Genomic DNA, 126,626 nt, shown 5'->3' on the forward strand with positions numbered 1-126,626 from the left:
TTTAAAAATTAGGCCACTTTCTTATACCACATACAAAAATAAATGAAATGGATTAAACAATTAAGTGCGAGACCTGATGCCATAAAATTCCTGAAAGAAAACATAGGCAATAAACTCTTTCATACCACTCTTAGAGATTTTGACGTCTCCTTTTACAAAGGAATCAAAAGAAAAAATAAACACATAGGACTACATCAAATTAAAATCTAAAGTTTTTGCATAGCAAAGAAAATCATCAACAAAACAAAAAGACAACCTACTAATGAGAGAAGATATACACCAGTGATACATCCAATACTGGGTTAATAACCAAAATATACCAGGAATTCATGCAACACCACCAAAAAAACAAACAATCCCATTAAAATTGGACAGATGACCTGAATAGACATTTCTCCAAAGAGGATGTACAGATGGCCAATGACCATATGAAAATCATAAGGGAAGTGCAAATTAAAACCACAATGGCATATCACCAGACACCTGTCAGAATGGCTATCATCAATAAATCAACAAATAACAAGTGTTGGCAAGGATATGGAGAAAAAGGAACCCTTGTATATTTTGGGGGGATTACAAATTGGTGCAGCCACTATGGAAAACATTATAAAAACCCTCAGAAAACTAAAAATAGAACTACCTTATCATCTAGCAATTTTACTTCTGGGTATTTATCCAGAGAAATAAAAAACACTAAATTGGTAAGATGTATGCACCCCCATCTTCACTGAAGCATTTTTACAATAACCAGGATATGGAAGCAACCTGAGTGCCCATCAACAGATGACTGGATAAAGAAGAGGTGGTATGTATATATAACAGAATATTACTTGGTCATAAAAAATAATGAAATCTTTAGGGTACCATGCTAAATGAAATATGTCAGATGCAGAAAGACAAATACCATATAATTTCACTTTTATGTTGAATCTAAAGAACAAATAAAAGAACAAACAAAATAGAAACAGACTCATAGACACAGAACAAACTGGTGGTGAGCAGATGGGAGTGGACTTGGGGGCTGTGAGAAAAGGTGACGATATTAAGGAGTACAAACTGATAGTTACAAAATAGTCATAGGGATACAAAGTACAGCATAGGGAATACAGTCAATAATAGTGTCATAACTAAGTATGGTGCCAGCTGGGTACCAGGTGGGAGATCATGTCACAAGTTATGTAAATGTCTAACCACTATGCTGTACACCTGAAACTAATATAAAATAGTACTAAATGTCAACTGTAAGTGACAAATAAAAAATTTAAAAAATGTAATTTTTCAGAATTCAGTTTAAAAAAGAATATGTGACATATATGTATGAAATTTACTCTGCAACAAAAAAGAATGAAATCTCATCATTTGCAACAGCATGGATGAAGCCATAGTGAATGTGTTATGCTAAGAAAAATAAGTCAGAGGGAGACAAATACCATATAATTTTGCTTAAAATTGGAATCTGAAAAACAAGACAGAACCAGACCCACAGATACAGAGAACAAGTTGATGCTTGCCAAAGGGGATGAGCCCTGACCAGATAGCTCAGTTGGTTAGAGGGCTCTTTGTCCAGCTTCAATTCCTGCCACTCTTTCCTTCACCCTATATCCAAGGCTCCTTTCAACCGTGAGTGCCCTCCCTCAATCACATGTTCCTCTCCCTTCAAGCTCTGGTCCCCTGTCCAGAAGCTATGTATTGATCAAGTCTCCTCTCTCTGCAAAATCTGACAATCCTTTCTCAAAGCTCTCATTACCCCTGCTTGTTTTATAATTGTTTCTTTACTCACCTGTCCCTACTAGACTGTGGGCGTTTTGAGAGTGGGGAAGGCCTCCTTTGATTCATCTTTTTGTCCCCGGTGTCTAGCACAGTCTAAGTTTTCCATAAACGTTTGCTAAGAAAGAAATGGGTGTCGGACAGACTAACATATGGATGAATACTTTTCCCAGCCTTCTCTCAACAGCTGCTAAATATTTCAGTGATCAAAGATAACTGACCATGTCCATATTTTGGTCCTCAAACTCTTGTTTTCAGTTGCTATTTGCAATTCCCAAACAAGAGTTTGATCCAGTCCTCGATTTCCCTCTATCTTGAGAAGGTAGCATCAAGCACCCTGCTCATGGCCCATTTAACTCCTTCATAATTTACATCTATATGTACCAGACTTCTTACCATCTCCCAGATACTGAGAAATAACACCTAAAATCATAAAAAGCTACAGAAGTGTGTCTTAAAAGCCGCTGTGGGTAGAAATGCTTAAGTATTTAAGTCTCAGCATTTGTCTCAGCATTTAGCTGTGTCCAATGTCACTAGTTGATGAATTAAGGAAGTTCCTTTGATTTGGAAGGCCTTGCCCAGTGCCTGAGAGGTCAACGGAAGAAGAAAGCAAAAGGAAAAAGAAAACGAAAGGCCGAAAGACCCCACACACCCCAGTAGTCTCACGGGCCGGGGCACTCTTTAAGAGGGAGTGGGCGGGGTCCTGCCTTTAACCCCGCCCAGGGTTTAAGGGACCTGCGGCCAATGAGAGGGGCGCTCCTGGGCGGAGCGACTTGCGTGCGGCGTGACGCAACCACGCTGGGACCTGCACTCCGGGAGTCTAGCGGTAGGATTTCGCTGTCTGGGTAAGTGTGGGCCTGCAAGCTGCTTTTGCAGTGGGTGGGTTCGAGGGTCCGGTCGTCTTCCCGTAAAAGTGCCCCGGGAGACTCGAATCGCCTGACCTCCGGGTTGTCAACCGGAGAGGAGGGTTCGATCACCCCCAATCTTCCCCAGACCGAATGGGATGTACTCAGTATTAATTAACTGTTCTCGAAAGTAGCCCTAAGTCAAGGTCTCCTTCATTAAGAGGACACCCCTGCTGCTCCGCCTAGGCCTTGCGCCCCGCTGGAGTAGCCAGCGGGCTGGAAAAGAAAAAGGGACGCCAGTAAAGGCCAGGGTTTATTCGCATTATTAAGCGCCTCAGAACAATTCTGTGAGTAGGCCCTGTTGAAGTACCCATTTTGCAGAGGGGCAAACAGGCTTAGAAGGGTTAAATTTACAGCTTTGTGAATTGTGAAAATGGGAGGTAGGTTAATTATGGAAATAGGGAATCGGGTAAGCATCTCTAAATTGGTGATTCCAGAAAGCCAACAAAAGCCATGTCTAAACATGGACAATTCTAGTGACAAAATTCATTTAGCAAGTTATAACCACTAAAATATTAAGCTTTGAAATTTTTTTTTAGGTGACCTAAGCCACCTGAAATGTCAATACCTCGTTCGTCTGTCCATGCCAAATGGATCGTGGGGAAAGTGATTGGGACAGCAATGCAAAAAACTGCTAAAGTGAGAGTAACCAGGCTTGTTCTGGATCCCTATTTACTAAAGGTGGGTGACATCCCTGTTTTCAGTTGGCCTTGATGAATCACCAACACGTTCTGGTTCTGAGCTTAAAAGCGCTTCTCTATCAGTAAAAATGCATTGAGCATCTGCTGCAAACCAGGTATTGGGCTGGTTCTTCGGTCTAACAAAGTGAGTTATTCAGGGTTTTGTACTCACATTCTCAGGTTCATTTCAGTTCAGTCTGGTAAGTGCTGTAGTCCTACGTGCAATATATTGTGGGAGCAGAGAGCAGAACACCTCATTCCTCCTTCCCAGGTTGCTGAAGAGGCATTATCCTCATAAAGAGGCATTTGAGCTGAATCTCAAAAAGGATTTTGTCCAGACCACCAGATTGGGGAAGTCATTCTGGCCATGATGAGCAATGTGTGGAAGTTCTTTTAGCCATGAGAGGGTATGACATTGAACAGCAGGTATTTTTGCAAGGGTGAGCCCAGAGTTTGGCACTAAGTGGGCACTGTTGAATGAGGTCAAGCACAATCTGAACAGGACCGTGAGGGGCCTTTTGAGTTGTATTTTGGATTTCATCCTATAAGCAAAGGAAAGACAGACTCAGAGATGGGATGGGATGAGGGTTGGAGGTGAGGAAATGGGTAGGTTAGGGAGGCTATTGCAAAAGTCTAGGGTAGAGATGATAAGGATGGACCTGAATATCCTTGGAACAATGGAGATGTAATGGGAAAAGTAGATTTCAGAAAGGACAGAGTCTTTGATTTGTTAGATGTGTAAAGAGGGAAGGGGAAGTACCAAGGATGCTTTTACATTCAGGATTGGGCACACAGGTTGGTAGAAATGCCAGTCATCTGGGATCAAAAACATAGGAGTAAGCTGAGCAGTGATGGCATGATCATTGACCTTAAGATCAGACTTTAGTTTCAATACTGACTGTAGTTTACTAGCTGTGCACAATACTTAACCTCCTTGAGCCTGTTGTTGTTTTTTTTAAGATTTTATTTACTTATTTTTTAAAGATTTTATTTGTTTATTTTTAGAGGGGAAGGGAGGGAGATAGAGAGAGAGAGAAACATCAATGTGCGGTTGCTGGGGGTTATGGCCTGCAACCCAGGCATGTACCCTGGCTGGGAATCGAACCTGGGACACTTTGGTTTCCAGTCCGCGCTCAATCCACTGAGCTACGCCAGCCAGGGCTGAGCCTGTTTTTTTTTTTCAAATGTAAGTGGGAATACCTGCTGTGGCGGGGTTGTCTTGAGGAATAGATGATTCTAGTTACCTGGGGCTTGTTTGCAATACTTTGAGCCAGGCATGGACTAAGTGCTTTATGTACACTATAACACTTAATTCTCTTGGTATCTTTAGAGATGCAGTTATTAGAGACTCATTTTATGGTGGGGGGAAAAAAACTGAGCTTGGAATTAAGTGATCTGTCCTAAATCACACAGAGCTAGTGTGATGTAGTATGTTTATGTGCTGGAGAGAAGGTGCCTCTGGAAGGGAGAATTTAAATAGTGTAGAGAAGGATGGTGACTGATAGAACAAGGCTACTTAATGGGGAAAAAATACAATAAAGATTACATTTTAAAAAATAAAAAAAGAACAAGGCTACTGAAGGTAATAATCTGGAGAGCTTGGGGATAGGATCATCTCTGGAAAAATCATTGCTGTTTTCCAGAAAATAACAGGTATTTTCTGTATTAGAAGCTTTCTTAAGTGTGTTATCTATTTTTCCCCCAAGTCCCAGCTTGCTTTCTGTGAATTATTTTTTCATATTCTGTACTACATTGTCAGAAAACAGATAGGAACTGCTGATTTGTTCCTCCTTCTCTCAACAGTATTTTAATAAACGAAAAACCTACTTTGCTCACGATGCTCTTCAGCAGTGCACAGTTGGGGATATTGTGCTTCTCAAAGCTTTACCTGTTCCACGAACGAAACATGTGAAACACGAGCTGGCTGAGATCATTTTCAAAGTTGGACAAGTCATAGATCCAGTTACCGGAAAACCCTGTGCAGGAACTACCTACCTGGAAAGTCCAGTTGGTTTGGAAACCACCCATCTAACCAAAAATCTGGAAGAACTCAGTGTCTCTTCAGAACAGTGAAGGAATATTAGAAAATGGGCCAAAGGGAAAGGTTTATAAGTTTGCTCTCTGGAAAAAGAAATTGTATAAGTTTCATCACAAACTGATCAGTTTCTCTTCTGGTGTTTATGAAATAGCTAAAAGTAAATAAATAAAGGGTTTGTTATAATTTTCTTAAAAGGTTTATGGCCATGTGTCAAATTTCCTGTTCAGTGAACATACTTTCTTGTTATACTAAATGTGCCTAGCAATCTGCTGCATTATTTTTTAAGCTCACTGTTTTAGATGTGTTTTTCTTTTCATTCAAAGGAATCTTGAATTTATTTTTGGAAACTTTATTTTGGGAGCAGAAACCCTTTGATACCATAAACAGATAAGATCACATTAAGTGAATGTTTTCGATGGTGTATATTCAAAATTAATTTGATTTTTTTCTCTAATTTAACCAGTTCCAAACAGAAATAACCAATATGCTTGGGGGTCAGACTCTATCAGATGAAGTTTTAATTAATTAGAATGTTGACACATAGAAAATAAAACTTTAAAATTCTGTGTTACGTTTTTTAATCCTGTATCCTAGGCTACATTAAATAGGATTAAGTTCTTAAAATGTAATACATTGATGAAATAGAACTTCCCACATGCATATTAGAATTGGAGCATTTCAGAGTTTTGTTGCTGTCCATTCATTTTGATTATTTAAATTTTGACCTGAAGGAACATTGAGCAATATATTTCAGTTTTCTAGCTCCTAGAAAGAGATTTGGAGCATTGTTCAACCTCAACTGATACAGGTATTATTATACAAGCACAGGGTTTCAACAGTGACTACAGTCACTGCCCACCCTCTCAGGGCTCATGCACAGGTGCCTTCATGATAAACAAAAGAAGTACATGGGTGGGGAGAAATTAGAGTAATTCCCCAGAGAGAGAAGATGGTGCTCAAACTGAATCCTAAGGGAAGAGTCTCCAGGCTGGTAGATGAGGTGTGTAGAAAGGGCATTCCAGGCAGGGGGAACAGAGTGTAAAGCCCTCAGAGTATGAGAGAAAGGAGCGTAACCAAGGGATTCTGGAAGTTGGTGAGAATTGCTGGAACATTTTGAACAAGGGTAGAAGTCAAGTAGAGAAATAGTAAATGTACTCTCAGTGGAGATGGGTTATTTAACATTTTTTAAAAGAGTGATATAATTAGATTCACATTTCAATAAAAGTAATAGCATCAGTGTAGAGAATAGACAGGAAGGGGAAGATTAGAGGTAGGGGGAGAGTGATCTCTTCAAAAACTGGTCTGAAGACATAAACTGAGTTGGACAGTGAAGATAAAAAGAGATTGTACAGATGATGTTCCAAAGTAGAACTCAGGACTTGGTACCGGGGAGGGTGAGTGAGTAAAAGGGAAGCATTTAAGACTGTCTAGGTCTTTGCAGGTAGGGGTATGTGGTAACAATTATCCTGGAAGAGAAGGACACCTGTCTAGGCCATCTCTAAAAGCTCAAATACTGCCCTGGCTGGTGTGGTTCAGTGGATTGATCTCAGGACTATAAACCAGAGTCTTAGTTCGATTCCCAGTTGGAGCACATGTCTGGGGCCAGGTCCCCTGTGGGGGGGCATTTGGGAGACAACCACACATGAATGTTTCCCTCTCATTCTCCCCCTCTCTAAAGATAAATGAATAAAATCTTTAAATAATTAAAAGCTCAAATACTTTGAAGGTTTACATATACTCTAAGGTATCACTCTTTTAAGATTTTTTAAAATCGTGGTGCAAAAGTTATGCTCTGGGAAGATACCTCAAATTTATAGTGTTGAGTAACCGAAGCCAGACACGTGAAATAAGAGTACCTCCCCCAGTAAAAAGCGTAGAGTTAATGGAACTCCAAAACAAAATAATAGTGGAGAAAAAATGCAGAATGAGTAGCCTAATACTAAACACAAAAGCAAGGTCAGCAAAGAATTGTCTACCACGTTTACATTTCAGGAAAACAGATTTGAAAGTATTTGTCTCCTGACAGAACTGAGAAACTGGGGGAATGTGTGAGAAAGTCACAAGGGCATATTGATATTATTGCCTTGAAGAAGCCCTGCCTCCTGCTATGCAGGACTGGGACTTGTCAGTTCTACCCTGGGGATAGCTCACTTCAGCCTGAGTCTCTTCAACCTGTACAGCTGCACAGAGCATAAGCCAGATGAGATCAGGAACTCAACCATACAGCCTCTAGCTTCCTGACCATGTGTCCCTTGGTCTTCTTCCCTGGCCTTCAAGAGACAGATGCTTCTCCCCAGATGCATTGTCTGGGGCAAATCCTTGTTCTCACTCCTCCAACCACAAGACCTATTTCTGTCCTCTCTGGTGGCTCCTTGCCATATTAAGGTGTTCAAACATTGCCCCAGAAAACTCCTGTGCCACTTAAGCCCCAATCCTTCCTTTGCCTCCAAGATTGCCAGCTTCAGAAAACCCCTCAGTCCATAAACCCAGTTTCTACCCCTACCCTCCTACAGAGCTCTGCCTGGATGTTACTGGGGAGACCCAAATTAGGGGGCTCCCCTCCTCAGTTATTTTCTTGTGAGAGAAATTCAGGCAAGAGACAACACATGTAGTGGAGATGAGATAGTAAGTTTACTTATGAAATACACTTGACCACGGAGCTGCAAGTGGGCACCCAGCTAGTCTGAGTGCCTATTAGGATTTTGGGGATTTCATGCTTATAACCAGCTTCTAAATTCCCCCTCCTCCTCCATTCTCCAGACCTTGGGATTAATTTAGTTTCATAGGCTTTCTTTTCTAAATAGTGGAAATAATACACAGAGAATTTCAAAGGCTGCCCTCTTGCACTATTCATGGTTCTCTTGTGATTTTCAGAACAACTGGAAATCAATCTGGGCTCAGGACTGCTAAATTAATGAGTGAAATGCGTCTCCCTTCCACTCCCAGCGTTGGTTTGCTATCTGTTCTATCTAACATGGATACAGAGACCTCCCAGCTACCTGGTCCTGGGGCATTTTCCCCTTGGCCTCTGCAGATTCCCGTTGGCCTTGAAATGCTCCCTTTAATGGATGGGGCCTCTGCTGCTCCCTGTTTCTCCCGCTTCTCTCTCTCTGGCTCCCTTTCTGCCCATCTTGTCTTGGTGGCAGTTTTCATGGTTACATTTGTGGCTTTTTTTTTTTTTTAATCTTACGGCTGGTGCACTTTCCTCAAACAGTGTCATCCTGACCCACGCCTTTGTTTAAATTGTTTCCTCTGCTAATTGGAAATGACCTCCTGGTTAACTCGTCTTCCACGGTTCTGCACTGTTGTGTCCGCAATCCTGTGTGTGTCTATGCTCTACAGCCACTGCTGGTTAAAGGCTCTCCAGTCCATGCTCCCTTCCCATCTTGTGAACCTCTCCTTTCAACACTTTACACACTTGATCCAATCATTTCACACCCTGTCCCACTGGGTCTGGGATGGCCTGAGAGCAGGAATGGAGCTAGAGCCCTCCCACCGCTGGTGAAATGAACAGGAATAGCGAAGTTTTGAACTTATGAGAACTTGAGTATGTTACCATCCAGAATGCTTTTATTAAAGCTGTATGTATGTGTTTATTTTTGTTTGTTTATTTTTGTTGAAAAGACTATATATACACATGGTACAAAATTTCAAAGGTATTCAGGAGAAGAGAAGCCCGCTTCCCAATTTTGTGCCTCAGGCCTTGAAGTCTCCTAGCAACATTGTTACTCTTTTGTTTCAGGCCTTGCCTGTGTTCTTTTTGCACACCTTGTTCTGGGCACCAGCTCCCTTCGCTAGAAGTTACAGATTCTTTTCTGACTCCTACATCGCGGCTCCCCGGTACTCTGTGCAGGGACGCACTGCGCAGCGGGTCTTCGCGCCAGCTCCCTGCTCCCTGTGGCGGCCCTCCCTGCTCCCCCTGGTGGCCGTGCCCCTCGCTGCAGCGGCCGTGCGCCCCGCCCCGCCCCGCCCGGGCCTAGGCCGCACAGCCGAGGGAGGGGTCGCGGAGGCGGCGCTGTAAGCGCCGGTCCAGACGGTGGGAGCCCAGGCTCCGGAGCAACATGGCGGTGCGAGTGCTGCACACCCGCGGAGCGGCCTCGGCCAGCGGCCTCCTACAGCATGCGGCCCCCTGCAGCCTCCTGCCTGGGCTCCGGTGAGCAGCGCCGCCCTTTTGGGGAGGGGCCGCTACGGGGCGGAGGGCACGGGGTCCCTGGCGTGGATCTCCGCCCCGGCCTGGCCTCGCTCCCACGGGGCAGGGCGGCGGGTCTGTGGGGCGCCGAGGGCCGAGGCCATGGTCAGCGGTGGCCTCGAGGTGGACCCACGCCTCGCCTCGGCGGGGTCCAAGCACCTTCTCCCCAGGCTCAAGGTCACGGCGGGGACTGTGTTCGGCACCAAGGCCACGTACGCCTGCTGTGCCTGCGGGGCCTGCAGGACCTTCACCCTGCGCGACCTGGAGACGTGGCCGAGCGGTGCACGCACGACTGAGGCCGCAGGCCCTGCTGTGGGCCTGCCGGGTTCCCGCCGGGCATCCTGACAAGGCTGCGTGCCCGGGCAGAGCCTCTGTGTCTGAATCTGCAATTATCAGTAGAGGTACAACTTACCTCTCAGGTGGTTGTGAGGGAAGAAATAACGCATCTTCCCGGGTGAGCCCCCATTGAAGGGGAGGGAGTAAGGAGTTCTCACTACTAGGAACAGTCTTTGACTTACATATAAAAGTAAGTAGTGGATCAAAAAGTATTTACAATTATCAGCAATAGGTAGGCGTTGGGTTCATGTTTTAATTTTTCTTCTAACTTCAGATTATGTTCGGTTTTCTGAATCCATCACTTTGACATATTCATGTCCCATTTTTCACATTCAGAAAACAAACCAAACCCCCAAAGCCCTTGCTATTGTAACTTGTATGTAGGTTTGCTTTCTCGTTTTCTTTACATTGGGTAGTTTAAATGTTATCTTTTCGTTTGTTTGTTTTTAATTAAATAATGAGCCTCTAGAAAATACAGTTGGCACCTAAAAATGAAAAAGCAAAGAAACTACCTGTTGTTTGTTAAACTCTTATATGGGCTAGGGAACTTTATAAAGTATGACTTATTTAATTAAATCCTAGAAAAAAAGAATAATTCCTAGTAGCAATCTTAAGTAATAGGATCTGCATTTTAGATATCAGATGGAACCTCAAAAGTTATGAGATGCATAGCTAGAAAAGGCTTTTTCTAGCCTGAGTCCCAGTTTATCAGGCTTCAGGCCCAGCACCCCTCCTAGGACTGATGGTCAACTTGTATTTCCAAATTCGGTGTTTCTATTTCTAAATTGACTAACAAATCAACATCTTTTTATTTTTATTCTGTTATTGAGCATCTCCTGTGTGTCATCTTACTTTTTTCACACAGGTGATATGAGCCCATGAACTTCATGTTCTCTTCTTTCAGCTGAGACTGAAGGTGTTCACTCAACATGTTTACCTACAATGCCCAGGGTCACAAAGCTAGGAAACAAGAACGTGACCTGGGTATGCCCAGTACCCTCACTTCCTGCTGGGACCAAATGCTCTTAACCTTGTAGTCCTTATCGCTATCCAGCTTGTTGACTCTTTGATTGCTCTCTCAGATCCCCTGTACCTTTTGACTATTCCTTCCTGGGCTCTAGTCTGCCTTAACTGCAGGTATTCTTTAGGACTCAGTCTAGACCCAGTTACTTATCTGAGTGTGTCAGATATTGTATGTATATGATGCCTTTGAAGCTCTATGAAACTGAGCATAATAGCCTTAGTCACTATCCTCAGGAAGCCATGGCCAAAGTAAAAACCCATACAGACATACAGATTGAGGTAGGTGCTATGAGAGAGGATCGGGGAACCTACCCCTTGAGATCACGGAAGGCCTCTCCAAGAAGATGACGTTAAGCTGAGACCAGGAGGGTCAGTGCACGTGAAAGTCCTGAGTGGGAAGGAGCCGTACATGCTGGGAAACCCCAGGAAAGTCTAGGAGGCTGGAACACAGGGGTGCAGGGAAGACTGGCTAGAGGACAGGTGACAAGGAGCAGGGACCAAATAATCCCAGGCCTTGCAAATTGTCTTAGAGAGTTTGGATTTTATTCTGGAAACTGTGGAAAACATTTGAAGTATAACTTCTAGCATGACGTGATCTGATCTTCAGTTTTCAAAGGTCGATCTGACTTTAGAAAGGGGACAGAATCAAGGGTGATGACCAACTGGGTGGAAGCTTATGCCATTTATTGAGAGTAATTTGTCATATAGGCATATGAGTGCCCACCATATGCTGGGTGCTATTGGAAACAGTGAATAAGGCACGCAGGATCCTCGCCATCTTGCTAATAGTTTAGAGAAGGAGCAACAGGTGTGGGGTGAGGCGCAGTTTTGGACCTGGCAAAGTTTGAGATGGATGTGAACTACTCAGATGGAAAGGCCAAGGAAGCAGCTGGCCTGCTTAACCCAAATAACTCTACAAAGGAGATGTCAGCTACAGGAAACCTTCGGGAGTTATCAGCATATAGGAATGCTAAATATTGATAGATGTGTGGGTTTCAGTATACTGTTTTGCATTCGACTGGAAGTTTTTATAATAAAACTTTTTTTTAAACCGTTGGAATCAATGAGATTGCTGGAGAGATTGTGGATAGAGAAAGGGCTGAGAAACAGACCGTGGATGTGTCAACATTTATAGGCTGAATGGGAAAAAGAGGCTGGCAAGGGAGACAGAAGGGGCAGCCAGTGAGGTCATTGTTATATGACAGTGACCAGGAGGAGGTATTTAAAGGAGGAATGGGTCACCTGTGCTAGATGCTGCTAAAAGGTTAAAGTGACAGAAGAAAACTATTTGCCAACAGGGGTATTATGGGTGATCTGCAGGAGTGATTTCAAAGGGAAAGGAGGAAGTCTTCCTACAACACTTATTTACCAGCACTTCTTCCTCAGCTCTGCTCAGTGCCAGACCCAGAGTTCCAGCTACTTAGTAAATATTGCACTAGTGCCCAACTAGTGTTTCAGATGCTTAGATATGCAGAATTTAACTCATCTTCCTCCTACAGAGCCTGCCTGCTTCTCCTGGGTTTTCTGTCCCCAATAAAGGAACATCTTCCATTTAGTGGCTCAGGCCAGAAACCAGAAGGTCTTCTCCAAGCCCATCTCCTCCTGCTCCCTCACATTACCTCCAGCGCATCTTCAATCTGCCTTCTCTATTGCCACTCCCCTAGCTCAACTCTCAGAAACATGCTCCCTGCCTTATTGCTCTAATCCATCTGCCATAATGCCACCCAGGCTGCTTTTTACACCTATAATTTTTTTTGAAAACTTGCTAGCATCATACCACGTACAGAGTAGCATTCAGCTGACGGACATGCGTGGTGCACAAGAGCCTAACCACCTTGCCCCCTTGCCCTCCTCCTATCTCAGTTGCCACCCTCCTGTACCCTGTTCTGCCTTACTGAACTCTTTGCTGTTCCAGATACATGCCATACAGTTTCATGAGTCCATGCCCCTGGACATGTTGTTCCTTTTGGAATTATCACCTGTCTTGTTCTCCAAGACAGAGCCAGAATGTCTCCACTTGGAGTCCCTCTTGCTTCTCACTAGCCAAGCTAATGTTTCATTCCCTTGAGCTCCCGGGTGTGTGTGTGTGTGTGTGTGTGTGTGTGTGAGAGTAAGCCTACAGTATCTGTCCGTGATCACTCTGGCTGTTGACAGGTCGGTTTTTCCCATGAAACTGAACAGGCTAGGCATCTGGTTCATCTTTATATCCACAGAGCCTGGCACATGATGCTTGTTCTATTTAAAGTCTAGTGCTCCCATCTAAGTACTAACCAGTCCCAACCTTGCTTAGCTTCTGAGATCAGACGAGACTGGGTGGGTTCAGAGTGCTATAGCTGTAGACTTTTGTAGAATGTGCTGCTCCCTACCCTACCCTCTGTGAAGTGCTGCACAGCATATATATATGATCTTATAAAGACAACTGGTGGTGATGTTTGTCACTATCATTAACCCCAGCTGAGACCGGATCTTACCACTCTGACAGCCTTTGACATCACTGCTTCTACCCCTTTCCATGATTCAGTTTGGACAGCTGGGGGACCCAGGCACATTAGGCAGCTGTGGTCACCTGGCACTCGAAAGATTTTCAGAGCTTCACAGTCAGATAGGGATAATGCTGGGCCAGCCTATTTTTCATTTGTCCAGACAGTTGCTACCCAAGTTCACAAGCAAACAACATTCCAGTTCTTGTGTGTGTCCTGTGATAGTGAGCATTTCTCAGATATACCTTTAGTTTACAAAACATTTATATCTAACTTCATTTTACTCATTCTATAATATATCCCTTTGGTATTATTAAAATCTGGAGCAAATGCTCAGTTGGGGAGATATGTGTTTGGGAGGTATCCCTTAATAGTAAAAATATTTTGAACTTCATAGATCTAGGTTTATACTTTTATTTTGCCACTTTTAGTTCAGGTCATTTAACCTCTCTGAGCCAGTCTTTAAAGTTCCTTGATACATACTTTGCTAGATTGTTCTGAGGACTAAGAACTAAATGAGAGGACATAGACAAACTGCCTAATCCAGTACCTAACAGGAAATATGTACACATTAACTTTTAATCCCCCTAACTTCTAAGGAGAAGGAGGAGATAAATTACTTTGGGATTTTTTCTGTTCCAGATTTAGTCTGCCAATAATTGTTTATTATGCTCTTTTATTTTATAAAGTATTAAATGCTGCCCTGGCCAGTGTGGCTCTGTTGGCTGGAGCATCGTCCCGTGAACTGAAAGTTCATGGGTTCAATTCCTGGTCAGGGCACATGCCCACCTTGTGGGTTGGGTCCCAAGTTGGGCCACATGGAAGAGGCAACTGATCATTTCTCTCCCCCCCACCTCTCTAAAATCAATAAGCATGTCCTCAGGTGAGGATTTTAAAAATATATATTAAATGCCATAGAAATTAAATATCAACATGTGTATGCTTGTATATACATTTCTGGAAGGATAAAGCTGTTAGTAGTAGTTGCTGTGATGAGTATTTTATGTTTCAAATGAAATTTCCTACTGCTAATATTTTTTGAAACTTCTGGGGAATCTCTTAATTGTTCATAATTGTTATTCCTAGGTTCTCACAATGTATGTAACCAAGAAAAATTAAGCACAATTTCTGTTTAGTGAACTTAAAATCTAAATTAAAGAAAAAACAAGAATTGTACAAAGTCCCATTAATCATAAAACTTTATATTTTGTAAATCATTGATTTTGTATACTTGCCATGTTGCTTGATAATATAATGCAAATATCCTAAAATGTGTTTTGTTTAAAACAAGTTGACAAAATGTTCTTATTTTTATTGAAATAAATTTTAACATAATTCATTTGAAGAATTGCCTTCTTCAGAATGAGTTTATTTGTATAATCAACCAGTGAATTGAAAACAGATAAATAAATACTGTATGTTTTGGTTTGGAGTAAAGGGCTAATAGTTTTTATATATTCTTTATTTAACATTTTACAATTTGTTTTTAGAGAGAGGGGAAGGGAGAGAGAAAGAGAGGGAGAGAGACACTGATGTGACAGAGAAACATTGATCAGTTGCCTCTTGCACGTGCCTGACCAGAGACTGAATCCACAGCCCAGGCGGCCCCGACCAGGGATCACACTGGCGAGCTTTTGCTTTGAGGGCTGACACCCAACCAACTGAGCCACACCAGTCAGGGCTATTTTATTTATTTTAAAAGTTTGTTTTATTGAACAAAATAGTTTTACAAACTTAATTTTTTTAACTGTCCCTCTCTCAGAGATACCACCATTAACACGTTCTTAATTCTATCAAATTTTAACATGGTAAAAGCAAAATAGAAGAATGGTAAGATTATGTATTTTTCTCCTTTGCGCTTGTAAGAAAAATTGCATGACTGGTATTGACTTTTTTTGCTTGTTTTCTGTACACTTGCAGCTATGTAATTTTTAAAGGATTTGAAAAGGTACTTTTATATTTCTTGATAATTTATATAAAACATTGTTAATTTTATATTTGTGTTTTATGTTTCTGTATTTGTAACCTTATATCATTGAAAGGTCTTTTTATCTGGTTCTTAGCTGTTTGTGATAATATCTCATGAGTTAGTTTTAAATTAAAAGATATTCTTAAAGCAAAAAAAGGAAAAGGTAGCCATCATCACTATTAGCAGTTCACTTTGTGTGTATATTTATGGTACTATTCTGTGCCTGATTTTTTCACATAATTTCTTTTAGATATATGCATGTAGATCTATCATTCTTTTTAATGATTACTTTCTTTTCTGATTTTAGATATTCCCTAATTCATTTCACCAGTCCCATTAATGGGCATCCAAATTTCCTGTCCCAGGAACAAACTGGAAACAAGGCAGTAATGAACGTTTTTGTGCATTTGACTCTGTGCACTTGTCTAAACATAGCTGCAAGTGCAATTATTTGGGCCATAGTTTTACAGTTTTAATTTCAGTATAGATAGTGTCGCACTGCCCTCTAGTCAAGTTACATAGATTGGTAATTCCACTTGCAAGCTGTGGAAGTACATGCACTTAAAAATAAACTCACAGCCCTGGCCGGGTGGCTCAGTTAGTTAGAGCATTGTACAGTACACAGAAAAGGTGCTAGTTCAATTCCTGGCCAGGACACACACCTAGGTTGTAGGTTTAGTCCCCCGTCGAGATGCATACAGGAGACAACCAGTTGATGTTTTTCTCTCACATTGTTTCTCTCTCTCTCTCTCTTCCTCTCTGTCTCTCTAAATAAATAAATAAAACTCACAGACACAGACAACAAAATGAATGGCTGTGACCAGACGGGAAGTGGGATGAGAGGCAGGGTGAAGAGAGTAAAGGGGGTCAAATATATGGTGACAGAAAGAAACTAGTCTTCATGCAGTGAACACACAATAGAGTATACAAACGTCAAATTATAATCTTGTACACCTGAAAATTATGTAATGGTGTTGACCAATGTTACCCCAATAAGTTTAATTAAAAAGAAAAAGAAAAACTTTATGGTTAAAGTATAGTTTATTTCAATCAAACATCCTCACTTTCTGACAGCATGTATAGTAGAAATTGTTATAAGATGAAAATCAGCAAATTATGTATTAGTGAAGTTTGTATTTTTAGGTTTTGGTGACAGTTAATCTTTTTTTTAAATTTTAATTATTGTTCAAGTAGAGTTTTCTATCTTTTACTCCCATCCCAGCCCACCCACCCAGCCCTCCCCACTTCCCTCCCATTTCCACCTGCCCCTAGTTTTTGTCCATGTGTCCTTTATACTTGTTCCTAGGTGACAGTTAATCTTGATTATAAGGCTAATTGAGGGCTTGGTTGGAGTGTTATCCCATAGCCAGAAGGTTGTGGGTTTGGTTCCCTGTTCAGACACATACCTAGGTTGCAGCTTCAATCTCTGGTCTGGGCACATGTGATCCCTACTCTAGGTGCATACGGGGTGCAAATGATCAATGCTTCTCTTTCACATCAATGTTTCTCTCCCTGTATATTCAAGAAGCAATGAAAAGAGCGTCCTCAAGCCCTGTCTGATGTGGCTCAGTGGACTGAGTGCCAGCCTGTGAACCAAAGGGTCACTGGTTCGATTCCCAGTCAGGGCACATGCCTGGGTTGCAGGCCAGGTCCCCAGCAGGGGATGTGCAAAAGGCAACCACGCATGAACGTTTCTCTCCCTCTCTTTCTCCCTCCCTTCCCCTCTTTCTAAAAATAAATAAATCTTTTTAAAAAATGTCCTCAGGTAAGGATAAAAATTAAAAATTAAATAATTCATTGTCCTGTATATTTTCACATTTTTTTATTCTTGGAAAATATAGGTAACGTAAAATTTGCAGTTTTGATCATTTTTAAACATACAGTTTAGTGGTGGCATTATGCATTCACATTATTGTGCAGCCATCTCCAGAACTCTTTCACCTTCCCAAACTGAAATTCTCTACCCATTCTCCCCTCAGCCCCTGACAACTTTTTTTTTCTCTGTGAATTTGACTACTCTAGGTTTTCATGTTTATTTTTTCTAGATCAAAAATTGTTTTGCAAGAGGGAAAAATACATAGTGGAAATTGCAGATAAGCATGAGAACTGTGTTAGGAGAGTGACAAGTTACTTCTTCATACTTTATTCCTGCTGTTCAGAGTGCGCATAATGGAAAGCAGACCTGTGGTGGTAGCCCGGGTTCTAGTGAAGTGCTTAGAGTAGATGCCCAAGGCACGTTTGCTGAATGGATGATGGATTTATGAAAACAGTGTATTATGTGATACTACCTGAGGACACTAACATTTTTGTACTTCTGATGAAACTCACATTTTTTGTTTGTTACTCCATAGGAGGTTGACATCTTCCAGTAACAGACTTCGAGAAGACAGCTGGTTGAAATCCTTATTTGTCCGGAAAGTTGATCCAAGAAAAGATGCTCACTCTAATCTCCTAGCCAAAAAAGAAACAAGCAGTCTATACAAATTACAGTGTGAGTGATGGATCTGCTGTCTTCCTATTTGACTTTTTTCTCCTTTGTTCATAAGTTCATTGTTGAATTTTCTTTTGTTTCAGTTCACAATGTTAAACCGGAATGCCTAGAATCATACAACAAAATTTGGTGTGTATACCAAACTATCCTTTACTTGGGGAAAAATAATGATTTTAATAACTTGTTGGTTCAGCTAACACTTGATAACAGAATGAAATCTTTGTTTCATTTTCTTAAAGCTAAATGTTCAGAGACCCTTAAGTTGAGCTCTGTATGGGATTACCAGAGGGATTTAGATTTTAGTCACTCATACAGTACATTATCACATAAGCTATCAAACCTTAGAATGTTACCAGTCTCTTAAGGTTAGAAGGACCCTTGGAAAGCTGTATAGTCCATCAGCTCATCCAGTGCTTATGTTCTTCTGCAAACCTTCCTGACTGCTTGTGCTTAAATACATTCATACATCCCATCATCTCTGGACAGCTATGACTGTTAGGAATTAGAACTCATGTCCTTATGACCTCCATTGTTTCCAGTTTTACTTCTAAGTAAAACTGCCACATGAAAGTCCTGTGTGTATTAGAACGTAGCTGCCATTTCTTCCCAAATCTTCCATTTGCCAGAATTCAAGTTCCTTCAGCAGATTCTCATTATTTGAGCTCTATTCTCATGATCTGAGCTCTATATGCTCCTATACAATTTATAAACTTTTAGACTAAAGAGAAAATTACATCAGTTCTTTTTTTAATTTAATTTATTGATTATGCTAATACAGTTGTCCTGATTTTTCCTCCCTTTGCCCCCTTCCACCCAGCACCCCCTCATTCCCTCCCTCAGGCAATGTCCACACCATTGTTCATGTCCATGGTCATGGGTATAAGTTCTTTGGCTACTCCATTTCCTATACTGTACTTACCATCCCATGGCTATTCTGTAACTACCTATTTGTACTTCTTACTCCCCTTACTTCTTCACCCATTCCCCTACATCCCATCCCATTCAGCAACCATCAAAACTCTCTCCCTATCCATGATTCTGTCTCTGTTCTTGTTTGCTTAGGTTGTTTTTTAGATTCAATTGTTGATAGATATGTATTTTTGCCATCGTAGTATTCCTAGTTTTGATCTTCTTTTTCTTAAATAAGTCCCTTTACCATTTCATATAATAATGGTTTGGTGATGAACTCCTTTAGTTTTTGTCTGGGAAGCTCTTTATCTGCCCTTCAATTCTAAATGATAGCTTTGCTGGGTAAAGCAATCTTGGCTATAGGCCCCTACTTTTCATGAGTTGGAGTATTTCTGGCCAGCAAAGTTTCTTTAAAGAAATCAGCTGACAGTCTTATGGGAACTCCCCTGTAGGTAACTAACTGCTTTCCTCTTGTTGCTTTTAAGATTGTCTCTTTATCTTTAACCTTTGGCATTTTAATTATGTGTCTTGGAGTAGGCCTCTTTGCATCCATCTTATTTGGGACTCTATGCTTCCTGGACTTGTATGTCTATTTCCTTTAACAAATTAGGGACGTTTTCTTTCACAATTTTTTCAGATAGATTTCCAATTACTTGCTTTTACTCTTTTTCTGGTACCCCTATGATACAAATGTTAGACCTCTTGAAGTTTTGCTCCAGAGGCTGCTTTTACTGTCCTCATTTTGTTTGGATTCTTTTTTCTTCTTGTTGTTCTGATTGGTTGTTTTTTTTTTTCCTTATGTTCCAAATCATTGATTTGATTCTCAGCTTCATCCACTTTACTGTTGTTTCCCTGTAAACTATTTATTTCAAATAGTATATCATTCATTTCTGACTGGATCTTTTTTATGATGTCAAGGTCCTCACTAAGTTCCTTGAGCATTCTTATAACTAGTATTTTGAACTCTGCATCTGATAGATTGCTTATGTCCATTTCATTTAATGGCATTTTAATTTTTCTGGAGTTTTGATCTGTTCTTTCATTTGGACCATGTTTCTTTGTCTCCTCGTTTTGGCTGCCTCCCTGTGTTTGTTTCTATGTATTAGGTCGAGCTGCTTTGACTCCCTGTCTTGGTAGTATGCCCTAATGTACTAGGTGTACTATAGGGTCCAGTGGCACAGCCTCCCCTATCACCCAAGGTGGGTACTCGAGGTGCACCCTTTGTGTGGACTGAGTATACCCTCGTCTTGTAGTTGAGTCTTGGTTGCTGTTGGCAGATCAGTGGGAGGGATTTACCCATGCTAGTCGGCTGCAAGGACTGGCTGTGACCACTGACCACTAATCTCTGCCCTCCATGAAGGATCAGCTGTGCAGGGGCAGGGTGGTGGTGCTCTGACATGGCCTGTAGCTGTCCAATGGGTGCAGTGGCCCTGGGGTTTCCCAGGTGGTACAGGTCAGGGTCAGTCCCCCCCTATGTTTTGCCCAGGGCCAGCTTGCCTGAGCTATAAATTAGTCTTAAGTGGCTGCCACTTGTGCTGGGCTGGGAGATTCCCAGGGGAAACCAAGCTGTGAAAGTGGGCTGGCTGCTGCTAGTGCTGTCCCTGGGGCTCACTGAGGTCACCCGTTGTTTGTTTGATAGGATTTAGGAAGTAGTGAAACATGAGCAAAGACCGGCCATTCATATGGAAAAGCAGCTTTTGTAGGCCCATACATTGGGTGGGGCAGAGTCTCTGGGGATCTCCAAGGGTGGTCAAACAGTGTTAACCAGGTTGATGGATTCTCAGTTATGGCACCAGCTTGCTAGCTCTTTTGGGTTTAGAAAAGGGACAATGGCCTCTGCTTGCCTTGATGCCATACACTTCAGTTCCTCTATTTATGCCACTGGTGTCTTCCAAACTGCCACCTCAGTGCCAGAGCTCAGATGGAATGATTCTGAGTAGGTTAGTGTGGGTTCTTTAAGAGGAACTGCTTGGGGCTCCGCCAGTTTCTTCCACAGACTCAATCCCCTCTGGTTTTTGCGGCCAGAAGTTGTGGGGACTTACCTTCCTGGCACTGGAACCCTGGGATGGGGGAGCCTACTGTGGGAGTAGGAATCTTCACTCCTGAGATATCCGTCCCGAATTTTATCCACCATGCATGGATATGGGACAAGCCCATTCCGCATCTACACCCCTCCTACCAGTCTGGATGGATGTGGTTTCTGACAACAATTCCATAGTTATCAGACTTCCATTTAACTCAATTTCTAATGGTTCTGAGTGATGGTTGTTCTGTATTTTAGTTGTAATTTTGATGTGGTTGTGCAAAGAGGTGATCTGTGTCTGCCTACACTGCCATCTTGCCCGGAAGTCCTATGTCAGTTCTTAATTAATAGAAATAGTATTTTAATGGTCAATTTTGAGCAATTGTAATTAAAAAACATTTTTTACCTTTAATATCTGCTACTTTCATGAGAAAACAAATGATTCTGTCATCATAATCAGTATAATTTTCAGAAGCAAAAGTCTATTTATTTTTGTACATGGCTTATGAAATAAAACATTAGTATAGAATTTCTTACCATGGCACAGTTTTCTTTATTTAAAAAATTGCCCTAAAATAAAGCAGATGCTAATTTCTAAATCTTTTCTCATAAAACAAAATTATCTCTCTATGCTGATGTTTTCTTGGGTTCTCTCTCCTGTCCTGTTTTTATTACTTCATCTCCTGTCTCAGATACATCTATTCATATTCCTGTTTGGATGTCTTCCTCTTCCTTCAGACTCAGCAGGTAGGATTACCTTGCTTTCAACATCCCTGTGTGTGTCACTCACAGCGGTTTTATTTAACCCTTTCCTTACGTCTTCATGATTAGTCACTAAGGGCTCTCCATTCTTCATCTAACATGTATTTTGGTTCTCTTTGCTCCTCGTCTTCTCCATCTCCCTTTCCCAGCCCGCTGAGCCCCGTTTCCAAGGAGCCTTCTTTCTGACTCTTTCCTGGACTCGCAGCTGTACCTGTATTTCCACCCCAGCCTGCAGTCCCAAAAGTTTATCAAGTTGATCTGCTTGAGTTCTTTTTTCTCCTTCATGATGTTGTTTTTTTTCTTTTCTCTGAAACTTCAGCAACTCCTTGTTCTCAGCAATGTCAATACTCAGCTCCTGCCTGGTTTGTCAGGGCCCCAGTAATGAGGTTCTTCCCAACCCACCCAGTCCTGGGCACAGATATTGCCTGCCTTTGAAGCTCCAGTCAGGCAAAGCCAGGGCTTCCAAGAGCAGGTTTAGGGCTTTCAACAAAGAGGATTGGCTGCAAACCCATATGTGATTTTGTATTGAAAACTTGCGCCCATGTCAGTCCTTGGCCCCTTCCTGGACCCCACCTGGGTCATTAGTACAGGCTTCCTTCTTCCACATCAACTCCAGTTCAGGGCTGTTTACTTCTTGCTCGTGTCATATGGCAAAAAAGGAGGCCTACTTCCTTTTCCCTAACGGTCTTTCCGCACCCCCAGTTTCCACTAATCTCCTCTTAGTTCTGAACGTAAGTCTGTATGAGCCAGTACAAGACCATACCATGTGTATTTTTTGAAGGATGGCATTTGCTTTTATGGGTTTTTAGTTAGACATAAGACCTTGTGACCTCTCCTATGTTAACAGTTAAAACACACCCATTCCAAGTACCCCAGCCTCTAGTGGTGATTGCTGGTTTCATATTGCTCAGCATCAGCAAACAACTTGAACAGGTTCCATTTCTTGATGTCTTTTTGCATCTATTGTTGAATCTGTATTGTACTTTTTCATCATAATTTTTCTATTCAAAAAGTATACCGGCTTTAGATTTTCTCTTGGCATGGCATAGTTATGTCTCTTTCCCTTGCCTTTCCCTGTACACTAGAATCTGTGCTATAGAAAGGTTTCCATATAACCAAGCTCCGATACCTCTGTTCAGTTAATACTGTGCCCTGCCTGTCAGGGCCTTGCCTTTGCCGCTGTACGATCGGTGGTCACCGAATGGGTGGTGTGTCCGATATGTAATTGTGTGCTACCTCTCAAATCCCCTCACTTGAATTCAGTGGAACCTAATTATTGCTTTACGCTGTATCTTTCATTGGATTCTTCTATCACGTTCATGCCCTTTGGAACTGTCAGAGTTGCATTGTGTTCTACCTCTGTCTTCTTCCTCCTTACTTAAGGCCAGCTTTTCTCTGCCCCTGTTACCTCTGCCTGATTGTGCCACTTCCATTGTCTCCTCACCTTGAACATTACTTTCTTCCCTTTCTTATTTTTTCCAGTGTTCTTTCTCTATTCCCATTTCCCTTGTTTTTCCTATCTTTCAAATCAGCAAAACTTAGCTTTTATAAACGTCACCATTCTCAAATAGTTTCTGGAATGGCAAATAGTAGACTCATCATTCCTGGAATCTTGGAACCTTTGGCTCTTCTTTATCATTTTTATCACTATTCTTGAGTTGCTGTCCAATGTTCTAGATACATCTGGAGGTATCAGAAACCTAAGCTTCTGATAAGTGAGATACCAGTAGAACAGAGTTCAGGTAAAAGGTTAATTTTGCATGTGGTTTTATCGTAAATATATTCTGAGGTCAGTTGTCAGAACATGGGGTAGATGGCCTTTTTCCTGTTACTGATCACATGTTGTACACATGGTGAATTTTTGTTGGTTGTTTAATTAGTGTTGCTATTTCTTCTCTTTAAGTCAAGAGGTGTTGCTGAAGATCCACGAAGACAAACATTACCCTTGCACTTTGGTGGGGACTTGGAACACGTGGTATGGCGAGCAGGATCAAGCTGGTAGGAAGCCGAAGTCTTTGGGATACACACTGTTCCTTAAGCCTTTAAATAATATTTAATTTAGTGCTTATTTTTAACAATCAAAGCTTTCCAAGTTTCGATCTGGTTTTATAGTTAAAATCATTTCTCCAGTAATTCATTGCAGACATTTTTTTATTGTTTCATTGTTTAAATCTATTATTGTAACTTTATAGTGTAACTCATAGGCCAACCTGTGGCACATTACAGATTTGTACCATGTTAATAGTATGCATATCTAGAATATTTTCAAGGCAGGAGTATCATGAAACTCTAAATATGTGTTATCTTTTAAAATATATTCCAGTCCACCTCTGGAGGTATGAAGGAGGCTATCCTGCCCTCACGGAGGTCATGAGTAAACTCAGAGAAAATCAGGTAATGATTTTGAAAACTGTTTACTTGTTTACATTAATAATATAGTAGATGCTAGTACAGAATTAAATAACTCTTCTGTCATCAGTATTTTTACCATTGGTAAACTACTTTCTGTAATACAAATTTTATTATTTGGACACTTTGAAGATGTATTCAAACATAAAGTAACCCATGGTAATACTATTAAAATAACAGTTCTTATTGTGAAAGTCAGTTGTACTTAGAAAATGATAAGCTGGTTCTTTGAAACCAGTAAGTCAGCATGGTAGACAGAATCAGCCTGGGTTAGCTAACACACATCTGCTTTGGGAGTGTCCAACCACATATGCTTGACCTTGAGCTGACTTTGCTATCCTGTCCCTCCCTTCACTAATAGTCTCATGTTAGTGGAGAGAATTTTAACAGCTACACGTTATTAGGAAAGAAAACCTTTTGTATAGCTTCCCAGTCCAAACAAAAATGGCTTTTGGATTCTTTGAAGTTTTTTGTGTCTTTGTTTTTGAACTTTTAGTAGTTTATCTGAGCAAAACTGATGACATGACAGGAAGCAAGATCTCAGGTGCTCCTGGATTATTTGACATTTTTGTAGTCTCCATGTCACCTCTGTTATGCTTCTGTCCAACACTATCAGGAGAACCTAGAATGTGAGTGATTACATTTGTTTATGTTGTCATTTAAATAACTAGGATGGCCATGTAGCTTGTCTCCTGAACCTGGACACTTGCTGGTGAAAGAGAATACTGATAGGGACAACTGAGACACTATTTATAACAGTGTTCTGTTATAGGAGGAACATAACTCTTACTAACGTAGGCTTATGTGTAAATATGAGAAGAGTTCATGAGCACCTTTTTTTCACTCAAAGGAATTTTTGGAATTCCGGAAGGCAAGAAGCAACATGCTTCTCTCTAGGAAGAATCAGCTGCTATTAGAATTCAGTTTCTGGAATGAGCCTGTTCCACGGTCAGGACCTAATATATATGAACTCAGATCTTACCAGCTTCGAGTAAGTACTGAAATATGAGTTAACTGTCCCTCATTCTTCTGCAAAGAAGCATGAGTACCCTTAATGCTGACCAGAAACAGTTGAGTGTACATTCTGTGATGTGTTTGGCAGTGTATTTTGATTGGCTGGTTTTCTCGCCTGTCTAGTCCTTCTCTTACTACCTTTTTAAAAAACTCTTCTTAATTTCTCATCCCTTCGCTTCTGCTAGACTCTTTTGTCTTTATAATTTTAAACATAAAAGTTATTATTTGGTATATGTAGCAATTCTATTTTTAAAAGGAAAGACCTCAAATGCAAGATGAGATACAATATATAGCATTTATTGTAATTGAAATAGAACAACTAATAAGCATGTGACTGTTGAATAAATTGGACACCACTATAAGATTAAAAGGAATAAATAATGTTTTATAAGACTTTCTAGATATTTGCCCACTGAGTCACTACTAGCAAGAAAGGCACAGATAGCAACATTGTTCAAAGGAATACATATCAGTCGATCTCGGGGTCTAACAGTCACCATTCTACTGGAAAAAATAAAGTGATATCCTTACTAAGTTTACTTAAGTTGAATTTTTTAAAAAGTCACAATAAAGTCTGAATGGGTGCCAGCAGTTTAATAATTAAGTGCATCTGGAGGATGGGCCTAACTATGGTTGTGATAACCATTAATAACTGGATGACTTAAGATAGGGCAAAAGTAGGTTTACAGTTGTTCATATGGAAAATAATACAATAATTAAAAAATAATAATGCACACATCAATGCTGGGTTTCGTGTACTCATTACTGTAAACCTACTATTACCCCACACTGTATGTTGTCTTATTATATGAAACCATAGAACATTATTTCCACCAAAGGATAGGTATGAACACAGTGAATAATGTTATTTTGTACATTTTTATTTGTTATACCTCACATTATTAAATGTTAATTTTTTAGTTAGTTTTATCATTTGTTATTGTTTACATTTCCATATCTCTTCACAAAAAAAACTAACAAACCAAAATCCAAATCTCTTTTCAGCCAGGAACTATGATTGAATGGGGCAATTACTGGTGAGTATATTACTAGATGGTGAGTTTGTAAGTCTTTTTTGTTTTTAAAGATTTTATTTATTTATTTTTAGAGAGAGGTGGAGGAAGGGAGAAATAGAGGGAGGGAAACACCAATGTGTGTTTGCCTCTCACATGTCCCCCACCGGGGACGTGGCCCGCAACCCAGGCATGTGCCCTGATTGGGAATCAAATCAGTGACCCTTTGGATTTCAGGCCAGCGCTCAATCCACTGAGCCACACCAGCTGGGACTGTAAGTCTTATTAATAGATTATATGAGGCCATCGTGTTAATTTTAGTAACAAATTCCAAGGATAATGCTGTGATTTGATGTGTATTGTTTGACATTTTTATTGTGAAATTTTTCAAATATACACAAACTAAAAAGAATAATACCACAGATCCCCCCTTCCATACCCATTACTTAGCTTCAGTAATTATCGACACATGGCCAATCTTGCTTAGGTCTAACTCCCCCAGCCCAGATTATTGGGAAGTAAATCCCAGACAACATACCATTTTGTCCATAAATATTTTAGTATATCTCTCTATGACATAAGGAGTCCTTTTTACTTTCCCAAACAAAACCCCAGTGTTGCATGAGTTTATTTTATATTCTGTTTGGACATTATCTTTTCTGAAATGTTCCTTTTTGTCACATAAACAAAGCACCAAGATGATAGGATTGCTACTTTTTTCTTCTTTGTTTAACTAGTAGAATACCAATTTTTTCCTCAAACTGATCTATAAATTCAACATAGTCTTGATCAAAATCTCCCAGCAGGCTTTGGAAATGCAAAGGGCCCAAAATAGGTAAAACAACCTTGAAAAAGAAGCACAAAGTTGGAGGACTCACACTTCTCTGTTTCAAAACTGACACAGAGCTACAGCAATCAGGACAATATGGTACTCACATAAGGACCGGTGGACAGATCACTGGAATATAATTGAATGTCCAGAAATAAACACTCACAGATATTAATAATTAGTTTTTGATAAATGTACCAAGGCAGTCCAATGGGGACAAATAGTCTTTTCAACAAAAGATGCTAAGACAACTGGATATCTTAGCAAAATGATGAATTTAGGCTCCTACCTTACTTTATATATAAAAATTAATCAAAAATGAATTGTAGACCTAAATATAAACTTTCTGAGAAAACCATAGGAGAAATTCTTTGTGATCTAGGATTAGGCAATGAGTTCTTAGATAACACCAAAATCACGATCCACAAAAGAAAAAATTGATAAAATACAATTCATCAGGATTTAAAACCTTTGTAGTTAAAAGGGTATCATTTTAAAAATTAAAGGACAAGTCACAAATTGGAGAAAATTTTGCAAATCATATATCTCATAAAGGACTTGTATGCAAAAGATATAAAAATATCCTTCAACTCAATAAGACAACCCCATTTAAAAAATGGGCAAAGAACTTGAATAGGTAATTCTCCAAAGATATACATGTGGCCAAAAAGTATATGAAAAGATGTTCAACGTCACTAATCATAAGAGAAATACAAATCAAAACCACTATGAAATATAGTGTACTCTAGGATGACTATTATTAAAAGAACGAAAAATAATAAGTATTGGCAAAGTTCCAGAGAATTAGAAACCTTGTGCACTGTTCATAGGAATTAAAATGGTGCAGCCATGACAGAAAACAGTACATAAGTTCCTCAGATATTAAAAAGAGAATTATCATATGATCCAGTGATCCCAGTACTGAGTATACAAAAGAATTCAAAGCAGCATCTGAAAAAGACATTTGCACACCCATGTTCAATGCAGTACTACTCACAGTAGCTAAGAGGGGAAGAGAACCCAAATATCCATTGACAGATGAAGGGATAAAGGAAATGCTGTATATACATACAGTTGAGTATTATGAAGCCTGGAAATCCTGCCATGTGCTACAATAGGGATAAATCCTGATGACATTAAGCTAAATGAAATAAGCCCATTACAAAGGACAAACACGGTATGATTCCACTAATACAAAGTATCTAAAGTACTCAAAATCACAGAAAATGAAAATGTGGTGCCAGGGACTGGGAGGAGGGGTGCTGTGTTTAGTGGGTATAAAGTTTTGGTTTTACCAATTGAAAAGGTTTTGGTGATCTGTTGCACAACATTGTGAATAGATTTTGTGCTACTGAACTATACAGTTGAAAACCATTGAGGTAAATTTAATGTATGTGTTTTTTGCCATAATAAAAGTAAATAAGGAAAACCATGAATTTAAAACAATATTTTAAATGGGCAAAGGATTTGAATAACCATTTTACCAAAGGAAATATGTGAATGCCTAATAAGCACATGAAAAGGTGCTAAGCACCATTAGTTGTTATAGAAATGCAAAGTGAAACAGTGAGATACACCTTCACACCCAGTAGGATGTCTGTAACTAAAAAGGCAGATAATACCGGATTGGTAAGGTTGTGGATAAATTGGGAACCTCATAAGTTACTGGTGAGAAAAATAAAATAGTACAACCACTTTGGAAAATAGTCTGGCAGTTCCTCAAAATATTGAACATGGAGTTATCATAGGACCCATGGCACCACTATGCATTTCTAGGTAAATACCTAAGAAATCAAGAATACATCCATACAAACTTACACACAGTGATCATAGATAGCATTTTTCATAATAACCAAAAAATAGAAACAAGCTAAACACTCATCAGCAAAAAAATAAAGAAATATGGTATATGTATATAATTGAATACTATTCAATAAAAAGGAATGAACTACTGGTACATGCCACAAATGTAGATGAACCTCAAAAATATGCAATATGAAAGAGTCCAGTACAAAGGAGAGCAGAGTCTGTGATTCCATTGGTATGAAATGTCCAGAAAAGCAGATCTAGACACACAAAGATTAGTGGTTGCCTAGGGCTGGGGGTGGGAACAGAAAGATTGCAGGTGGGCACAAGGGATCTTTTAGCACAGTTGGATTGTGATGGCTGCATAAGCCTGTAAGTTTACTTTAAAAGCATGGAATTGCCCACTTAGGTGAATTTTATGATATGTAAGAAATGCCTTGGTAAAGATGCTAATGACATACCTCACCAAAGAGAATTTATTCATGAATCCAAGGATGACTCAAAGTGAGGAAATCAATTAATGTAACACACACAGTCGAGGCTGGAATAGGTGCCCAGCACACGTGCTCTGGCCTCTGTGCCCCCGACACATCACTGCCATGCCCGTGTCAGAGCAGTCACACTCCCCAGCAACGCTCCTGTTTCAGGTCTGCGGCTGTCTGCAAAGCCCGGCAGGTCCTGGTCATTAGTAAATGTTGGATGGATGGCAGAAACTAGCGGTCACATAAAAAGTCAGTTGCAGTTGCCAGAAGTGTAAAGCCGTATGCCATAGTGGAAAGATTATAGTACATTCATGCGGTGGAATTTTATCCAGTGGTCAAAGTAAACCTGATTAGTACCTGTTAACAATCCATCTCAGAAGCAACTTGTTGAGGAGAATATGTATTACATGTTGTCTTTTATGTAAATTTTAAAAAGATAACAAAAGAATTACATAAGTAAGATATTTAACAAGAGCTGTATAAAAAGATATAACTATTCATAGATACATTCGTATGAATTAGAGACATAAAACCATGGACAAGAAGACTTGTATTCAAAAAAGATCACTACTTCCCAAGAGTAACTGGTAAGGAGGAAAGACGGGGGTGGGGATGAGGAGGAATAGAAGGGAGCTGCAGTGTTCATGTGTTTTTGAAAAGATCTGAAGCAAATACAAAGTGTGCATGTTTTAAAAATCTAGGTGACTAGAATGGTTGAAATATTTCATAATTTAAAAAACAATTAAAATACATCTTAATTCATGTTCAGAAGGCATTTGATCAGATTTGACACATTGTATTAGAGACACCAATTCCTAATTTTAAAATTAGGAATGGAGAATAGTCTACCTAAATCACGGGTTGGCACAGACTTTTCTGTAAAGGACCAGGTAGTGAATACTACAGGCTTTGTGGACCGTGCTGGGCCGCAGTCACTGAACTCTGCTGTGGTAATGGGAACGCAAACATGGGCGATTAGGAAAGGAATAAGTGTGACTGTGTTCCAGCAAAACTTTTATTTATGGATGCTGAAATTTGAATTTTGTTATTTTCATGTGTCATGAAATAATATTTTAATTTGATTTTTTTCAAGCACTTAAAAATGTGAAAACCATTCCTAGCCCCTGGGCCATAAAAACAAGCTTCGGTGGGTGGGCTTCCTCCCAGTGATTTGCCTGTGATTTGCTGGCCCTGGTTTACATGGTAAAACTGCCCCTCACTCCATTTTAACAGCTACGTTAAACTTAATGGTGAAGCACAAGAAGCATGCCTATTACCATTAAAACAAAATACTACCAGCTTTCACCATTATATTTTATGTTGTTTTTTGTAACCCTGACTATTATAATAGTAAGAGAAAAGACAAGTCAAAGATAAAATAATACAAGGTCTCAATGATTACGAGGGATACAAGAATAGACTATTAGCCATTGGTCAGCTATTGACCCTTGATTCATCTTTACCTTTAAAAGAGGACCTGTGACTTTTACTTACTCTCAACTTACATATGCTCTTGTTTCCATTATGAAATTTCTTGCACTGGACTAGATAACTTTTAAGATCTCTTCCAGCTCCAGAGAATGGTTCTGTGATGTTCCTTTCTAATGAATCTTCCTCTTAGGTCATCAGAGGTTAAAGAATGCAAGTTGGAGTTTCTTTTCATTTGAAAACTAAGAAATATTTTATTGTAAATATGGAGGAGGAAAGACCATTTTCTTCCTATTCTTTTAAGTTGTGGCTGGACAAATAATCAAACTAATGTGAGACAGATGAACAGGAGAAAATGTCCAGATTTATTATGTATGTACATATGGAGGTTCCAGAGGAATGTGAGACCCCAGGACAGATCTGGCAGTGAAGGCTTCTATGCCATCTTGAGCCAAAAAGAAGGGAGTTGTGATTTGGGACTTCAAAAGGCAGGAAGGCAATTCACATGGAGATGGAAAGGCAAACACTTGGTAAATAAATGTTCACTGGACCTTCTTTAACATTGGGATGCAGAGGACTTTGATCTGACAGGCCTTGCTCGGCCCCTCCCTGCCTGTTGCCCTGGCTTCATGTTACACTGGAGTCAGCTGTGATCCTAGCTCCCTCCCTGGGGCAGCGCCTCTGAGTTCTTGTAGGCAGTTAGGGGGAAGGTCAAAGGCTTTTCCTGAGTCTTCCATTTCTTAAAAATAATCAGCTTAAAATAATGTCCCAAAAGGCATATTTTAGAGTGGCAAATTCTGCTTTCCCTCAAATACCACTATTATAGGCATCACTTTTTTAAGGGGCTTAAAGGGGACTTTGTATATAATTTTCAGTTGTCCACAGAGCAGGATTACTCAATAGTTCTGTTTTTTGTATGTTACTGATTAAATCTTGCCCACCACGGAATCCACAAGAAAGTTCTGAGGTTATTCTTCAGTTACGTTAAAAATTATTTATAAAGTCAGTTCAGCGTTCAATTTATATTTTGGCACATAGGTGGCTATTTTAAGATGGTGATCTCTTCAGTACATGCTTCTGATTATTACCAGGCTGAGGCAAGTATGTCTTCTTTGCCTACTGTAACTAAATTGTAAAAATTCAAAATGAAATGAATAATCCTGAATATCACTATTAATGAAAGAGTATTTTTTCCTTCTGAGTTAGAATGCACATTAATGTGATTTGATTAATCTCAATAATTTACCAATCAGATTTGTAATTTTTGTGAAGATACTGATCAACTAATTTTAAATGTAAAAGTTAAAATTTAATATCATTTGTGGGTAGCCCTTGGGGGCAATAGCGAGAGATCCCTCCGTCGCCTGAAAGCTTGGATCGCCCTCATGGAGTTGAGCACATGGCGGATGAGAGCCGAGGATCCCCAAGTGGCCTTGAGGAACGCCCGGCTTCACACCCCTGCCGCAGGCTGCCCCGCGCTGGTCCCACACTCCCCTGGCCCCTTTGAAATGTTCTAATTCAGTTGCTATGATGTTTGCCTCCAAGAAGAGAATGCACTAATCAAGCCAACTCAAATCTTGTCCCTGGAGACTGATGTCTCTCCCCATACACACCCGTAGGTTGGTATGCTTGTTCACGTGCCTCCGGCTCTATAAAATGAGTTAGAACCAGCGCATCTTCCCCTGTCCCATCAGCTCAGGACCATGATGTCACTGAGACTGCAGGTCAAAGCCTAGGCAGTGCTGACACAAATTTTTTTAACTTCTAAAAACTGCTTTTGGGAAAATACATATATTTTAAAAACTTTTTTAGGATTTCAGATGCATCACTAAATATAAAAATAAAGTACCTGGGACAAACGTGGGAAAGTGTTTGAAGAGCTGGTACCTTTTGCAAGAGGAAATCTTAAGGGAAGTTTAAGACGTGCCAACTTTTAACCAATTTAATCACAATTTCATCTTACACACACAGACACAACATACATACACCCTTTCCTTCACACATAGTATGTTGTGAATGCCATTTCGTACTCATTTTCCTAATGGTCTGCACCAGTAAGAAGAAAAACTGAGAGTTATCTTCGGTTTTGATTGTGATGGTGTATAGCCAAGAAGCTCCACTTTCATGGCCCCGTATGCTTTCCAAGAGGTGGCAGATCACCTTTACAGTTCAGAGAGCTCACACATTTCTCAGATGTCACTATCTCCAGCTGCTTTGAAGGTGTGGTTCCTTCATCTCTTATTAAACCCCATTCTGGAGAGGCGGTCCCTGTCTTCCTCTGACATCTTAGATGTTTTCGTATCCAGGTTTCCCTCAGTTTCTCAGTGAAATCTTGAACAAGCAATCTTCTGTTTACTGGTCCTGTCCTCTGCCAACTTTCTTGACTCGTGGAGAATCAGCAGTGCGACCACATATCCTCACACTTTTCTTTTCATGGTCATTTAACTGCTCACAAAAATGGCTAGTGTAGCTATAGAAAGATACATTTTACATAATTAAAAACTTGATTGTATCTGATAAAAAACAATTAGTGCTCATTCTGAAAAGCTTGCTCAGAGTATGGAGGAAATAAACTGATTCTTTTTAACATACTAATTCAGTCTCTGAACACCATTTTCTTTTTTACAGGGCTCGTGCAATTCGCTTCAGACAGGACGGCAATGAAGCTGTGGGAGGATTCTTCTCTCAGATTGGGCAGTTGTATATGGTGCATCATCTTTGGGGTATGTATTTTTCCTTCATTTTTGTATTACTTGGATTTCACAGTTCATTACTAAATAAATTGAAATAGGCAGTAAAGTGTATCTCAAGTCAGTAAGCTTAAACACTGTAGCAAATTCAGACATCACAAGTGGAAGGGAAATACGGGGCTGTCTAGAACAAGAGGTCAAGAGCAACAGTGTCCATAGACTTTTGGTAAACTGATAGTCCAAAGGGAATAATAGTGAAAGGAGTGAGAGAGGTGAAGTCAGCAAACATGGCAGAGGCAGATGATAAAGCCCCGAGTGCCTTGCTCGGAGTAGCCCCACCACCCTTTCTAGACACGCTCCATTGCTGCCTCAGAGACAGCCCTGCATTGTACTCTGACAGACATCTCCCTGTATGTGAACTCACCGCCTGCCATGGGTCTTGTTCCATCGTCCCAAAGGCCTTTTCCTCCAGCTTTTCCATCTTTGGTGTCTTTCGGGCCTGACTCATGTTCCCTCCCCCGCCCCCCATGTGAATGTCCTGCTCCTGAGCCACAGCAGTCACAGCTGTGACTTTGTATCCACCTCCCTGCTAGAATGGGAACTGGGTCTCAGTAACAGCTTGTATAAATACTGCCAGATGTTCTGGGCACATTTGTAAATGGTTATTAAAGTTTAAATAAGGAAAAGCAGCCCTGGCTGGTGTGGGTCAGTTGGAGCATCATCGCATGAATGGAAAGGTCACAGGTTCAGTTTTTGGTCAGGACGCAAACAGGAGGGAACCGATCGATGTTTTTCTCTCACATAAATGTTTTTCTCTGTCTCTTCCTCTCTTCCTCTCTCTCTAAAGTCAATAAGCATGTCCTTGGGTGAAAATAAAACAAAGAAAAAAGCATCACTTATTTCCAGACCATATCAATGAAGTGAGGTGTTAGCTTCACCTGTTTAGTCCCACCAAGTGCCACACCCTGTCTGCCTGCTGTGTTAGCATGTCAGGCTTACAAAGATAGGGTGAATACGGTGACCTGTGTAATGAAGGTAAAGCAAACACGGGTGACACGCCACAAGGCAGTGTGTGATCAGGGTACTCCTAACTCTTAAAGGGATATGAAGTTACCATATGTGGCAAAAGTTAATAAAAGGTGGGATATTATCTGGACTTCAGGATCTAGATGAGACGGACAAGTAAAGAGGGGAAGGAAAGGCTAGGACAGTGATGGGGACATGGGAAATTACAAAAAGTGCTCAGAAAACCGCAAATAGTTCAGACTGGCTAAATGGTAGAATATCTGTCAGGGACCTAAGTCTGAATGGGTAAGTTAAGGCAAGAAAAGTAGTTTTTACATTGTGCTCCTAGAAACTGCACCCACCCCCTCTCCCCCTTTCCTGGGCCCGAACCTTCAAGGTCTGGAGAGGACACCCTCACCCTCGCCCCTACCAATCACTGCTTCGATCAGGCAGTCACCTCAGCTTGGTGTTTAAGAGGTTGAAAACCCCTAACCAAATGACAGATGCTGCAGATACTCTCAGCTGCACAGAACGGCAGGGGCAGCGTTGTCCTGGCTGAGAGTTTACCTAAGCATCAGAGTTTTCAACTGTAGTAGGTTTCAGAACAGATCTTTAATAAAGGTGCTCTATGTCTCTGCCTTCTACGAATATGCTAAATCTAGTTTAACCTTTATGGACTTGAGTTAGGGGTGAAGTGGTTTTTATTTTTTAAATAGCATACAGTCTGTCCAGAGGCTATAAACCGAAAAGTCAGGCCTCTACCCTTCCCTCCCCTTCCTCTGAGCTGGAGAGGCCTCTGAGGGTGGCTCCTGCTCACCCTCCCACACGCAGTCCGTACCTGTGTGAGCACAGGGACTTGAAGGGTCAGGATCAGCTTGTGCTTTGGCTCCCGGGAGGAGGTCAAGCCACGCACACTCTCTGTTCACATCAGTGCCTACAGCATGTCTGGATAGGGACTCCCAGCTGAAGGAGTCTGGAATTACAAACCAGCAGGCACTGGGGCGTGAGTGGCACAGCTCTGACAGGCTGTGGCAAAACAGGGCAGAGCCCTTCACTCTGCCCGTGGGAAGACTCGAGGCTTCACAGGGCGACAGCAAGATGAGAAGTCCCCCAAGATCCTGCTCCACGCAGAGGTGCAGAAGCCAGGAACAGCATGGTATTTTAGCCTCTGAGGGTGGCCAGGTTGCAGCACCTGTGTCTGTTACTAGGCAGTGCCCTTCTGCGCCTTCCTTCATGGTCCCAGTCAGTGTCCCAAGTGTTCACTCCCCACTTCCTATTTTACACAGAAAAGTATTGAAATAGGCAGAGGCAAATTCTCAATTGCCAGTTTCTAAAACATACCCTCACTTTTCCACATTTTTTAAGATGAAAAAAAAACAGTATTTATCAAACACATCTAGTTTGTTGGTTATTTTATGCATCATTTCCTTTAACCCTTAGAACCACCCACCACAAATGAGATACTTGTAATTCATAGGTGGTCCCATAAAGAATCAAGCAGAACCCACAGCTATTCTGTAGCTCAGCCAGGCTCAGACCTCGCTGTGTCTGCTTCAGAGCACTCGGTGCCACACCCCCCTTCCCCTCCTCAAGGCCCGGCTTCGTCCGGCTGCTCCACCACCTCCCTGTCTGTGGCCTCCTCCCCTCAGTGTGTGAACATACTCAGCTGCCAGCCATCTTTCTCCTCAAACCCAAATGTCTGTCAGCAGATGAACAGAAAAGTGTGGTACGTACATGTAATAGAACATTAATTGACCATAAAAAAAGAACAAAATTCCAGTAGATGCTACATCATAGATGAACCTTGAAAACATACTAAGTGCGATGAGCCAGGCACACAAGGACAAACATCATGTGACTGCACCCGTGTGAGGCCCCTGGAACAGGCAAGGTCATGGAGATGGAGTGCAGACTAGAGGTCAGAGCGGTGGGAGGGGGAGTTATGGTTCGGCTTACGTTTGGAATTGATTAGAGGTGTGTGGTAATGATGGTGGCACAATGTGAGTATACTTAATGCCACTAAACTATGCATTTAAATGGTTAAAATAGTAAATTTTATGTATATTATACAATAGAAAAATTTTTAATTAAGAAAGCAAAAAGGGCCTCCCCAACCCTGCTTCCCTACGAGGGTCAGCCTGACCTCAGTGAGAATGCTGCTGCTTCTCACGTGAGTGTTATCCATGTTTTCCTCCAGGTGGTAAGATGTCAGAGGTTTCTTTTTCCTTTTATTTATCAGCATCTTCAAAACTTTAAATTTATACTTGATTACTAGTAAAAGGAAATTCTGTCTTTACAGTTAAACTGGTAGACCTACAGAGAGTAGATCTTTCTCGTAGGGAGAAGGAGGCCCCGAGGGGAAAATGGGTAGTCCCAAAACAAACTAGAACTCAAGCAGGCAGCCCTGAGTGGTCGTCCAGTCTGACTGATACCCACACACTGTCGAGATGCCCAGGAGAAGTAGCTGGAAGGTTGGGATTCAGAAACCAAGGCACCCAGATGAGATATCTGTGGATTCTACCACATGACTCCAAGGACATGGATGCCTTTGACCGTGCTCTCCCCTCCACCTCGAGCGCCTTTCTCTTCCATTCCTGTATATTGATGCTTCCTCTTCAGTCTTCAAGGTCCACCTGGTCCAATCGCACCTTCCAGGCAGCTTTCCCAGTCTCCTCTCTTCATATGCTTGGCTCTCAGGGACACCACAGTGCTCGGTGGGGATTGACCTTCCTTTTGTCTTTGTTTTCCACTGCATTGAACACAGTCTCACCCAGATCTTTGTAGTGTTTTATAAGTATTGAGCAGAATCAAATCTAATATTGCTTATCTATAGTCTGACAGTTTCTGGTTATGAGTTTGACATGTTATTGAAATTTGCTAGGTCTCTAATGTATGTGTTGGACCCACTGGAGTATAAAACTTAAGGGCAGATTATTTTTAAAAGTGCATTGTTTTGCTTCTCCTACAAGGCCTAACATAATGTTGCTCAGAATAACCAGCTCACAGTTATCCCAGCTTTCTACTAAATTCCCAAAGTAGTCTCTGAGAAAGATGAGCAGTTGAATCCATATTTAATAGGCGTACTAGTAGAATGTAGGGCATTATGTTCAGTTTAAGTCAGGGATGTCCAACCTTTTGGCATCTTGGGCCACACATTAAATGCACAAACACTAACGAAAACTGATGAGCAAAATAAGGTCCATGCATAATTTTCATGATATCCGCCACCGCAGATAAGCAGAAAAAGTCCTCACATAATAACCCTAATTATGCAGCAGTCCTTTCAAAAATCTTTTAGAATCGTCAAGCAGGTTCCAAGTTTGTGATCACTAATATAGAAAATGTACATATCTAAGTAATAAAATATCATTGATTTAAAAAAAATTTATTGTAAAAGCAAAAGAAAATTGGGCAATATAATACTAGTGGGATGTTTGACATAGTTGAGAAACTAGTGCATCAATATCTGGTTTGGTAGAAGTAGTTGCAGTCCTCAGTGAGTTCCTAAGGTGTCATCAGATATTTTGGTTCTGATTTTACTCTAACATGTTCATTCTTGAAAATAGTTGCTCGCAAATGTAGGGGCTGCCACATGATGGTGACATGAATAAGGCATGATTATGAAGCAAGGGGTATTTGTCTCTGGGAAGACAGGACCTATGAAGTCCAGTAAAGAGATATGGCCAAATTTTTCTTTAAGTCAGATTGCAGCTCTGTGCATTCCGTTTGAAAATTGGCAGGTAGCATATTTATGTCAACTGAAAATGGAGCCACAGATGTAGTAAAATATTGATTATTTTCCCAGAAATCTTGAAATCTGTTTTCAAATTCTTGTACCAAATAAAAAAGCAAGGCTGCATATTTTTTGCTGTTCACAGGACTGTGCTTAGCAGCCAGCATGCTGAAATGCATAAAATTGTTTGCCTTAATTTGAGCTTGTCATAATTTCAGTTTCATTTAGAGTGCTGTTATGGTTTGAAACATGGCCTTGTTCAACTCATTTAAATGAGAGGTTAAATCCATTATAAATGCTAAATCTGTAAGCCAGTTTTCATCATGAAGTACCAGTACAAATTTGTTTCTTGATACTGTAAGCAACTTCACGACATGTCACAAATCATAAAATCTTTTAAATGTTTGGCCTCCACTTAGCCATCTTACTTCTGAAAAGTAAATGTTGTCTCCGTAGTCACCATCAATGCTTTTAAGGAATTCCTGGAATTGGCGATGATTTAATCCCTTGGCCTCTATGAAATTCACAGTCTTCATGATGATTTGCATGATGTTATCCATTTTTAAAGCTTTCATACATACATTTTCTTTTTTTTTAAGATTTTATTTATTTATTTTTAGAGACGGAAGGGGGAGAGAGAGAGAGAGAGAGAGAGATGTCAATGTGCAGTTGCTGGGGGTCATGGCCTGCAACCTATGCATGTGCCCTGACTGGGAATCGAACCTGCAATGCCTGGTTCGCAGCCCACACTCAATCCACTGAACTACACCAGCCAGGGCATTTTCTTGATGTTCTATGCAAAGATACTTCACCAAATGGGAGTTTTGGGCGGCAATTGCATCATCTTCTATTAATCTTACAAGTCCCTCTCTTTTACCTACATTGCCCGGGGACCATCAGTCACTATACCAGATATGTGGACAAGGGACAAAGAAAATCTCTTTATTTTTTACTGCTTCGTATAAATCTCTTGATTTAGTTGTGTCTTTCAATGGCACTAAAGAAGCCACTTCTTCAGTGACATTATATTCATCATCTAAACCTCTAACAAAAATGACAAGTTGAGCTGTATCTGTAGCATCAGTGCTATCACCCATCACCAAAGCACAAAATTTAAAATTAGCAGCTTTGCTCTCCAAACTTCTTTCAATAGATTTTCCGGTTTCTTCAATTTGCCTGACTATAGTCTGGTGAGACAAACCAAATTTAGAAATATCCCCCTTTTTTTCAGAGCAAATTATATCTGCCACATTTTCTATGCATTGCTTGATAAACTTACCATCAGTAAATGGTTTTGATTTTTTTGCTATTAAATGTGCTACCACATGACTAGCTTTTACAGTGTTGCAACTTTTTGAAAAAAAATTTTGTTGAGATTTAACTTTTTGAAAACATTTTGTTGAGAAGACAGACTTTTTTTTCAGTTCTGGTGTTTTGTCCTTATGACACAGTCCTTCCTATGCATTGAATATGGCAGCATGCTTTTGTATACAATGCCTTTTCAAATTATAGTCTTTGAAAACTTGCACAAATTCTCCACAAATTAAGCAGAGTGCTTTACTATTTGTCTCGACAAAAAAAGTAGTCATCTGTCCACTTTTCACTGAACAATCTTCCTTCATCAGTAATTTTTCTTTAGGGGGGTTCTTTCTTCTTTTGCAACACTGTAAAAGCCACGCTGGGATTTAAAAAATAATAATAGATAAGGGTCTTTATTTACTTTTATTATGAAAATTAATTGACAGGAAAATAGAAAGCAAAGTTTGGGCACCTCCACAGGCCTCTAGGCTGCTGATGCAGGGCGAGGTGGAAGGCCAATTCTAAAGTGTGGCAGGCAGTGTGTGAGGCGCCACTGAGGTGTAGAAGTACCTTTAATAATCAAATAAGAAAGCTTACCTGACTTCTAAATAACATTAAACACCTAACGTTGCAATGGCAGGTTGAAATATTATTGGTAATTGCTGTCTCGCTAAGTCACCACGAGCACATGTAACATCTAATGGTGTCAATTCTACTCTGTGCGCTTGGAAGATAACATGCTTAGAAGCTGTGCATCACTGTAAAACTTAAGCCATGCATGTGTACAAATAGCAAGAGCATATGTATGTTTATTTCACCTGACATTGCAACACATAATCACAAAAAATCTCATTTCTTTTAAAATATATTTTATTGATTATGCTATTACAGTTGTCCCATTTTCCCCCCTTCATTCCCCTCCACCCTGCACACCCTCTCCCACCCACATTCCCCCCTTTAGTTCATGTCCATGTGTCATACTTACAAGTTCTTTAGCTTCTACATTTCCCGTACTATTCTTGCCTTCCCCCTATTTTCTACCTACCATCTATGCTACTTATTCTTTATACCTTTTCCCCTTCTCCTCCCACTCCCCTGTTGCTAACCCTCCATGTGATCTCTATTTCTGTAGTTCTGTTCCTATTCTAGTTGTTTGCTTAGTTTGTTTTTGTTTTTGTTTTTGTTTTAGGTGTGGTTGTTAATAATTGTGAGTCTGCTGTCATTTTACTGTACATGTATGTTATCTTCTTTTTCTTAGATAAGCCCCCTTAACATTTCATATAATAAGGGCTTGGTGATGCTGAACTCCTTTGACTTATCTGAGAAGCACTTTATCTTAAGTAAATTTACCATTTTGTATTGGGCTACATGAGCTGTAGGTTGGACATCCTTGGTTCAAGTCTTATTTCTTCTGTGTGGTTATTTTTAGCTTACAAAGATCTTCAGACAAGGGAAGACATACGGAATGCAGCATGGCATAAACATGGTTGGGAAGAATTGGTGTATTATACAGGTAATATTTTAACAGGCATAGATGTTTTATTTTTCTCACCTTACTGTTTTGTGATCTTTCATCTTGAAGCTAATGTGTATTTTTTAAAAATAGTATGTTGCTCTTGATGGTGAATGATAAGGTTGGGGGGAAAAGAGAGAGAGTATAGATTCTCCTTTAATAATTATATGACTCTTTCCAATAAAGAATACTCATTCTTTTATGTATATTGTCTGGTACAGTGTTCAAACCCTTCCATGTGTGATTTCACATCATTACTTTTTTTCGACATTTCTACATTCTCTGAAAATTTATAACAAATCTTTTCTAAGCTGTCCCTTTCACATCAAAATTGTTCATTCACAAAAAAACAGTATAAAACAGCAATTAAGTAATAATTTTGAAAATTAATTTGATATTTAGACTTTCTACACGTGTATGTTTGCATATACATGTACACCTGTACATGCATGTGTGCGCATGCACATATATACTATGAAATCATGGATGCTTGATTATTATAAGAAAACCAATAGGCCTGATAGAACCCAGCGACACTGGTGCAGGTAATAAGTGCCAGCATGTTGCATGTCCACTATATTTAAGCACATGTACTACCAAGAATATCAAAGACTGATTTGTTCTAGAAAATAAGTATTTTAGTTCAAAAAGTCAAATAACTGTATGTGACTTCGCTGCTTATTCTTACACTTGCATCAGCTTTCGGAGGCATGTTTTACTCTGCAGTGAGTTTTACGGGTGCCATGTGGGAATAAAGTCAAATGCAATCTTACTTGGTTTTATATAAATCTATTTTACTTCAAAGAACCTTTTGAGAAAGCACTATCCTTCTCATAATATGGACTTGCCTAATTTCCTGCAAATGAAACACATCTCCAGACAGAATCTGTTATAATTTTAAAGTAGTGTCTTACAGGGTGCTAGCTGATCTGTCATCATCTTGTATATTCCTGACACTGAGGTCAGTCCTGTACTTTCCAACATTCTGTGATTTCAAGCAGCACAACTTCCAACTATGCTCAGCAACCTATTTATTAATGTGGATTGACCGTCATCTGTTTAGAAAAGAACACACACAGTAATCTTGCTCCTGTTTTCAGTTCCACTTATTCAGGAAATGGAATCCAGAATCATGATCCCCCTGAAGACCTCACCCCTCCAGTAAAGCGACCGACTTTAGATGTGCCTATGGGAATCTCTGTGACAAGTATTTGTCATGAATTAATTTTAATTGTATATCAAGTGAAAAACGCTGAAATGTAAACTGCTGTATATAGCTTATGAGACCTCTTTTCTTTAAAATTTACATAATTATAAGAAAGGAAACTATTACAGTTTGATTGTAACAGCGCTCTGCAGTCCTCTTTGAAACATCCCTGTGCGTGTTGAATATCCTCACAGTACTGAACCCCCCTTCCCAGCCTCCAGGAAAAGGGAGCCCAAACTAAAATTCAAATCATCTCTAAATAAGAATCTAATCATGGGAAAAAAAAGTCATTTCTTTTAAAAAAGCAAATCTGTCTTGTAACTACAGATTTTTAGACAAATTTCTTGTATCAGGAAGAAATACAAATTTTGTCATGTTTCTCTGGCAGTGTTTTTGAGTCTCAGACTAGGAACAAATTATGAGTGAACCTCATACCTAAGTACATTTTAATGCACTCTCATTTTTAATCATTCGGCATTGTAAACATGTCGTTGCTAAGCTGGTCGTGGCTGCCAAGATGATTTAATCAGTGATTCAGCCCTCACTTGGGGTGTTGCGGTGTCTCCGTATGAGAGGGGGAAGAATGGCTTGAACCTGTGTATCATATGTGATTTTAAAATGAACACCTTGAATAGCACTAATTTTTATTTGTAGTATTTTTCTATAACAAAACAAGCACTAGAAAAAGAGGTTTTATTTTGTAAACAATCATTCATGATCTCAGGCATTCTCTATTAATATTCTGATAAGCTCACAGCAGATACTTCCATGATCATGCATGAGGGGTGTGTGTGTTGACATTTAAATTGGCATAAAGCTGTATACTTGTCTAGCTCTGTTTGATTTTGTTTTTTAATATAGTGTGCCAATTTTGTGAATGTAATCATGTAGAAGTCCTCTTGAAATGAAAAACTATCTCACTCTCAAATTAAATAATTTATGTGTAACAAAGTGTGAATAAATCTCATGTCAAATTTCAAACTTTTACATGTGAATGGTTTTCTCCAAGAACATATAAAAGCCAATAAAATTCTCTGAATTTTCACATATTACATGTTTGTGATCTTTTTTATGAACTTGTGCTGAGAATGACCCTCTCACTCTTGAGAAAGAGCTTGTCCCAGTTCAGTGGGCTTATATGAGTCTATAGAGTAAAATACTGAATAAGCTTGTCAGCAGCTCCCTTTGGCCGCTGGGCGGGGTGTCCTGGGGAACAAGCATTTGTGTCCCAGAGCCAGCAGCATGGTGTTTGCGGGCTTGGGGCTGCCCGCAGAAGAACAGGCTTTTTCAGGTCCAGACTCTGCTCCTTGACAAAGTGTTTAGCCTCTCTGAGTTCCTTAATCTGTAAAATGAGGAGGTTGAACACCAGATTTAAGATTCCTTTGGCTCAGAATTTCTGTAACTGGCTCTTGGTGCCATGGGAGGCAGTAGGAGAGGAGGAACCAGGAAGGGAGAGTGAGAAACTGCCAGGGAGACAGGAAGAGACTGAAGAAGGTAGGATGTTATAAAAGCCAAGTTTAGAAAGTCCGTCAAGGATGAGGTCACCCGTGTCAAATGCTTCTGCAAGGTTGGGTTGGATGAAGTCTGAAAACTGGTCATTAATTTAGCAACATGCCGACTTTTGACAAAAACATTCTATTAAGCTAATTTATAAAATTATCACTTTATTTTAGCACTTCCTGCCCACTTGGGGGAATCTTTTTATTAAACCCCTGTAGTAAAATAAATTGTATTATTTGCCCCACTATTTTCATTGGCAATATTTAAAATTTCCAATCTCATTTTCCATTCATTGGGTATAAGTCTGATGAATATTACTTATATAAATCAACACATTTTTAATTATCATTCATGTGATATCAGCCCTACTACTTTTTTTTTAAGGTTTCATTTATTTTCAGAGAGAGAAGGGAAGCAGAGAGGGAGAGAAACACTGATTGGTTGCTTCTCACACGCCCCCAACTGGGGAACTGGCCTGCAACCCAGGCAGGCGCCCTGGCTGGGAATCGAACAGTCAATCTTTTGGTTCGCACACTGGAACTCAATCCACTAAGCCACACCCCCCCCCCCCCCAGGGCATACCTACTACTTTTAAAAAGCCCTTGGAGAACTACACTTTGCTCCGAACTAGCACTCGACAGAACCTGCTTCTTTTCTCCTATTCTTACAAGTGCCCGAGAGAGACTGTTTTTCAGTTCTACATACTTTTTTCCTAAATGTATATTTTAGGTTTCTGGCTGGGACACAGATGTTCAATGATATGTTTGATGAGTCAATAGAAAGAATGAAGGAGGATGTGAAAGGAGAGAGGGAAGAAAGGGATAGAAAGCATGCAGACTGTCAGTTCTAGTCGGAAAACAGCCCTGACCAGCTTGCAGGTTTGATTCCTGGTCAGGGCACACAGCTAGGCTGCGAGTTTGATCCTCAGCTGGGGTGTGTGTGGGAGGCAACCAATCAATGTTTCTCACTGTTTCTCTCTCAATGTTTCTCTTAAATATTCATTTATTCCTTGGATAAGGATTAAACAAGTAAAATTTAAACACTAAAACAATTTTTGTAATCAAAAGGAAGACAATAAACATAAAATTACATTCTGAATTGGAAATGGGTCAGCAAATTACTGAACCATCCTCTAACTAGTACTAAAAGTTACTTTTTCCAGTGTTCAGTGACCATTAAAAAAAAATTTCAACTTTTTGCAATAAAGGCCTGCCATCCTAGGAAGGAAAATGTTATCTTACTAATATATATTACACCAGTGATCAGAATGTTAATAAGTACTAGCTTACGGCAAAACCTCCTGGCTCTAGTAAATTGTTAACTCTCTAGTAACGCAGATAAAGAAGGCTGTGGCCTGTGGCCCAGCTCTGAATGTGACTCCACAGCACTCATTAACTTTTGTGGGCTTGGTCCCCATCTGTTAAAAAGGACAGTGGTATCTATTCTGCTGACCTCGGGGTTGTGGGGATCATGAGGAAACAGAAAACACCTTGGAAAATGTGAAAATCAGCAGTGTGACTTGTGGTCAGTTCGTACCCTGGGTTTTCTGAACCTGATCACAAAGATCCTGAGGGTCACAGAGGCAGAAGTCATCATGCCTGTGCCATCACTGAGGCCGACCACTTGAATCCCTGGCCACAGCCCTGCCCCAGACCTAGAATCCTGCACCCTGCACTGGAGGTGGCAGCCGGGTGGGACCCCCTGTGCATCAGGGAGAAACATTTGTCTCCAATTAGGAGAGCAACAGAAGAATCATAGCAGCAGTCAAACCTGAAAAGATGGGGGTGGGAGTAGGGGATGAAGGCCATGGGGTTGCCTTGTTGTTTGAGCACATGAAAGTTTCGAGGGACTTGTTGCAACTGAATTTCCATTCTCTGCACCCCCTACTCTTACCCTTTTTTGTTTACGTAAGTAGTGCTGATAGCAGCAGGAAAGATGGCCTCAAGGATAGGAAGCCATGTAACACCACCACCTCTTTCTTAGTCCCTTTCCGGGGTAGAACCACATCCATGACTCCCAGGAGAGCCACCCTGTAGCTTTCCCAGGAGTCCAGAATTGGAAAAGCATGAAAGAGGTGAGTGCAGCTGTTGGCCCACTTCAAACTGACCCCTCCAACACAACAAAGAAGGAATTGTGAGTGCTTTTGTGCAGCTTGCTGAGAGCTGGGGAGACTGTGGGCCAGAGGAGGGAGTGTGTAGTTGGCATAAAGGGTTTATTTTGGTATCACAACTTCTCAGTAGATCAAACTCCTTGGAGCCAAGTTCCACGTACACTTCCCGTTCAGGCCGCTGCCCTGTGGATGGCAGGCTCTGACAGGCCAACAGCTTCTCAGGCCCCCGGCTCCAGGGGAAGGCTTGCTTCAGCTCATGCACAGCGGGTGGTGGCAAAGGCCCAGGCTGCTCGCAGCACCCTTCGAAGACCTGGCCTGCCTGGTCCTGCCTAGAGCACAGCACTGCCTGAAGTGCAAATGCACAAAACTGCATCTAGGAGAGCTGCCAGGAAGCATTCACAGTCAGGGAACAACTGCCTCCTTGTTGGTGATCTCATTTAAATGTTGCCAAACCTATTTCATGTCTCTCCCACAGAAATTCTGGTTGTTTTTTTAAAAGATTTTATTTTTAGAGAGAGGGGAAGGGAGGGAGAAAGACAGGGAGAGAGACATCAATGTGTGGTTGCCTCTCACGTGGCACCCCCTTCTAGGGACCTGGCCCACAACCCAGGCATGTGCCCTGACTGGGAATTGAACCAGTGACCCTTTGGTTTGTAGGCTGGTGCTCAGTCCACTGAGCCATACCAGCCAGGGCAGAAATTCTGGTTTCGAGGGAAATTTTATTCATCTGATTTGATTATTTGGCCAAGTTAGATTAGGTTAAATTATGAATTTTTCAAATAATTTCCAATATTAAACAGTTTGGCCTTTTCTACTTAATTATCCAGTGGTATCCACTACATGACTCTACCTAAACCTGTGTCTTTATCCTCCTCGATTTTTCCATGAGGGAGGGTATATAATCTCATACTTTTAAAGCCAATGTTCTGAAATCTCCCTTTCTTGGCACCACTCAGAATGAACCATGAACCTGGCATCCAAGTCTTTCCAGGTCACCTGTAAGAAAGAAATGGTTCATATGTGCTCTTAGGAGTTATTTCTTCACTCATTGGGGGAAAGGGCTACTTTCCTTTGGGATGAATAAAACTTGTTTTTAGTTCTTTTATTTCTTGTCATTATCAAATACCCACTTTTATTTAAGACTCCATTGTTCTTTTTTTAAAGCTTTTGTAACAATTCCACATATGACAAATTCCAACCTTCGGGGGCTGGTGGGGGCTGAGTGGTGGGGGCGGCTGGGGGGCTGAGCTCAGAGGGCTCTCCACTTTGTTCCTTGGTCCTTTGCCTCCAGGTTGTTTCCACTCAAACACCTACAGTACTTGAAATACTGGATATTGAAATACACGACAGGCAGAAATAAAAATTCCCCTAATTCTTTCTAATATATGGATAAACTTTTATTTGTATACCAAAGGGAAAACTAATATTCACTGCCTAATCATATTTTCAATAGGGAAGGTGTTTATGGTAATTTACTCTCCGCCTTTAAAAAAGCTTCAAATAAAATAAAGATAGGAATAATGAATTCAGATTATAAAACTCTCCAGGTAATTGATGGTCATAATACTGGAACTATAGTTCTGTTTTGTTTTGTTTTTTAAAGCAACTTTCTAAAAGCCCTAATTATAGTTTATTTGGAAGTACAGATAATCGGTACCAAATTTATCCATTAAGTTGTAATAGGCAATTTTAAGCAAACAGTACAAAACTGCATAACTTTTAAAAATACGAAGTTGTGAACTATATAAAAATTGATTATTCTTCCAGTTCTCCCAAAAGCTCTACAAAATCAGTGATGTACCATTCTGCGTTGTCCTTTACTTGTTGTCTGATCACATTTCCTCCAAATCCAATGAAAGCATCCTAAGAAGGAAGAAAGGGGTGGGGGATAGTTTTATTTAAAAAAGAAAAAGATGCAGTAGCAGCCTAGGGCAAGAAGTGTTGTTTGGAAGAATAAACCAAGCAAAGAGGTGAGGCCAACTCCAGTCCTGTGCCTCCAGAGCAACCTGTGAGCCTCCCACCTGCGGAATGAGCGGAATGAACAAACCCACAGCATACCCATTCCCTGGACACTGCTGGCCTCTAGAGAATAGAAGCTCTCTTACCACCAAGACAATTGCTTAGAGAGGTAAAATCACAGCAGGTGGTAAATGTCTGACTTCAGCAATCACTGCCCAGTCCAGGAAATTTCAAAGAGGGAAGATCAAAGAGAAGCCTGTGGTGCAGGGGAACTCACCCAGTGCCTCAGAGCAGGACCAGAGCAGGCCTCTCCCCACTGTGCCCTGCGGGAACCTGAGATGCTGGCTCCTCTCTCCCTCCTCCCCCCTCCCTCCCTCCTCTGCCCTTCCTGGCAGGTGTGTTAATCTTGGCCTGAGGGAGATGACAGCCCCAGAATCTGCTGGAAGCACTCTACTTTCATCATTTAAAATTGTTTAAAGTTACAGTGTTTCTTTAATTCCTATTAAGTCATACCTTCTTTTATTCAATGGTCTTTTTCTTTTCTTTCTTTCTTTCTTTTTTTTCTTTTTTGCTTATAGACCACAGAAATTTATTTCTCACAGATTGGGAGCCTGGAAGCCTGAGATCAGGGCGCCACCATGGTCAGGTGAGGGCCCTTTTCCAACTCTTTTAAAATGGTCTTTTTCTCCATTTCTGGCAGGATATAGACACAATATACACTAAATGGTAAGTACAAAATTCTCTTACTTTCCCTTTCTCTTCGTTTTAATTTTCATGCCACAGTGGGGTGGGGGGGGGGGGAGTCACTATTGTAGATTTGTACCTTCCAGTTAAACTTAGCCTCCTAACTGAGCATCCTGCCCCTGTGGCAGCCTTTTCCACTTGCCAGCACCAGCTCAGCCAGGCCAGCACAGGGACTCATTCCTCCTTTCTCCAAAAGCTTTGTAGGGCTTCCCAGGACCTAAAGGTAGCACCCCAAGTACCTGGTAAAACGTAAGGTCTTCATTGGTTCGGTGATGAGAAACCCACTCCTGCTGGTCCTTAGCCACTGACCAGCCCAGAACTATGCCTCATACATCCCACTCTGCTTTGCAGCCTCCTGTCCCTCCAGAAACTTCCTCCCCTGAGCCCTGCCAGGGTGCCTGCGCACCTTCCTTTAGATCACAGATTCCTCTGACCACCCCCCAAGGGCTACACACCTCATGCATGCCACTTTCTCTTGGTTCAGTCAGGCTATTTATAATTTTGGAATATAATTATAAATTACATTCTGGAATGTATAATTTGTCCTATCTCAACACGGATTGGGAGCTTCCAGAGAGAACTCTGCATTTATGTCTGTGTACACCTCATTCAACTAGCCCAGTGCTCATTACTTCGTCTGCCCCAGTGTCGGTTGTCAATTATCTAAGAATGCATTACCTTTAACTGATTCGAGTAATGTTAACAGGTTCCAAAAAGATGTTTAATCACTTTTGATGAATCATTTACAAAGGCAATTACGATTTTTAGATCTCAGGAAATTAGGTAGTAAAAAAGTTCACCACTATATTTTTTAGTTCAGTTTTCCTTTATAGAAGGAGATGAGATGAGAAAGGCAAAGGCCTATGTGAAATGGACACTTTTGATACTTAGTACACTTGCTACATAGCACCTGTCTCCTGCCAGTCTCAGAAAACAGCATTCACTGAGAAGAACAGAATCATTCGCATAGACTCATTATCGAGCCTCCACGAGCCTCAGTTCTCCAACCAGTGAAAAGGCGATGACGCTTCTCCTGACAGGGTTGTTATGAGGGTTAAATGAGACTATGTGTAAGGAGACAGTCTATCAAATATGCAGTGACATAAAAACTTTGGTTATGGTTGCAGGAGCTGTATTATTTGTGGTGTTATTTGAGGAAATGAAGCCAAACCTTGATGAGCACACTCTGGGGCTTAGAGGCGCAGACAAGAGGTTGCTGAAAGATGAAAAGATTTTCAGTTCCTTATTTGCAACCTTTCTTGGGTTTGCAAAAAATAAATTGACATATTAAAATTAAATTTGCTTTACTTATTGTTTTTATCTTACCATGATATGTAGGTTCTTTTGTTTAACTCTCATAAATCTTACTGAATTCTACATCAGCTGTCTAAAACAGAAGTACAACCAGGAAAAGATATGCATGCTTAATACATACGGCAGGGGGACAGGCTTCCATGTCTGTGGCTCCATCTCCAATCATGATTATTTTCTTAAAATGAAACTTTTCCTTTAAAAGTTTAATAACTTTGCCTTTCCCACCAGATTCAGCTGTTGGCTGCATCTCATCAAAACCTGCATATTCACCTTAAAAGAGCAGTTAAAACAGGGTTAAAGATAGAAAGAATTATATCAGTAGAGTCAGCTTTTTGCATAGACAGTAGCCTCACTTAATGTCACCGAGAAAGCTAAGAGTGGTCCTCAGAAAAGGGACACAGCCTGGACTCCCACACCTGTTCCTCAGCGTAAACCAGCTTCGCTTTTAAACCGCAAATGCTCCTTTACACCATAAACACCTTGGGGTAAATTCTTTTTATCCTCTAAGCTTCCAGTGTAGTAGTTCTCAAACCTTGTGACGGTAGCAAAACACCATGAAATGGTAATATAGTAAATTTAAAATAAGTTAATATATAACTTCATGTCAGAGGAGATCCCAACTTACATTCAGTCAGTTATTTCCACTCATACAGTAACTACTACACTCATTCTCCACTTCTTTTCTTAATGACCTCTAGCTATTGACCATTCAAAAGCATTCTATTAGCACATTTTAGATTGTTAAATTAATATTTTTTCTTTACTTTTATTGCCAACACCATTCAGATGTCCCCGTTGTATTATTTGGCTTTATTGATGTCAGCCACCATTGACCTTAGATGTGGAGACATCTAAAACCACAGCTGGGGCTCTGTGATGGCCCTTAAAGGGGCCGGAGGCACCTCCAGAAGCAGCTGCAGCCCTGTGACTTGCTAACAAACTGAGTCTCCTTCCTGAGTCTAAATACAAGAGAGCTCTCATAACACTGAACTATAATGCATGACAAAATAAATCATGTGAGTTACACAGAAATGAACATTGTACTCAGTACAGGTATTTACATACTGATGATGACCCAACACTATTTTGCTGAGCAAAGGATACCAAGGAGCAAAAGATATCAGTCAAGAGAAGTCTTTATCTTAGTATTTAACCCTGATGCCTCCTTGCTGATATTGCATTCCAACAGACATTGCCTAGAATAGTGAAAACTAAAACTGATAAGAAAGGGAAAATGTTACTATCAAAGTCTTACCATTAAAGTAGAATTTCAGCCTATTGGCAAATACATTGGTTGATGGGATATTAAGTTTTGAAGCGACATGTTCTACAATGCTCCGAAAGCCACCAGATATTAGGAAAACCTGAACATTTCTCTCTTGTAGGTGACTTACTAGTTCCCTGTAGAAAAGAAATATAAAATACCAAACACTGTGTAATACAAAAGAAAAAACATAAAAAAGAAATCAAAACATAAATATATTTTTCCTCTTGAATGCATTTGCCCAAGATATGTTGGATAAAGTATATATTGCCTGGTGCATTAATGTTTTATATATGCTTTTCTAAATGCACTTATTAATTAAAGGATGGGGCTCGGCTGTTTTAGGAAACCATTCCACAGCTGTAATCTGTCCTTTGACCTAGAAACACAAGATAAAGAGGAGGCTGTGCTCCGCCTGGGGCGAGAGGGAAGGCAGACATGGGCAGGGTCACTTATGTAAGTGCCGAAAGAACCACACAGAAGGGAGCTCTAAAGTAATGGTGATGCCCTGGCTGGTGTGGCTCAGTGGATTGAGTGCCAGCCTGTAAACCAAAGGGCTGCCAGTTTGATTCCTGGTCAGGGCACATGCCTGGGTTGTGGGCCAGGTCCCCAGTGCAGGGTGTGCAAGAGACAACCACACATTGATGTTTCTCTCCCTCTGTTGCTCCCTCCCTTCCTCTCTCTCTAAAAAGAAATAAATAAAATCTTATAAATAAATAAATAAAGTAATGGTGAGATGCCCTCAGGAGCACGTGCCCCAAAATGCAGGTGCTAATAGGGAGACAATATACCCAGACTAGGGCTCCTCTTACCTTATGCCAGGTGTCAGGTGTGGAGGGTGCTCTGCGATGAGCCTCTGTACCTGTTCCCTGGAGGGCTGGATCAGCGCTAGGCGCTCTGTGAGGGCAGCCTTGAAAGGCACTGCCCCACCCATGGCTCGCTTTGTCCTAGGAGGAACACCCAACAATCAGGCCCGCCAAGTCAGCTGTTCTCAAAGTTTATATGCCAGCTCCTCACAACACCCACCCACGAGGAAGGGGCTGCCTGGAGCCCCCCTGTATAACAGACAAGCTATGATGCTATGAGAACAAACCACTGAAGGTTTGCTTGAAAATCACATAAATATTTTAAAGCCATGTCCTGTATCAAACGCAGCTGAACATGAAATGGTCCAGGACCTGGCAACTACAGAGAGCACAAGGAGGGCGGGAGGGGTCATCCAAGTATCCAGTGACAGACTCTGAACCTAAACTAGCTTTCCAGCAAACCACCGCGGCCACACTTCCAACCATGCCACAAAGCATCGGACACTTGGAGGACCCACCCAAGTCATCCTGTTTGGTAGGTGATGGTCACCGTTCCCCTGACCAGACTAAGAGAGTGTCTTACCCACATTCATGTAAATGGATGACTAGGTGATGCGCATCACCAGATTCATCCGTCAGTGGTGGAAGAAAAGCCTAGAGCCCATGTTTCATAACAAGGGACTATAATCAGGGAATTGTGGCTCTGATCCTGCCTGTCATCCAAAGTTAATCTCTTTTACAATTCTTTGTCATTTCCCACAGTGAATAAACACTGTTCCTACATTTCTGACACAGCGTCCTCAACTCCACAGATCTTGGCCAGCTCATCGATGCCTTCTTCTCTGATGACTGTGCTGTCGACGTCAAAGCAGACTGCATCTGCTGAGCAGAAGACTTTCCTCAACTCTGAGTGGGAGACCATCCTTAGGAGAATATTCCTCCTACAACAAAAAGTGATAAATATACTTAAAGACATAAAATACAGGTATAAATAGTCCAATTTTGCCTACTAATGCCAAAGTGCTTGATTTGTATCAAACTCAATATAGCCCAAAAAAGCATGCCACTCATTATTTTAACACAAATTAAGTACCTTCTAAAGGTCAGCCTCGGGTTACAAAGATGAGCAGACCCAAAGGTCTGTTCCCAGCTACTCAGCCTAGGGAAGGCAGCAGCACATTTGACATTCAACCAGTATACAACTGTTTCTGACCTAGTAATAAATGCAATAAGGCAAGTACTAAAATAGAAATGTACATAAGGTACAATGGACTCACAAAGAAAATGTTTAATCTGGTCTATGAAACAGGGCTTCCATGAGGCATGAGCATATGAGCTGAATCTTAAATGGCAAGTAGCCCTCTAAGTGGCTTCTTAAAAGGCAAGGTATCAATTTGGTGTGTGCTGGGAGCAGGAAGGAGGGAGATGGAGGCAAGGAGAGAGGGCAGGGACGACAGAGCGGGGAAAAGCCTGGCCAAAGGCATGGAGGAAGAATAATGGATAACATGCTGGAAGCTGCCAACTGGTGCAGTCCAGCTGCCAGGCAATGCACAAGGAATTCAGACCAAGAGAGGCCTTGGGCCTGGCTAAGCAGTTGGATTTTTACTTCTAGGTAATGGGAAACCTTGAAAGGCTGTAAGTATGCATCAGAAGAGAGTCACCAGTGTAGAGGTGGTAACTGAAAGCATGGACTGATGAAAGTCACCACAGGGGAGAAGAGGGAGAAAAGGAGAAGGCAGGGACAGAGCCCACAGGGATGAAACATCGGAGTCAGGAGCCCGGGAAATAAAATGAAAAGGAAAGGTCACACGAAGAAACTCTGAGAGACCACGGTGCTGCAGAAGCTATGGGGGACAGTTTCAAAATGAATTCTGAGGTTTTTTAATTTAAAAAATTTTTTAAGATTTTATTTATTTTTAGAGAGAGGGGAAGGGAGGGAGAAAGACAGAGAGAGAAACATAAGTGTGTGGTTGCCTCTCACGTACCCCCTACTGGGGACCTGGCCCACAACCTAGGCATGCGCGCTGACTGGGAACTGAACTAGTGACCCTTCGGTTCACGCGCCAGTGCTCAATCCACTGAGCCACACCAACCAGGGCAGGTTTTTTATTTAAGAAAATCAATGGGCTAGAATCATCAGGGTGAACAGTATCCCAGAGATTGTCTAGATCTAGACCAGTTTCCCATCAGAGACACTAATATGTTGTGAACAGGCCACATGAAAGATGGAAATAATCTATATTTAGAATAGGGCAAAAACAGACTCACAGAAGCTGGCCAAATCACTTTGTAACTGATTTCTAACCAACGCATCTGGCAGAATGATCCAGTTCAAAGTTGAGATGAGGAACTTTTAAGCCAGGGCAGGGGTTGGCAAACTACAGCAGTAGGCCAAATCCAGGCCACCATCTGTTTTTGTTTGGCTTATGAAGGATGATTTTTACATTTTAAATAATTGAAAAAATAAATAGAAGAATAATATGTTGTGATGTGTCACCTAAAGGTAAAAGGCCAGAGTAAAGGCAACAAGCATTTGAGACCCAAAAGCACAGGTATTTGGGAAGCAGTGATTCAAAAGGAAACCCAGTGTTCTGATTAGAAGCCAAGAAGCACTTGTGAGAAAGGGAAGGGGAACAACTGCATCAATGGAAGGAAGGAATTTCTATAGGTGCAGATAGACTAATAAATGGCTCTAATTCTAAAGAATGTTTTTTCATTTTCAGGCCAGCCAGTCCCTGGAGTCACAGTATCTACTTTCTTGCTCTCTTTGCAAACAATTGTTTTGGGTACAATGCTGCTTTAGGTCCAGTCCAAAGGTTATTTGGCCCAGTTTTAACATTACAAAGCCTCGAGACACGCTGGGCAAGGCAGTCCCTCTGGAATGACAGCTCCAACCCTATTTTAAAGTGGCTCCAATTGGCCCTGACCCCCGTGGCTCAGTTGATTGGGTGCCATCCCACAAGGCAGAAGGTCACCAGTTAAACTGCTGGTCCGGGCACATGCCTGGGTTGTGGGTTCCGCGTCCCTGATTGGGCCGATCAGTGTTTCCCCCTCACATTGATGTTTCTCTCCCTCTCTCCCTCCCCTCCCATCTTTCTAAATAAATAAAATCTTTTAAAGAAATAAATTAATTAAAATAAAATGACTCCAAGTATATTTTTTCACAGACACGTGAAGCTACAGAAAATTCAAAATTTAGTGTCCATAAACAAAGTTTTATTGGAATATAGACATGTTCACTCATTTCCTTGACCACAGCTGCTCACAACAGATGAGCTGAGCAGCTGCAACAGACACAGTGAGGCCTGTGAAGCCCAAGCCCGAAGTGTTTGTAGCGTTGAGTTGAGTGAATGAGTCAAGGTCAATGCCATCTTCATTCTATCTCCCCAGAACTGCCACAGTACCTTATCTAGACCTGTTTCTAATATATGGAACTCACAATATTCGGACTTATCTTAAACTTATTTACGTACATGTCACCTCCACCCCTGGTTTACGAGCTCTTTATACTAAAATCCAAAATTTTCCAAAACACCAATTTCAGCCTTTTTTAATAGACTCTCAATTATTTTCGGAGGGACAAATGGATTACATTGCCATAACTAACCAATTTTTTAAACTTTTTATTGTGGAAAATTTCAAATGCATACAAAAATATGCTTCCACAATCATAAAAAATCTGGCTTCATCAACAACACTACTAAAAAGGGTTCTGCACCCAGTTTCAACATAGGAGAGGGTTTCCCACACATCCAAGCAATTCTCGAACACCATCAGGGTGTCCTACAGTCCGACCCAATTCTGACAATACCTACCCAGGGAGAGCATCAGATTTCACACGCTTAGGGTTCAGTCCCACAAGACTGACCACATACACACTTCAGATGCCCATCGCAAGTCCAGCCATAGATTGGAGGTTCCCTCACCTCTCCTCCTCAAGTTAGATTGATTTGCTAGAGTAGCTTGCAGAACTCAGAGAAACATTTTACTGTATTACGCCATGTATAAAGCACACTATTTGCCCAAATTTTTGAGGGGAAAAAATAAGGATGCACATTATACATGGGTATAATGATTACACACCATGAGAGCAAGAATCTTATGTATAATGCACATAAAACCTGGGTGTGCGTTATGCACGGCAAAATACGGTACTTAGTAGATCTTTGGTTGATTATAAAAGAATCACTCGGGAACAGCCAGGTGGAAGAGATGCCCTCCCTCTCCAGCCCCATTATTCTCCCAGCAACTCCCAGTGTTCACCAATCCGCAAGCTCCAGATCCTCTCCCTTCCTAGGAATGGGGTGGGTGTGGGTGTGGGAATGAAAGTTTCAACACTCTAATCACATAGTTTGCTCTCTTGGCAAATAAACCCTGTCCTAAGGTATAGTCCCAAAGTCACTGCATTAACATAACAAAAGGCACCTTTATCACCTGTCACAAGGAATTCTGACAAAGACCAAACATTTGTTTCTTACTACAAATGTAAATCACAATATCACACCCTCACACAACCACCTTCCCTCATTATCTCAAAGTAAATCATATCTCATACAAAAATATTTCAGTCTATATTTCTAAAAGGTAAAGACTTTTTTTTTAACATGGGCATTTGCATTATAATACTACTATACCTGCCTGTGTTCAGGTTTGGCTGCTGAAGATTTTAGAATCAAATCAGCTTAAGACATCACAAAAGACGTTGTGATGCTCTTGCTAATCCATTCCCCACCATTAAAATATAAGTTAATTAAAAGTCTTTGTTATTCAGTTCATTTATGCCCTTCGTGATTTGAAGTTTATCCATTTCACCAATCTATTCCCCATTGCTCTTCACCTTCCCCACAATACACACAACCCATGTTCAAGAATTCAAAAGGCTTCCTGTTCCTTAAATATGTCATGGTTTATTAGTCCTCTACGCCTTTGCAAATGCTGTTCCCTCTGCCTGAAATCACCCAATCCCTCAAGTCTAATGGGCAAATTCCTACTTATTCTTCAAAGTGCAGATTAAATGACCTTCCCTATACTGTACTATTCCCTTTCTCCCCCTTTCCTGCCCAAAATTAATTAATTAATCACTCCCATTTCTCTCTTACTTCTTTCAGCATAGGGACCTTGACTGAATAATCTATTTTTGTTTCTAGTAGCCAGGTGTTATGTAAATGTTTTGTGAATTAGACAGACTCGAATCTAAGCAGTTATTGAGAACTCGACACAGAACTGAATATTACTCTCAATAAAACAATTCCAATGTAGTGTGCTATCATAGCCTATAATTAAAGTCCTTATGTCCTGGCTGGTGTGGCTCAGTGGATTGAGCACCAGCCTGAAAACCTAAAGGTTGCTGGTTCGGTTCCCATTCAGGGCACATGCCTGGGTTGCAGTCCAGGTCCCCAGTATAGGGGGCATGTGAGAGGCAACCACACATTGATGTTTCTCTCCCTCTCTTTCTCCCTCCCTTCCCCTCTCTCTCAAAATAAAGAAATAAAATCCTTAAAGAGCAATACTGACTACACAGAATCAATATCATCGTCTGCTGAAGTTGGAAGAAACCTTAGAGCCATCATCTGGGCCAGGTCCCATGTCTTTCTGCAGGAATAATATTAATATGTCCATTTCAGAGATTAACTAATAGAGGTATAAGGAAGTTAAATGCTTTATGTGAAGTCACACAGCTCCTAAGTGATGGCTAAAAAACTAAACCCTGGACCTCAAATGCACAGAGACAACATGAAAGACATAGGTAAATTAAGCAGAGCTAAATAAGACTAAACATCAATAAGGACCTTAGGTGAACCCAGGAAATATCAAAATTTTCATCAAGAATTCAGACCAAAGTTCTGCTAGCTGTACAACACAGTGGGTGATGATTCACTCACAGTGAAAGAAGGAGGTCTCCACAGTCTTTAGGAGACCAGCAAACAGACAGGATTCATAAGCTGTCAAATTCTCCCCAAGCCAGGAAATCCAAGGGGCTCCACATTCCCCCCTCTCCACAGCCCATAGATTGCCCTTCTGGCTCTGGTCTGCTTTCAGCCCACACTGTCAAGTGCTCTGCCTCCTTATTCACTTCTGGGTCCCTCTTCTTTCATTATCTCCACCAGGAGCAACTCATAATTCATACCTATTGAAAATTCTCATAGCTTTGCAGGGGGGGATCTGCTGAGTTAAATTCAGTTACTTCAAAGAAAATTGTCAATATTAGAATTTCACACCAAGAAAAATCATTTCTGGAGAATGAACTCTGAATCCCTCGTAGATGGTCCTTCAGGGGAGAGAGGACAGGAATAGGGGTGAAAGAAGTCCTGGTGGGTGGGTCTGAGCTCAGCCGTGGCAGCTTCCAGGCCCAGTCCTGACCACTGGACCACTGCCTTCTGTGGTTCAGAGTAGGACCCCAGCCCCACTTCTAGGCCCCAGGTGGTCATCCAGAGAAAGCAGAGGGCCAACTGATAAACAATCCCCCACTGACAACTCCTTCTCTCCCCCAGCTCAAAAAGTACAAAAGCAAGTTTCTCTTCAGGGCCAGCCTTAGGAGGCCCAGTTTCAAAGAAGGGGAAAAAACTCCTCACCCAAGAAATCTCTCTTCCAACTTCTCCATCTATGCATTTTACAAGCAGCATTTGGAAAACTTGCACCAACTTCCCCTCTTGTTAGGAGGGACCTCTCACCTTCACCCATATGAGAGAACAAACACAAGGTGGTACAGAGATTGTGGAGGTCAAGCACAGCTGAGAGAACAAAGCTTTCTCGGCTTAGATGGACTCCACCTGGGCAGCCTTGGCAGTAGATGCTGCTCTGTTTCAGGCCCTCTAGGCAGCTGAAACAATGAGCAAATGCAGTCTGAGAGCTTCTGGATCAGAATCCAAATTACTCCCTGTAACTAGGATTAGGGTTCCAACTTATACTATATTTTAGGATAAAAGAAAAAAGAACAACTATTCTTTGGGGAACCTGAGATTTTATGCATACCACATCAGTTAGAGCAGACAACATTTAAAATTTAGGTAAAGAGTAGATTGCTAACTGATAGACAAACATAAAACAAACACAAAATAAGACAAATCCAACTCATGTGTCTCCAGTGCTGGATTCCCAGGAGACACTCTTCTCTTCCTGCTTCGTTCCTCAATAGAAATGCAGCACAAAGTTCTGATGACAAATTCCTTTGAGAGAGATCTCATGAATTCTGCAACAGCAAGAAGAGCCTAGAAACTAAGTACCAGGAAGTGAACCTCCAGGTCCAGACCCGTGATTAGAAAGACGGAGACTGGCTTCACTCTCCCTCCTCCTAGGACGGGCACAAAGAGTCCAATGCAGCGTTTCCCGAGGCTGCTTCCTTTGGGACGCATTTGACTTCTGCCTCCTTCTACCACTAAAGAGGAGTTAAACATTCTGTTCTGTAGCTTTGACTCTGCAAAAGCTTCAGGTCTGACAGGAAATTGCCTACACCTGATTAGCAGGGTACAAAGGAGAGGAGAAGGGAAAGAGGGTTCACCGGGAGAACAAAACGCAGACACAGAGAAGCAAGTGGACAGGGGTACTCGCAGGCTGCCAAACAGCCCCTGCTGTCTTCCAAATGAGGAGACAAAGTCTACAGCATTCCAAAAACAGTCAGATAAGAGTCCTGCTGCCAGAAAACAAGGGAACAGAGGCAACCACTTGAATTACAGTCCTCATAATTAAAACTGTCAATAGACATGGATAAAAGTGCAAAATCTATGAAGAAAAACAAAGGGTAACAAGAAATGGTTAACAACACCAGGGAAAGGTGAGGGTTGAGAAGGGAGACAGAATGGACATAAATAATTCACAAGGTTCAAATGTAGAACTCAAAAAGGGTCCAGTGTACCCCTCCCCTCACCCAAGTCACATGGGGTAGTACTCTTTCTTCTGAAGGGGAAGAGCCCAGTAGCTGGGGGGTCAAGTCTAGCATCTCTTCTCCCATTCCACTAAGCGTGACTGGCCTCTCTGGGTGTTCCGAATCCTACTCCCCTACTGCAGGGGAGAGCTGCAGCCTAGGGAAGCCTCCCAGAGAGCTGCTAAGCCTAAGAGAAGACCCCCTGCCTGGAATGGCTGGGCAACCAAAGTCATATTTCAAATTTGCTTTTTTAGTATAGTTTACTCATTCTTTGATACCATTTACATCTAAAAGACAACAGTTCAGGGGTGTCAAACTCATTTTCACCGGGGGCCACATCAGCCTCATGGTTGCCTTCAAAGGGCCGAATGTAATTTAGGACTGTATACATGTAACTACTCCTTAACAGTTAGTTGAGAGCTCAGCGCTGTGCTGGGTAGAAACAAGGTGCCAGGCCAGATAAAACAAGGTGGAGGGCCAGATTCGGCCTGTGGGCCTTGTGTTTGCCACCTGTGCCATAGTTAACTACAAAGGCCTGCCATATTTGCCTTCTAATTTGGAATTCATACATTGCTACTTGACTTTTGTTTTAATTGGGCATGTGTTAAATCATTTGAAAATTTTAAAAATCCCTATTTTGTTTCACAAACATGAAAATAACAGGACTATAATCATTACTATATTGAAATCCTACCTGGTAGCTGTAATAAAATATAGAAATCTTGGAATTCATAGATTTCCAATGTCAAAAATTAACTTGAAATAAAACAAGGCAAAGTAAAATAAAAGCTACAACAGAAGTTGTATACAAAGCTACAAAGAAGTTTTTATAAAACTTCTAAAACGTAGGAGAAAAATTTTGTGAATGTGGTAGGCAGCCTCCACAATGGCTTCTGGAATTCGGGCCCTTCTGTAACCCCCTGCCCTCGATTATGAGCTGGATTTAGTGGCTCTTTTCCAGTGACTAGAATGAGGTGGCAGTGACAGGATATTGCTTGCTAGATCAGACTGTGACATAAATGAGTGCACATATAACTGATATCTGAAGTTCTATGGATTGTCCCAATGTCAGTTACTTGAAATACTGGCCTCAGGGGAAGGGACATCAGGGAAAGAGGAGTGTGTGAGACTTCCCTGTATATTTCTTTGCAAACTCCTGTGAATCCATAACCACTTCAAATTATTTTGAAAGAAAAGTAGTTTGTTTGTTTGTTTGTTTTCTAAGTGAGCTAATCTCAAAAACAAAGCAAAACATAGTGGCTTCTATTTGGCCTCTGCCCCTCCTCCCACTTTGCTCTGAGGGAAGGCGGATGCCTTGTAGGCAGCTGCCCTAAGGACAGGCACCTGTGGCAGAACTGAGGGGCCTCCAGCAAACAGCGAGTGAGGAACCGAGGCCTCAGTCCAACAACCCTCAAGGAACTGAATCCTGCCAATGACATGTGAGTGGGCTAGGAAGCAATCCTCCCCTAATAAAGCTTTCAAATAAGTTGATCTTGACTAACTACACCCTCTTAACAGACCCTAAGCCAGAACCACCCAGCTAAGCTGCTCCCAGATGTCTCACACACAGAAACTGTGAGAAAACAAATGTCTGTTGATAGCTTCTGACCAAGGTGGCGGAGTAGGTAAATGCTGTGCTCACCTTCTCCTGCAACATCAAAATTACAACTAAATTATAAAGAAGTCATCACTGAGAACCACTTGAAGGCTAGCTGAACAGAATTTCTAGAATTAAGGCTATAAAGAAGAAGCCTCATTCATACTGGTAGGAAAAGCAGAGACAGGAAATGAGCGGCTCTCACACCCATGGTTAAGAATCAGGAGGGATATTAACGCTGTGAGGAGGAAGCAGAGGTCCCAATGACCACACAGGCTCCCCAGCTCAGGGCTCTGTCCCCATAACAGCTGGCTGTGAAAACCAGCAGGAATTGTGGCTGAGGAATACAAAGGGTTGCTGGAGACCTAGGCATTGCAGATCTTAAAGGGACCACACACAAACCCACTCACAAATTCACTCACTCTGGGCTCCAAATGCTGGGCCAGCAGCTCAAAAAGCACCAGGGACATAAAGGAAGGAGCTGAATTAACGAACTTCAGAAACAATGGTCAGGGCAGCTCTCTCCTGTGATAGAAGTGCTGGCAGATGCAATTGTTTTTTGATTGATTGATTGATTTTTAGAGATAGAAAGGAAAAAAACATCAATCTGTTGTTTTGTTTATTTATGCATTCATTGGTTGACTCCTGTATGTGCCCTGCCTGACCAGGGATCGAACCCACAACCTTGACATATCAGGGCAATGTTCTAACCAACTGAGTTACCCAACCAGGACAGGTGCCATTGTTATTTGGTGAACCCTCTGCCAACCCAGCCCTGGAACAAAGACTTCACAGATGAATTTTACCAAAAATTCAAAGAAGAGTTGATATCTATCCCTCTCAAACTAGTCCAAAATATTGAAGAGGATGGAACACTCTCAAAATCATTTTACAAGGCCAACATTACCACCTACCAATACCAGAAAAAGACACTACCAAAAAAATTAGCATACCAGATTAACATAGAAACAAAAATCTTCAACAAAAATATCAGCAAATTAAATCCAGCAATACATTAAAAAAATCATACACCATGATCAAGTGGAATTTATTCCCAAATGCAAAGTTAGTTAAATATCTGCAAATCAATTAACATGATAAACCATATAAACAAAATGAATAATGAAATATCATATGATCATATCAATAGATGCAAAATAACACTTAAAAACCCGAACATTTGCCCTGGCTGGCATAGGTCAGCGGATTGAGTGCGGGCCTGTGAACCGAAGGGCTGCCAGTTCAATTCCCAGTTGGGGCGCATGCCTGGGTTTCAGACCAGGTCCCCAGTAGGGTGCACGTGAGAGGCAGCCACATATTGGTGTTTCTCTCCCTCTCTTTCTTCTTCCTTTCCCCCTCCCTAAAAATAAATAAATAAAATCTTTTTAAAAATCCAACATCCATTTATGATAAAAAAATCTCAGCAAAGTGGAAATAGAAGGAACACAATAAAAGCCACATGACAAACCTACAGCTAACATCATACTGGTGAAAAGCTAAAAGCTTTTTCTTTAAGATCAGGTACAGGGCAAGGATTCCACTTTCACCACTTTTACTCAACATAGTATTGTAAGTCCTAGCCACAGCAATAAGACAAGTAAAAGAAAAAAAAGCATCCATATTGGGAAGAAAGAAGCAAAATTGTCATTATTTGTAGATGACATGGTATTGTATGTAAAGAACCCTAAAGATTCTGTTAGAGGGTGCAGCCAAGAGGGGAGCCTCAAATAGGGATCTGTAATAAGATCCAGAAGAACCTGGAGATAATTGGCTCCACGCCACAGGGCCACACCTGCCCAGAATCTGGCAGCTGTAGCCAATTGTGAGAGGAGCCGGAAATGGGGCTTCAGAGGAAGGTTGGCGCTGGGATTTAAACCGAGACGCGGCAGCCATTTGAGGGGGGGTAGAACTGTGCGCAGCCCTGCAAGAGAACACCACACAGCTTGAGCAGAGTGAAGACTCTCGCGGCCCTGAGGGAGAGAACCATGCGGCTCTGGCAGAGTGGGGACTCCCGCGGTCCGGGGAGACAGGACCACGTGCCTTTGCCAGAGCAGGGACCCCCACAGCTTTAGGAGATACGGTACTCTGGACTGGGCAAAGGGGGGAAGGAAGGAAGGACTGTGTCTGTTTGTGGGTGCTTTAAGGGACTTTAGGATTTTTGGTGAAGACATTAGGTCCCTACTTTAAGTTTGTATAGCATTAAATAAACGTTTCCTTTCCTTTTCACAAATCTCTGGCATTGAGAGACGTCTTTCCTCTGGCGGCAGACATAACGGACCTGGGGGCTTCTTTATATCGTCCCAGGCCCCCCTTGTTTGTTCTGTAACAATTCCACCAACTATTAAAACTGATAAATGCAGTTTAGTAAAGTAGCAGGATACAAAATTAATATTCAAAAATTGGTTGCATTTCTATACACTAAAAACAAACAGAAAAAAACTTAGCCCTGAACAGTGAGGCTCAGTTGGTTGGGCATCATACTGCTAAGCAAAAGGTCCCAGGTTCAATTCCTAGTCAGGGCACATGCTTGGGTCACATGATCAGTCCCTGGTTGGGACATGTGTGAGAGGCAACCAATCAATGTTTCTCTCGCACATCCATGTTTCTCCCCCTCTCTTTCTCCCTTCTTTCCCCTCTCTGTAATGATAAATAAATGGGATCTTTAAAATAAGAAATAAAGGCTGAGCCACACCATCTGGGCCAGCTGGTGTGGCTCAGTGGTTGAGTGCCAGCCTGCAAATCAAAGGGTCACTGGTTCAATTCCCAGTCTAGGACACATGCCTAGGTTGCAGGCCAGGACCCTGGTAAGGGGTGCACACAAGGCAACCACACATTGATGTTTCTGTCTCTCTCTCCCGCCCCTCCCTTCTCTAAGTTGGTTATTCTGCCCTGGCTCCACCCCTTACGATGTAACAGGTGCACCAAGCAAAGAAATGTGGCCCAAATGAAAGAACAGATCAAAATTCCAGAAAAAGAACTAAGTAACAAGGATATAGGCAACCAATGAGATGTGGAGTTCAAAACACTGGTAATCGGGATGCTCACTGAAATGATTGAGTATGGTCACAAAACAGAGGACAAAGTGAAGGCTATGCAAAGTGAAATAAAGAAAAATGTACAGGGAACCAACAGCGAAGGGAAGGAAACTGGGACTCAAAAGATTTGGAACAGAAGGAAGAAATGTTTGTCCAGAACAGAATGAAGAACAAAGAATTCAAAAAAAAATGAGGAGAGGTTTAGAAATTGCTGGAACAACTTTCAACATTCCAACATCCAAATCATAGGGGTGCCGAAGGAGAAGAGGAAGAGCAAGAAACTGAAAACTGATTTGAAAACATAATGAAGGAGAATTTCCCCAATCTGGCAAAGGAAATAGACTTTCAGGAAGTCCAGGAAGCTCAGAGAGTCCCAAAAAAGTTGTACCCAAGGAAGCACACACCAAAGCACATCATACTTACATTACCCAAAATTAAAGAGGAGAAAATCTTAAAAGCAGTGAGAGAAAAGGAGACAGTTACCTACAAAGGAGTTCCATGAGATTATCAGCTGATTTCTCAAAAGAAACCTTACAAGCAAGAAGGGCCTGGAAAGAAGCATTCAAAGTCATGAAAGGCAAGGACCTACATCCAAGATTACTCTATCCAGCAAAGCTTTCATTTAGAATGGAAGGGCAGATCAAGTGCTTCCCAGATAAGGTCAAGTTAAAGGGGTTCATCATCACCAAGCTATATTATATGAAATGTTAAAGGGACTTATCTAAGAAAAAGAAGATAAAAAATATGAACAGTAAAATGACAACATACAACTATCAATAGCTGAACCTAAAAAAAACAGAAACAAAAGCAAACTAAGCAAACAACTACAATGGTTACAGAATCACAGAAATGGAGATCACGTGGAGGGTTATCAGCAGGAGGAGTGGGGAGAATGGGGAAAAGGCACAGGGAATAAGAAGCATAATTGGTAGGTACAAAATAGACAGAGGGAGGTTAAGAATAGTATAGAAAATTGAGAAGCCAAAGAACTTATATGCATGACCGATGGACATGAACTAAGGTGGCGGGGGGAGTTGGGAATAATGGTGAGAGGGGTGCAGGGTGAAGGGCAATAAAGAAGAGGGGAAAAAGTGGGACAACTGTAACAGCATAATCAATAAACTATACTTAAAAGAAAAATTGAATAGACATTGCTCCAAAGAGGAAATAAGATGGCCAACAGACATGAAAAGATATTCAATGTCACTAGTTATCAGAGAAATGCAAATGAAAATCACAATGAGACCACCTCACACCTGTCAGAATGGCTATCATCAATAAATCAACAAACAACTGTTGGCGAGGCTGTGGAGAAAAGAGAACTCATACACTGTTGGTGGGATTGTAAACTGGTGTAGCCAGTATGGAGGTTCTTCAAAAAATTAAAAATAGAACTACCACATGACCCAGTAATTCCACTTCCAGGTACTTATCCAAAGAAATCCAAAATACTGATTTAAAAAGACATATGCACCTCTGTGTCAGTGCACCATTGTTTACAATAGCCAAGATATATAAGCAACCTCGGTGACCATGTATAGATGAATGGTTAAAGTAGTGGTGTGTATATACAATGGAATATTACTCAACCATAAAAAAGGCAGAAATGTTGCCATTTGCAACCATATGGATGGACCTAGAAGGTATTATGCTAACTGAAATAAGTCAAACAAAGAAATGCAAATATCATATGATTTTTGTATGAAAAACAAAATAAACCAACAAACAAAACAGAAACAAATACATAGATACAGAGAACAAATTGATGGTTGCCAATTGGGAGAAGGGTTGGCAAGATGGGTGAGAGAGGGGAAGGAATTAATATGTACAAATTGCCAGTTACAAAAACAGTCACAGTTGCCCTGGCTGGTGTGGCTCAGTGGATTGAGCGCCAGCCTGCAAACCAAAGGGTCACTGGTTCAATGCCCAGTCAGGGCACATGCTTGGGTTGTGGACCAGATCCCCAGTAGGGGGCAGGTGAGATGCAACCACACGTTGATGATTCTCTCCCTCTCTTTCTCCCTGTCTTCCCCTCTATCTAAAAACAAATAAAATCTTAAAATAAAAAACCAGTCACAGAAATGTAAAGTACAGCACAGGGAATATAGTCAATAATATTGTAATAACTATGTATGGTATCAGATGGGCACTAGACTTACTGGGGTGATTACTTTGTAAGTCAGTATGTTGTACACCCAAAACTAATATAATACTGTATGTCAAGTGTAATATTTAAAAAAATTTTTTTAAAACAAAAGGCTGGCAAATCCATATAGGGCAGCATCGTGGCCCAAGAACTACTTCGTCTCTGGGCAGAAGGGAAGTATACACATATGAAATGCCAAGAGATTTGTGAAAATATCTATGATGTAATGCATCTGTTTCATTTTCTGGTAGGGGTAAAACCAAACTTAAAACTTAAAACAAAAATAAAAATAACAGCTAATATAGCAACCTTGAGATGGGCAAAATTTTCTTAAACAAAACCCTAAAAGCATGAATAATAAAAGGAAAAAGTGATAGGACTTCATCAAAATGAAAAGCTTCTGCCCTTCAAAAGATATCATTATGGAAAAGAAAGAAAGAAAAGGCAACCCACAGAATGGGAAAAACAAGTATTCACAATACATATATTTAGCAATGAGCTTGTCCAGAACAAAGAAGCCATACAACTCAATAATAAGACAAAAAAAATATTAAAAACTGGGCAAAAGATTTGAATAAACATTTCTTATTGATTTATTTTTAGAGAGAGGGGAAGGGAAGGAGAAAGAGAGGGAGAGAAACATCAATGTGTGGTTGCCTCTCACACGCTCCCTTACTGGGGACCTGGCCTGCAACCCAGGCATGTGCCCTGACTGGGAATCGAACCCATGACCCTTTGGTTCGCAGGCCAGCACTCAATCCACTGACCCATGCCAGCCAGGGCTAAATAGACATTTCTAAAAAGAAGATAGATAATGCAAATAAACTCAAAAGAAGAATGATTAAAATAAAAAAGACTGACAATACCAGGTATTGGCGAGGACATGGAACAATTAGAATTCTTATACATTGCTGGTGGGGATGAAAAATGGTAAAAACATTTTGGCAGTGTCTTACAAAGTTAAACATACAATTACCATAAGACTTAGCAACCTCACTCCAGGAGATTTACCAAAGAGAAATGAAAACATATTCATAGCAGCTTTATCTGTGATAGGAACTAGAATGTCCATCAGTAGATAACTGTATACACAAATTGTGGTATATCCCCACAAGGGAACACTACTCAGCAATAAAAAGGAATTAATTGCTGATACATGCTATAAAATAGATATCAAAAAATATGATTCCAGTCTTGGCCTGTGTGGCTCAGTTGGTCAGCCTTCCTCCCATAAACTGAAAGGTCACAAGTTTGATTACAGGTCAGGGCACATACCTGGTTGCAGGCTCGGTCCCCTGGGGCAGGTGCAGAAGGCAGCCAGTCGGATGTCTCTTAACCTCTTTCTCCCTCCTTTCCCTTCTCTCTAAATAAAAAATAAAAAATAGCCCTGGCTGGCGTAGCTCAGTGGATTGAGCGCGGGCTGCGAACCAAAGCGTCGCAGGTTCGATTCCCAGTCAGGGCACATGCCTGGTTTGCAGGCCATCACCCCCAGCAACCGCACATTGATATTTCTCTCTCTCTCTCTCTTTCTCCCTCTCTCCCTCTCTAAAATCTTTTTAAAAAAGATTAATCTTTAAAAAAAAATAAAATAAATAAAAATTTTTAAAGGTAAATAGAAATATATTCCATTTATATGAAAACTTAGAAAATGCAAACAAATGCATTATACAAAAGACAAAAATCAGGTCAGTAGAGCTAGCAATGGGGGGACCAGAACGCAAAGAGGCCCTGGGAACAATGGAAGTAGTCTATTGTGGTGGTGACTAAGTGTGTATAAAATTGTCAAAATTAATGAAAATGTACACTTAAAATGTATACATATTATTGCCTGAATTTATACATCAATTAAATGTTAGCTTTAAAAAGTTATTAGGCCCTGGAAGGTGTGGCTCATTTGGTTGGGCATGGTCGGGCAAAGTGAAAGGTCTCTGGGTTCGATTCCTAATCAGGGCACATACCTGGGTTGTGGGTTCATCCCTGACAGGGCTTGGAGGAGAGGCAACCCATAGATGTTTCTCTCTCACATGGATGTGTCTCCCTCTCTTTCTCCCTCCCTTCCCTTCTCTCTAAAAAAATAAATATATATACTTTTTTAAAAGCTATCAGGCATGTATCAAATTATTTAAAACCTTAAAACATACCGACTGACTACTTTGTTTCAACAATGAAAGTGACAGGGCCATGATCATTATTATAATGAAAACCTAGCAGGCAGTTGTAATGAATATAGAAACCTTGGATTTCATTATTTTCTTTCCTGATCCTCATTCCAATACTGGTCAGATATTTAAAGAGTAACCATAATGTGCAAGTCACATAAGGAAAATAGAGTAAATAAGTTTATGAATAAAAAATTATTTAACTCTCATTCTGAAGCTGTATCTCTACAAATACAACAATGTATCTGGTAAGCACTTATTTAAACTTCTAATTCTAATGGGGAAGAAGATGACAAAGTCAGACACCACAACTCTAAATTTCGGAGATTTTCCTAGTCTTGTATTGATGATTCCCCCATGCAGGATTGCATCATTCATTCATGCAGTTTGTTAACAGGCAGGGGTAGGATAAAAGAAGCCAAAAGTACATAAAAGTAAATTGATGAAAAGAAAACCTTGAAATTCCACGAAATATTTTACCTATCCCGATTAAGAAAAATAAATGTAGAATCACAGAGGCCCTGGATGTGGAAGAGGCAGACGGGTAAATCAGAAAGCTGGGCACACCAAGTGATAAACACATGCCCGGGCTCACCCTGGTGCTGCTGCTGCTGCTGCTGCTTCCTGGGCCGCCGCCGCCTCCAGGACTCCCGCGGCTGGAACCTTCCGACTGTTGCAGGGGCTGAGGGCTGGCTCTGACGTTCAGTCGCGTTCAGGCTCGTAGTTCCGAGGCAGGTGACCTATGCAGACCGGCAGAGCCTTTCTGTATCAAACAACCATTTGAGATCTGCTGCTAAGTGTGGTGGTTTCTGGTCTGCTTTGCAAGTGCTTACCTAAACTGAACTGCAGAGCCGGGCTGGGAAGAAGCCCGTGGCCCCGCCCCCAGGGAGGGGCTCCCGGAGCCCGCCCCTCCTCCTTCTCGGGGCTCAGCCCCTCTGACCAAGACCTGCACTCCAAGGCGGCGGACGCTTTGCTAAAAAGGAGCATCACCTCCACTTTACAGAGGTGGCACGAAAGAGCACCCGACTTTCAGAAGCGCTCCCCACGGTCATCACCAGGTCATCACCACTTGGGGATAAGGGTACGTGAGAGAAACGACGGAACTCTGAACTGACTGCGATTAACCAAAGCCTCTAAGGGGCCTGTTTTGACATTATGCTCTTGTAGGAACATAGGTCCCAAGAGAATGTTTGAAATCATTTATATTCTCAACTAAAATGCAGAAAACCATGAGTGGCAAAGTGAGTCTTTGCCCCCCTTTTTCTTTCTTCCTTTTTTTTTGTCATCCTATTTTCTCCTAGCTGTCACTTGCCCAGCTACTTCTATGTTGATACTACAATAAGTAAAACTGCCCCCAAACATTTACCTTTGAGTACAGCTGTCTGGAACTAGGCAGTGAAATCCCACCCTAAACACACCTCGAAACCTCAGATGCTGACAGCTCTGTACGCTCTCCTCAAGATGGTCACTCAGGCAGAGGGCATGCAATTGCTAGAGCAAAACGCTTGGTCACCTGTTTATTCCCTACCCTTTGCTACGAAACCCCTCAAAAACCACAGTTCTATTCATATGTACCTTTTAAGTACCATATTCTCAGATTTCACTAGTAAGAAAACGGTTGTAGGTTTGAGGCACACCCGGTTTGATTTCTCCCAGATATGCCTGAAATGGTTCTGAGGAAAGATGCAGAGGAGGACTTTTGATGTTTCGAAATATGAGGTAAATGATTATATAATCACTGAGGGTGGGCAAAATAAGGGTGTTTACAATAACAATCTAGTCAAGAACCTATTTATGTTTTGTGGTAATTTAGAAACAAGTCTAATAAAGCAAACAAGAAGTTAAACACCACATATTTGTATGTAAATACAAATGGTAACTGAGAATTTATTTAAAGGGGAAAAGAAACCCAAGTACAATAAATGTGAAAGAGTAGAGGAGTTCATTTCTGCAATTATTTATATTTCATAGATGGTTAATATTAAATAGGTTTCAAATAAATATTTACAATGAATAAAATAAGTCAACTACTCATAGGCCCTACCTCACATTCACACCTGTATTAACATTCGCGGACAGGAGATGGCAGTGTTGTAGGCACTGTTTAGCTAGAGCATATAGTACATTAGTGATCCACGGACTTGGGGGGAATGACTGTGGGAGGGGGCTGGGCTGGGCAGAGGAGGGAAAAGGGGGGAAAGTTGGGACAACTGTAATAGAATAACAATAAAATATTTTTTAAAATAAAATACAGCCCTGGCTGGTGTGGCTCAGTGGATTGAGTGTGGGACTGTGAAGGGTTGTCAGTTTGATTCCCTGTCAGGGCACATGCCTGGGTTGCAAGCCAGCTCCCCAGTAGGGGGTGCATGAGGGGCAACCACATACTGAAGTTTCCATCCCTCTCCTTCCTCCTCCCTTCCCCTATCTCTAAAAATAAATAAATAAAATCTTACTAAAATAAAATAAAATTTTAAAAGACATATTTCTAAAAGTTAAAAAAAAAAAAGGGTGGCCATGGGTACATGTAACAATGAGGGAGTAATCTTGCCAGACAAGGGATAAAATATAAATAGATCATAATGTACTTCATTTGTTGTTCTTCTGGAATACTGTTAAGGAGCAAATATGAACCAAGTACAATACAGTATAATTAAGTCATAATAAAAACATTAACAAAATCTTTTGCAAAGCTTTAATCATAATTAGTCATTAAAAAGTAATGCAGGTTATACAACTGTTCCTGAAAGGTTTTCCATAGATCATATTTTTATAAGCTAACAAGTTTTCTAATGATTAACTATGTTAGAATCAAGTACTGTTTTTCTTTAAAAAGTAATTCAGTACTAATAAAATAGCCTTCTAAAATATAGTAGTTAATTGCCCTGGCTAGTGTGGCTCAGTGGATTGAGTGCTAGCCTGCAAACTAAAGGGTCGCTGGTTTGATTTCTGGTCAGGTCACATGCCTGGGTGGTGGGCCAGGTCCCCAGTTGGAGGCACGTGAGAGGCAAGCAATTGATGTTTCTCTCCCACATTGATGTTTCTTTCCCTCAAAAATAAATAAAATCTTTTTAAAAACTACCCATTTCCAACAATTACTTTAGAAAACACACTTAACACTGAACATGCATGTTTTCTATAACACAACAATTCCACCATAGAAATGCATTCAAAAGAAACTTGTACATGAGTACCAGGAGTTACATATAGAATGTACACATATAGAAATGATCATTGACCAAAAACTTCAAAAAGAGAGTATCACCCTGACTTGTGTGGCTCAGTTTGGTTGGGCATTGTCCCGCAAATCAAAAAGGTTGCCAGTTTGATTCCCCGTCAGGGCACATGCCTGGGTTGCATGTTCCATCCCCATCAGGGCGCATATGAGAGGCAACTGATCGATGTTTCTCTCCCTCTCTTTTTCCCTCCCTTCCCCTCTCTAAAGATAAATAAATAAAGTCTTTTTTTAAAAAGAGAATTTAATTTAATATCATAAGTGATAACTCACAACATAAAATTCAGGATGGTAGTGAGCTTCTGGGGACAGGAGAGGAAATGAGGCTGGGACAAGGTTATGTAAAGAGCTTTCTCATGATGTTGATGACATTCCTTTGTTTGAGGGCAGTAGGTATTGAGATTTCTTTTTGTATCTGTGTGTAGTATGCAGAATATGTTCTAACACCTGTAATTGTTTACATCAATATATTCAATACCGATACAATAAAATGTCAAATGTTTTAGAAGAATATAGTTAAAGAGAAAATACAATTTAATATAAACAATGACATTCAACATGAGCCACACCATGGAAATGTATCCATGATATGTGAATAAAGCAGGCTGCAGAATGATATATAGAGTTTGATTTCCATTTATGAACAAAGAAAACTCTGTGTATGTCTATATACATGTGCCGTATATGGTTATACATCTATGTCTAGATATGTTTATAAAAGGGTATATACCAGACTCAATAGTAGTTAATTCTGGGGAGTAAATGGAGTGAAGAATTTGCTTTTTTAAAAAAAGACAAAAATGTCTGTTCTTTATTTTTATTTTTTACATTTTGTTTATTTATTTTAAGAGAGAGGGGAAGGGAGGGAGAAGGAGAGGGAGAGAAACATCGATGTGTGAGAGAAACATCAATTGGTTTGCCTCTCGCACACCCCCTACCAGGGACCTGGCCTACAACCCAGGCATGCACCCTGACTGGGAATCAAACCCGTAACCCTTCGGTTCAAAGGCCAGCACTCAATCCACTGAGCCACACCCATCAGGGCAAAAATTTGCCTTTCTACTTTTTTTGGTTTCATATTGATTGAAATTAGTTTAAAAACATATATTACTTTTGTCAAGATTTACAAATCAATTAAAATAAATGGCTCAGGGATTGAGGGGTGGGCAAAATAGATGAAGGTAACTGAATGTACAGATTGCCAGTTATAAGATAAATAAGTTATGGGAATGTGATTACCATAGAAAAAACTCAGCTTTTTCCTTCCTATGTAGGGAAAAAACCCAGTTCTTCTCCTGTGTCATCTTTACTACTCACACAAAACACTTCTAGTCATCAAACGTGTGGAGGTTTTTCCCCACATCAGACAATTCACTGCTCCACCAGCTGGGTGTCATATAATTTAACTCAATTCTGACACTATCTGCCTGCAGCATCATATCCCTCAGGTTAAGGACCCAGTCCCACAAGACTACTCATGCACAGGTGAGGTCTGGGAGGGTTCCAAACACAGGAGCTTCTGTCTCCGTGGCTTTGGGGTCCATCACGCTCTTGGTGTGGATGTGTTCACCAATCTGGGAGCTCTCCAGACCCTGTACTTTAGGGATTTTATGAAATCTTTATCACAGAGGCATGATTGATCATTATCTCCATTTTCATCCCTTCTCCCTTCACATGAGAATGACAAGTGGCTGAAAATTCCAAGTTTCTAATCTCGGCTTGGTCTTTAATACTCCTATCACCCAGAAAACTACAAGGGTTTCAGGAGCTCTCTGTCAGGAACAGAGGTTAAAAACCAACACTAGAACAAGTGATGTTGCTAGTGCTCTTTTTTAACAAATTTCATTTATTGATGTTTTAGAGAAAGAGAAGAGAAGGAAGAGAGAAGAGAGAGAGAAAAACACTGACTTGTTTTTCCACTTATTTATGCATTCTTTGATTGATTCTTGTACGTACCCCACTGGGATCGAATCCACAGCCTTGGTATATAGTATGGTGGATGCTCTAGCCAACTGAGACACCCAGCCAGGGCTCTAGTGTTCTTACCACTTAGTAAGTTACAGTGGTTTTAGGAGCTCTGTGCCAGGAATCAGAGGTAGAGACTAATATATATTTTCTATTATCTTACAGTAATGGGCATTAAAGTGACTATAGTTAATACTGTGTTGCATATTTGAAAGTTGCTAAAAAAAGTAGATCTTCAAAGTTCTCATACAAGAAAAAAATTGTAACTGTGCAGTGACAGGTGTTTGCTCTGGTGATCATTTTGCAATATGTACAAATACCAAATCATTAAGTTGTACACCTGAAACTAATGTAATACTCATATGTCAGTTATAGAATAAAAGTACAGTAAATAACAAAATAAAATCCAAAAAGGTAAAAAAAATAAATAAATGGCTCAGACAGCTGAGTCAAATGATTGGGCATCCATAAAAGTTGTCTAAAGCTGCTAGTTGGTCTCAGCCAATTATGAAATCCTGTTCTCCACTTCCCCAGCTTCCCTTCTGCTTAGGGTGATGGTGCATTTCTGATTTGACTATTGAGATTTGGACAGAAAAAAAAAACATGTTGAGGAGATTGGAAAAGCCTTTGCTTTCCCAGTATGAGGAGAATAACATAGCTGGCTGTGCTACACAAGGCTAAAGCAGTCTGTATAGCCCTTTTAGCTTCCTCAAAGGCCAAGGCCTCTTTCTCCTCCCATTCAAATTCATATTTTTTCCTGGTCACCTTATATAAAGGTTGGAGAATTGCCCATAAGTGTGGAATGTGGGTCCTCCAATATCCAAAGAGACCTACAAATTTCTGAGCTTCCTTTTTACTGCATAGGGGAGGAAAATCAAGAATTTTTTGTCTGGCCTTGGGTAGTATTTCTTGGTTCCAATGGATTCCTAAAAACTTGACTTACTGCGCCAGCCCCTGTACTTTGGCAGAGTTGATCTCCCAACCCTTCCCCTTCATTTACTGAATTGGGGCCTATAAAATTTGATCTGCTATCTCTTGGGATTCTGCTTGAATCATAATGTTATCAATGTATTGAGAAATCTGGGCCCCAGGAAGGCAAAGGAAAGTTATACAGGTGCTCAGCCACAATTCGATGGAAAATAGTAGGGCTGTGCAGGGTAACCCTGGGGCAGCCAAGTAAATGTGTACCATCTCCCCTGCCACGTAAAGGCGAACTATACAGAGTCAACAGGGATCGTGAAAAAAGCATTTGCTAAATCAATGACAGCACACCATTGCCCAGGGAACTTTTGTACCCTCTCAATTAAAACTGTAGTATCAGGTACTGCCTGGAGGCATTCTACCAACTGGAGCAGTTCCCCAGTCTTCACCTTGTGTCCCCAACCCTCACAGCGGCCATTCCCTAGCCCATTCTTGCACGACCTGGGAGCACAGCAAGTCCTCCCAGCCCGGCAATTCACAAACCACACACTTCATTTCAGGCTTACGGAAAAAGGGCATATTGTCCTCGAATCCTGTTCATGATGCCAATTTTGCGCTGTTAAGGGGCACATACGAGACCATAGCCACTTAATCTGGAGGTTCAGATTCTTAGACAATAAAAACCCCAAGTCAAATGTGAATAACTAAGCACTTCATTAAGTGAGAGCAAAGGGAAAGCAAGAATCAAGATCATACATCACCAGACAGGAGTTCACCAACACCCGAACATAGATGCTGGGGAATCCCGGAGACAGCATTAGGGTCAACTGGGAAAATTTCAAGCCAATCGTCCTTCCCTCCAGTGAGATTCCCAAGTCCCACTTTGGGGGTTATGCTGAAACATGTTTTAGACAAAAGTGGCTATGTGCCAAGGGCCTTGTGTGACTTAGTTAACCAACAAGTCCCTCTGGAAGAAGGGCCATTTCTCCCCAAAGGAACGGTTAAATATTAAAAATACTAATCTCCCAGGGAGAAGGGACAGTTCTCCCTGGGAGAGAGCATGCCTATATTTCATTCTTACAATAAAGGTCAAGCCTTAGGCATAAACAGGGAGGATTCTCAATGTCCCTTTAACCCATCACTGACTTAAGTCCCTTCTTATTTCTTGTTGCTTTAAATATTAATGAGGTGACTGAAGAAGGCACAGAGGTCATGTTGCAATCATGAAGAAAAATCAAGAGTGCTAGCAACCTAGCTATGAAATGATTGCACCATTGCTCCCAACACCAGCAGCAACCCATCTCTAGATTTCTAATTTTTAAAAAAGATTTATATTATTTACTTTTAAAGAGAGGGGAAGGGAGGGAGAAAGAGAAGGAGAGAAACATCATTATGTGAGAAATAAATCAATCAGTTGCCTCTCGCATGCCCCCAAATGGGGAGCCTGGGGGAACCCAGGTACCTACCCTGACTGGGAATTGAACCGGTGACCTTTTGGTTCACAGGCCAGCCCTCAGTCCATTGAGCTACACCAGCCAGGACATGTCACCAATTTTTTAATCATGTTCCTTCCAAGTACCTGACCATTCAGCCAAATCATTGGCCACAGCCCATGAATTGGTATATGATCACTTACTTACTAGGCCATTTCTCCTTCCAAGCAAATAAATAACTTGATGCACTGCTTGACGTTCTGTCCACTGGGAGGATTTCCTTTTACCATTGTCCTTTAGAGATGTCCCAGAAAGGGGCTGTAAAACAGAAGCTGTCCACTTTTTGGTGGTGCCTGCATAACTCTCTGTAAATCAGACCTAAGTTTTCTCTTCCTCTGTCAACTGATCACAACAAACTTTCTACGAGGCCATAGGTGCAGGCTGGGAGAAAGGAGGTAGGATAGCAGGAGTTGGCATTACAGATATTTGTAATGCTCCATGTAATTTATTTGTGCCTCCATGGCCTGCTGGGACTTAGTCTACTTATGGTTCTAGAAGCAAAGAGGAGTGGAAGGCATGAGTCCTGAAGAGAATCCGTGTTTTGCAGGGGAACGGCCTTAAGGAGGCCATTACAGTTTCATAGGGCAATGCAGGGTAAATCTCCTCAAACAGGGATAAAGAGGCTACTTCTGGCAAAGAAGCTTCAACAGGATTTAGGAAGTCAATGTCCTTAACTTCATCAGGGTGTTCTCACATGTTCCAATCCAAATTTCAGGATCCCATTCCTTCCTCATGAATACCCTCACTTTTCAATTTGCATTGCAATTTAGCCACTCATGGGATGGGATTCTGGGTTTGGTTTTCAGGAATCTGAGCTCTGCAGCTACAGAAGCTAAAAGTCTCTTTCAGGATGGATAAACTCAGAAGCTTTCAGGTCATTTATACAGTGTTTGAACTGGGAATTTGAATCCTTGATCTCATTCTTTTCTTTCCCCCACTTCATCCAGATAAATTCAAAATGAATCAAAGATTAAAATAAAAAACAGAACCTTTAAAATACAAAGGAAAACATGGGGGAATTTTTTAAAATACTTTTTAAGTGTGTAAGGCCTGTTTTACATAAAATAAAAATATCCAACATTTGCATCATGGAGGTGCTGGAAGGAGAAGAGAGAGCAAGAAATTAAAAATCTATTTGAAAAAATAATGACAACTTCTTTAACCTGGTGAAAGAAATAAACATACCTCAGTGGACTGAGCACAGGCTGCGAATCAAAGCATTGCAGGTTCGATTCCCAGTCAGGGCACATGCCTGGGGTTGCAGGCCATGGCCCCAGAAACCACACATTGATGTTTCTCTCTTTCTTTCTTCCTCCCTTCCCTCTCTAAAAATAAATAAATAAAATCTTTTTTAAAAATCCTAACCTTTTGCCCTGGCTGGTATAGCTCAGTGGATTGAGCGAGGGCTGCGAACCAAAGTATCGCAGGTTCGATTCCCAATTAGGGTACATGCAAGGGTTGCAGGCCATGACCCCCAGCAAACGCACATTGATGTTTCTCTCTCTCTCTCTCTCTCTCTCTCTCTCTCTCTCTCTCTCTATCTCCCTCCCTTCCCTCTCTAAAGATAAATAAATAAAATTTTTTTTAAAAATCCTAAACTTTCTTTAAAATAAATAAATAAATAAACTGATTACATACTTTAAAAAAAGAAGAAATAAACATACAAGTCCAGGAAACACAGACTCCCAAACAAGATGGACCCAAACAGGCCCACACCAGGACACATCATAATTAAAATGCCAAAGGCCAAAGACAAAGAGAGGATCTTAAGCGCAGCCAGTGAAAAGCAGTTAGTTGACTACAAGGGTGCTCCCATAAGACTGTTAGCTGATTTTTCAACAGAAGCTGTGCAGGCCAGAAGGGATTGGCAAGAAAAATTTAAAGTGATGCAAAGAAAGGATCTACATTCAATAAGATTACCCAGCAAAGCTTTCATTTAGATTTGAAGGACAGATAAAGAGCTTCCTAGACAAGAAAGAGCTAAAGGAGTTCCTCACCACCAAACCAGTATTACAAGAAATGTTAAAGGGCCTTTTTTAAGAAGGAAAAAAATATAAAAACATGAATAATAAACAGCCATAAAAAAGAACAATATTCTACCATTTGCAAGATGGATGGACCCAGATGGTATTATGCTAAGTGAAATAAGTCATTCAGAGGAAGACAGATCCCATGTGATCTCACTTATATGTGGAATCTAAAGAACAATATAAACGAACAAACAAAACAAACAGACTCATAGATGTGGGGAATAGACTGATGATTGGCAGATGTGAGGGTGGTTGGGGGACTGTGTGAAAAAGGTAAAGGGATTGAGAAGTACAGATTGGTAGTTACAGAATAGTCATGGGGATGTAAAGTACAGCACAGGGAATATAGTCAATAATATTGTAATAACTATGTATGGTGCCTCTTGGGTACTGGAAGTACCAGGAGGAACACTTTGTAAAAGTACATAATTGTCTAATCACTATGCTGTACGCCTGCTACTAATACAAAATAATACTGAATGTAAACTGTAAGTGAAAAAAATTTTTTTAATGTATAAAGGCATATTACCACTAGGTTCTTGGTAAATATTGTTACACAGCAAGAAATGATCGATATGGAATCTTTATTCATTCTTAGGTTCTTTGTCTTTTAGTTTACTAGTTTAGAAGAAACTTTGATATTAGAGAGGGATGCTAGTTAATAATAAAATTTCAGCAACATAAAAGTTAAAAAAAAGATGTTTAGATTTCAGTCTAAGGTCTTGGGGACAACTGAAGGACTAGAAGCAGAGCTGTGGCTTTTAGATTTACTTTTGATAGATTGCTCCAATAGCATCACAGGAAATAAAGGCAGAGCAACAATTAATTTGGGCACTACGGATAGTTATCCAAGAAAGAAATGATCACAGCCCAAATCTGAGTGGTGGAAATGGGGGCAGAAAAAAGTTGATGGAGTGGAGAGAGGTGATAATGAGAAAGTAAATATGAAAACATTCAGGGAGTACGTGGATATGGGGACCCAAGAAAAGGAATTAGTCAAAGATGAAGCCTGGGATTTTGGCTCTACCCTAATACAGTGTGACCTTGAGTCGGTCATTAAAGCTCTGTGTTGATATAATCATCTGTGAAACTAGTACATGACCTTTCCACTTCAAAGGATCCATATTAGGATCAAATGAGACACTGCATGTGAAGGTGCTATGAAAATAAAATAGTTAATTACACTGTATGAATGCAATAATGACAATTGACTTAACACCTTCCACGTCTGGCACAATATTACACATTACAGATGCATTTTAATTTTCTCTAAGATGTCACTAACTCTATAAGTTAGAAAATAGAGTAAAAAAATTAAGTAATTTAGCCCTGGCCAGGTAGCTCAGTAGGTCAGAGATTCATCCAATATGACAAGGTTGTGGGTTCGATCCCTGGTCAGAATATATATAAAAATCAACCAATGCATATATAAATAATTGGAACAACAAACCAATCTCTCTTTCTCTCTCTCTCTCTCTCCCCCCCACTTCTCTCTCTCTAAAAATCAATAAATGAAATTTTTAAAAAAATATTTTATTTTTAGAGTGGGGGGAGGGGAGGGAGAGAAACATCATTGTGTGGTTGCCTCTCGAGTGGCCCCCACTGGAGACCTGGCCCACAACCCAGGCGTGTGCCCTGACTGGGAATCAAACCGGCGACCCTTTGGTTCGCAGCCCACACTCAATCCACCGAGCCATACCAGCCAGGGCCAATAAGTGAAATTTTTTTTTAAAAAGTTAAGTAATTTGTCCAAGGTCACATAGTGGTAAACACTGCAAAATTAGAATTCAAATTCCAATTGTTTGACTCTGGAATTCTAACACACTACTCTGCCTCATTAGGGTTCTTTCCTTACAATGTTCTCCTTTACTGACACCCCTCCTGAATCAAACAGCTAAACACCTGCTGCCACCTTAATTTCTTCAATCATGACCTAAAATGGATCTGCTCCCAAAATGTGACATTTTGTTTGAAATTCTTCAAAAGCCATTCTAAAGTTCTCCCATTCTATGCATACAGTAGCACACAGATGACACTCCCTTGCTACTCTATTTTATATCATATAATGAAAAATAATTTGCTTGAAAGTGTGATAACCAAGACTAGTAAAATGATATATGCAAATAGATTGCCTCTAGAGGAATCATGAGGATACTTCTCTTTTGCTGACTTTGTCTAATGCCTGATATGTTAGTGGAGATGCCTAATTTCAAATTGCGATATTTATTCACTGTGGATTTTTGCATGCATTTTGATTTTTTAAAAATACTGCATTAAAATATTACTGATCTTCACGACTGAGTTTTTGGTGCCCCTTAAATTTTGCACCTCAGGAGAGTGAAAGTCCATGTCCTCTTTCCTTACCTGTAAGCAGATGCCTGAAGTTCTACATACTTCATCTCCGTTATGTCTTCCATACATACTGTCTCTAACAGTAGTTAAATAAATCTGCATGCATAGCAAGTAACATCATGAGTCTCCTTCTATTGTTTTATGCTATTACTCAAACTTACATAGATGCTTTTGTGATTCTCAAATATACAAAACCGCATAAAAGCATATCAGGATATTTGCTGCAGCCTTAAGAGCAGAAGATTGAGAACAACCTACACATCAACCAGTAGATGCTTAATTATGTCATTCTTGCAAAAAATATTATTCTACTGTTAATAAGAATGAGGAATTCTGTTTGTATTGATATGGTACAATCTCAAGATACTTTTATGATACACCCAACAGCATGTATTACAAATTGCCGTTTTGTGTGGAGAAAAATATCTTTATTTATACCTATATATTTATTTATACATTCAGAAAGCATCTGGGAGAATTCGGAGCATCTAAAGGTAATTGTGCTTGTCTGGAGGAAGTTACACCCGAGGAGGAAAACTTAACTTTTTATTGTTATACAATAAAACTTTGGCACCTTTTGAATTCTGAACAATTTTCATGATTACCTATAAAAATAAAATACAAAACTTTACTATTTGGGAGGATACTGGATACTAGAAAACAACTGTGGACATCTTTCAGAATTTTTCTGTCTTAAACAGAAAAAGTTCTTTCAAAAGCTGGACACCATTTTGCAATCAAGTCTGAGATTTCAAACCTGCCTTGAGAGCCTTAGGTCTCAGCAGTGTGTTCTGTGTCTGAACATTGAATTGCCACCGCACCAGTCCTGTAGCTTTTTAATGGCATGCAACACTCTGCACCTTGCATTACATCACTTCATATTCCCTGGGCCTAAAATACATTAGATACTGGGCAAGGGTCCTGTCGAAATAAGAAATGTCCAAACCTAAAAAAACTAATTTCTATGAGTTTATTTAAGCCACACTGACAACACAATACCAGGAAGCAAAATCTCAATGGATTGTGAAAAGTTCTGGAGAATGGCAGTTTTGAAGTTTATTTTATACACTATAATCTAAAAAATGATAGTAAGGAGAGTTACATGAAATATGTCGGTGGTAAACTAAGGAGGCGGGAGAAAGCATAGTAGGGAAATTTCTAGGATTGGATAAAAGGCAAAATGGAGAAACATATTTCTTTTTCATTGGTGCATACGGAATAGCTAACAATTAACATTTACAGTACATAGAGATGGTATTCAGGGGAACAATGTAATGAGGGGTTCTGTAGTGCCTGAGGTTGTGTCTTTCAGAGGCAGGAAAAGACATTTCTAAGCTGTTATCCTAGATGTATAAGATCAATGGCCAGAGCTCGCTTAAGGTTTAAGGTAACGATTGACCTTTGCTAAGGAAACTATAGGCCTGGGATGTGACTACCGCTATGACCTGCCCAGTTAGGAATTTGTGATCAGACCATCCTATGCGCTTACTTTTGGTTACTGCGCTTGTCAGGCCTGCCGTGTGACAACCCCTTCTCCATTCCCATGCTTATGAGGTCTTCTGCATAGCCCCTTTTTCATACACGGCCCTAAACAGATTCATTACAGTATCCCCACAGGACCTGGAACATTGTCACAGTATATAGTCCAGAAAATGCTGGTGACAGGCATAAATAGGGATTGGAAGAGGAGGAAACCCACCCTACACCCTTAAGTCAGAGACCTCCGAGAAGAATCGCCCGCTCCCTAGTAAAGTGCAGGAACGCGGGCCAACAGCCCACCCTCGCCCACGGATCGAGTCGGCCTAAGAAGGACCCTAACGGGCAGTAACTCCGGCCCCGCCAGGTCCTACAGCCCGGGAAACAGACTCCTCCCGTGCGCGACGGCGCCGTAACCCCAGAGTGAAAGGCGGGGCCTCAGGACTATGACCCAATGAGCGCCGCCAGCGGACGCGCGGCCAATGGCGGCGGCGCGTCGGCGCGTCGGCACGCTGGAGGCGGGCAGGATGCGCTCGACTTTTCCAGAATACCCGGATAGCGCCTCCCGGCCACGCTGAGCCGGCTTTGGGTGTTCTTCGTTTTGGGTTTCTTTTTCTGTTGGCGCAGCTATGGCGGCCGTGAAGACCCTGAACCCCAAAGCTGAGGTGGCCCGGGCTCAGGCAGCGTTGGCGGTCAACATCAGCGCGGCCCGGGGGCTGCAGGACGTGCTGAGGACCAACCTGGGGCCTAAGGGCACCATGAAGATGTAAGGCGGGGCTGGAGGGCAGGGCCGGGCGGGCACCGGGCACCACGCACCTCGAGCGGCCACGGGCCTGATTACGGGAGTCGTGGTCTCACGCCCGCCGCCGCGTCTCTTCTTCCCGCGATCTTCGCTGTCGGGCAGGTTTCTTGGCCCGACCATTTCCTTTTGTAGTCGGTGCAGTCTCCGCGGAGAACAAAGCTGCCCGCGTGCGCGGCGCTCCCTCGTGCTCTGGGGCTTCAGCAACCTGGGGACTCAGCAGACTGTCAGAAAGGAGGGGGTGGACACTGCTTTTAATGGGAATCAATTGGGTCTCCGTTGAAAAAGTCACACTAAGTCGTTTCTGCCCATTGAACAGGCTTGTTTCTGGTGCTGGAGACATCAAGCTTACTAAAGATGGCAATGTGCTGCTTCATGAAATGGTGAGAGGCTGCTATACTCGGTCAAAAACGTCTTGGTTTTCCATAGTACACTCAATTTGTAGGGAGATCTTGTTTGTTTTCAAGGTAGGAGGGAATCATATTCCTTACCTCTCAACGGAGGGAGCGGAGGAGAAATGTAATCAGTAATAGTAGTAGTGATAGTAAAGTGAGGATCGCTGGAGTTTGATACTTATTTTTTAGTCTCTGCTCCTGACATTTGAGGCCTGGGTTAAAGGACTGTAATTACTAAAATCCAATAAAATCCGAAAAACTAAGTGACACAATCAGGTAAAGTGAGATAGGTTGCTTACACTTTTTAAAAAAACAGCTATTTGATTTTTCTGTTACATCTCATCTCTCCACCTCCAGCTGGAGAGGAGGTAAAACTCCTTCCTTAATCACTTTAAAAGTCCCCGTGGCCAAGAATATGAGATTACTGAGAAGGCTCGTCTTTTTACACATCCCTAAACTTCCCAAACCTAGCAGTTCAAATCCAGGAAAAGGAAATGACTTGCCTGTGTCTTGAGTTCAGGATAAAATTTGGGATTTTAATAGTAGGGTCCCTTGCCTTCAACATCTAGGTGTTTGTAAATATCTTCAGTAAGGACCAGCTAACCTAGAAGGTATAGTTTTTGTTAGTTTTTGGTGGGTTAAATGGTGGCCTATGCTACCTGGTAACAATCGGGATCACAGTTTAAACTTAATGTCAGAAAAAACAAATCTACGTGACTTTAATTTTCACTTGATTTTTTGAAATTGTGAAATGCAGGATAAACACAGAGGAGCACCTTAAACAATTGCAGTTTAACAAGAACCTATAAAGAAAACAAAGTGAGAAGGATACAGTATCATCTGTATAGTGTCAAAAATAGCATCAGCAAATCTAGATAAGGAGATAGTCTGCAAGATGACTAGGCTGGATTCTGAAAAACTAGCAGTGTCCCCAAAGACATAAAGGCTAGGGAACTGTTCTAGATTAAAGGAGAATAAGGAGACATAAAAACTAAAAGCAGTGTGGGGGCCTTCATTGAATCCTTTATAATTTAGACTGTGGAGACTTGGTGAATATTCTGTTCTTCCAAAAGCCTTTCCATGCAGTGATTGAGCATCCACTGATGGTCTTTGCTATCAGAGCTTTCTTTTTTTTTTTTTTAACTTTATTTAGTCAGTGCCAAGTAATATTGGAGGCTTCTGGGCTTTCATTTTAAAAGGTACCTGGATTATTCTCAAGAATGTCCTAGATTTGTTATAAGAAGACATGCACAGGTTTGAAAATATTTGGTACTGTTACTTGTTAGCTCTGTCCCCTTAAGTAAACATTGAGCCTCGGGTTTTCATATCAGTAAGTTGAAAATAATCTTGAGAACTATACACATTTACACATGACAATGTTTTGGTCAGTAGAAACCAATGTAAAATAATGGTGAGTTTTTAATTGAAGTAATATGTGGTTGAACACTTTGGCAATTTATGTACATAGCACTTTAAGGAAAAGGTTTCACACATTTAAGATATATTTGGATTCTTTTAAGCTTTTTTTTTCTTTTTCTGTTTTCAGCAAATTCAGCACCCGACAGCCTCCTTAATAGCCAAAGTAGCAACAGCCCAGGATGACATCACTGGTGATGGTACCACTTCCAATGTCCTAATCATTGGAGAACTGCTAAAACAGGCAGATCTCTACATTTCTGAGGTATGCATGATTCTTGTATTTGTAATACTGTTTATAAGAAATTATCTGAGTTTTATTTCTACATGTCGATATGTTAATAGTAACTGAGGCCATATATAGATTTTGAAGAGCCAGAGGGCTTAAACCTGGGAACCAGTGTCTTTATCTTGGTCTGACACAAGTTAATTGTTATCCTGGCAAGCTAAAGAACTCTCCTTGGCCTGAATGTATTTTCTTTTTTCTTTTTTTTTTTTAATTAAGTGGCATATATGTAATTTATATCTGTCTATAATATAGATTAATAATTGACATCTAAAACCAGGATGTTTGGGGCCAGGTATGTTTATAAGGAAAAAGCTAACCAAAAACTTAACTTTAAATAAAAGTTCTACAACTTTTTTTTATCCCTGAGTAGGTTGAAAGTAAAGCAAACCTCAGTGAAGACTAATCTGATGCCAGGAAGAACTTCTTGGGAAGACAAAGGAGGCAGATTTAGTCTTCCTTTCTACTTTTTATTAGTAAATGATGTGAATTTTATTTCAGATTACCTGTGGGAAAGATATAATGGTCCTTTTAATTGTAGGTTGTTGTGACACATTAAGTTTTTGTCATTCCTTATGGTTGGCACAGTGAACACCCAAGTGTGCTTTATAGTTCCCTTGGCTTTGACTCTGTGCTAGAGCAATGTCTGTCCTTTTCCTCTGCATTGAAAGGACTATTTATCCTTTTAAATGTATTCAGAAAGTCAGCACATTATATTTTACTAAAGATTATGAATGGTCCAGAATAAATCTCCAAAAATGTACTTTGTTGTGAACTATAGTTGCATCTAATTGAGAGACTCAGTGGTGGTTTTGTCATCATCTCTATTATAGGGTCTTCATCCCAGAATAATAACGGAAGGATTTGAAGCTGCAAAGGAAAAGGCACTTCAGTTTTTGGAACAAGTCAAAGTCAGCAAAGAGATGGACAGAGAAACACTCATAGATGTGGCCAGGACATCTCTGCGTACTAAAGTTCATGCTGAACTTGCTGATGTCTTAACAGAGGTATGTGTTGAATTAAAACCCCTGATGTTAGACACTTACCGATTTCAATTATAGGATGCTCTCTAAAATCTTCACAGTATCATATTGTAAATAAGTAGATTTATTTTTGTGGCAGTGATTACCTGATATGTGTCTGTAAAAAAGTTAAATGAGAAAAATAATCACATACCTGACCAGGTTATAAAGGTATAATCAGAGCTTTCATTAAAATGTTGATAAAATGTAGATTACATTATTAAAAAGCTTCCTGTTATCAACATTTTAAATCAAACAGCTAGGACTGATTTCAGTGGTTCTTTAAGTAACGACATTGAGATTTCAGAAATGTAAATGACTGCAGCCCTTTACACATGTGTTCTGTTAGCTCATAGAAAAAGACTTAGATCAATTCAAAAGACTTTCAAGTTGAGAATCTGTCTAAAATTCTCTGTAGAACAAGTAACAATGAGTATCTTGTGTAACTCATTTAATGGTATACTCTTATTGTAGGCTGTGGTTGACTCCATTTTGGCCATTAAAAAACAAGATGAGCCTATTGACCTCTTCATGGTTGAGATCATGGAGATGAAACATAAATCTGAAACTGATACAAGGTAAGTCGTTGAATACTATAAAATACTTAGAAAATGTGTTTACAAATTTACAGGTGCTTTATACAACATTATTTTGGCTGATTTTTTTTTGCCTTGAATTAATACATATTGCCTAGATGAGCAGTTTATTCAGTAATATTTCCTCTTAAAGTTAATGGTATGATGTATTTATAATTGGAATGATTCAGAAAATTGAGTTGTATCAGTTGTGTGGCATTTATTGAAGTGTTGGACACAAAGCTTAATAGGAGACTGTTGGGGAATTTAAAAATATATTTCAAAGATCTATTTTGAAAACATTTTTTTAAAAAAGTTAAAAACACCTTGATAGCCTACCAGTTGAGAAGTTTTCTCTGCAGAATTTTCTGTACAAGATAAGTTGTTTTTGTCATGTTCTAGAATATTACTTTTTCATAATTGACCCTACCTAGGTTTGACTCAGAAGTCTTGTTCAAATAACTCAAGAAATAAAGCTGATTGTGTGAAAATTATCCACATGGTCTCCATTCATTGTTTTACTTTTGTTAGCGTATGCTATATCCCATCTGACAGTCAATCACATAGACTTTTTCTTTTAGTTTAATTTTTAGTCATAGTTAACAGATAATATTATATTAGTTTCAGGTATGTAACATAGTGATTAGATGTTTATATACCTTACAAAGTGATTGCCATAATTTTTATGTGTTTTAACAGCTTAATCAGAGGTCTTGTTTTGGACCATGGGGCACGACATCCTGATATGAAAAAAAGAGTAGAAGATGCGTACATTCTCACATGCAATGTGTCGTTAGAATATGAAAAAACGTGAGTTTATATCCTCTTATAAATGGAATCAGGAATCAGAGGAACTTGGTATTTTGGGCAAGTCACTTCTTTGTGAGACTTAGTTTCTCACTGTATGGACAATTATAATGCCTCAGTTGGGTTTGGGAGAATTCTGTGAAATAAACTGAATGTACCAGGGGCAGGATGAGAATTACATGAATAATTGTTAAATCAAGACTAATAACCCAGTTTCTGAGACTGCTGGCTTCTCAAAAAATAAACATTCTTCCCCCCATACTCTTTTTTTTTTTTTTTTTTAATAGAGAAGTGAATTCTGGCTTTTTTTACAAGAGTGCAGAAGAGAGAGAGAAATTAGTAAAAGCTGAAAGAAAATTCATTGAAGATAGAGTTAAAAAAATAATAGAACTAAAAAAGAAAGTCTGTGGTGACACAGATAAAGGATTTGTTGTTATTAATCAAAAGGTGAGAATGAATTTTGCTTTATAAACTAGTCTGTATCCATTTTTATTTTTCAGGTGAAATATATTGAGAAACTAATTTTTCTTTGTTACAGGGAATTGACCCATTTTCCTTAGATGCTCTTGCAAAAGAAGGCATAGTAGCTCTGCGGAGAGCTAAAAAGAGAAATATGGAACGGTACGGATAGCAGATTATCTGAGTGATATGAATTTGTGCAAGTTAACTGGCACTCCCCACCCTGACTTGACTTTGCTTTTTCTTTTTTCTTTATAGTGTGATAAAATACACATAATACAATTTTACCTTTTTACTTATTTTTTAAAGTGTAAAAAAAAAGAACTCTGCCATTAAGTTACATTTACATTGTGCAACCATCACAGTTACCAATTTTCAAAACTTTTTCATCATTGCAAACTGAAACTCTGTACTTATTAAACACTAACTTTCCATTTCTCCTTTACCCATACAAAACTATTCTGCTTTCTCTCTATGAATTCGGTACCTCATATAAGTGAATCATATAATAATTGATCTTTTGGGTCTGGCTTGTTTCACTTAGCATAGTGAAAATAATATGAACTTTTTCAAAGTTCATCCATGTTGTAGGTATCAGAATTTTATTCTTTTAAATATATATATTTTATTTATGTATTTTTAGAGAGAGGGAAAGGAAGGTAGGGAGAGAAACATCAATGTGTGAGAGAGAACATTGATTGGTTGGCTGTCATACATCCCCAACTGGGGACCTGCTGCACAACCCAGGCCTGTGCCCTGACTGGGAATTGAACTGGTGACCTTTTGGTTTGCAACTCAGCACTCAATCCACTGAGCCACACCAGCCAGGGTTCATTCTTTTTTTTGTTTTGTTTTGTTTTTTAAGGATTAATATTCCATTGTATGGATAATACCATAACCATTTTTATCCATTTACTGTTATTCAGCATTTATTTGGGTTTCTACCTTTTGGCTATTAGGAAAATGCCACTATAAACATTGTGTTTTATTTTTAACTATGATATAGATTTGTACATATTTTTCAGTGTCAAGAGAGCATCGAAGGATTTCAGGAAAATGTAAGAAAGAGCTCTTTTTTCCACCTTCAGATTTCATATCAGAGGAGTATTTGCTGATGTGAGGAGAGTGGAGGGTTAAGAGAAAAGACCAGTTTTCAGCTAATTGGTGGTAAATGGAAAGGCTTAAGTTAAAATACATTTTAGCCTGCCTGGTGTGGCTCAGTGCTTGAGTGCTGGCCTGTGAATCAAAGGGTCATGGGTTCAATTCCTAGTCTAGGTAGGGCACATGTCTGGGTTGTGAGCCGGGTCCTCAGTAGGGCGGGGTGTGAGAGGCAACCACACATTGATGTTTCTCTCCCTCTCTTCCCCTGTGTCTAAAAAGAAATAAAATCTTTAAAAAATATAAAATGTGGTTATAAAAAATACATTTAAACTATAATTTTAGTAGTAACTGAAAATTGTTTATTTAAAATTATTAATCTTTAAACGTAACTAACAAAAGTCACTTTGATATACTTCAATATTTCAGGCTGACTCTTGCTTGTGGTGGGGTAGCTCTAAATTCTTTTGATGACCTAAATCCTGATTGTTTGGGACATGCAGGACTTGTCTATGAGTACACATTGGTAAGTGTATTTTCTTTTCAAAGGTAATACTTTTGGGTTCATGAATTCTTCACGAGTAAAGGCTCATTCAAACTCAGGCTCATATTTATGCTTTGTTTACATAACATTTTGATGGTTTATGTGTAGCAGTGATACTCCTTTAGTGGGAAAGTCAAGTTTCTTCTACATGAGATTTTTTTTTTTTTTTTAAGAAATTTCTTCAATGCGATTGGTTGTTTTTTATTAATATACTACTTATTAGTTAATCTCTGATCATTCTTTGTACAACCATGTCTTGTTTTTTAAAATATTCTCTACACAGGGAGAAGAGAAGTTCACCTTTATTGAGAAATGTAACAATCCTCGCTCTGTCACATTATTGATCAAAGGACCAAATAAGCACACACTCACTCAAATCAAAGATGCAATAAGAGATGGCTTGAGGGCTGTTAAAAATGCTATTGATGATGGTAAGATCCTCACTTTACTCAAACTATTCTTTTTGCTACTCTGAAAGGCATGGCTGAATACTGTGTTCTTTTTGTCAGTAGTTTACACAGCCAGACACCATGCAAAAGAAAAATCTTCCCTTTTAAAGTAGCTATGATGGTATGCCAAGTGTCTTTATAGCATATCATTACTAAAAATGGATACAAGTAAATGAGTTAAGAGCTGGTAAGAGCTTCCAGGTTCTAGTTAAATTAAATCATGCTATTCAATATGTTGCTTGTATTGTTTTCAAATGCAGTGTTCAAAGCTGCTGTGGTTACACTGAATTCTAAAGAAATTAATGGTTTTCATTTACATGTGTTGTAATTTATATGTTTTCTTGTAATTCTACAGTTTTCTTTGTAGTTTAGCATTTCTGTCTTTCTCCCCTACCTCATCCAACAGGCTGTGTAGTTCCAGGGGCTGGTGCAGTGGAAGTGGCAATGGCAGAAGCCCTGATTAAACATAAGCCCAGTGTCAAGGGCAGGGCCCAGCTTGGAGTTCAAGCATTTGCTGATGCATTGCTCATTATTCCCAAGGTTCGACTACTTTTAACAGTCAATTTTCTAAAATACGTCAAAATGATTCAGTTGTTGAACATCAAAGCTTTTTGATAATGTAGATTTTTTCATAATGTGGATTTTTAATAATTTGATCTGTTTTCTCCCTAATAATAGAGCATCCAAATTTATTTGGTTCTTCTAGATAAAAAACTTGAATATCTGAAGTTTCAGGTGGCCATAGACAACTATTTTAAGAGGGTTTGCAGTATAAGGGATGCATTTGACTATAAGCTTGCTTATTGTTTAGGTTAAACTATGATTGGTATTACAGTTTTCTATTGATTACTAATCGGAAATACTGTTCCATTTATTGTATACTTAACTGTCCATTCTTAGGTCCCGTATTTTAAATTACTAAATTTTCTTGCTTTAGGTTCTTGCTCAGAATTCTGGTTTTGATCTTCAGGAAACACTAGTTAAAGTTCAAGCAGAACATTCAGCATCAGGTCAACTTGTGGGTGTGGACTTGAACACAGGTAAAAGAATTTAGTTATCTGTAGGGGAGAAACTAGATAATAGAGGTGAAGTAAAGCCAGGAAGAATCAAAGGAATCTTGGGGAGATGCTTTGCAGTTTATGATTAATCCTAGAAGTAAACTCTGGGTTCTAAAATACAGTACAGAAATCGAGTAACTAGATAAAGTAAATAAGGGAATATAGATTATATACATTTGAATACTTTCAAAGAGTGTGGATTTATTGATGTTGCTGAGTGGTGGTTCAGGTTAATATTGAAAGGTTTCGCATTGGGTTTACTCAGTTTTCTATTTTCTATCAGTGATTTTGATAAAATACATTAGATAATCATATTCACTGATGAAAAAAGGTTGAGGATAGCAAATAATGCTAGCAGAGGGAACCAAATATAATGAAATGTTTAAAGCCCTGGTCTTAGGCCAGTGTAAGAACACAAATTATGTAAATACAGAGTGGAAGAGATAACTGACATAAATCCAGTTGATATGTATATGTATAAGACTTACATCAACAGCATCATTTATATTTAAGTTAATTAAAAAGATTTCTGGAATGAGGAAAATAATAAGCCCATTTTGGGCAGATTATAGTTCAAGTGCTGTAATTTCATACGGACAAATAGGAATGTGTCCAAGAAAACACGATGTTCAAACATTTGGTGACCAATTAGATCATTCCTATCACTGAAGTCTTCTATGTAGAGATTGGTCACTCATCAAAAATACTTTGCACAGGAATCGTGGTTTGGGGTACAAAATTGGGTTAATTGAAGAAATGTGGGTTCTTATAGTTAATACTGGAAGAAGTAAGAGTAATCAGTGATAAGCGAAGCAGCACAAACTACTCTTTTAAAAGACAATATTCTGATCTTACGGCCTGCTATATATGGTTTTAAGACTAATGGATTTACTTGTCAGGTGAGCCAATGGTAGCAGCAGAAGCAGGCGTATGGGACAACTATTGTGTAAAGAAACAGCTTCTTCACTCCTGGTAAGTTGGGGAAAGCCAAAACCAAAATAAGTAATCAGCATACTCTTTTAATTTGATGTGTTCTGTTTAATTTCTTTCCCCCTTCCCTCTCCCATAAAAATGTAAAAATTGAAAGTGTAGAAACAAAACCTGAATTTTATGGGAGGGAGGCATTTAATAGTAATACAATTTACATGGTTTAGTTGGATATTGAGTTTAATTAGGGCTCATATCTGAAATCTGAGCTATCTGATACTTTCCCCCCCTTTTCAGCACTGTGATTGCCACCAACATTCTCCTGGTTGATGAGATCATGCGAGCTGGAATGTCTTCTCTAAAAAGTTGAATTGAAGCTTCCCTTCTATCATCTGAATCATGAAGACTCTACAGAGTGATCCTAAGAATACAGCTATGGAATTTTTGTCCTAGCTTCAAATGATTTTCAAAGGAATTTTTTGTCCCCTGTGAAGAAAGGAGAACACTGGCACCACCTATACAAATTCCAAAGCCTGAAATTATAATTACAGTATTTTTTAAATTGCACTCAGTGTATACACATAAAGCAGGCCGTTTTTACCCAATGCACAAGATGTTTTATCTTAGCTTCTGTGATGTAAAAGTACATGTTAGAAAAGCTTATGTTACTACCTTATTAAATATTCCTTGAAAATCAAACTTTAATGGGTTAATAATTTCTTCTAATGTATTTTAATTTATGTAGTAGTTTCCTTAATAGATTATAAAATTTTTATGTTCATAAATAACATGTAAGTAACTTAGGTTTTGAAAGCATCCCTGTTCACTTAGTATAAATTGCTATGAGTAAAATGATTGGACTTAATGCATTGAAGTAGCTTTGCTAAAATGCTCCCCAGGAAAGTTAAGTGGAAGTGGGTAGAAAGATGGGTAAGCTAGAGGCAAGAGAGTTGAAAAAGCTACACATTTATAAAGTGGCAAGAATGAAAATAGAGGAGGTAAAAAGATGGCTTGAAGCCTTAGTTAAGAGATTTTCAGGTAGGCCATGTTCACATTTTCACACCTGGACCTTTGCTTATATTGAAATACCCATCCAAAAATACGCAGTGTCGGGGTTTTAAGTTATTCTATGTGTTCCCACAAAATCGTTTTTTATACAGTTGGTGTATCTGTACAGTCATTGAAGGTGAAATTGTGTTCCTAAACTTTGTATTTTGGGGACTTGGCAGTTGCCTACAGTAAGTGTGCAATAAATGTTTAACTTGAAACATTTTCTGTGATCTTGCAATGGTATTCCAAGGCACAAAAGGAATGAATTGAATATGAAAGAAGGCACTCAGTCCAAATGTTCACAAGGTTATGAAGGGGATTCCGAAATGATAGGGCTCTCAACACTAACCCTGAGAGAATTGAGATTTGCTGCGTCTTAACATCCTCCTACCACGTTAAATTCAGGTCCCCGCCCATTCTGGGCGTCGGGGCTCCCTACTCCCTTCAGTTGACTAGAAGAAGCGCAAGGGGGCAGTGCGCCCAGGGTGGTGATGCCTTGCCTGTGGGGCGCATGCGCAGCAGAGCAGCTAGGCGTGCGTACCGAGTTCCTGCTGCTGTGGTGGTTTGTGTTCCTGCCATGAGATTCTCGCTGCCGTTGCTGACCCTGTTGCCGCTCCTTCCCGGCCCGTGGATCGAGCTAGGTCAGTCTGCGGGCCTGCGGGCCTGCCTACCTTCATCTGGGACCATTAATTCCAGGAGTCGTCTGGAAGGGACCTGGGGCACTTCGCCCCAGTGGGAAAAGATACCGTGGCCCCTTTGCTCCGGATTGGAGTATAGCCTGAAGAACCTCGCAGAGATTGCCTATCCAGCTAGGCGATTAACAGTTCTTCTCGTATTTTACTTCCTTTTTACATTTAAATTACCATTTTGACATCTTTCGAACATAAAAGCAGTCTATAATTGTAACAAACCCCCATGTGCAAATCATTCTGCTTAAACTTGCAAATTTATGGCTAATCTTGCTGCTTTGGTAACCCACTTTCCCCTCCCCTGGGGTCATAATGAGGTGAATCCAAGCATTACACAATTTATTCATAAATAATTCAATATGAATATCCAAAAAGTCAAGTAACGAAAAGAAAAATACCATAACATTTTCCACCTACAAAATAACATCCAGTTAGTGCTCAGATTCACCTAATGTGTTTTTAATTTATACTTCACTTGTTGAATTAGTGTCAAAATAAACGTTATATGTTGTAATTGTCTGTTTTTTCTTAATTCCCTTTTATTCTGAGCTTTTCCTACTTGCTCCACTTTTTTTCTCTTGAAGTGAATGAAATCATCAGTGTGAGTGTATCAGAATGAGGTTGAGAAGAGAACCAAAAATAGGATCTTGAGGAACATAAAAAGACATGTACTCTGCCTTTAAGGAACTTGAAGTTCTTAGGTAGAAACATAACTCCATAAAGTTGTACATCAAGCCAAAGAAGTATGGCTTGCTGGAGACAGCACTGGTCTGGCAGTAAAGAGACTGGATCTAGTCCTTTCACCTGCTAACTAGCTCTTTAAGTCACTTTCTTTTGGGGTCCTGGTTTCCCTCCTGTTAAATAAGGGAGTCAAAGATCCTTTTCATCTGATTTTTTGAGGCACTCAAACAGCAAGTATGAAGGAGCTTATTCAATTGTTTAATAATTAGTGTGCACTTGTGCTAGGTGCCAGGGATACACTGGCAAAGTAGATGTAGTCCTTCCTTTTCTGGAGCACATAATATAATGATAAGAACTTATAAGAGTTCAACACATGGAGAGGAGACAAAGTCAGCATGAGCGGAAGTATGGGTAGAAAGGTACTAGATATATTTGAAGATAGTGTCTAGATTTACCTAGCTGGGACAAAGGGTTGTTGTATAGAGGAATAAAGTGGTAAGGAAATAAACATTTGTTGAAAACCTACTATGTGTTCAACACTTTACACATTATTTGAATTCATACAGCTATGCCTATGAGATAGATGGTATTCCTATCGTATAAATGAAGAAATTGAAACTCAGATTAAGCATTTGCCTAAAGTCATCCCAGCAAAGTAAATGACAGAACAAGAATTTAAAGCCAAAATTTTAAGCCTCCATTTTTTGTTGATGAATACTCATTTTGATGAGTATTATATATGATCCAAAATAAATATTGCCATTTGTTTTTATATATTCATGCATTACTGATGGCTCTTTTTTTTTCCTCTTCAGGGAATGGTCAGATGACTAACATGGTTCAGCTACCAGGTGGGAGATTCCAGATGGGAACAAATTCACCAGATGGCAGAGATGGTGAAGGGCCTGTTCGGGAAGTGACAATAAAACCTTTTGCCATTGACATATTTCCTGTCACCAATAAAGATTTCAGGTACATCAGGTATTCTTCCAGGAGTAAAGGCTCTTTCTCCCTTTTTTTTTTTTTTTTAGAGAGGGGAAGAGAGAGAGAAAAAGAGGGAGAGAAACATCAATGTGTAGTTGCCTCTTGTGTACCCCCACTGGGGACCTGGCCCACAACCCAGGCATGTTTTCTGACCAGGAATTGAGTCAGTGACACTTTGGTTCACAGGCCAGCACCCAATCCACTGAGGCATGACAGGCAGGGCAAGGCTCTTTCTAATCTTCATTTTTAATATCTAAAAGGAAACTTGTTTGTTTAGTATCACATATCTTTTCCGTAATGCTGTGGGATGTGTTACCTACATTTCTCAGATGAAGAATTAAAGTCCAAAGAGGTTTACCTTGCCCTCTGTTAGTGGTAGACTTGGCCCTGGAACTCAGATTTTCTGGCTCTTGAGCCAGTGGATTTTTCATTATACTGGACATAGCACTAAGAAATGTGGGCAAAAGTGAGACACTCAACACAAACCTCTTTAACAGGGAAAAAGGGATTGGGAGAAAGGTCATACAAGCTGACAGTGTCTTAAATTCCTTTTGTATTTACTGAGGGAAATGGCCTTGTTTTAGGAGTGCTGTATTCTAAGAAGCCAAGTTGAGCTGCCTAAGTTTCCTCAAGGTGATACATTTTGTAACTTACCTTTAAGTGGTACAGGGGCAAATATATAGAGAGGTGGTGGGGGAAGGAAGGGACGAAACAGGAAGATAATAAAGCAAATGTGGGAAATGACTTAAATGTTACATTTGTGGAGTTGCAGCTTTTCAAGATAAAAGGTGATGGGGGAAAATGGACTCAGGAGACACATACTCCTCAGGCCCTTTGACTCAGTGATTCTACCTCTAGGGATTTGTCTTCAGGAAAGAATCAAGGTTGTCCAATACACTCAGCTGAAAAGTTGATATTATAAACAACTATTAACAATTTAAGGATTATTTAAACATATCAACATAATAAAATACTTAGCAGCCATTTAAAATCATCTTATTGTCCTGGCTGGTATGGTTGAGTAGATTGAGTGCTGGCCTGCAAACCAAGGGGTCGCTGTTTCAATTCCCAGTCAGGGCATGTGGTTGGGTTGTGGGCCAGGTCCTTGCAAGAGAAAACCATACTTTGATGGTTTTTCTCTCTCTCCCTCCCTTCTCCTCTGTAAAAATAAATCAAATCTTTAAGAAAAATAAAGTCCGGTTGTCAAAAAGAGAGTTATGAGATGTTAAGTGAGGAAAATAGCTTACAAAATAATGTACAGTGTGAGCTCATTTAAAAAAAAATCTATGTGTATAGAATATATGTGCATTAAACAAGAAGTGGAGCCCTGGCTGGTGTAGCTCAGTGGATTGAGTGCAGGCTGCAAACCAAAGGGTCGCCAGTTTGATTCCCAGTGAAAGCACGTGCCTGGGTTGAGGGTCAGGTTCCCAGTGGGGATCACGTGAGAGGCAACCACACATTGTTTTTTTCTCTCCCTCTCTTTCTCCTTCCCTTCCCCCCTCTCTAAAAATAAATATATAAAATCTTTAAAAAATAAATAAAAAAAGAAGTGGAAGTGCATTAGTTGACAGATTTTGCCCATGTTTTTGTGGCTTCCAAATAAAAATAATTTCAGGGAAGCACCTTGTTAAACAGGGTGGGGTGGGGAGGGGGCGGCAGAAGGCAGGGAGATATGGTGTGATATATCTTAGTTGATGTGATAATGGATTATTTTAATTTTTTATTGTTACCTGCTAGTATTTTCCCATATTCTCCAATACCATGGGTACTGCCTATGTATACTTTTTAAAAGTATTTTTTAACAGGAAAGTTATTAAAATTGAAGGAGAAATCACTTCTGATCAGTCTTGTACCATATCATGACAAACCAAAACAGATGCACAGTACACATCTTTTATCTTTCAAATTATGACCTAGTATATGATAGAAATATAATATCACCTCTAGCAAGCCCCTAAACTTTGCTTAGAACCCATAATTTGCCTTTCTGGTCAAAGATTCTCAAACTGTTCAGATGCTCTGAGGCTGGTAAATAGCTACTGCTACTGAATCTAACCCACTCCTCTGTTCTCAGCACCCCTCTGATACGTGAACAACATCTTTTTGTATCAGAGGGCTGGCACAGACAGGGCAATAATGAAAACAATCCACTTACCCCAGCAACCTGCTTGCTGACTTTTGCTAAACTGTACCAAACTATGTGAAAATCCATTCTCAAATCTCAGCAACTAATTTTCTTCTATTTTTAAACATTTTTTTTTGTTTTTTCAGCAACTTATTTTGATTTGATGCAGTTTCTTTCCTCTGTTAGAGGGTGGTGATAACATCTGTTCTGCCTCCGTCCATGATTGTTGTGAGACTGGGTGTGTAGGGAAGACCTTTTAGAAAACAGACCCATCCCCACACTTGAATCTTCTTGGCAGCTTTATTTATAATCTCAAAAAGCTGAAGATAACCCAAATGACCTGCCATTGGCGAATGAATAAACATAATATAGTATATCCATGCAATGAAATACTACTCAGCAATAAAAAGGAATAAACTACTGATACCTTCAACACTATGGATGAATTTCAGAAGCACAAAACTGCATAGTGTATGGTTTAACATGTGTGAATTTACATTCCAGGAAAAGCAAAGCCAAAGAGACAAAAAACAGATCAATAGTTTTAGGGGCATGGGGAAATTTTGGGGTGTGTTTAGTGAAACTGTTCTTTTTTTTTATTGTGACAGTGACTATATGCTTTGTCAAAACTCACCAAAAAATACACTAAAAAGACAATTTTACTGTATGTGAATTATACATACAGCAACAGACTGGAAAAGAAAATCTGCTCAGGGTTTCAGGCTAATTCCTTGGAGTTCATGAGAAGTCTGTGATGTGTGACTTAGAGAATAAGGACATATGAGCTTTTCTGAAGCAGGAGCAGTGAGGGTGGAGCACAGAACCCTTTCAGCTGACCCAAGTGAAATATCTCTTTTCAGGGAGTTTGTCAGGGAGAAAAAGTATCGGACAGAGGCTGAGAAGTTTGGGTGGAGCTTTGTCTTCGAGGACTTTGTCTCCGACGAGCTTAGAAACAAAGCAACTGAGCAGATGAAGGTGAGAAAACCTGGGCTTGTGGTTGAGGGAATGGGAGTGGGTCCTCCCACCTGGACTCCTGTGGGATATGGGGTCCCCTGGGCCACAGTAGAAATCAAGCCTGAGAGCCAGAGGCAGGAGAGAAGTGAGGGAAACCCCCCTTGGAAGAGTCAGATGAATGCACACTCCCAGGAGGTGAACTCTGAGCTGGTTTTTGCAGACTCTGTAAAGACCCAGATACATATAGGGATCAAGATATACCCTGAACAAGCAGGAGAACATCTTGACAAACCTCCCTGTAATAAGGATTGTGAGATGTCATGCTTTAAAGATTCCTCACTTGGACCACCGGAGTCTCAGCCTAAAGTCTCTGCTCTGCCTCCTGTGTCAGGAGGCAGGTACCAGCCATGCTCCTGTTTTTAATCATGCTCTTTCTTCTTTGTAGCCTGTTCTTTGGTGGCTTCCAGTGGAAAGGGCTTTCTGGAGACAGGTAAGGGTTGGTTCCTTCAGCTTGTTCCTTCAGCCTCTGGAAGGCTGACTTCCCTACACTCCTTGCCCATCTAGGAATACTGAGTTTAAAAGGGTAGCAGAATGGTTCAGGAAAACAGCCAAGCAACCCTGTTTCCTCTTGTTCCCCTTGCCTGTCCCATTTTTCTTTTCAGTCTCATGTTTTGTCTATTCTTTCTTTTTTTACTTTTATTTTTAATTCTTACCCAAGGATATGTTTATTGATTTTAGAGAGAGAAGAAGGGAGAGAGAGAGGGAGGGGAACACCAATGTGAGAGAGAAACATCAGTCGGTTGTCTCCCATATGTGCCCCAACTGGGGATCGAACCCACAACCTAGGTATGTGCCCTGACCTGGAATCGACCCCACAACCTTTTGGTGTACAGGACGATGCTCCAGCTAACCAAGCCACCCAGCCAGGGCTAGTCTCTTCTTTCTGACTCTGGTCCTCTCTTCACTCACCAGGCTGTCTCTTCCAACTTCCTTGCTTCACCTAGTGGTAAAAGCTGAACTTGGGTACCCTAAGCCTAGCCTTCCTCAGAGTTCCATGAGCTCCCAGAAGCCTGTCTCACTGCATTCTGGCTGTCAGCCTGCAGGTCCTGGCTCCGGCATCCGAGAGAAACTGGAGCTACCCGTGGTACACGTGAGCTGGAATGATGCTCATGCCTACTGTGCTTGGCGGGGAAAACGGCTGCCCACTGAGGAGGAGTGGGAGTTTGCAGCCCGAGGGGGCTTGAAGGGTAAAGAGATACCAAGGCAATTTCCTCTTCTTCTCTCTATCCTACCCTGCATGGGGGACTTTAGAGGGTGGGAAGGGTCCGTGCTCCCTAGAGTAGTGTGTCTTAAAGCATGTGGTGAAGGACCAGTTGCTGTTGCCATTTTCATTTCTAATCTACCTCAGACCAATACTATGTAAAATACTATAAAAATTAATAACTGGAAAAATGGAATGAAAAAACACATAAAAATTTTTATCATTGCAGATTCCAAAGACATGTTACATTTCAAAAAATATGATCAGAACAATATAGCTTAGAAAAAAAGAGAAGAGTTATCCAAACTACATGGCTTTTCCATAGATGTATAGGGGTTAATGTTTTAAAAATTGCTATTTGCTCATAACTTTGTTGTTCTGCAGTCCTAACTAACAAGAAAAGTTATGAGAGTGAAATAGCAATTCCTCATATTCAACACCTCTACACACTCTTTGAATGAACAGCAGCTATACCAACAAAGTTATGAATTTAATAAATGAGGTTGCTTGTTCATTTAGCCAGTCTAAGTCCAATTGACAAGTTTCTCAGTGGTTATTCTCAATTTCTGTGCTGATCTCAATACGAACTGGTAACAAAGAGTTTACACACAGACTGGCACCCCTCAGAACCACATCTAGGACCGCACTGCCCTGGAGTAATACAGGAGGCTGGGGCTCCTGACGCAGTGCAGGGAGTGGAGGGGATGGGCATGGGAATACGCGTAAGTACGCCTTCTTTTCTCATCACCACCTGACTTCCTGTGGCTTCCCTCGCTCTGTCTTTCCCAACTCTTCACCTCTCCCTCCCCTGCTCTCTCCTTGCTCTCCTGGCAGGTCAGGTTTACCCCTGGGGAAACCAGTTCCAGCCAAACCGCACCAACCTGTGGCAGGTAAGACATACTTTCCTCGCTCCCGTCCTTTCTCAAAGCAATGAGACCTGCTGGAAGCTAGGCATTGTGCTAGGCTGGGGGATGGAACTGGCAACCGGTAAAGGGGTGGAGCAGAGACTAAGGTGGCAGTGCAGAGTGTGGGCAGGAGTAAGCCCATTGTTCATTGCCTGAGAGTGCTGGGGTGACTTCACAGACAGGATGGCATTTGAGCTGATCAGATAGGAGTTTGCCAAGTGAAAAGTGGAGGAAAGGGTGCTCTGAGCCTAACAGCAGAAACAACATGAGTGTGCTGGCATTGTACTAGGAAAGGACACTGTGTGTTTGGAAGCATGACAAATTCAGAGAGGCTGGAGCATAGGCAAACCAGAGGCGGGGGTGGGGTGTTAGGAGATGAAGTAGACAGTGGGTTGGAGGCAGATTTTGAAGGGCAAGGTGTGCCAAGATATGGTTTTAGATTTTACCCTCTAGACAGTGGGGAGCCAAAGGAGGTTTTTAAACAGAGAAGTAACACATCAGATGTTGACCTGGAGGCATGCTGATTGTTGCTCATTTGTGTGGGACTAGATGAAATAGAGCTGCAGTGGTGGCAGGAGCTCTCTGGATTTGAGTCTGTGGCAATGGCCTAGATGATATAAACACTTGAATTAAGCAGAAGTGGAATAGAGAGGAAACCAAATGGAAGAGGCATGTTTGAGAAGATAGGGTTTGGTAATTAATCAAATGTGGAGGGATGGAAGAGAGTTGGACTGTAGCATGAATCCAAGCTTGGGCAACAGAGTGATGGTGCTACCATCATCCAGAATAGATAAGATTCTTGTTGAGACAGAGGGATAGAACTTGATCAGTGTAGGATCAGCTTAGCTTAGGATGCCTTAGGGTCATTTATATGTTCGGTCAGAGGTTGGAAATATGAGTCTGAAACTTCAGACAGAGGGTCTGAGTCAGAGCAAGTGGCTTGTGAGTCATCAACATATACCTTAGGAAGGAATGAACCTCCTGCCCCTAGGAGACTACAGAGTGAGGGGAGCACAGCATCCGTAATTTAGAGGGAAGCATTGAAAAGGACCTGAAGGGGAGACTAACCTTTTAGAAGATCTAGGGATCAGAGCTTTACAGAAAGAGATTTCTGACGTACACTGTTTGATCTTTGATGAATTATCCATTTTGAGCCTCAGATGCTAGTTTTTCATTTTTTAATTTAATTTTAATTTGACACTTTTCATTTACCTCATACTTGATTAGGAAGTTATAGAGGGTCTCAACATCTTTTTTTCCCAAAGATTTTATTTACCATTTTTTTTAGAAAGAAGGGGAGGGAAGCAGAAACAGGGAGAGAAACATCCATGTGAGAGAGAAACATCGATTAGTTGCCTCTCGGACGTCCCTTGACTGGGGACCGAACCCACAACCTGGGCATGTGTCCAATTACTGTTGGGGTTCAAAATCCTTTTACAGGCAGGAATAGGCTGAGAAACAGTTGCTAGTTTTCTAAAGGGAGAAAATACTTGCCTCACAACCTTGCAAAGATTAAATCAAAAGATATAGCCCTGGCCAGTGTGGCTCATCTGGTTGGAGCATAGTCCCATAAACCAAAGGGTTGCAGGTTCAATTCCTGGTCAGGGCACATGCCTAGGTTGCAACCAATTGATGTTCTCACATCAATGTTTCTCTCCTTCTCTCTCTCTCCTTTTTCCCATCTCTCTAGAATAAGCATGTTCTCCAGTGAGAATAACAAATAAATCAATTAAAAGACAAGTGTAGCAGCCCTAGCACATAGGAGATTATTGAGTAACTTACAGCCTCTTTATCTTCCCATTCATAAAAGCAACTTCCATAGAGTCATGGCAACTGAGCCCAATTTTAATGAGAGGAATGAACAAGTTGAACAAATTGTATTTGCAAATATGGGTTACTTTTTCAAGAATTTTGGTGGTAAAGGAGCAAGAGATGAGGAAGGGAGAGTCCGGGTAGATGACAGAAGTTAAACCTGTCGGTGGTAGAAGAGAAACAGATGGTACAAGAGAGCATAGGACAGGCATCAGTGGTTCCTGAGAAGGTGGAGGGTGCACAGCATGGAGAAGGGGAGGAGGAACCTTTCTTCCCAAGGGGTCTAGCACATGGGGTTTGAGGCAGAGGGGCAGAGGTCTGTGAGGGTGGAGAATGTGGGAGTGGGATGAGCTTGACACAGACCACTGCAGGCACAGGGGAAACCACACACTTTTTAACCAGCCAGGAGGACATAAGGCAACTGGTTTGGGAGCTCAGGGTGGGAACCTCGGGTCACTGCCCCATGCCCTTCCCCTATTCCAGATGATACAGCAAGATGACCTGGGTATTCCTGGGGGCAGGCAAGAATACAGGCCATGGGACAGGATGGTAAATCTTTTAGCCTATATTTCTTCCCTTCAGGGCAAGTTCCCCAAGGGTGACAAGGCTGAGGACGGCTTCCATGGAGTCTCCCCAGTGAATGCCTTCCCCCCACAGAATAACTATGGTAAGACTGCATATTGGGCTGCTGTCAACATTCACAAAGTGGTTGGCGGGAGCATTCTGCCTGATAGATGAGGCAGAAAGAAGCACCATGGGGACTTCTGGCCAGATTGGAGGTATAGGTAGTTACACTTTGCCTCCTTGCACAACTAAAGAAAGGACAACAACAAATTTAAAAACAAAAAGCAACCAGAATTGCCAGAAAATCAAATTATATAGAACTATGACAACCAAGGAGTTAAAGAAACACTTATCCAGACTGGTAGGAGGTGTGGAGATGGGAAGCTGGGCAGAGAGGATGCACAGCAAGGTGGTGGCTTATGGTCCCATATTTACCTGTGGATAAACTGGGAGGAACAACTGGGAGTGAGACAGCACAACCTAGGGTTCCAGTGCAGGGAAATAAAGCCTTAAAACCTCTGTCCATAAAAACCTGTGGGGGGAAAGGCAGTGGGGGAAACTCTCAGCCTCACAGGAGAGTTTGTTGGAGAGACCCATGGGGTCCTAGAATGTACACAAACCCATCCACCTGGGAATCAGCACCAGAGGGGCCCAATTTGCTTGTGGGTAGTGGGGGAAGTGACTGAATGCCAGCTGAGAGCTGAGCAAGAGTCATTGTTCCCCCTCAGACCCCTCCTCCACATACAGCACTGTAATGCAGAGATGTGGGTTGCCCCACCCTGGCGGGTACCTAAGGTTCTTCCCCTTACAATGTAACAGGTGCACTGAGTCAAAGAAATATGGCCCAAATGAAAGAACAGATCAAAGCTCCAAAAACAACTAAATGATGATGAGATAGCCAATCTATCAGATGCAGAGTTCAAAACACTGTTAATCAGGATGCTCACAGAAATGGTTGAGTATGGTCACATAATACAGGACAAAGTGAAGCCTGTGCAAAGTGAAATAAAGGGAAATGTACAGGGAACCAACAGTGACGGGAAGGAAACCAGGACTCAAATAAAAGATTTAGAACAGAAGGAAGAAATAAACATTCAATGTGAACAGAATGAAAAAAACAAGAATTCAAAAAAATGAGGAGAGGCTCAGGAAACCTCCAGGACAACTTTAAATGTTCCACTATCTAAATCATAGGGGTGCCGAAGGAGAAGAGGAAGAGCAAGAAATTGAAAACTTATTTGAAAACATAATGAAGGAGAACTTCCCCAATCTGGCAAAGGAAATAGACTTTTAGGAAGTCCAGGAAGCTCAGAGAGTCCAAAGAAGTTGAACCCAAGGAGGAACACACCAAGGCACATCATACTTACATTACCCAAGATTAAAGATGAGAGAATCTTAAAAGCAGCAGTAGAAAAGGAGACAGTGACCTACAAAGGAGTTCCCATAAGACTAACAGCTGATTTCTCAAAAGAAAATTCATAGGCAAGAAGGGGCTGGAAAGAAGTATTCCAAGTCATGAAAGGCAAGGACCTACATCCCAGATTGCTCTATCAGCAAAGCTATCATTTAGAATAGAAGGGCAGATAAAGTGTTTCCCAGATAAGGTCAAGTTAAAGGGGTTCATCATCACCAAGCCCTTATTATATGAAATGTTAAGGGAACGTATCTAAGAAAAAGAAGATGATCAAAAATATGAACAGTAAAATGACAACAAACTATCAACAACTGAACTTAAAAAACAACAGGAACAGAATCACAGAAATGGAGATCACATGAAGGGTTATCAGTGGGGCAAGAGAAAGGAGGGAGAATGAGGGAAAAGGTAGGTACAGGGCATAAGAAGCATAAATGGTAGGTACAAAATAGATAGGGGGGAGGTTAAGAATAGTATAGGAAATGAAGAAGCCAAAGAACTTATATGTATGACCCATGGACATGACCCATGGAGAGTGCAGGTACAGGGCGGAGAGGGATAAAGGGGAGAAACAAATGGGACAACTGTAATAGCATAATCAATAAAATGTACTTAAGAAAAAGAAAGAAGCACCACAAAAGCACCACATGGAAGCATTTGCTCCTCAGGACTTTGCTGGCTAGCAGGGAGGGTATGGTGCTTCCCAGCATGGATCTGACCCACCTGCTGTGTTGCAGGGCTCTATGACCTCATGGGCAACGTGTGGGAGTGGACTGCTTCACCATACCAGGGTGCTGACCAGGACATGCGTGTCCTGCGGGGGGCATCCTGGATCGACACATCTGATGGCTCCGCCAATCACCGCGCCCGGGTCACCACCAGGTGAGGAGCTGGGGGCTGAGGGTCTGGGACATGGGCTCCTAGAGCACAGGTGGCACCAGAACTGCTGTTGGCACTGCCTCTGCACCTCTACTCCCACCAGGAGTTGTGGGTACTGAAAAGAAAGCAGGCAGACTTGCCAGGAAAAACAAAACAGTCCAGAACAACTTGTGCCTTTTCTTCTCAGCTCTCAGCACCAAGGGAGACTTTGTGTCCAGCATCTTAATTACATGGGTTTCTCTTCCTGTCCCCATAAGTAGCTGTGCAGAGGCAGGGAAGTAAAATGGCCATGTCAATAGGTCATGGCCATGGGTCATGGAAATATTGATGCTACAAACTGGTGGGCACATGAAAAATCATTTTCTGCAGACATTTTGATTTACAGTTGAGTTAAAAATGGGCTCAGGTGGGTCCCGGGACCTGCTCATTGCACACAGATGGTTAGTGGTGGCACCTAAGTGGTAGAGTCCCAGGCTCCTGGTCTCCTAGAACTTTCTACTTCGTTCATCTGTAGACTTATTTCGCTTGACCTCCCTGCAACTCCTCCTCCTCCTCCTCCTCAGTTCCATAAAGACTGTAGAGGCCACTACTTCTGTATTCTCAGGATATCAGATTTGCAGGTGTTTGTTTCTTTGACCCATAGAGGCACCTGTATTCTCTCACATCCTTGTTAAGGACAAAGAAGTAGAAAAAGCACTGGCCCAGAAACCAGGAAACTGGGTTTGGCATTGATGTTGTGCCACCGAAGCAGTGGTTGGCCTTGGGCAAAAAATTGAACTCTTTCTAGTATCCGATCCTTAGTCTATAAAATGGTGAACAAATCCTGCTTGCCAGAGCAGTTAGAATATAGGGAATAAGGGAGTATATGTGAAATTTCTTGAAAAGCATGCAGAACTGACTGGCACTGTGATATTCTCACTTTAAAAAGAATTTATTGATTGTAGGTGGAGGAAGAAGGGAGAGAAAAAGAGAGGAAAACACTGATTTGTTGTTCCACTTATTAATGTATTCATTGGTTGATTCTTATATGTGCCATGACTGGGGATCAAACTCACAACCCTGGCATATCAGGATGACACTCGAACCAACTGAGTTACCTGGCCAGGACCTATGATATTCTCACTTCTTGTGGACAGGTTTCTTTGGCTGAGTTATTCCTAACTACCAACAGTCAAAGTTATTAGTCATGGACTTTCCTACCCTCCAGTACAATCTCCCAGGACCACTCTTACTTTCTCCACCCTGTTTCAGTGCCACTTCATGTCCCCAGGGGCACCCTCAGACCAGGCTGTTTTCCAGACCATGCCCTTCGCAGTCCTCAGGCATCCCAGACCACTGTAGGCCTTGGGTGGTGGAACAGGAAAGTTGGGTAAGGCCCAAGGCTCCTTTCTCAACAAATGCTCACTCTCCTCTCCTTTGGTGGCAGGATGGGCAACACTCCAGATTCAGCCTCAGACAACCTAGGCTTCCGCTGTGCTTCCGGTATAGGCCGACTGCCTGGGGAGCTGTGAGCAGCCACACAGAGCCAAGGAGAAGACCCCCCGACCCCGGGGTACCTGTGCTGCTCCCTGGCCACATTCCAAAGATAGCCAACTCAAGCTCTTCAGCCTCAGCCTCAGGAGTGACTGCCTTCCCTTCCCCCATCCCTTTGTGACAGGTACCTCTTATGGGGCAGGAGAGACCTCTGACCTCAGAGGAGGCCACTGTCTCTTGGTGAAGGGGCCCAACTCACTGATTGTGGCAGGGAGCTGGGTGTTTCTCTTAGAGGTCAAATATTAACCATATAGGGGCCAAATTCTCTAACAATTGAGGCAGAGTACTCCTAAAAGTAGTTTGTTAAAAAAATGTAAATCTCTTCCCTCCCCCTATCTCAGTGTCTGATTCAGGGATCTGATGGTGTTTTCTCAGGGTAGAATTTCCCCAGTTCTCTGTTTTCCCAGCAAATTACTGTAGAAAAAAAATGCTTCCTTCATTTGTCTCATTTATAGTGTTTTATGTGCTTCTGAAAGAACCCGATTCCCACTAGCTATATGTGAAATGCAGTAACATGGGCTCTTTAAGGCACAACATCAGTCTTTAAAGGGCGAGGAGGCCAAATTGTGAATCGTGGAAGTCACAAAGTAATAGTCTTCCAGAAAGACAAATGTGAGATGTTTTCCTTTCTATTGTTAATTACATAAGGGCTTCTATATGCTTCTAGAAAAACTGTCCTCTTGAGAAGAACCTGCTCCCATGGACGTTGTGAGGCCAGTAAAGTCTCCCGTGATTGTGCATCTCAGACTGTTGCCTGGCCTTCATCCTCATTCTGGGACCCTGAGGGAAGTGCATCCTGGTGTCAGTAGCTCTGGGCCTCCCGTGAGGAGAAGCTGAGGCAGTGGCACAACTGGCAAGAAGAGGAGCAGGAAGGCTCCTGGCAGTCGGACCACATCTGGTCCCCGGCCTGGCCCCAGCTGTACTTCCCACTGTGTGATGGGGGTGCCCTGCTCTCCTGCAGAGCCTCTGAGAGGAGTAATGGCCCAGTCCCAGGAGGCCTTGTTAGGACCAAGTCTGCCCTCAGCACAGAGGCCAGCACACAGTCTCACCCCTTTGACTAACACTTCTGTGGCTTCCCTTCCCTGCCTGCCCCTTACTCCCCCAGCCCTGCCACCAGCACCTCAGTAGTCCTCCTCAGCCAGGGAGAGGAGCACGGCCTTGGGTGTGTTCTCAAAGAGGGCAGCCCGGTTCTGCTGCTGGCCCTTCTTCACCCAGTGGCCGTAGATTCGGAAAGCGTAGGCATCGATGAGTCGGCGCAGAGGCCGGAGGGCATAGGGGTTACGAATGACGATCTCCCGGGTCACAGGCTTCACCCGGTGGTACTGGTAGTAGATCCGCACTGAAGCCAGCACTGTCAGAGCGATCACCTGCGGAGGGCCAGGACTGAGAGCCTGCGCCAGCCCTGGCAGGCCTGTCTCCTCCCGCTCCAGTGCAGGCAAGCCCTGAGCTTGTTTGCCTCGAAGGCTGGGGTGGCTTCCACTGGGCCCCTCCAAGTGTTACCTCCATTACTACCCCATCAGCCAGTCAGGTGACATCTGTCTTCCCCAAAGCCATAAAATTTTCCCAGAACCATTCTGAGTAGATGAGAGGGCAAGGGTGGGTGCCTTGGAAACCCCAGGAGTGTAAGTAGTAGTCTATGGGGGGAAAGAAGAGGACTTGGAGGAGGCTTGGACTTGAGGAGGCAGCAGCAGTGGCCCCAGTGCCCAAGAGTGGGAAGGGAGCTTCAATACCTTGAACTTCCCCCTAGGGCTGAAGTGGCGCACTTCTTCCACATCATACTGCTGGAAGAAGGGATGCGCTAAGGCCTCTTCTGCTGAAAGGCGGCCCTGAGGGTTCACCACCAAGAAGCGGGAAACCTGAGAGAACAAGGGGGTGGGGACTGAAAACATCAAGTCAGGATCCCCTGTAGCACTTCAGAAGACAGAGGGTGCCTCCTAGCAGACTCTCATACTTTCCTCCCCCCATGGTGGATCCCCCGCTTTGCCTGAGCCCAGGAGCCAGCAGGCCTGGCCCCTCACCAAGTCTTTCACGGTGTCGGAGTAGTCATCCCACTCAGGTGAGCCAAACTGGTAGTTGCCACTCATGATCATCCTCAGCATCAGCATCTGCTTCCGGTGCCAGAAGGGCGGGGAGCCGGCCAGCAGGGTGTACATGATGACCCCTGTGCTCCACCTGGCAGCAGGTGGGTGGGGAGGAAGGCAGGAGGGCTGGCTGTAGCCCCAGCCAATTCCCCTCCGCAGTCAGGGTTTCTGGTCACGGTGGCATCCCTTCCCCTCCCCAAACACACTCACATATCCGCCTCCTTCCCGTAGCCTGGGTGGTCATCGTTCATGGAGCACTCAATGATCTCAGGGGCCAGGTAACTGGGAGTGCCACAGATCTCTGTGGGAATAGTTACCATCAAGATAGGTCAGCCAGGGCACTTGGAAGAAGGAGGTGCAAAGAAATAAGATGGAACCAAAATGGTGTTTGGGCTGGGACTCTCCTAGCACTGGCCAAATTCAGGGCCAAGGGGAGGGACCAGGGGTGGCTCATAGGGCCACCCACTTGGGACCTGTCAGTTCCCTGGTTACATCTAGCCATTCTGGCCTAGAACTCAGGAAGTGAGAACATGGCTCAACTCAGTCCCAAGAAGAGGTCCTGCCTGAAAAGACACCCAGCCTTGAAATGATAGGATTTTTATTCTGAGGGTCGGAGGAGGAAGTAAGGGAGAAACCCGGGCAATCTCTGTTCCTGGGAAAGTTGATGAGAAAGCCTGAGCCCCTGGCATGGGCCAAGGCCACGTTACCAGACCTCGTAGCTTCTGTCCTGGCTCCAGCTGGCAGGAAAAGCCAAAGTCTGTGAGCTTGATGTTCATGTCATCATCCAAGAGGATGTTCTCGGGCTTCAGATCCCGATGTACGATGTTGAGTTTGTGCAAGGTGCAGATCACCTCCAGTAGGGACCTCATAATCTTCCTGGGGTAGGACAGGCACATGTTATCTCCTACTCTACAGGGTCAGGTAGCAGGCCGGGAGACCAAAGCCCACATACCAGCCAGACTGCAAGTGAGAGAGGACTCAGGATAGCCTGGGACAGTCTAGGCTGAGCCAAGGAGGGAGGTCACAAAAGCCAGTGGGGCACACCCCTACCCAGACACATGCACTCCATTCCCCCTCCAAGCCCTTGGTGCCTGTGGCACTAGGACTCGGGCAGGGATGGGGGAGAGGGGCAAATGGATCCTCACCTGGTTTCCTTCTCACTCAGGGTGACCTTCTCAGTGAGGTAATCAAAGAGCTCCCCTCTCTTCATCCTGTGGGGACAGAGGGTTTGTAGCTGGATTGGTCCCAAGACCACTCCCTCTTACCCTGCTTCCCGAGAGCTGTTTCTCACACTAATACCTCCAGAGGCAAAGGACCAAGGTCTGCAGGGAGGAGCGGGGAGCGAGTGGACAGGTTGTCTGGGAAGACAGGAAGAAGCATGAGGGAGGCTGGAGGGGTGGGATGGCCCAGTGTGAGGGTTTCCCCCTATCTGTGGAAGTGACGGCATGGACTGGGGTGTATCAGGACTGGGAGGTGAAACACTGGCCCAAGGGCCCAGACCCAAATCAGAAGGACAGGAGTATCCTGACTTTTTTCAGGAACAAACAGAAGTGGCAGTACAGGTGTTGGAGGAGCAGTTTGGTCTATTTTAGGATTAAGAATTGCAGTTCAATCTTCTCACTTCTTGGGATGATATATAAAGAGGTCTCTGCTAGAACAATCTTGTTATAACATGGAGGGCAACTTGGGGCAGCATTAAAAATAGATTCCCTAAGCAACTTCTTCAAAGGTTAGAGACATCTGAGCTGCCCCCAAGGACAGTGCCACTGAGCAGAGCTGGGACAGCTGAGGCCAGGCCAGTCTGAAGGGCCCTGGGAAAGTCTTCCAGGGATAAACAGGAAGGTGCACCCTGCCCCCTCTTGCCCACCTGCACTCCAGCAAAAGATTCCTAGGGCACAAGGGACTTTGCCAGTGTTACACAGAGGCAAGGAAACCATTGAGCTTAGTTGCTAGAGCAGGGAGGGGGGTTCTGTTTGAGGAAACAACCTAGAATTTACAAAGATGAGCCTTGTTTTATACAATCAATACCTGTACTGTGGTCCTGAAAAGCAACATGTGAATCCAGTTTTTGTCATTTTAATTCCACTTTAAAGACACTAGGAGGACTCACTATTAGCAATAGCAGCAGCAGCAGCAGCAGCAAAAAGATTTACCTGTAAGTACTGGGGACTATGCATCAGCAGGCTCCTGCCTTCCTGGCGCTGGTGGGTTAATTGTATACACATGCCAAGTTAAATTGTTTCTCCAGGTAAAATAATACTGCTTACGTTCAGCATGGCTACTGCATGGAGTGTTACAACAGTACAAAATCTACTTGAATAATTTCCCAGGAAATCAAAGCCCCAAACTAGCTGTTATGTTTGGAGAGATCAAGACATCCTTTAACAGTGAATCACACAGCAGAGAGTTCTGTTCTTTAGGGAGGACTCAGTGGAGTGAGGAAGAAGGAGTCAGAGAGCTCCTTTCCTTGGGACCCTTTCCTAACAAAAACAGTAATAATGACTGAATGCACCATTCACAGAGCACTTCGTGTTGCTCAATTTTGATGCTTAGAGACTGGTGACCTAGGCAGAGTGGTCAGTATCATTGGTCCTTTCTTGAGAAAACAGAGGAGCTCATGTCAGTAGCCCTGCTGGTGCAGCAGCCGGGGACCAGGGACATGGAAGAGGACACTGAGGTCTGTCTGAGAACTGCACCCCAAATACAACCTCTACCTCCCTGGTGGGTCTCTTGCCTCAATATTGCTGCCTCCTCCTTTCCACTCTGGCCTCCTGAGAGTCAGTGGGACCTTTTCCAAAAGTGAATCAGCTCACATTACCCTCCTGATGTCCCCCTCCAAAGTCCTTACCATGGCTGAAAGGCCTGCTGAATCAGGTCTGTGGTGCTGACTGATCTTGCATCCTGCCATCAGCGAGAGCTTGCTCCACTCCCCAACCCTGGCTTCCTCTCCAGCCCTCCAACACACCGATCCCCTCCTGCAGGGCCCCTGCTCTGACTCTGTCCACTGGAAGGCTCCCTCTCTAGGCCTTGGTCAGAGTCCTCCCTCACTTCATCCAGGTCTCTACGCAGGTCAGAGAACCTTCCCTGACCATGTCATCTAAAGGAAAGAAGCCCTGTGTCTCTCTAACTGCAGTTCACTTTCATGTATTATATATGTACATAACTACATGTATGAATTGTGGCTTGATGCTCTCTGTTCACTGCCTGGGGAAATTATTGCATGAAGTCAGGAACCTTATCTATCTTGTTCATTGCTGTATCCTCAATGTCTAGAAAAGTATTGAATGACCAGCATATCATTGTTGAAGCTAATAGTTATTAGCATTTACATGGTGTCAGGAACTGTGCTATCATTACCCCCACAATACTGATGAGAAAGAAAACTGATGCTTAAAACACCCAGTGCATAAGTGGAGCCAGGATGTAAAACCTGGCAGACTGACCCCAGGGGCTGATCTGCCTAAAGCATTTGTGATCCTATTTGGCATCCATAGTGTAGCAGACCAGCTGCTGGTCCCCAGGAAGCCCTGGATGGGGAACCACAATGCTATGCCCTCAGGGTATGGCTGGCACCAGGGTTGGGTACTTACAGATCAAACACCAAGAAGAAGAAAGTGTTGTTCTCATAAGTGTCCTTCAGCTGTACTGAAATGGAAATGGCTGGCTTGTCTCAGGGAGCAGAGGAGCCTGGGCAGAGGCAGTGGGGCAGGGGGATTAAAGCTGCTGGAGCTGGCTTCAAAAGTGGAGGGGGTATCTGGAAGGCACTCAAAGGAGGCCCATGGGGGCAAGGGGTTAGGCTCAGGGACTTCACACCCCATTCCCCCACCCTCCTCCAGCCCCAGCCCTGCCCATGACTCCTTTTGTCTGGCTGCAAGAGGGGGCTGAGAGCGAATCCCAGAGAAGTCTTCCTGGAGGTTGGAGCTGGGAACCTCAGGCCTCAGGGCATGGGGCTGGTGGGGCCTCAGGGTGCAGGAGGCACTCTGAACTGTTCTGGAGAGCCACACAGTGGGGCTGCACTCCCTGACTTGGGTTATCAGGGTAGGAGCAATGGCGGAGCACCCTGCTGTGGCTTGGAACCATTACTCACTTATGTTGGGGTACCCTGACACCTTGCGCAGGATGTCCACCTCCTTCAGCGTGGCCTGTCGCAGTTCCTGCACCTCCTTGGCACTGAAGCTGCCCCCGCCGGTGATGTCAATGATCTTCACGGCGTACTCCTGGCACGTGGGCTTGTGGATACAGCGCCTGACGACACTGCTAACTCCCCTGGGAGGTGCAGAGGACAGATGGTCCCTGGGCCCCTCACTCCAGGGTTTGTCCCAAGTCCAGGCCCCAGCAGAGATGTCCTGCTTTGTCCCCAAACTCCCTGTGAGCCTTAGGGGCGGTAAAGTAATTGGCCCAGAGCTGATGAGTAACAAGCCTGGTGTCAGGCCTCTTAATTCCCAGTTTAGTGTTCTTTTGCACATGGGCCAAAGCTTCCTCTGACCCCCGGCTCCTGACCCTGGCCCAAAGCTGACTTTGCACCTGCTTGTCATCAGCACCCTTCAGGGTTGTGGGAAGCTCTTTGCCAGGAGACGTCTCTGATTTGCATACCCTTATACCCCCTTATCTGTCCTGTTCAGGAAAGAACCCAACTGAGGGATTCTCCAAGTGCATGGTGCTTTGGGGATGGAAATGGGCTCTGTGCTCAGGGGCAAGCAGAGATTGGCCCACCCTGCAGAGCTGGCTGGAGCCTAGGACAGCATTTCCCTTGGAAAGTCTGGGCCTTACCTGCCCAGGATCTCTTTGGTCTCATAGTTCTCATAGAAACCCTGTGCGGAATGTGAGTCCGGCAGTGCCTCGTCCCGTGTCATGCTCAGCTCCGTGGAGGTGATCCTGAAGGGCTCTGAGAGGGGAACAGAAAGAAGCAGTCAGCCTTCCTGACCTAGAGGGGTGTGCTCTTTGAGGGCTGGAACTGTTTTTCACCCATCTTTGTCTTTCTTGGCACAGGCCTGGCTTATTGTAAATATTCAAAATAAATGACTTTGAGTTGGAAAAACATTCTGAAAAGAGCCCAGCATTGTTCTTCGCACTGGCTGTAAACTCTTGTAGCCCAGGCGACTGTGTCTCCCTGCACATTCTCACTGAAAGCTGCTGCCCCCTTGTAGGAGAGAGATCGAGAATCAGCCAGGCCTAGGCCCTGACCCAGGGCTGTGACAGAACATCAGGCAATCAGGCCCCACGGTTAGCCTTGAGGAAGCAGGCACACCCTCGATTTTAGAAAAAAAACACAGAGAAACTCTTCAGAGGACAAACTAAAGTGCTGTTTCCTTTCCTCTGTGAGGAGATGAGGCTAATGCTTCTCTTTCTCTGCCTGCTCTCTGCACTTGTGGAAAAGGCAAAAAGCTTCATAATTTCACCTTTTTTTATTTTTTAAAAATCCTCACCCAAAGATGTTTATTGATTTGAGAAAGAGAGAGAATGAGAGAGAGAGACATTGATCAGTTGCCTCCCATACACACCCCAAACAGGGATGGAACCCACAACCTTTTGGCGTATGGAATGATGCTCCAACCAACTGAGCCACCTGGCTAGAGCACAATTTCTTCTTAATAAGCAGCTCTTACAGCCTCCCCTTACCTATCCCTGTCCTAACTGTCTGAATCTGAAAACACCCCTTCTTTCAGAACATGCTTCCAGACCTTCCCAGTGCTCCTTCCTCACTCACTTTGTCCTTAACATGGACTTTCAAATTACTCTTTTGTTCATTCATTCTTCTATGCTCTTTGCAAAGCACTGTGTGAGACGCTCTGAGGGATGCAGAGCTTGATGCAGAAATCCTGGTCCTGGCCTCTGGTACCACTTGTTGGTGTGTGCTGTCATCTCCCCCATTACACTGTGGTCTTCTCTAGGGTGTCCCACCCCAGCCACCCCACCCCTCTGTGTCCAGTGCAGGCATGTAGCAGGTGCAGCTCCCTAGAGGAGAGTTGATTGTTGGAGGTATCCCTTTCATCCATGGTCCTATCTCCAGAAAGCCCCCATCCTACCTAACAATGGCCAGCGAGCCCCAAGGGGTCCTGCCACAGTGTGAGGTGTACAGAGCTAGGACACTCAGCCCTGGACACAGAGGAGCTGAGCCAGCCAGCTTTGCTTCGCTATGTAGAGGCCTCTGGTGTACTGACCTCAGATGAAGGATTTGAGGAATGGAAAGAGTTATCTACCAATAGGAAGAAGAGCAGACAGAAACAATGGACACAAGTTACCACTCAGCAGGGCCAAAACTGCCTCTAGCCCCACTTCTACTGCCCTTTCAGGGCCCAGCAAGGCCTGGCCTGTCAGAGGGGCCAATCTGCTGACCAGCCAAGCTGCAGCCCTGGCTGGCTGTTCCAGGAAGCCTGGTGTCCCCACTGCTGGGTGTCTGGTTGTGAGAAGAAGGATAGGAATAACAGTCTCTTCTGCCAGCAGCAGGTGCCAGAGCTGTTCACGGCTGCCTCTGCCCTATCAGCAACTTCAGCTGAGCACAGGCGAGCCTGTCTCCATAAAAACAAGTTGACTGATTTCCTGGCAAGTCCTTTTAAGTTCCCAAAGCTGGGTAGCACCAGCTCTTTTCCTTTCCCCATTGCTCCATGGACAGAGGGTCTATCTGAACCTACCACAGGATGCCATCCTGGCTGGGGGATCCATTCCACAGCCGGGACATCAGGCCATCAGGCCATCAGGCTGCAAGGTTAGCCAGGTGCAGCGAATTCTGACTGCATTCCCTCTCCTGGGAGTGGGGGTGGGGACGTTTCTCTTGCCTCCTGCCCTTGCTCTAGGCCTAACTTGGGGCTGATTTTGTGCCTCCGTTCACTGTCCCCACCTGCTCCCCTCACACTCTTCCCTAGACCCCTTTGAAAAGGGTCAACAAATGGGTTTAGTCCTTTCTGGAGTAACATCCCTCCCCCAGACTCAGAGTCTGAATACACAGTCACAGGGGCCCACTTTCTATAGATAAATTCCTTTGGAGGGAGCTTCAACAGCCAGTGCTGTCTCTCTTCTGTCCATCTGCCTTCAGAAGGGTGGGTGGGGCTAATGGTTTTGGGGGTCTCTATCTTCTCTGCCCCATAGCCTCTCCCGCTCCCTGTCTGTCGCCTGGCTTTTGTCCACCACTGCACCAGCTACTCACCGTTAGGTCCTCGCAGGCCCTTGAGTGAACTTGACGGGAATCACAAAGGTCCCAGAGCCCCTTGAGGAGAGGGGACAGCAGGACTGAAGTGTGTCCCAAGGAGACACTCGTGGCCGAAGCAGGATATTTCGCTGCTCCTCCTTCGTGCTTTGCTACTTGAGGCAAGGCTGAGGTGCCAAAAATAAATCACAACTGCAAACCCGGGATGCAGGCCAAGTCTCACCAGGGGTGACCTCTGGCGGAGGGTGAGGGAAGTTCGGGTGACTTGGGATCAGGCATGGCAGCATGAGGTAGCCAATCTTCCCTCTGGAGCTCTTTTTGCCTCCAGACCCAGAGGATATAAAGCCAACCTGCTTCTCTGGGAGCAATTTCTGTGTTTTCGGTGATCAGGAAAACAGCACACTGGTGCACCCACACCGCTGTGTTCAGACCTGCTCATCAGGATCTGCTCAGGGACAGTTTGTGCGGCTGCCTGACAAACTGCGAACCTTAAAGGTTAGGGAACATCTCCTTCAGGAGTTGACCTCTGATCTGCCTCCATGATTTCACCCTTAATTCATTTTGTTTTCAGCCTGCAGTATCTTCTGGGGAGAGTTCTGCATGCTAGGAAAAGCATATGGGCTGTGTGACTTGGGCTCTTTGGGTGAGGGTCCTCATCTGTATGACTCTAGTCTTAAGAGGCTGACAGAATTGGAAATAGTGTATGAAACATGCTGGCACACAGTAGACACTTGTTTATTGCTCTCCCTATTTCTAAAGCAATCTTTCTTCAACCCCTTCATTCTAATATACAAAATGAAAGGAGGGGCAATATGGTGCTTCATGAGCTGAGCTCATAATCACCCATTTGACTAGCATCTCACAAAGCACTTATCTTGGACCTCAGAACTCTGAAACTAGCCAATTTCCAGAGAATGTGACTTGTTCACCACCAAAACAAAAACTAAATGAGGACCTAGGTTAACCCCAGACGTGGGCCCAAGTACTCTGTGTTCTGTCATGCTGACCATCTAATTTTCACTCAGGAAATACTTCACTATATCGCTACACAGAAAGAAACTGAAAATGACTTCAGGGTATGAGCTTTATGCATAAAGGTCTTCAGCTTGAGATGAAATATGTGGGATGAAAACATCTCCATCTCCTTCTTTTACTTCCTGGTTTTTTTTTTTTCCTGATTCTAAGCTAGTAAGACTTGACTCATGCTAGTTTGTTTTCAGTGCATGAGAAACTCCCTTCTGACCTAAGGGCAAAAGGACACTGCACCTAGAGGATTATCCTGTGCCCTTTTCCGTGGAGCCATGGTTCCTACCAGGGGGGCCAGGCCAGCCAGACCTTTACACTTTAATGTCAGTGATTCAGCTTCCTTTGATTCACAAGTTCACTGATAATATTTGGGTACTCACTACACACCATCACACCTTGGACTTAAGGGCATTAACACTATGAATTTAGAGGTCCTGAGCCTCCAGGAAAACAGGCAAAGGAGCTTCCTCATAAACCCAGGCGGGAATATGCTGGAACACTAAGAGTGAATTGTCTGTGGTCATTCAGATGCTCAGGTCAAGGAAGTCTTGGCCCCTCTTTGGAACTAGATGATTTGGTGGAACATGGCACTCTAACAACAGTTGAGAATAGGAGGCAACTGGGTAATTCCCTCATCCAACATCAACCCACTCAGCTTGTAAAGGTCTCTTAAGACTTGGCGGTGGGGCAGGGGGCGGAATCAGGAAACAGAACCTCTGAAAGTTACATTTTAAAGTTGGGAAAGTACAGAAGCGAGATGTAGGCTTAGAGGCCAACTCCTAAGTGAATAAAATGTTTAGTTCTTTTGAGGTTTGGAGCTTGGTTCATTTAAAAAAAAAATGATGTGCCTCAAACATTAGAAAAACATTTGCAGAGGAACTGCCTGCATTAATAGAATGGTTTTCATCTCTCACCAGCTAATTGGGTATTCTAGGGTAACAGTGACATGTAGTGTTGACCTGGCTGCAGAGAACCCATTTATCGATCATTCACCCATTTATCGATCATTGGAACAATTATTTTAAACAGTTTCTTGTTACTGCTCAGTTTATTGAACACTGACTCCCAAGACTAAGAGTGATGGGAACCTTTTTAATGAGCAGCGTGTTTGCTAGTGAACTACTCCTTATGTAACTATTTCTCCACAAAAGTTCCTCAGGAAGCTCTACCAGATCCCCTGGGTGTATGCTCCTTTACTGTCCAGAGACTATAAACTAAATAAACTTAAATACATGTTGAGACAATTAAGTTCTGCAAAATACTTAAGTTCCACATGCATATACCATATCTAATTTATAAACTTACATTTATCAGACACCATTTTGGAAGAAATTCACTTTATTCTAATTGATTCACAAACAACATCACAAAAGTTGGTTTCAGGAGGCCACACAAACATTTGCCCAGCCCCAGACTCAATACCACCTCAGGGAGCTTCTATATAGTAAGAACACTCTTCCACTGCAATTCTGAGGCAAGGAAACTATTAATGATAGGAGAGGTTTAACTGGTACGCTTATACTTTCACTATCAATTATATCTTTATACTAAATTAACTTGGGTCATGAGAGATGATTTTCCATTTCTTCAATATGAACTCGATTAGGCTAATCCTGCAAACAAACAAAAAAAAAAGCACATTAGAAGAGCACTTGCTGTACATTCTTAACAGAAGCCCTCCCCAAAACCCAGGTTTCTTTCGTAAGTTACTGAAGGTATCCTGAAACCAACAAAACCTCAACTCTGCATTCACAACTGAGGAGACAGGGCACCTGTGCTTCTGGGGACAGAGTCCTGAAGCAGACATTTAGCCACTGTGATGCTAGATGTAGCTTCTCCAGAGAATTCTGATAAAAGTGGACACACAGTCTCTTCCTACTTCCATAGTTCAACCACCTGAAAGGGGTAACTTCTCCCTTATGCCCTACCAAAATGAAGGTGGGAAAATGAAAATAGCATTTTAATAGATAGTGAATTCTTAGGTTGATAGGAGGAAATTAAATGACAACCAGATGACATTCCAGAAAGCCTAAATCTCAGCTCCACTGAATGATTTAATAAGTTCATCCCTCTCAGATGAGGCATGTAGAATGGCAATATCAGAGTCTTTATGTGCATTCCTGGGACTCTGGTGAAATGGAATTTTGTATTCATAGCCTTAAGTTGAGATCACTCACATGCAATTAGCACAGTAAGATCTGACGTACTAATCTATACTTGTTTAAGGAAGAATCAGATTCAAAACATAACTGGTAAAAGATTAAGATAATGACTGGAAATGACCTCTGGACCAGCTCCTAGTTAGAAGTTAGCTCATTTTTAAAGTAATTTTAACAAAATCTTCTCTAATTTGTTGGTTTAATTTATTAAACACAGATTCCCTAAGTTTCACAGGGTCCAGGAGCACCACCACTGAACAAATCGAGCACATGCCAAGTTCAATCATGGAATGATGTATCACCTACCATTTGCAAATCTGCACTGTTTCAGCACCTCACTGAAACCCTCACAAAGCTTAAGGTCACTCTGATTCTGTGCACACTCCAAAAACTGTTTCATCTCATAGTGGCATGGGCCAAACTGCTGCTGCTGGTATTCCGGCTGAGTTCCCTGAGGCTCCTGCAAAGACACAGCATTCAGGAAGGTTTAGGAAGGAAATCAGATTTATAACTGAACAAGAGCAGCATCCACTGTCTTTGAGGTTAACTGGGCAAACAGAACTAAACCTAGTGGCAAACTGAAGTTTCCATCTAATAACATGGAAAGTAAAATATTTTCAAGGCAGAAAATGAACTTTGGCAGAATTCCAGTTGTAATCACAAAGACTCAAGAATAAAGGTACAAATAAAGTGAAATGGCTACCTGAACATTTAATGACCAGTGGTTTAGTGAAGTTTCATGGAGGAAATAAATGGGACTGTTATAAAGTAAAATAAAACAGTATACACCCATGCTCTTCAGGCAAAATTCATATACCTCAGGAGGGGCAGGTAAAAGAGATCAGAGAGCAGATAGCTATTCAAGAGATTTTAAAAAATACTTAACTAAGATTGAGACTGAATTAGTTAGGGGTAACCAAGACAAAAATATTTAAAATAAGAAAAAATGGCTGCTTTACACTGAATCAGGTCAAACTACTACAATTCTACTCCTTGGGAAGAAATACAATTTGTATAGTACTTGCTGATGCTGGCCTAAGGCATTAATTCAGTTGCCAAATGTGGCTTTTGATAAAACATTTTTTTGTTAGCAGCACTGTGGATAAACAGTTCTTACACATAAGAAACATACAAAAAAACTAGGTTTTCTCATAAATTATACCACTGAAGGGTAACACTGTCCAAAATCTTACCTGGTAAGTGATGTCAGGCCTTGAGGTCTCAGCATTGCTTCCTCCACTGAAGCCCCCAGTAATGGCATGACCTATTGTGTGGCCGACAGCAGAGCCCACAGCCACACCAGCTGCTGTGGTTGCCATCTGGGCCATGAGACCTGGCTGCCTGGGGGCTGCAGCAGGTGAGCCCACAGCAGATGGTGGAGCTGGCGCTGGTGGCTGAGCTGCTGGAGCTGGCCTGGGTGCAGCTCTCATCTGAGGTGCCCGGCTGTAAAAAAACAAAAAATATGCAGTTTTTACTTCCAACCAGGTTTGGAAATTGTCAACTTAAAAAAAAACTTGTACATTAAAGTATCAAGATTTTCATTTTAAATTATTAAACATAAATACTATACACATTCACAAAAAAACTTCATAGAACACAATTTCCTAAATGATTTCATTACATTTTTTCTCTTTAACCTTTGGTTAAGGTTGTAATCACCAACTATAAACTATTTTTTTTCTGCTTTTTGGCAACCATTTCCATGTAGTCACATAGCCCACAGTATCTTTAAATAAGTTTTTTCAATACTTCATAAAAATTACAAAATATTACGAGTTTAAAATATCCTCACAGAATTTATCACGTGTTAGAAAAAAAAATATCAAGAGAAGAGCCTGTTGTGGGACGCTGTAATTTAAGGATTGCCAAGGGAGGTAGTCATCTGGGGGAATAGTCTAATTTAATTCCGACTAGAACACTGAAGCCCACTGACTAGAAGTGACTTGCCTGAACTGTTATACCAAAATTAATTTCAACTATTTCTCACCTGTAGGACGTTTGGACACTTCCAACAATTTAACTTATATGTCCCAGGCTGCTTTAAAAATCTTCACATATATTATACTCTCTCTACCCATTTTTAGATTGTTTCCTTGGGTGTTCTTCCCCCAAATAAGGCCAGGTCAAAAGTTTATGACTTCACTTCATAAAAATGTGGTTACTTGTCCTTTGGATAGAAGTTTCTTTTCCTAAGTGAATCGCTCCCCTACACTCCTAGCACACTGTATGATTGTAATCCAGTGAAGCAAGATGAACTGTGATAAATGTCCTGAATTAGTCACTGGAAGCCAGGGTCTGAGACCTGGCTTGCCTACTTACTGGAGGTATGACCTTGGACAAGTCATTTATTCTGAGTCTGTTTCCTAATTTCCTTGAAGTAGAAAGAACATCGATCTCTAGAGTTACCATGAGGTGTCATTGGCAGTACATATTTCAGCTATGTTATTAACTAGAAAACGTCATGTAAACGTTGAGGGCCTTAATGACTGCGTCCCCAATTAGGCTGAGACCCTAAATCGCTCACTGCTTAAGACAGGTGCTCAAAGACTATTCAATGAATTGAAACTCGATCACTTTCCCGATTGTATTACCTTTCTTCTACATTTTTTTTTTTGCCTCTGACATTTCAGCTTGTTTACACTTACAAATGTCCATTTCTTTTTACAACTTCTGTTTTAAATTAAAACGAGTTATGAGGTGTTTTAAACACTTCACGAGCATTTGCCACTAACGGAAAATCTAGCCAAAGCCTATTTACTGCCAGCTTGCGACGGGCGGGTTCGGGCCCACCCAGCAGCAGCTTCCGCCAACCTCCGCCTGCCCCGCCGAGGCCTAGCGCTACCTGCCTCTGCGTCACAGCGGCCGCAGGGCCCAAAACCCCGCAGTGGCCTCACCTGGCCGGAGGGGCCACGCGGGAAGTGCGACTTCGGCTTCCACGCGGCATCGCTACTGCGCTGCGGCTCTGCGTCTACAAGTGCGAAACGAGGTGAAGAACCCGGCGCCTTCTGGAGCCCAAGAACGGAAAACAGGAGGCGGGCTGTCCGCACGCAACCAATCATCAAACAGGCAGAGCCCTTCCGTTGCTGACGTCTCTGTCGGTCCTGAAGGTCACTGGAAGAACAGGAGGAGGCGTGGCGCCTCCGTTGCACGCGGTGGCGTCAGGAGCTGGACGCCGGGACTCTTTAGAAAGCCGGAAGTGCCTTGACTGCTAGGTTAACCTTCTGTCCCAGCCTAGCTTGAGTCAGAAGGGCTTGCAGGTTTGCTTCTAGCATAAGGACCATTGCTGCTTCCTTCAAACATTTGTTTTATTAACGTGGTACGTCAAATCCAACCTTGAGAGATTGCTGTCGGGACTATCACTGGACCTTGGGCGAATTACTTAACCTTTCTTAGCATGATTCGGATAATATTTTTTGAGGCACAGTGGGGCACGTAATATGAAATGAAGGAAGTTGAACTTTAGGCAGGAATCGACAGTACAGAGTGCATTTCTTTTGTCTGTGGATCCAGTCAACAAAAGCTAGCTTCAGACTGTAATAGTGCCTTACATTTATGTATACTATACATTTTCAACCCGTTTCGTGTTTTGGAATTTGTGGCCGTAATTGGGATAGTATTCACTGGTAAACAGATGTTCTGATCAAATGCCAGCTAGCTCAGTTTGATAGGGCACTCAAGACTTGGAAAATTTTAGCTTAAGGTAAAAAGCTGTAAGTCTAGCAAGTAATGTGTATGTTAAGCTTTTGTTTCAGAAACTACAGATAAGGCCCACCCTGGCTCCTGGGAGAAGCAGCTGACCTCCTGGGGCACTGGTTAGAGATTACCGCCTGGGGACATGTTGGAGGCATCTGGGCGTTTTGTGTGACCAACCCCCACCCCTTGGAAACCGCTAACTCCCGAGACTAGGAATGCTGCAGCTTCGCTCACCTAATCCTCCCTGAATTTCAAAGCCCTCACCCCACCTTGTTTGTCGTCCCCCACCCCCTTATAAAAGATCTGGCCAGGAAAGAGAATGGAAGATGGTTTGTTAGGGTATGAACCCGCCATCTTCTTGGATCGCCGGACATCTAAATAAAGTGCTCATAAAAGATTCAATTGCTGTCATTGCTTATTGGATTTGGTAATGACAGGCAGCTCGAACACTGGTGTCTTTTCCGGTTACAAGTTTAGGGAGGGAGGCACAAACACCTATATAACTCAGGTGGTGGTGACATGAAGTAAAAGCAGGGTAAGAGAGATTTATGTTGAAGAGGACTGAATTCTTTGAAGACTGCGATACTTGAACAGAGTCCTTGAAGTGGGGGAGCAAGCCATGTGTTTATGAAGGGTAAGAGCATTCCAGGCAGAGGGAAGAGCAATTGCACAGGTCCCAAGGGTCTGTGCTTTAGTAGTAGTTGGTGTGAAATGCTTTTAACAATAACAGTTTAGAGCCTCTGCAGTAGGGGGAAAGCTGACTAGTGCATTTCATGGGAAGGTCTTTGGAGCTGGGATGGGATTTGTGGAGAGAAAACTGAGGTGGAATCTCTGTTTCTACTGGATATCCACCAGAAATTTCCCCTTCTACTGGAGGTAATGGAGTTTAACACAACCTTTCCAGCAACAGCAGGATGTTTGTGGAACCAAGGGGTAAATGCAAAACCTTTTCATGAAAAAGTTCTATTTTCATAGGACTTCCTAAAGAAATTAAAGCTTTCTAAATGGTAAGACTTTGTAGTTGCCTTTGGATAATTCATATGCAGAGACAGAGAAAAGGAACTTAATAAAGGACGCCCTGGCACAAGAACTTACAGGGAGAACTTTGGGTAATCAAGACAGACAGGCAATTTTAATATCTCGACTAAGCATTAATTCAAATTGAAGAGAGAATATTAAATGTTTGTACAAGGTTATTTTATGATAGTAGAAAACTGGAAACAGCCCTGGCTGGCGTAGCTCAGTGGATTGAGCGCGGGCTGCAAACCAAAGTGTCTCAGGTTCGATTCCCAGTCAGGGTACATGCCTAGGTTGCAGGCCATGACCCCCAGCAACCGCACATTGATGTTTCTCTCTCTCTAGCTCCCTCCCTTCCCTCTCTAAAAATAAATAAATAAAATCTTAAAAAAAAAAAAGAAAACTGGAAACAACCTAATAATCCTGTTAGAATTATGGATACAAAAATCATGGCACAGCCCTGGCTGGTATGGCTCAGTGGATTGAGCGCTGACCTGCAGACCAACGGGTTTGATTCCCAGTCAGAGCACATGCCTGGGTGGCAGGCCAGGTCCCCAGTAGCAGGTGTGTGAGACGCAAGCACACATTGATGTTTCCCTCTCTCCCTCCCTTCCCCTCTCTAAAAATAAAAATCTTAAAAAATCATGGCATTCACACAATATAAAAAATAATAAAGAAGCTTCTCTATTGATATGATTTCTAAGATAAACTACCAAGAGAAAAAAAAGAGCAAGGGGCAGGATTAAGTATAGTATAGTTTGTGTAAAATGGAAAAGACCATATTGCATATGCATAAAATGTCTGCAGCTGTTAATGCTGCTTGCCTTCAGGCAATAGGACTGGGTATCTGTGGCACAGGTATAGAACTTTTACTGTTAACATTTTCTATCTTTTGGGTTTCTGTTTGAATAGAGGGAATAATTAATGTATTCCCTCTATTCAAAAAACAAAAACCTGCCAGAAGTTAATTAAAACTAGTTTTAAAAAGCAGAAATTGAAAATAAATACTGGAATTCTGCCACATATCACTTGTAGTTTGCTGGAGAGATGTGGTCAAGTACAGTCTTTAGTAAAGTTTATGTAACAACTTCTTATTTCATAGTGATTTCAATCAGTCTCAGCAAATTCTCTTGTGGTGACCATAATTTGAACAAAGAACTCTTATAGACATTATTACAGATATTTGACAGACATTTGGCTGAATGGACTCTTGATGATTGCAGCAAAAATTCTACTCAAATTAAGCAGTAGATAACATAAGTTTTGAAATTGTGCATTCCCTCCCCTGTAAAATGAAATAAAATAGTGAAAACTCTGTTCCAGAAATTTCATGTCTAGGAATGTAAGAAACAGCAGTAAAAGAAAGAAAGAAAAATAGTCATATGTGAAAAGAAATTAGTTATAAGGATGTTTAACAAAATATATAAAATAGGAAAAACCTGTAAACAACCTAAGTGTCCTATAATATAGAATTAAATAAATTATACATATATGTAAGGTGCTATGCAGCCATTTAAAATGTTGTGAAAGAATATTTGACATGAAAGGTATCTTCACAATATGTTAAGTGAAAGCAGTTTACAAAATAGTATACATAGTATATTTATATTTTGAGAAAATTTATATATTTTAAATACTGGCATTATATGCAACCAAGGAGTGACATTATCCATTGGGTAGTGATTTCTTCCTGTATTTTTGTCCATATTTTCCAATTTTTCTTCAATGAATATATCTATATTAAACATACCATGGTGATTTAAAATATCCACAAATTGATTATTTCTTTCAAAAGGTAGAGACTGCCATGGCTGGTGTGGCTGAGTGGATTGAGCACTGGCCTGCAAACCAAAGGTTTTCTGGTTCCATTCCCAGTCAGGGAACATGCCTGAGTTGAGAGCCAGGTCCCCAGTAGGGGGTGCTTGAGAGGCAAGCACACATTGATGTTTTTCTCTCCTTCTTTCTACCTTCCTTCCTCTGTTTAAAAATAAAATAAAGTCCTTTTTTGAAAAGGTGGAGCCTGACTCCTTTCTGAGGGGAACTTCAGCCCTCGAGATTCCCAGGGGCTGCAGTAGATGGAAATAGTCATCCTGGATGCAGTCTTGTTGCTCCTGCTGGAAAAGGGGTGGCGATTCCCTCTAGTGAAGAATGCCCCAGCCCTTCTCTCACATGGCTTTTATTAGGGTTGGGAAGTGCAGGGGGATACAGCACAGTGCATAGCTTATCAATCAGTGTCTAACAGGCTATAGTCATAAAAAACTAACACTATCTATAGATAACAATTAGAGAAACACAGAAATCTTTTCAGGTTGGAGTTTGTGAGACATGCAGGTGCCAGATAGCTGTAAAGGCGTATATCATGAAGTAGGGAGTTTCACTTCTTATGCCCTTATGCCTTGAACTCAAGCATCCAGGTTATAGTAACAGGGCTTATCACTGCATAGAGCCTGCTTCAGAGGACAAAAATGTACATTTCTGGCCTGATTCCCATGGGACCCTCAGTGTTAGAATTGAGTCATGCCTGCCACCTGCATTATGACCTGGTTTTCCAGGGAGACTTACCAGCCCCTTTCAGAGCTTGCTTTCCAGGGGCTACAATCCCCGAAACCACACAGAGCGGTCCCCAACACCTTTCCCCTTAAGTGTGAGCTGGATTTAGCGACTCACTTTGAATGGATAGAAAAAAGCAAAAGTGGCCCTGGCTGATGTGGCTCAGGAGATTGAGTGCTGGCCTGTAAACCAAAGGATTACCAGTTCGATTCCCAGTCAGGGGACATGCCTGGGTTGCAGGCCGGGTTCCCAGTTGGTTGTATCTCTCGCACAACGATGTTTCTCTCCCCTTCCTTCTCACTCCCT

The 126,626-nt window shown here is 41.7% G+C and overlaps 7 protein-coding genes, 2 long non-coding RNA genes and 2 other non-coding genes across 11 annotated transcripts; 8 read left to right on the forward strand and 3 right to left on the reverse strand.

The window, feature by feature from the left end:
* The first annotated feature begins 2,553 nt into the window (after positions 1-2,553).
* Positions 2,554-5,956, forward strand: MRPS17 (mitochondrial ribosomal protein S17). The gene is made up of 3 exons (XM_045819543.1): positions 2,554-2,612; positions 3,212-3,353; positions 5,156-5,956. Exons 2-3 carry the CDS (start codon positions 3,231-3,233, stop codon positions 5,423-5,425), a joined length of 393 nt encoding a protein of 130 aa, XP_045675499.1. The 5' UTR covers positions 2,554-2,612; positions 3,212-3,230; the 3' UTR covers positions 5,426-5,956.
* A 3,418-nt stretch (positions 5,957-9,374) lies between these two features.
* Positions 9,375-43,052, forward strand: NIPSNAP2 (nipsnap homolog 2). The gene is made up of 10 exons (XM_045819563.1): positions 9,375-9,543; positions 17,739-17,878; positions 17,962-18,007; positions 23,476-23,570; positions 23,896-23,966; positions 24,832-24,972; positions 26,001-26,032; positions 33,182-33,276; positions 40,710-40,793; positions 41,894-43,052. Exons 1-10 carry the CDS (start codon positions 9,452-9,454, stop codon positions 41,956-41,958), a joined length of 861 nt encoding a protein of 286 aa, XP_045675519.1. The 5' UTR covers positions 9,375-9,451; the 3' UTR covers positions 41,959-43,052.
* Positions 43,053-46,982: 3,930 nt separating this feature from the next.
* On the reverse strand, positions 46,983-52,619 carry PSPH (phosphoserine phosphatase). Its single transcript, XM_045819477.1, has 5 exons — positions 52,480-52,619; positions 51,704-51,838; positions 50,883-51,028; positions 49,749-49,897; positions 46,983-47,473 (listed from the first exon to the last, which is right to left on the reverse strand). The coding sequence occupies exons 1-5, from the start codon at positions 52,617-52,619 to the stop codon at positions 47,366-47,368; spliced, it is 678 nt and encodes a 225-aa protein (XP_045675433.1). The 3' UTR covers positions 46,983-47,365.
* LOC123806376 lies at positions 48,152-54,769 on the forward strand. The gene is made up of 3 exons (XR_006783484.1): positions 48,152-48,215; positions 52,510-52,682; positions 54,421-54,769. It is a non-coding gene; the product is annotated as an uncharacterized LOC123806376 (long non-coding RNA).
* Positions 54,770-82,486: 27,717 nt separating this feature from the next.
* Positions 82,487-92,498, forward strand: CCT6A (chaperonin containing TCP1 subunit 6A). The gene is made up of 14 exons (XM_045819646.1): positions 82,487-82,730; positions 83,083-83,146; positions 84,705-84,839; positions 85,694-85,867; positions 86,357-86,460; positions 87,157-87,267; positions 87,552-87,711; positions 87,803-87,885; positions 89,251-89,347; positions 89,649-89,796; positions 90,221-90,354; positions 90,752-90,854; positions 91,772-91,844; positions 92,097-92,498. The coding sequence occupies exons 1-14, from the start codon at positions 82,594-82,596 to the stop codon at positions 92,167-92,169; spliced, it is 1,596 nt and encodes a 531-aa protein (XP_045675602.1). The 5' UTR covers positions 82,487-82,593; the 3' UTR covers positions 92,170-92,498.
* On the forward strand, positions 85,441-85,574 carry LOC123806540. The gene has a single exon (XR_006783508.1). It is a non-coding gene; the product is annotated as a small nucleolar RNA SNORA22 (small nucleolar RNA).
* On the forward strand, positions 89,844-89,984 carry LOC123806535. Its single transcript, XR_006783504.1, has one exon. It is a non-coding gene; the product is annotated as a small nucleolar RNA SNORA15 (small nucleolar RNA).
* Positions 92,499-93,363: 865 nt separating the features above from the next.
* Positions 93,364-107,098, forward strand: SUMF2 (sulfatase modifying factor 2). Its single transcript, XM_045819381.1, has 9 exons — positions 93,364-93,490; positions 95,035-95,191; positions 98,189-98,303; positions 98,728-98,772; positions 99,379-99,529; positions 100,378-100,433; positions 102,843-102,927; positions 104,976-105,120; positions 106,544-107,098. Exons 1-9 carry the CDS (start codon positions 93,427-93,429, stop codon positions 106,626-106,628), a joined length of 903 nt encoding a protein of 300 aa, XP_045675337.1. The 5' UTR covers positions 93,364-93,426; the 3' UTR covers positions 106,629-107,098.
* Positions 107,099-107,251: 153 nt separating this feature from the next.
* On the reverse strand, positions 107,252-116,037 carry PHKG1 (phosphorylase kinase catalytic subunit gamma 1). Its single transcript, XM_045819378.1, has 10 exons — positions 115,876-116,037; positions 113,502-113,616; positions 112,819-112,997; positions 112,322-112,376; positions 109,877-109,942; positions 109,444-109,607; positions 108,942-109,032; positions 108,669-108,822; positions 108,381-108,506; positions 107,252-108,017 (listed from the first exon to the last, which is right to left on the reverse strand). Exons 2-10 carry the CDS (start codon positions 113,582-113,584, stop codon positions 107,772-107,774), a joined length of 1,164 nt encoding a protein of 387 aa, XP_045675334.1. The 5' UTR covers positions 113,585-113,616; positions 115,876-116,037; the 3' UTR covers positions 107,252-107,771.
* A 2,184-nt stretch (positions 116,038-118,221) lies between these two features.
* On the reverse strand, positions 118,222-122,111 carry CHCHD2 (coiled-coil-helix-coiled-coil-helix domain containing 2). Its single transcript, XM_045819479.1, has 4 exons — positions 121,955-122,111; positions 120,254-120,503; positions 119,367-119,520; positions 118,222-118,514 (listed from the first exon to the last, which is right to left on the reverse strand). Exons 1-4 carry the CDS (start codon positions 122,002-122,004, stop codon positions 118,504-118,506), a joined length of 465 nt encoding a protein of 154 aa, XP_045675435.1. The 5' UTR covers positions 122,005-122,111; the 3' UTR covers positions 118,222-118,503.
* Positions 122,112-122,128: 17 nt separating this feature from the next.
* LOC123806380 lies at positions 122,129-123,155 on the forward strand. The gene is made up of 2 exons (XR_006783486.1): positions 122,129-122,376; positions 122,801-123,155. It is a non-coding gene; the product is annotated as an uncharacterized LOC123806380 (long non-coding RNA).
* The last annotated feature ends 3,471 nt before the right edge of the window (positions 123,156-126,626 follow it).

This window comes from Phyllostomus hastatus, unplaced genomic scaffold (genome assembly GCF_019186645.2).
Source record: "Phyllostomus hastatus isolate PE091 unplaced genomic scaffold, TTU_PhHast_1.1 phas_scaffold_385, whole genome shotgun sequence".
Lineage (NCBI taxonomy): Eukaryota > Metazoa > Chordata > Mammalia > Chiroptera > Phyllostomidae > Phyllostomus > Phyllostomus hastatus.

Coding starts and splice junctions, on each gene's coding strand:
- PHKG1 (XM_045819378.1), bottom strand. CDS start 113,584: ATGACACGGGACGAGGCACTGCCGGACTCACATTCCGCACAGGGTTTC. Junction 112,998..113,501: donor ACCAAAGAGATCCTGGGCAG/GTAAGGCCCAGA, acceptor TGCACCTCCCAG/GGGAGTTAGCAGTGTCGTCA. Junction 109,033..109,443: donor GCCAGGACAGAAGCTACGAG/GTCTGGTAACGT, acceptor CTATTCCCACAG/AGATCTGTGGCACTCCCAGT.
- SUMF2 (XM_045819381.1), top strand. CDS start 93,427: ATGAGATTCTCGCTGCCGTTGCTGACCCTGTTGCCGCTCCTTCCCGGC. Junction 102,928..104,975: donor CCCCCCACAGAATAACTATG/GTAAGACTGCAT, acceptor GCTGTGTTGCAG/GGCTCTATGACCTCATGGGC. Junction 105,121..106,543: donor CGCGCCCGGGTCACCACCAG/GTGAGGAGCTGG, acceptor CTTTGGTGGCAG/GATGGGCAACACTCCAGATT.
- CCT6A (XM_045819646.1), top strand. CDS start 82,594: ATGGCGGCCGTGAAGACCCTGAACCCCAAAGCTGAGGTGGCCCGGGCT. Junction 86,461..87,156: donor AAATCTGAAACTGATACAAG/GTAAGTCGTTGA, acceptor GTGTTTTAACAG/CTTAATCAGAGGTCTTGTTT. Junction 91,845..92,096: donor AAACAGCTTCTTCACTCCTG/GTAAGTTGGGGA, acceptor CCCCCTTTTCAG/CACTGTGATTGCCACCAACA.
- PSPH (XM_045819477.1), bottom strand. CDS start 52,619: ATGGTCTCCCACTCAGAGTTGAGGAAAGTCTTCTGCTCAGCAGATGCA. Junction 51,839..52,479: donor GAGGACGCTGTGTCAGAAAT/GTAGGAACAGTG, acceptor TGTTCCTCCTAG/GACAAAGCGAGCCATGGGTG. Junction 49,898..50,882: donor GCTGAAATTCTACTTTAATG/GTAAGACTTTGA, acceptor TGCTCTTTTAAG/GTGAATATGCAGGTTTTGAT.
- MRPS17 (XM_045819543.1), top strand. CDS start 3,231: ATGTCAATACCTCGTTCGTCTGTCCATGCCAAATGGATCGTGGGGAAA. Junction 3,354..5,155: donor TGGATCCCTATTTACTAAAG/GTGGGTGACATC, acceptor TTCTCTCAACAG/TATTTTAATAAACGAAAAAC.
- NIPSNAP2 (XM_045819563.1), top strand. CDS start 9,452: ATGGCGGTGCGAGTGCTGCACACCCGCGGAGCGGCCTCGGCCAGCGGC. Junction 9,544..17,738: donor AGCCTCCTGCCTGGGCTCCG/GTGAGCAGCGCC, acceptor GTTACTCCATAG/GAGGTTGACATCTTCCAGTA. Junction 17,879..17,961: donor CAGTCTATACAAATTACAGT/GTGAGTGATGGA, acceptor CTTTTGTTTCAG/TTCACAATGTTAAACCGGAA.
- CHCHD2 (XM_045819479.1), bottom strand. CDS start 122,004: ATGCCGCGTGGAAGCCGAAGTCGCACTTCCCGCGTGGCCCCTCCGGCC. Junction 120,504..121,954: donor CGCGTGGCCCCTCCGGCCAG/GTGAGGCCACTG, acceptor GTTTTTTTACAG/CCGGGCACCTCAGATGAGAG. Junction 119,521..120,253: donor GGCCTGACATCACTTACCAG/GTAAGATTTTGG, acceptor GTGTCTTTGCAG/GAGCCTCAGGGAACTCAGCC.